Source organism: Perca fluviatilis, chromosome 6, assembly GCF_010015445.1.
Source record: "Perca fluviatilis chromosome 6, GENO_Pfluv_1.0, whole genome shotgun sequence".
In the NCBI taxonomy this organism is placed as follows: Eukaryota; Metazoa; Chordata; class Actinopteri; order Perciformes; family Percidae; genus Perca; species Perca fluviatilis.
In genome coordinates this window covers 9,913,227-10,057,405 of record NC_053117.1, presented here as the reverse complement: position 1 = coordinate 10,057,405, position 144,179 = coordinate 9,913,227, and the positions used below count along the sequence as shown (strand labels likewise).

The 144,179-nt window shown below is 41.4% G+C and overlaps 2 protein-coding genes across 8 annotated transcripts; one reads left to right on the top strand and one right to left on the bottom strand.

Moving 5' to 3' along the window:
• The first annotated feature begins 4,108 nt into the window (after nucleotides 1-4,108).
• Nucleotides 4,109-61,365, top strand: loxl2b (lysyl oxidase-like 2b). Of its 2 annotated transcripts, XM_039803866.1 has the most exons (14): nucleotides 4,109-4,306; nucleotides 11,129-11,488; nucleotides 11,831-12,006; nucleotides 25,295-25,506; nucleotides 32,873-33,089; nucleotides 37,115-37,298; nucleotides 45,192-45,343; nucleotides 46,647-46,814; nucleotides 50,237-50,402; nucleotides 50,875-51,115; nucleotides 53,771-53,886; nucleotides 56,399-56,535; nucleotides 56,650-56,761; nucleotides 58,487-61,365. In XM_039803866.1, the coding sequence occupies exons 2-14, from the start codon at nucleotides 11,140-11,142 to the stop codon at nucleotides 58,555-58,557; spliced, it is 2,301 nt and encodes a 766-aa protein (XP_039659800.1). In that variant the 5' UTR covers nucleotides 4,109-4,306; nucleotides 11,129-11,139; the 3' UTR covers nucleotides 58,558-61,365. The 2 variants fall into 2 exon arrangements, with proteins under 2 accessions (XP_039659800.1, XP_039659801.1); XM_039803867.1 differs by lacking the exons at nucleotides 4,109-4,306; nucleotides 11,129-11,488; nucleotides 11,831-12,006 and adding an exon at nucleotides 22,019-22,039.
• A 14,986-nt stretch (nucleotides 61,366-76,351) lies between these two features.
• Nucleotides 76,352-130,357, bottom strand: LOC120560959 (golgin subfamily A member 7-like). Of its 6 annotated transcripts, none has more exons than XR_005639542.1 (7): nucleotides 130,235-130,357; nucleotides 115,836-115,961; nucleotides 104,168-104,320; nucleotides 87,501-87,602; nucleotides 86,076-86,123; nucleotides 83,986-84,033; nucleotides 76,352-78,051 (listed from the first exon to the last, which is right to left on the bottom strand). XR_005639542.1 is itself a non-coding variant. In XM_039803877.1 (6 exons), the coding sequence occupies exons 1-5, from the start codon at nucleotides 130,241-130,243 to the stop codon at nucleotides 86,091-86,093; spliced, it is 423 nt and encodes a 140-aa protein (XP_039659811.1). In that variant the 5' UTR covers nucleotides 130,244-130,357; the 3' UTR covers nucleotides 76,352-78,051; nucleotides 86,076-86,090. The 6 variants fall into 6 exon arrangements, 4 of the variants coding, with proteins under 4 accessions (XP_039659811.1, XP_039659812.1, XP_039659814.1 ...); XR_005639543.1 differs by having other exon boundaries at nucleotides 76,352-78,048; XM_039803877.1 differs by lacking the exon at nucleotides 83,986-84,033.
• Between the last annotated feature and the right edge of the window lie 13,822 nt (nucleotides 130,358-144,179).

The window sequence follows — 144,179 nt, the reverse complement described above, 5'->3', positions numbered from 1 at the left end:
CAGGGGAGATGCTTGCTGGCCTGGACTCAGGGGGATGTGCTAGCTGGCCTGACCTCAGGGCAGCTGCTAGCTGGCCTGGACGCAGCGGCGCAGCTGCAGCTTGCCTGGACTCAGGGGAGCTGCTAGCTGGCCCTGGACTCAGGGAAGCTGCTAGCTGGCCTGGACTCAGGGCAGCTGCTAGCTGGCCTGGACTCAGGGCAGCTGGCGAAGCTGGCCTGGACTCAGGCCTGGACTCAGGGCAGCTGCTAGCTGGCCTGGACTCAGGGGAGCTGCTAGCTGGCCTGGACTCAGGGGAGCTGCGCGCCGGGCCTGGACTCAGGGAGCTGCCTAGCTGGCCTGGACTCAGGGGAGCTGCTAGCTAGCCGGACTCAGGGGAGCTGCTAGCTAGCCTAGACTCAGGGGAGCTACACGTCAGCCCAGGGTCAGGAGAGCAGCACGTCAATCCCGGGCCAGCAGAACTGCACGTCAGCCCGGGAACAGAAGGGCCGCACGTCAGCTCGGGAACAGAAGGGTTGCACGTCAGCTCGGGAACAGAAGGGTTGCACGTCAGCTCGGGAACAGAGGTCAACAGGGGTGCCGACAAGGCACAAGGGGCAGGAGCAGGCCCGACCACAGACAGGACACGGGGACCAGGAGTCGGCTCGTGGCCACTGGTAGGCCTGGGAACACCAGACAGCACTGGGAAAGTCACGGAGAGGTAGGTTCAGGCTCACCGTTAGGAGACTCCAGGAAGTCTTGAATCCAGTCTGGGAGGGAGCTCCGGAGCCAGGGATGAGCGGAGGCGTCTCGGCGAGCAGCCTGGAGAACTGCCTCCTTGGCCTTCCGACCTCTGGTGAACCTCCACTCCCCAACAGCACAAACAAGCCTGCAGGTGAGGTCACTGAGGTCGTATGCCATTGTCTCTGCTGGGTCCATGGTGGTCAGATGATTATGTCAGGTGTAGCAGGGAGGAGTAGGGAATGGCGGACCCAAAATGCAGAGAGCAGGCAGGCAGGCAGGAGAATGTTTAAGGTGGAAGGTTTATTCAAACCAAGAGTCCAAAAATCCAACAGAGAACTGACTAACAAAACAAAGGAAAACCAGAAACAGAACTACTGACCAAAACTCACGGACGAGGAGACAGAACTGAACACGGTTGGGAAACTGGAAAACACACAAACAAACAATCATCTGACACTGGACAAGGGGAACACCAAGACTAAATACACAGACTAATGAGATGACACAAGACAGGTGACACAAGGGCTGGGAAACAGGTGAAACACATTAGGCAGGGCAGAGCAATCAACAAAAGGAGGGAAACAAGACAGGAAGTAAATAGTACAAGACAAGACAGAAAACCAGAGACTTCAAAATAAAACAGGAAACAGAGCACAAAACAGACCACCAAAATAAGACAAGACACCAAAACCATAACAAATCCTGATTTAAATGGTAAAATGTAGTCTTGCTTTGCCGTCCTCCAAAGCGCACTGGTGGAGAGTCTGGCTACTCCACATAGCATTCGGGGATGGGAGGAAAATGTGCTCTGGTTTAATGGCATTTCTTTAAACCAATCACAATCGTCTTGGGCGGTGCTAAGCACCGGAGAAAAGCTGCTGTGCCGCTGCAAAATAAACTCGGAAGGAACTTGTTTTGGTGGAACGTGTATGTTTAAAAGTTGTTTTAGTCATGCAACAGAAAACTCAGATTGGAGATCTGTCCAATCTGAGTTTTCTGTTGCATCCAGACAGCTAGCTAGACTATCTAGTCTAGCTAGCTGTCTGGATTTACCTTGCAGAGATCTGAGAAAAGGTTAACCATAGTAATCCTCATAAATCAACCAGAGTTTAAAATGCCAACACAAAGGAAGCCCAAGGCAACGGATATCCGGCCTAAATGAGTGAAATCCGGCAGATTGTCCGGCGTCAACGGAGCAATCCCAGAAGTGGAACGTCAAGGATATAGACTAGGTAAAATGTGACAACTCAGCTATGCAGAAATGAACGGGGGAAGATGAAGTGAGTTCATGCAATACTGATCATGACCAGTCACTGCTTGGTGTGTCATCTTTGTCTCAGAAAAGAAAGCACTGGCAGCAGTGCAGTAACATTGTCCACTGATGTGCAAAGGCTGATAGTGAAAGCGAAAAACATGATCACCAAATGCCACAAACACCTTAATAAAAGCTAAATGGTTAGAAACCTGCCTTATTAAAAGGGCTTAAGAAGGCAATAATGGCAAACCGGAGCCCCTTGTCTTTCCTTGTCTGAAACTTTCATATAACTTTACGACCTTACACGAGTATTATTGAGGCCAAAAGTTCGCAGGAACACTTTGTAGTTGTTCTGCAGCCTCAATCTGTATTGACTTGTTTAACACAACGACCGGTATCCTCACAACACACTGATATCCTACCATTCACGAAAAAACACCAATACACTGCTGGTTTATGTTGTGAGGGGAAAAATTTGCACATTTACGACCTAAACACATAATTTTATAAATGAAGTGGAACATGCTGAATTTGTAATACTTTCAGGGGCGTTTCTAGGACTTGAGGAGGATCAGGGCTTAGCCCGGACCCATTTAACTAAACTGAATGCAGTGCAAAATGGAGATTGGTTTGCCCAGCTTGTTAATAGCCGGTGCATGTTTATTTTACCCGCCCATGTTAGTTAAATAGCACCAACGTTTGGCCTAATCAAAACTGGCCTGACAACCCAAAGGCCAAGGTTTTTCCTCCAGATTTGTGTGGTGACTTATGATGTTGGGGGTCTGGGGGATTCCCAAGAATGTTTTTAGCATAAAACACTTTGTTTCCTGCATTCTGTTGAATTTGTATGCCCCTATTTCTACCTTTTTCTGAATCAATTTATGCTGGAAATGTCTTTGCGTAAAGGGAAACATGGATTACAATCCAAATATAAAAACATAATGGAATATATTGAAGTAAGGCTCTCAGGCATTCTGTATTGCTTTCAACTATTTATTCTCCTTTGGATCGACTTTTCTAATTATATCAGAGTCAGCAGACATGTAGCCTATAGGCATAATTTACTCTTCCCTCTTTGCATCTTTTGTTGGGGATGTAACCGCCTTAAATGTGCAAATGACAATTATTCAACTCAATGATACATTAATTGGAATCCCACTATGGCCACGCCAAGACCCGCCCTTCAATAGCATTTATTGGCCAGCTGTCCATGCTTACGCAAGGTAACGTAACCCCATTTGTTCAGGTCCTATCCCCTGACCAATCGGCTATCCTAACCTTAACCACTCGAGGTCAAATGTCTAACCCCAACCAATCGAGCTGCTTTGTAGGGTGTTGGTCTTGGCGTGGCCATAGTATTGATGCCCAGGCCTAACGACACCTCTGCTTGTGTTCCACAAAGTGTACGTTACGTCCAATGTTGTTGGAAGAAAAAAAATGTCCCGTTTTGTTTTACACCAGGTGGCAGCAGAGTAGAGTCCAGTCCAGTGAAGGGTTTTGAACACTTTGAGGATACTTATGCTGCTATACACATGACAGGTCAAAGTTGCCTTCATCTAGATCAAATGTATGTGATAAAGGAAGTGTGGTATACCAGCTGAGATATGACATAATGGAAGTATGGAGACAACTTGTCAGTGATGTCACTATCTTTTGCAACACATATATAAACAATACCAATACATTTTTATAATAAGTTCATTATTTTCCTCTACCCTCAGGCCAGTAGAACCACCCCCCATATATTTATTATTATTACTGTTTTTAATGCATAGGCCTACAATGAAGGAACTGACACATTATATTTCACTGAAATCGTATTCTTTTATAATTTCACGTAACAAAGAAATACATTGATTGATTATCTACATGCATGTTGGACATTTCTTCCTCTTCATGTTGAAGTAACCTACGTACATCACAGCTCTGTTTCTCTTGTTTCTAAAATAATAACCTACTCCATAGATATCATCGTCATTTTTCCAGAAAATAAATGTTCTCCCCATTTACCCCATTTTTTCATGGCTGTTTAATGATCACTTAATCGTTTTTTTTTTAAAAACAGTTTTTCGACAGTCTTTGAAGGCAGCAACGTCGCTTCACAGGTCGGATCCGCTACTTCCACGTCCCGGGCCGTCTCCGGTGAGGTCATCTTTAAAGGTGGACGTCAGTGGGCGGGGCCACCGCAGCTCCGGTCCGAAGCCAGACGTTTGCATGAGAAGGAGCGAAAGTTTAGAGAGAAGGAGAAGAAACAGCTGACTTTGGGCTTTGGTCTGTACACAGTGTTACTGCAGCCTGCAGGAGCACACGGCCTCAGGAGGGACAAGAAAAGTAAGTTCAACTAGAGCCTGAAAACATGAGAAAGTTACCTCAAGTATTTTAACAATCAGAGTTAAAGCCTTTGTCATTAAGAGTTATGCTGCTGTGTCTGTCTGATGGTCAGTTGTGTTGTTTTTTTAAGTCCCGCGGTGTTACTGCAGGGTTTTCATTGTCTTTGACGTTCAGTGGCTACATCATGCTTCAAAGTTTTGCCCTGCTGTCTTTCTAACAATCTGTCGTAAGTGATGAAATATGAGATACAATTATAGAAGGTTTTTACATAATTTCACGTCTGCATTGTATACCTCGTGCATACATTTGAGCACATACAGTAGTTATTAATCAATTAGTCGATCGTCATAAGATTGTCAACAGTTTTTATGATTTGTTTCAGTCTTTTATAAAGTAAAAATAGGCCTACCCCAGATTTGCTGTATTTTCCTGTATTTTCAAGGTGAGCTTTTGCAAATTGTGTTGTGTTTTATATCATACATTGAATACATTTGGGTTTTCAGTTGTTGGTCAGACAAAATGTAAAGATGTCACCTTAGCATCTGGAACTCGTAATGAGACCTTTTCTGTATTTTTTGGCATTTAATTGATTAAACGATGAATAGATTCAATGGTGGAATTAACTAAGTACATTTACTCAAGTACTGTACTTAAGTACAAATGTTGAGGTACTTGTTGAGGTACTTTACTTGAGTCTTTTCTTTTCATGCCACTTTCTACTTCTACTCCACTACATTTCAGGGAGAAATATTATACTTTTTACTCAACTACATTAATCTGACAGTTTTAGTTACAAGTTACTTTACAGATTAAGATTTTTGCACACAAAACACATGTAGTTTATAAAATACAATGTTTTATTATAAATTAAACTACCCAACAATATATAGGTTTAGACCATATTCTATAATTTAAAAAGACCCAACAGTTTCTCAAGAGCAAGCATTTGGTACGACAGTGGCGAGGGAAAAACTTGCTTTAGGCAGAAACCCCGGACAGACCCGGGCTCTTTGTGGCCGGCATCTGTCGCTGCCGGTTTGGACACAGACACTGACACAGATATACAGCTATAGAGAAATATGATTCATAATAATTACAGCAGTTGGAATGATGAACAGTAACAATAAAGATAGTGGAACTATGACTAGAAATAATAGTTGTAGCAGTTCAGGGCGATGCAGGGTGTTGCGGAGCGTAGTAGGGCGTTGTGGGGCGTTGCGGAGCATAGTGGGGCACAGCAGGACATCGAGCAAGACCAGGTGGAATCCAAGGAAAACTGCGAGGCGAGAAAACTGCGAGGCGAGAAAACGCAAGGACTCCGGGGAATAAGCTCCCCGGAGATAAGTTGTTAACAAGTATTTCTGGAACATGAATGGAAAGTAGATGGAGAGAGTGAGTCAAATGAAGTTCCCCGGCAGTCTAAAACTATAGCAGCATAACTATGAGCTGGTCCAAGGCAAACCTGAGCCAGCTCTACAGTGGTTGGTGCCTTTCTCAGCCCTTCTCTCTGTGTCTACTTGCAGTAAAGCTCTCCTAAACGTGCTTTAGAAAAGGGCACAAGAAGAGCATTTGACATTCTTATTAACTGACATTTTGACCGTTTGAACCAAAGCATAGACCCCCACCCAACAGGAGGTGGGACCTGACTTCCATGAAGGTGAAAGCAGTTTGTAATTATATAAGACACAGAAGCCCTTCTGACCTTTCTTACAGCATGAATACACTGGCATTAAGAGTTTCCAGAGGGGTTCATCTGCATTCATTTGAAAATACCCTAATGAGCATGATTTCATTCTCATCTGTTCATTCTGTAATGTGTGTGCTGTTACTAGCTTGTGCAACTACCGCCACGTTATGAGAAAAGTAGAAACCCTGCAGTTGGAGGATCATCTGGCTTCTGTCAGATGTTTTTACACAAGAGCACAAGATTTTAATGGGTCGTGGAAACAGCTGTTGATGAGCCTGTGGATAATTTCAGTTGTGTGCCAATTTTCGAGACACGTTTTGTCCGACCATGAACTCTTGATTATATCAGTCTGACTTGGAATTGTGATGTATTCTTTGTCTTTTAAAGTTAGGCAGAAGCAAAGGCCTTAGTTGTTGCCTGTTTGACATTACATCACCCCGCAGGTCTGTTTCAGGCTTGAGTCCAGCTTATCTTGGACTCATTTTCTGAACTCAACTCAAAGAAAACTATTGGATGATCATCTCTTCACACAGGCATTTGAAAGATTGTGCAACTGTTTCACATAATGTACATTTATTAGTGGTGTCAACAATAATCGATTCGGCGATGCATTGCAATGCGGGGCATGCACGATTCAGCATCGATGCGGCAAAGTGCCATAATCGATTATGTCACTGTTTATTTTCTGGCCTTGAGCGGACAATAAAGTTGTAAAGTTTCAATTACTTCTGTATCAAAAATACAGGAGAGTGATAATACATAGGGCTGCACAATTAATCAAATTTTAATCACGATCACGATTTTGGCTTCCCACGATCAAATTTGCGTGATAAAGCGATATTTAAAATGCGTCATTCCCTTCATAGAACAGTTTTTGCAAAGCCAATCTAGCGCTCCATAAACCACTGTCTGATCACATGTCTCCATGAGCCAATCAGAGCTGTTCCCTGCCTGCACCGCACAGCTTAGTTTCTAGATGTAGACAGTCACAGAGGACAGAGTAACGTGAGGAAAATTCCACAACAGGTAGCAGTCGGTCATCATAAGCCGGTCACAATGTTTACCAGTTTACCAGTAAACGCAACATTTTGTCCCGGCTGTGTTGTTTTTCCAACATGGCATCATGACTTTGCGTAAATATATACGCCACTTTCATAAAACCAAATGGCGTGTTATTTTACGCCATTTTCAGCTATCCACGTGTATGATACACGCTGGAAACAGCTGATGTAAACAGACCCACCACGTGGCCTCGCCACGTTGCGCGTTATCGCGAGAATGCGACGTACTATCGCGAGAACAACGTCACACGCCTGGCAAGAAAAAAAAAATGGTTGAGTTTAGGAAAAGAACACAGGGAAAGGCTTTAGTAACAAAACAGTGACAAAAACACGGAAAATAACGACTAAAACACGCTTACGACAACAACAAATGGTTGGGTTTAGGAAAGAAACATTGGGTAAGGCTTATTAAAAACAAAAAATTAAAAAAAAAAAAACGGCAAAAAACGGCCGAAAAATCGCCACACGAGAGGCGCAAACCCGGCTCTCCCAGGTGAAAGTCCTGTATTTTACCCATCCACCACCCAACCTACCTCCTTACCCAATCCCCCGTTCCTTTATACCACTCGCTACGGCGGAAATGGACTCGCAATATAGGCCAATGGCGGCCGATTTGCGGTGATATACACGCAAAAATGCGATTATGCGTCTTCATAACACGCAAAAACGGAATACAAATTGGCGTGTAATACATACGCCAATTCATGAGATCAGTCTGTGTTTTTCAGACAGTGACCAGTGCTAGTTTGTGTCTTTTAGCTCATAGCTTTAGCAGCAGACTGTTGGACGTCCCGCTGTTGGAATCCTACAGTGAAATACAGACACTACTACTACTACTACACTACTACACTGTTTAGCAGTCAGCATTTTAGCCGTGTTTAATCCAGTTACTACTGTGGCTAACGGTAGGCTAACGTTACCTGCTGTGTAACGTGTTATTAGTGTTTACTAGCGTGACATGCAGTGATGTTTATGTTGCCTCTAACGTGGGTTTCGGAGCATCAGAGCGTAACGCAGACATGTAAGTGGCAGTGTAATGAGCCACAGAAATCCGCGTAGCTATTTCGTCCGGTAGATACCAGGCACCACATGCGCCGTTAACGTGAACAGAAAATTGCGTTGCCTGTATCTTTCACAGCAAACATACATGTGTGGAAAGCGGTTGCACAACACCTGAAATGGCATACTCCTTCACAGTATCCTTCAATAAAGGAGGAATGTAGCACAATATGGATGTATTAGTAGGAATGTAGCACAATATGGATGTAAAAGCAGTTATAATTATGTGACAATAAAATTTGTTTTGGCTAAAATCAACAAATAATCGTAATAATTAATCGTGATCTCAATATTGATAAAAATAATCGTGATTATCATTTTGGCCATAATCGTGCTGCCCTAATAATACACACATAGCAGCCAATAAAATCTGTTGTTCAATATCCTCTCAAGGATCACTGTCCCGTTGACGGGACACTGCGTCGCTGTAACCTCGATAAACCTTCCACTCATTAGCGTTTTTATAACTTCTTTTTATAAAATCTACAAATATACACACCAATTGAAACTTAGCATCTGATGATTAATTTAAGCCCACATACAAAGCATAAGATGATTTATAGCAGTTACAGAAAATAAAACAATTCAGCCGTAATCTGCGCACCTGACGAGAGTGCATCCATACCTGTTTTCGTTGTCCTTTCAGCAACAAAGTGGTATGTTGCCCAAAACTTGATTTTCATAAATCCCCAAGAGTCCAAGGAAATGTAATATCCAAGCTTTATATTCCAAAACGATCTGTTCGCCTCACAATGTTGTAGTTTCTGGCCGAATCACAAGGGAAAAACGCGAAACAGTTTTCCATTTCCGCACTTGTTATCGCCGCTAGCTTCTCTGCCCAGCTTGCTACATGCTCAACATGGGCGTCATCGAATTCCCTAGCTTCTAAGCTTTTGATAGACATTTCATATGAGCCAATCCGTTCAGGTTTGCCTCTGATATGGCCAATGAAAGCGGACAAGCCGATGACCGCAAATCGGACAGACATTTCTGTAGAAAAATAAATTTTTTTGTCTTTTGGCATCTGGATTTTTTCTATAATAACCTGAGACATGTTGCTATGGCCTGGGTGTATCTGTATATCACCAGATGTGTTTACAGTATTTTATTTTGATCATTTTACAGATTTATGACTTGGACGGAAATAAAAACCCTCCATTCTACCCTCTGTAACTCTGTGTCAGTAAGGCCTAGAATCACCCTGACACTTGTAACAAAAAATCGAGAGTGTTCCCTTTCCAATGATGTCAGGCACACCCAAGAGTGTCAAAGTATGTGGGAGCTGTACCACTTTTAATTTGGGTATGCCGTTTTGAAATTTCAGCCGAATCTTAACAGGATATCTGACTGCTTGTATTGCCTCATGACTGATGAAAAATTTGCCTTGTTGTGTGCAGTAGAATTGTGATGCATCGCAATGCATCGTAGAATCGAATCGAATCATTGCACACCCATAACATTTATATTCAGCTACTTTATACCATGTAGTGATCACAATAATAATTCAAGCCCTAGCAAGTTAGGAAAATCTTTTCATTTGCTGCAGCATTTTGAGACAAAAAAAAAAATCTCTGTCCACACAAGAATTTTAGTTCCAGTAGCAGAACTAATCTCTGTTTATATTAACATGTCTGACAACGCATATCACATGACCATTCACATACTATGGGGATCAGATTGTCTGACTTTACTCTGCGGTTGAAAATCATAGATGTATAAGTTGAAAATACAGAAAATACTATCAACAATGGCGAAAAGTAGGACCAGAGACTTATTTGCTTGGACCAACGACATCTTGGAACCATCACTGAAAGATATGTAACCTACATGTACCTAACTGATAAGACTGACGTGCGTCGTCGTTTCCAAAGGTCTCCGTTTGTGCCTGTCCAGACTACAAAGCAACAACGTAGTTTTCAAACCAAAACAGGGACAGCACATTTGGCACCTTTCACATGCTCCACCGACATACGTCAATTTTGTCATGCAGTGAAAAACTATTGTATAACTGATATCGTTGTGGCACGAAAAGGGGACACTGGCAGTGCATGGACAGCGCAACAGCAGCACCGTAAAAATGTTCTGTGGGATTGTCACCCCTTTCACATCACAAATGCCGAGGGAAACAACATAATCGATGGCGAGCTGCTTAAAGGTCCCATGGCATGAAAATTTCGTTTTTTAACATTAATATGCATTCCCCCAGCCTGCCTATGGTCCCCCAGTGGCTAGAAATGGCAATAGGTGTAAACCGAGCCCTGGGTATCCTGCTCTGCCTTTGAGAAAATGAAAGCTCAGATGGGCCGATCTGGAATCTCCTCCTTATGAGCTCATAGAAACCAGGTTAGCCTTAAAAATTAGGTCATAAGGAGCAGGGTTACCTCCCCTTTCTCTGCTTTGCCCGCCCAGAGAATTTGGCCAACCCATGAGAGAGAGACATCATGGCTTTCAAACGAGCAAAGTGGCAGTTGGTCAAGGCCACCCCCCACCTTTGCCCTCAATAACTACAGACACAGAAATGGCACATACTAAGGAAAGCTCATTGTGGGACTGGCCCTAGTGGCTGTAATTCTGCACCAAGGCTGAATTTCGGGACTTCAGATACAGTATTAGGGGACCACAAGGTCTTTAAAGTCGTATTTCAGCATTTATAAATATAGGGGACTCACAAGAGACAGATTTTAAGTGGGGGGGAAAACGGTCAAAATCAAAGCAGCAGGGGCATAGATAATACAATTGATTGTGTATTTTTGTCAGACCCTCCCTGCCTGGTTACTTACCACTCCCAAACTATGTTCCCAGTTTGTAAGACAGGCTTTCTGTTACACATTTGTAGGTTCCATGCCCAAGTTGAGAAAACCCTGTTGAGATTATAGGGGGTTCTCAGACTGTTAAATCGGTGTTCTCTCCTGTACTTGTTCTTCAGTCTGATTCCTCTCTAATAAACATCAAGAACCATTGTGAAAAAACATCTGAATTGTAATAAGTGCCTCTCTCTTTTGGTCTTTTCATCAGCTCCAACCAAAATGCTGTCCACCCAGCATCTGCCCTGCTGCACAGTCATTGTGTTAGTGCTATTCGAGCTGACTCTTGCCCAGTACGAACACCTCGGCTACCCACCGGGCTACCCTGACCCAGAACAGGAACACTACGTCGCCCCCCAGCTGTCGCCAGACACGCCCAGGATCCAGCTCCGATTAGCCGGGGATAAGAGGAAACACAACGAGGGTCGCGTGGAGGTTTTCTACAACAATGAATGGGGCACTGTATGCGATGACGACTTCACTATCCACGCCGCTCAGGTGGTGTGCAGGGAGCTGGGCTACCTGGAAGCCATCTCATGGTCACCATCCTCGAAATATGGGAAAGGACAAGGTATGTAATGCAAATCACTGTTACTCTTGAAAGGGTGGGAACACATTAAAGACAACCACAAATATCATAATATTTCTCACAATAAAAATGGATAACATCTCATTGTTAACATGGATGCAGTATTTTGATGGAAACCGTGTGCATGATCTTATAATTTATGATCTTATGACTTATTTGTTCTTATTATTCATTGGAAACTGGTTCATGGTAAATGCTTTACAACTTTTGAGAAACCAGGTTAGCCTTCAAAAGAAAAATCTTTATTACTCCTTTGTTTCCACTGCTAAAGGGAAACATTCCTCCCCATGGAAACACTGATCAGTTTCTCTTCTTTATCGCCAGGACCCATCTGGTTTGACAATCTTCACTGCACTGGCAAGGAAAAGACCCTTGCGCTGTGTCCTTCCAACGGGATCGGTGTTTCTGACTGCAAACACAGTGAAGACGTGGGCGTGGTGTGCAGCGACAAGAGAATCCCGGGATTTAAATTTGTCAACACCCTGCCCAACCATGTAGAGGTAAACTTGAAATTCTGTTAAAGTAATGGGGTTTAATGGGGAAAAAGTTTCAGTGCTCATACTAGCCTATATTTGACACCTGGTGCGCAAGAGTTAACTTGCAAGCAGCTGGATATACCGAGATGACGCCAGAATCCTGAGATCATATATCATGAAAATCCATCTTGTCAGGCTCCAACCTAACAGCCAAAACACACCGCAGGCGTATAGCCAGCATCGCGTATAGCAGGCGTCGCGTATAGCAGGCGTCGCGTACAGCAGGCGTCGCGTACAGCTGGCGTCGCGTACAGCAGGCGTCGCGTACAGCAGGCATCGCGTGAAGCAGCGTAGCGCAACTATTTTTATTTCGCCGCCCATGTTATCCAATCTGTCCGGCCACACCAGGCGTGTAGCGTCCGCGTAAGCCCGCGCGCTGCAGCAATAGTTTCGGCGTCTCCTCTATTTTTTTACGCGATACGCGAGAATATGTGTCAAGCCAGGCAGGTAATCACATACAGGAAGACCACAGTGCAGCCGGATATTTAACAAAAATAAAACATCTAGGTTCATGGTCATTTTGGCTGTCTTGACTTCTCACATTGAATCGCAATACATTTTGTCATTAACTTCCTAATTTATTGAAGTATTGTGTATTTATAGTCTGTGTCAGCCAGATTAAAACAGGTTAAAAAAGAATAGGAAAAATAAAAAAGCAGCTCAGGCCGAGATATCCAGACTTTTAGCCCCTGCTTGGTCAAGTTCCAAAACCGCTGGATCCTACATTTCCTATGATGCAACTTAATAACGACTTTTCGTTTGACATGGTCAATCTCAAACTCCACACCCCCAGTTTGTATCGCAGCCTTTCTATAAAAATGTGTAGACCAGTAGCTGAGATAACCCTCACCCTGGAGTTTTTCTTTCAGACATGACAGCTTGACAGACTTGGCAAAGCTCCTCCAGAATCACAGAAAACATAATACGTTTTTTTTTTTAACAGGCTTAGCGGTACTCCTAAAGCCCCTTTCAATAATGAATGTTTCCTTGGGTTTGACTGGAAGCAGTTCTGTACACTTAAAGTTAATAACCCATAGGGGCTCTGTTTGTATTCCAGTCCTTTTGTAAGTAGCCTGCAGTGAAAGTGTTTCAGCAAAAGTGAAGTTAAACTGGTAATTGTTAGGTGTTGCGCTCATAACTGTCGGAGTTGTCTTGATGGGTCTTTGAAAGGCTGACCTGAACATCGCCTTCTGGACCAGCCAATGAGCTCTAAGCTAATTGCCACCAAAAGCAGAATGTTATCTTTCTGCTCACTGTGCAGGCCTCATGAATGCACATTCCAATGTTATGAGCAAACTGCAAACCAGAGCTAACTCTCTGCATCTGTCTCTCCTTTTGAGCCACTCTTCTGGTTCGTTGGAGAGCTTACAAACTATAATGTTATTAATATGCTATATAGTGTTTTTCATAATGCCCTCAAAACGTGTGTGAACAGCTCAGCAGAGCTTTTCTTTTCTTTTACAAAAGCAACTGTCAGGATTAAGGTTTATTTTACAGCTGACTTGAATTGAAAAACTAACTGAAAGGGGCCGCTTATAGCAATGAACCAACAGCGAATAATCTGCAGCTACTCTTGGCTTTATGGAGTTTCAGCACATTGTTTAGCTGTCTGGCCCACAACTTTACTGTTTTGATACACTCTCAACGCTCTCATAGCATCGTTTCGGCCTCAATAGGCAGCTGTTTTCAGCAAAAGAAACTCTAAAGACCCACTGTTCACTGCCTGCTCAGCACTAAACAGTAGCCAGAGTTAGTGACTAGCTAGAAGATCCTTCCCGAGAAGATTTCAGAGAAGCACGGTTGCTGCGTCCGGAACCAAGCCCCGCCAAGACGATTGTGATTGGTTTACAGAAATGCAAACAACCCAGAGCATTTTTTTTTATTCCTATCCTAGAATGTATCTGTGGTGAAGCCAGACCTTACTCCACAGCACTGTGGAGATAGGCCTGGCAGTTACGACCACAATATAACTCAACCGCCAACAGTTCCGGTCAGAGATTCTGGTTATGCTATATTAGCATATTATGTAGCCTGGAGTCTCTAGTCGCCAGCAGAGACGAGGAGCAGCCTACAGAGGTCTGGTAAGATAACTTCTTTCTAACCACAGCACCCACAGTTTTTTTCTTATTTTTAAACTCGTAGTCTTCAGACCCAACCATCTGTGACTCAAGTAACATCATATTTTTTCACATAGTACTCCCTAACGGGTGTCAAAAATATGCAAGGCTGTACGGCTGCATCCTGGAGCCTCCCGTCTGGTGCCGTCGGGCTTCTACTTTTCAAAATAAAAGCTTGCGTCTGGTCCACTATACTTTGGTGTTTTGGGGGTTTAAGTATGTAATAATATTTTTTAAATATGCAAGCATTTCCATTAGATTCTAAGATGGTGCCATGGTAGTTTATATGAAGGTTTTATGAATTCTGTGTATTATTTCATTATGAAAGCCTGTAAGTGCGCCTCATGCTGCTGGTGCCATAATCTCACATGAGCCTGGTTTATGCAATTATAAAGCAAATAATTTGAAATTGGGCCGGTAACGGAATTGCCAGGGCCGAATTTTTGTCCCTGCTAACACCTGTAAATGATGTGTAAAATCGGTGGAGTTCCCCTTTAAAGCTGCATTGTGGTAACAGATATAGCCGACTTCCTGCAAAGAGGTTTCCAGAGACAAATGGTAAAGATTATGATTTCTCTAGTGAGCACGGCTGGAGAGGTCTAGACGTCTGGAGTCAAGCGGGGATAGTAGCTGCAAAAAAAAATAAGACTCCTTGCTTTTCCATTGTAAAAGAAATCACATGGGCTCCAAGCATGTAAAACACGATCAACCAGGCTCCGCTGCCACACAGCCGGGCCTAGCTTTATCATCTTGAAGTGGTAATCTGGTGACTCACCCACACATATTGTGGTGTGTAATGGCAGCCATGACAACATGTCGTGGGGGGGTTTTGTGGTATGGAATGATTAGGGCTTTCAGAGTGCTAAGGAGCCTACGTGTAAAATAACTGCCTCCTCAGGTGATGGTAACCTCAGTTCAATGGCCAGCCACTCCACCACAAAGGAAATACCCAGAGAGTGAGCTAAGAGGGAGGTGAAACACAAACCCTTGTATGCATGTGTTACTGACCTTTGACATCTGGGTTCAGATTCCTATCTGTGACCGCTTTGTATTCTCACATTGTTGAAATTTTGAGTGTTGCCGGGGTTTTTTTACCGACTTGTAAACATGCACAAAAACACCCCATCTTGTTCCTTGAATTTGTTCTTTTGTGGTCAGCTGAGTTCATGGGTTTGCATGGGCTCCAGTCACTGTATATTTAGCGTTGTGTCTCAGTCAGCTGCACAGTAAACAACACAGATTGACAACTAGTGTTCTCTGGAATATTTACAGTCACATCTCTCCACTGTTTATGTATTCCTATGCTTTGAGGAAGTCTGCTGCAGAAATAGCCACAGAAAATTACTGAGGTTTGACCTGTGATCATGCGTATGCATTACATTCCATTTCAAACCAATTTCAACATGAAGAAATTCCAGGGCTTATGAAATGTGATGTTTGGCAGTGCCCATTTTCACGCTGGTCCAACAGGCTGCCTCATTTATCCAAATTATATGAACAGTGATGCAGTCAGATTTCTCAACCGGATTTATTCAAGTCAACACTCAGAAAGGGACACAAACAACAGTTAAAAATGTCTGAGGAGCAGCCTATGAAAGAGGAATATTCTTAGTCACTTGACTTTATATGGAAATGTCAACTGATGTGCAGACTGGCTACACAATAGAGCATTATAGAAATGTCTGTCAGCAGTGAAGAAAAGCTGGAAAGATATAATTAGGGCTGAGTATTGTAATTGTTGTAGCCATTTTTGGTGCAAACGTCCTCAATTATAAGTCATCAAAAGCTTTTGAAAATGGGTTATAATGTTGGACTCTTACAATATATTCTCGCCAACAGGTCTGGTTACTTTATAAAGACATCTGCTTGTGAAATATATTACTAACATTGACTTTCACTGGGGAACGTGTCTCAGTCACTTGTCAAAATCCTAATTTCCCTAAACAGTGCCCTCTTATTTCTGAAGCCTTGCAGCGCCGGGAGAGTGAGGCAGACAGACAGGGGTGTGCTAGCTGGCTAAATTACCGTTAACGTTACTGAGGTTAGCCCAGAGTTGTTAACCGTGGTCAAAAAAATCATACTAAAAATAACTGAGCATGTTGAACGATGTCGTAATCTTATGTTACCCACCAAGAATTAGCTAACGTTATAGACCAAGCATTAGCATTAGCTACTTGTCAACCAGCACCTTTATAGTAGGCTAACCTTAAAGCAACACCAAAGCACTTTTCCTCTTCGGTCCCCCTACCGGTTGGAAGCGGAATTGTTCATTACTGTTACTGTTATCATTATTCTTATGTCTCATATTTGGAAACATTATTTTAAGGTACAAAAGAATCTTTGGTGTTGGATCGATCGATATTGAAATAAATCAATATCAATAAATAAGGTCTCTGTTGTATCACTGTATAGCAAAGTGGCATATAATCAATGACAAAACGATGCCATGTGGCAGAAAAAAACTAACCAAATCGTGGGTTTGGTGTATCGTTACAGCCCTAGAACTGAATATCTTTAGGTTTTGAAATGTTGATTGGAAAAAAAACAAACAATGTGATGACATTACCTTGGGCTGGACATTATGTAGCATAGCAACATTATCAATATTATTTTCTGACATTTTATAACTGAAACATTTAATCGATTTATCAAGAAAATAATTTGCGGATGAATTGATAATGTAAATAACTGTTGCAGCCCTATAGAGGAGTCACCTTTAATTATTACTGTGCACTCATGCCCATATTATTGAACTTCCTATTTAATTGTATTTTATTTCCTTTTGTGAGTTGTTGCTAGAGTTGTAAATAGAGTAGTCTCGCATTGCCAGACCTGCCTCCACAGCGCTGCGGAGGAGGGTCTGGCTAGTCCACACAGCATTCTAGGATGGGAGAAAAACGTGCTCTGGTTTATTGGCATTTCTTTAAACCAATCAATCAGCCTGTATTTTCAGTGATATTTCATGCTTGTATTTCAAGTTTGTATTTCTGTAATTTTCAGGGTCAGTGCATCAATTCTACTATTTTCTATGTAGTCCACATTTTTAAGACTTCTGTAAGGCACAAAGAGTAGTTTTTTATAAGTTACATTATTATAATGTGTTATTTGAGAAGCTAATATAAATGTATATAGATTAATGGAGCCCCCACCCAAGCACTTAGAACCAAAACTTTCCTCTCTATTTGCATAGATCTTTACTCTTTTTCTTCTTTACTGCAGCTTTTCTCTTATTTTCCCTCCTTGCTCTTTCTCTGCTGCTCTCCCTCTCACAAGTAGATTACAAGCAGCCATGAAGTCACCCCAAGCACAGTTTACAACTCCCATTTTACTCTCTTTAGTCATTTTTTCCCTCTGAGGCTTTAATGTCAAATCTTCCACTTCCCTCCCTGTAAATCTCCAACCATGTCATGGCAGGGCGCCATAAATTGCCTTGTCAGCCCTTTAGCACGTTTGCACTATGCATGTGAATTAATACATGGCTGCCCTTTGTGTCACAATCTAAAAATGGTTTCAACTATTTAATTATTTTTCACATAGCTGTTAGATGTTTCTGCAACTCTGTAAAATCTTTCACTCCGAGGCATCACATTCCCACAGTTAAACAACGGATGTTTTGCCTCTGGAGACTCTGAAATTAAGTGCTCCATCTGACATTAGCGTGAATGGAGGATCTCACTCGGGGGCGAGCTTGCTTTCGCAGACAATGTGATATTTTGTCATGTTAAAGTAAGAAACGTCCAATCTGTTCTTGAAGGCTGACAAACATGCATCAATGTTAAAGGAAGTATGCCTTTGATTATTCTGACTGTTCCGATGTTTTTTCTAGCCATGTGCAGAGCAGATTTGTCACATTTAATCGGCTGTGTTGTTGAGGAGGAATGTAATGGTGTCATATCTGCAAGTACTTTTTTGGCTCTTCTCCACAGCTGTTCTTTTCTCTGTTACAATGTGTAACATGTGTGTCATGTAACTACGGTAATCAAGAAAATCTAAAAAAATTGTTTGACAAAACATTACCAACTCAAGGTCTAGCATTTTATTGAGCTTTTAAGCATGCCACACAATCTTGATCAGTGAATGGAGTTGTCGTGGAGATGCAAATGTTGACATGTGAGCCCAGTAGCTGCACTTTTAGGAGTTCTCGTCCATGTTGGCTTAAAGTTTAAGCATCAAAGATTATTTTTGACCTTGGAAACAGAATTTTGACAAAACATTACCAACTCAAGGTCTAGCATTTTATTGAGCTTTTAAGCATGCCACACAATCTTGATCAGTGAATGGAGTTGTCGTGGAGATGCAAATGTTGACATGTGAGCCCAGTATCTGCACTTTTAGGACTTCTCGTCCATGTTGGCTTAAAGTTTAAGCATCAAAGATTATTTTTGACCTTGGAAACAGAATTTTGACAAAACAATCCCAACTCAAGGTCCACTCACTAGCTTTTTGTAGAGCTTTCAAACATACCACATGGTCATCATGAAGACCGGACAAACTATGGTGAAAGTAATTTGCCACTAGTGTGGCACTAGGAATGGTAATGTCAGTTGGTCAATCAGTCATTTGGTCCACCACTTTGGTCCAGACGGAAATATTTCAACAACTATTTAATGGATTGTATTTATTTTGTGTACAGAGCTTTATGTTTCTGAGAAGGATTAATCTTAATAACTTGACTTTTCCTTTAGGGTCACCATGAAATTGACATTTGTAGTTTCATTAACCATTGGTTGGATTGCTATTTCATTTGGAAAAGAAATTCATGACCCCCTCAGGATGTATTGTAATAAAATATATATATATATATATATATATATATATATATATATATATATATATATATATATATATATATATATATTTTTTTTTTTTTTTTACTTTTCTTTTTTTTTCCAATACTTTAGTTTATTAAAAAATTGCTAATTAACAGATTTTAGAATGCTAACAAGCTAAAACTAAGATGGTAAAATGGTAAACAGTATACCTGAAAACGTTGGCATTGTCAGTGTGAGTATGTTAGCTGGCTGTTAGAATTTAGCTCAAAGCACTGTTGTGGCCAATTAAGGCCTCGCAGACCCACTAGCATTACTATAGACTCTGTAGACCCATTATATGCTGAGCTTTTGGGATATACACCTACTTAATATGTCTAAAAATGTGATCCAGGCTACTTGCCCAATTTATATTTTTCAGATACTGTATAATATGATCTATACGTGTTTGCAAATGTCAGAAAGTACATTTGAAAAGACAAATACAACTGTAGGAGTGCCGGAAATGGGCCGGACCTCACCGAGGAGCATGAGCTAAAAGCGTCTAATCTTGTGTCTTGATCGGTTGCATTTTTTCATACAAAAAGTGCTTTACACACAACCATATCACAGCTGAATATTTCATCACTGTAGCTACAGTGATTGGTGAGCAAAAAAGTTAATGTCTAGCCCTTAACGTGTGCAATGAAATGCTTACAAGAACACATTTTATGTGATGTTACCAAGACATGCCTATAAATATAAATATATCCAAGACACATGATCATGTCATGCAACTGCTGAATTGGAGTACCTGAACTTTTTTTGGTCCAATTCATACATTGCAAATAAGTGCTCTTTGTGTATGCAGGGTTTTTATTTTTGCAAATGGAACCCTGTTTTTATACCTCAGTGCCAACTGTGTGTGCGCAAAGATTTTTGATTTAGGCTCTGTCTGCACCAACAGAAAACCTTCCACACTTGGCTCATCTAACCTGCCATACCTTTACATCGGGGCAGAGGAACAAATGAGAAAAACACAGTGAGCAGCCGTGAAGATTTATTTCTGAATATATATATATATATATGGTAAATTTGTCTAAACTGCTGTATTTAGTAGGTTTATCACCTTCTACACTTTGCCATCCATAATGATGATTTACTTTGCTGTCAAATCCTGGTGCCCTGAAATCACTCCAGAGTGTGTCTTTCTTTTCCACATTTTAATGCCATTTTAGCTTTAATGCCATATAAAAGCAGTTAATTTCCATTAAATCATTGTCTTTGTAATTTACGCTCCACTTCAGGGTTTGTCACGGCTTTGTGAAACATCTGCTTTCAGTTTGTTAACAAAGGCTCTTTTAAATGGATTTTAGAGGAACTGCGCACTGCGACACACTGCATTCTGTAAACACTATCTCTTAAAACACAGAATCCTCAATTTGCGTTGCAGCTGGTGGAATAATCAGCTTGCAAGAAAGACTGGGTATTGATCAGAGACATGTTTTAAAGTCCAGATAGGGACAACAGACATACCTGAAAATAGCCCAGCTCATTAGAATTCTCAGAAAGAGACGTGCAACTAAATACCACATTGCATGTGAACCCAGTGTCTTGGTATTTTGCTGTGGATGTGAGGTGATTTCTGCTGACTGAGAGACTTGTTGAAGACCGCTATTGAAACCACATGTTTCAAAGTTCCAAGCACTTTGTTGTTTTTTCTTCGGCAGATGCAGTCTCTACTCCACTGTGTACTGTAAGAAGAAGAAGTCACACACAATCGTACAGTACAATGTAGTGAAAATCACTCTCACTTGACATTGCGAGTGTGGGGTTATCCCCACATAGTAGCCTCTTGAGCTTTTTAAAACTATTCTATCCAGCCACTGACCTTAGATTGTAGAATAATGATAAAAAATACAGGCAACCAGGGATCTTTTTATGCCATTCCTTAATCTGAAACTTATATTCATTTCTAAATTCTGATTTTGCTCCACTTGCCCCCAAATGATCTGTTGCCCCTTATTACATGACCAGAGTGTAGTGGTATTTTCAAATTGAAGAATTAAGTCTTGAAGCAATAAAGGAAAATCATGTTTTACAACCTCGAAGTAAACTCTGTTAATTAGAGCTGAGTTGCAACAGATTGAGGCCTCTTCACCTCTCCCATACATCTCATCCCACTAATGGCTTTTCCATCTGTGCCACTTTTTCTCCTCGACAAGCAAAGACTCAGGAAATCTCTTTTTTTCTGCGGTCAAATGGCCATTTTTTTTCTCCACGTGAGAACCATCTGATTTATAAACAGATTGTGAAGGAGGCAACAAATTGGGTTTCAAAATAAACCAGAAAAGTAGCTGGTTTTTTCAGACTCTTATGTAGCATGGATGTTGTTTATCTCACCAAGATTTATGATCAATCTGTTAAAGGGGGTGTGTAAAGTATTTTATTTCTGTCTTTATCAGATATTCAATCTCAGTATTTAAGCACCAGCATGCCTTTAGCCTGTCTTTATCAGTACATAATTCTGTTTGGTTGAATGTTTAGTCAGTCTGGATATCCTTGCCAACCAACATTCGGCTCAAACTAGTTTTTTTGCACGTCTGCCACAGAGTCATGTACTATATACCCAGTAAATCCAGACAAGGTCACCATCACCACATTTCCAGTCATTATCATGTTCCATGATTTCAGTCACAGTACAGTATATCCTCTGCAGTCCAGACCACGTTGCCTCTGACCAGAATGATTAATGTGGTTATCTTTGGGAGAAAATAGCAGAGGGTAGAAAGACTGATGGTTTGTACCTTTCACTCTGGTGGTCTCTGCCCTTCCCTGGAGGCAAATGCCAATTAGAAAACCCTACTTTCTCATTATTTGATGTCAAGGTTCTTCTTGGCTGTATATGAGAGAAGTCTGGTCCAGCCCATCTGTTAAGCAAAGCAACGTATTCCACCCCCCAGCCAGACTGAGCTCCCTCCCCTCAGCCTGCACTGTCACGTAGCACAAGAATGTGGGTTTGGCCTATTGGAGAGGAAAATGTTTATTTAATCCCTGCAAATGGTCTGAGAGGAAAGGTTCTGAGCTGATTTTTGACAGCCTCACACTGCCTTCGAGCTAAAAGGCCACTGAGTGAGTTTTGATGAAATGCTAAGATGAGTGTTTTCAAGTTTTAAAATCAAGATGTAAAACTGTTGAATTGGTCAAAATAACTAATCAAAACAGACGACCAAAATCATCCATGTGTCTAGTAGACTGATGTTAACATTTTATACATATTTACAGTATGGTGAAAGTAGACTCCTTGCTGACACTCTAGCCATGTGCACCATTGGTTGAGACCAATGGATGTATAATTAGACTTGGATACAGCGCAAGAAGGAGCCCCGTTCATTCCTATGAAAGTTGCTCAACGGTGCATGAAGCCATAAAAGCTCTAAACTTCTGCATATAATTACCCAGATGATCTGCGCCGCTTCTGCACTATGGGGTCCATAGAGCAGGCGCACTAGAGACCTCTGCTGGCCGAGCAGGCTACTTCTGATTTAGCACTCCACTCATTTGGATGGGGATTAAATGATTTAATTGTACGGCTCTTTTAGACTTTCCAAATGTTATCGGACTGAATGGATATTTGTTAAAGGCAAAATATGTGACCATTCTGAATTTAGTCTTGTGGTGCTGCAGAGATGTCCCAGCCTACAAATCGTATCCTACACACCAAAGAACAACACTATTATCATTTTAATATTTTAAATTTTTATATTTTTCAATGAAAATTAGATTAATGATATAAAAATTATCATTCCCTACAATATTTTGAATCATATCACAATCTCAATATCGGTCAAAATAATGACACAAGGCTCCAACACTTAAGTTTTTTACAAATGTGAATTTTTAGCAGCTGAAACGCTAAATGCCATACACATTTATCTGACTCTTGAATTTCTCTAATGTAGATTTGTAAAAGATTTACACAAAATAATTTGTAAGTAAGTAGACTCACAGTTTGAAATAGCAGTAACGTCCTACCCTGTCGCATGTAGTGGAGGTGGTGGATGACAGAAGATTTTGTAATTAAAGCAGCATCAACTTATTTTCTTTGGCCACTTAAAGGAGAAATCCGGGCACAAAATGAACCTAGGGGTTAATAACACATGTGTACCGAGTCGACCGTTCTCTGGGATATGTTTTCATGCTAATCGAATGTGACCAGTTTTAGCACAAACCGCTAATTAGCTCATAAAGCTAGTCGTCGGGGCACGGGTAAAGTAAAAAGAAATCTATTTCTATACCACTAACAAGGCTCAAAATAGCACCACACTTCTGGTAGCATAATGAGGGTCCCTACATGTAAACCAAAGCATTGAGAACTTTGTAAGTGTACAGACAGTTTATTAAAAAGATAGTTTATAAAGACTGTACTGTTTTTCTCGTATACAGGCAGGCGCCATCTTGGGAAAACAGTCATGACCAGTTGAACGACGAACGCTGTGCTTGAGCTATGTTACTGGTTACTGGTTGCAAGGCGTTCGTCGTGTGTTATTAACCCCTAGGTTCATTTTGCGCTGGATTTCTCCTGTAATGACAGCAGAACAAGCTGTAAACAGAACACTGACATAATATCGCCTTATAAAGTTGGCGAAAGTGTTCGCAAACAGTTGCCTATATACTAGTCTCACATTGACTCCTATCTCCACAGCTGTGTCAGCGCGGGAGTATGGTCAGGCTACACAGCTTATCTATTCTGGGATAGGGGGAAAAAAACGTTTCGGGGTGCCTGTAGCTCAGGTGGCAGAGCGGTCGCCTGCCAATTGGAAGGTTAGTGGTTCAATCCCTGGCCCTCCAGTGCCATGTCGAAATGTCCTTGGGCACACACCATCGGTGTGTGAAATGTGTGTGAATGTTTATCTGATGAGAAGGTGGCACATTGCACGGTAGCCTCGGCCACAGTGTATGGATGTGTCCCAATGGTTCCTGTACTTTGTAAAAGTACAGTGAAAGGGCATTGAGGAGTCGTTAAGACTAGAAAAGCACTATATAAATACAGTCCATTTGTTTGTATTTCTCTAAACCATTTACAAACATCTTGGGTGGTGCTAAGCCCCGGATGCAGCCACAATGCCCTTGCAAAATAGAAAGCAGAAATATCGTAAGAGGCTTTATCTCAGCAATGTACATCCGTTGAGCCAGACTACCTACACACAGAACAACATTAGTAATCTTTTGGAATCATGTTTCTGGCACCTTTTGCCACATATTCACTCTCCTTGTAGCTCTTTTCTTGGTCTCAACCAACTCTTTGGGGAAAATTCTGGCTCTGTTTTTTTTACTATATGCTCGTTTGTCTTACATACCAAACCTTACTGTTTTTTTCTGTTTCCTGTTTGGTGTTGTGCACGGTTATTAGAGTGTTTTTGCTGGAAACAGCTGCTTTCTGCTGCAGGAAACAGCAATGATAACAGCATTAAGAGTAAACCCAACAATAAAGTGCCATAACAAAAACAAGCCCAATAGAACGGAGGGGAACTAGAGTTGCGTGATAATTCTCTGTGGGTAGTCCCTACGAGCCACCCCTCACATTAAACATATTATTTTGATCAATTGTTAATATAAAATATTTACAAGTGCAATGTTGATTACACAGCAAATAGTTTCACCCTGGGTTGCTCATTGCTCAAAGGGGATGTTGAGCAACAGGGCTAGTGAAAGTAAAACCAACACAAAATAACTTCTGGAGTTCTCTCTAAGTAGTACGGGACTGTCCAAGGCCTGTACTGTTCAAGTTTGTGGTCTATGATGATGTTGCCATAGTCTGGAAAGAAATGGCAAGTCTCTTACTTGCCTCCTACTGCATGTGTACTCACAATGCTGTTTTTGTGCATTTTTTCTTAACAGATTGATGCTTTTTTTAGCAACCCACTAAAATGTGTTGCACACGTTACCATGAAAACCCTTCGGAACTTTTGGCCTAGCCAAAATCAGTTGTAAGAAACAATAGGAATTAATAAGGTGATACACTGTAAATATGTTTGAGCAATCTGGAGAAGATTTAAAAGCAGCACACACAGATCTGAGTGGCTGTAGGTTAAGTATGGACGGGGGGTTGAGGATCTTTGATTGCATGTTTATGTAACACAGGAAATGCTGTTTCTAGCCGGATATAGCCTGTTTACATCATATCAGATTTCAGATGTCTGTCAAGCCAGAAAATAAAAACAGAATACTTTTTATGGCCCCTGTGCAAAACTAATTTATTTCTTTGTCAATTATACAGAAAAGGACCAAAATGTGTTTGGAAATGAATACATAAATACATGTACATTCTTTCTTTGACGAAGTTTCTTGACGTATCTGCACATTTCTCTATTTCTTTGTCCGTAGAACCTTGATATTCAAGTTGAGGACGTGCGCATACGAGCCATCCTGTCGTCGTACCGTAAGCGAATCCCTGTAACAGAGGGCTATGTGGAGGTCAAGGATGGCGGTAAATGGAAGCAGATCTGTAACACAGAGTGGACCCAGCTTGACAGCAGAGTCATCTGTGGCATGTTTGGCTTCCCCGGAGAGAGGAAGTACAATGCCAGAGTCTACAAGTGAGTATTTCACTATTGTATGTGTGGTCCTGGGTAATTCAAAGAGCAGAGAAGGATTTAGGGTTTGATTCACAAATGGCCACAGAAATGTATGGTGTTATAAGGTATTTTGCAGCAATGTGGCCCACCAATTGAATGCTGTAAGTCAGTGGTTGTTTTCAGATAAGCTCTGAGTAGCCAGTTTATGTCATTTAATTATATCTATAGAGAAATAAAAGTATATTCATCCTCCTTTCACTTTGTTTTGGTCTCCACCAACTTCTAAGGGGAAAATATTTGGCTCTTTAGCTGTTAAATGCTCTCCTACGTTCACTAGCTAGTCGCTTACTTTGTCCGTTTGCTGTTCGGTGCTGAGCAGCTGGTGTACAGTGGGTTTATCAGAGCTTTTTTGGTTAAAACAGCCTGATTTGGCTGAAAAACAGGTTGATGAGAGCAGTGAAACTGAACCAAACCAGTATGTCAGGGCCATAAAAGGAGAACTATGTTAATCTTGATCGCTATACATATGTGAGTACTGTCGATAGCAAAAAAATAACAAGCCGAATCGGTGGTAGCAACACGGAGCTGCTGCAGCTAAGGCCAAGAGCAAGGGGGCATAAGATAAAGAGTGCCTTTGTGCCTCTTAACAGACACAAAATGCAATTATAATGTCTGTGCAACATGAACAGGGCCCTTACATGACAACAAGATGTGTTTTCAACTCAGACATTGTTTAAATTCACCTACCCTGTTAGCTGCTAGCTGCCGTCTGCGATGAGTGAGTGTGTTCAGCCAGGCTTCGGTAATAATCATCAAGCAGCAGTTCCATGTGTATTTGTAGCATATATATCCATTTTGTGTGTGATCCATCTGGCGTTGGTGATTAGTAGTCTTGTCAGTGTCGATCGTTGTGGTTTCCTTAGCCGGGCTAGCAGGCCCGGCCAGCGTCCCTGCTTCTGCTTCCTCCCCGCCCTCCTCGCTTACCGTGGCCGACAACAATCCAACGAGCGCCCGCTGGTCTGGTGGATGTCCTCCAGAAGACCGCTCATGCTTTCGCGGCTCTGAGATTATTCCTTCACAGCTCTGTGCAATGCGAGAAAATCTCAGAGTTGAACCGGGCAGATACATCAGTTTTCATCAGATTAAAGGGATATTTCACCGCTGCAAAGATGAATATGTATTAAATTGGGTCATTTATGTAGTAGAAATGTGAATTTTTTTTTTTAGAAGTTGGTGCCTTCTAGACCGAGAAAAGAACAACTTCCAGAATGCACTTACTCCCTACAAGGCCACTCCCAAGCCACGCCTACCGGTTACAGAGGGCAGTCAAGTCAAGTCAAGTGGGTTTTATTGTCATTTCAACCATATACACATATAGTAAAACAAAACAACGTTTCACCGTGGCTCAAGTGGTGTTACCATTTAAAATATATAAAAACAACATTTTATAAAAAACGACATTATATAAAAACGACATACGAGACAGGCTACATTTAGTGCACACGCATTATAGACTATACATAAAGTGCTATTACTACTTAAAGTAGAGCATTTAAGACAGACAAGAGACAGGACAGACAACAGACAACAAAAGAAAGGGCATAAGTAGACTTGTAACTTGTAAGTAGACCTCAACGTGAGGTGAAGGTAGAATATAAGAACTTTCTTGAGATTTGCATGGTTGAAATCACCAGCAACAATAAATTGTCCATCCGGATGTGCGCTTTGGAGCTCACTGATAGCTCAGTAAAGTTCAAAATAGCTAACGCATTTAGCATTTACGCTTGGGGTAAAACGTTAAAAAAAAACACTTTTTTTTTTTTTAAATTTAGAATTTTCGCTTTACCACAAAACTCCACCAGCGGTGAGCAGTAGTTGGATATAAGCACCGCATTTCTGCACCAGTCCGTGTTAACATATATGCACAGCCCACCTCCACGAGTCTTACCCAACAGAGCAGCATCTCCATCTGCTCGGAAGGCTAGCAGGCCTGGTAGCTGGATAGTGGAGTCTGGTACACTGTTGTTCAGCCATGTTTCCACAAAAACAAAAACACAGCAGTCTCTGAACTCGCGTTGGGAGTTTCGTGGAAGTTGGATGTAGTCCAGTTTGTTGTCTAATGAGCGGACATTTGCAAGCAGGATGGATGGGACAGGTGGCCGGCTAGCGTTAGCTTTCCACCTAGCTCGAACTCGCTTCCCTCGTTCCGCGTTTCTGCTTTCTCACACACTGCTTTCGATGTCCCTTTCCCTGGCTAGCGGCATCAAGCAACACCGCAGGCTGAGGTGCTGGTCGCATAGTGTGTCGAGTATTCCGTCTGTAATAAAGTTTCCTGCATATTCTCCGATTTGTACCAATATATCCCGGTGGTACACATGTGCGGTAGTTTCAATGCACATCATTGCAAGGTTGCTGCTGAAAAAGTCTTTGCCAGACAAACATTTTACATTTTACTGCAGCAGCTGCTCCGGCCACCTCTGTATTGCGGCTCGTACAGGTAGCCACGAGCATCGGATTCGCGCACCAGATCTTCAAAATCCCCTTCTGCCATATCATCTTCAAAACTACCTCCCGCCATTGTGGTTAGCCTACTAAAGTATGAATTAATTACTCAGCTTTCTCCACAGAGCAATAGCCTGTTAGCTTAGCTTCAAGATGGCTGACACTATTTGGAAATTCTGGGAGTGAGGTCCCACCCCCTCTGGCTGTAGTCCATAGCCTCTGGGCAAAAATGCCTCCGATGACGCAAAACGACGATTTTTGCGTCATCAGAGGTTTTTTTCCAGACACAATACAGAGATCTCTCGCCTCAGGGGCCATTAAGGAGGGAAGCATGGTCATTCGAAAATAGTACTGGGTTTCTACTGATACAAAGCTGAATGCTAATCGGTGAAGTATTCCTTTAAGTCTACTGCTAACTTACAACAGTAATAACATTACCGTCAATCAAATCCATACTTCAGCATTCACCTTCAAGCCATTAAACCTGTATGGAAATGAGCACCTCTGCTGAAGTGTTAAATTTGTTAACGATCATACGACACGAGACCTCTCTATCTATCTATCTATCTATCTATCTATCTATCTATCTATCTATCTATCTATCTATCTTTCTATCTATCTATCTATCTATCTATCTATCTCTATCTCTCTCTCTCTGCGCGCACACACACGCACACACACTCACAAACAGTCTGGTTCTGAACCTTGATGAATGCAGATATGTGCTGATTAGCTCTCATAACGGGCCAGGTGGGCAGCGCACTGCCATGATTCCATGACGCTAATTCTTGATTACTCCACATTGTCATTGTGATATTTTGTTATTACATTCTTCTCTGTCAGGTAAATACAGTAGTACAATGTCTTCCTCTGATGTAGATGTAGCCTACACTGTAAGTCAGTAGTAGGCTATACAGTAGAGTTGCATATTATGTGGTTTGGGGTCCTTCTGTAAGTAATTTTGGGGTACATTTTGGTTTTGAAGAATTCTACAAGCAGCAATACCACAGGCCAAGCAATCGCCCATACCAAACAGGCACATTTTCAACGGGCACTGTACTAGTGTCAACAAAAACAAAAAGTTCTTAAACTAGAATTTGACCTGGGATCCCACTACAGCAAATTAGGGCTTTTGGGTGCTCTGGGGGTCAGATATCTGGGACCATTGGGCGGCTGCCTGCTTTGCATGTTTGGTAATTCAGCCTGGTCAGCAGCCTCCTGTAAGAACCTCACGTCAGTTCACTGAAATCTATCTTACTTTCCTTCTAGGTAACATTTTTATTTCTTACTGTAGCTATGTTACTTCATGTTATTTTATACACTTATTGACTCGCTCTTTTGTTACTCTTATTTTACCTTGAATTTGACTGTGAGCCACTGCAACTAAACAATTTCCCTAAGGGATCGATAAAGTATTCTGATTTTTATTCATCAGCTCATCAGGGCCCTGAACTTAATTAGCTTATGTTAGTACTGTATTGTTTTAACCTTTTACCACCATCTGTTCTGCCATCAAGACGCTAGCACTACATCTTCCATGGGCTGCTAATTTTTTAGACCAATATTTGAAATAATCATAGTTCAATTCAGTATACAACTGAACACTTGAAAATTTGGAGTCTCTATACCTTTTAGCAGTCCAACAGTGTAATAAATCTGTAAAAAGTAATGATCAAACACAGTCCATTTGTTGTAATTTAGGAACACTAGCACCCAAAGTTGGTGGAAAAGGGTTCAAATTCATTGGAATAAATATATAAATCATACATGGTTAAAGGTGTGGATCGAATGCTTGACATGACAGGCCCTATACATTGAAATCTAACCTGTCTGTATATATATCCAACATGAGTGCATTCCACAACGCTGTCATAATGTGTGAGTGACTACTGAGGGATCTAAATCTTGCTAACATGAGGAAGCTTGCAGCCAAACGGCCACAGATTAATCACAGCCTACTATAAAGCTTCCAGCGCTCAAGTTAACCTTGAATTTACTGTCTGTGCCTGGTCTGGAAGTTTCCTCTGCGTTAGGTAACCACAGCAGAGCACGACAGCTCCCTAACTTTCCATCTACGTGTAAGCCTACTCCCGCTTTCAGCCCCATGAAACGTGTTTTTACAGGCAGCCGTTTGAAACGGCGATGACACAGAGCCTAGCGCTGCCGCAGTTTTATAATCCTGAGTTTGCTCCTGTGCTGATGCTCCTGTGTAGCTTAGCTTCATCCAGAGTCACTTTGAGAATGCCGGATTAAAATTAAAATGGGTAAATATGGAAGTGAAGAATTTGTGGTTCTCTGTAATGTGTGTGTGTGCAGTGGAGTTTTCTAAGTTGTAGACTTTCAGTTTCATGCCACAGAATTACAAGTATTCAGTGTTTAACCCAAAATATTATTCAATTAAATTGCAAATTAGTATTATATTGCTTATTATTATTAATTATAGTGATTCTGCACTTGCACAGGTTGGGAGTCGAGTGAGAGATAAAAAAACAAAGAGTCAAAGAGTTAAAAATGTTATTTTAAAAATGCAGAAGGAATAATTTAGATAACTCATTACATTACTTTTCATTACTCAACCCAGCTATGTCATAGGGGCCACTAAAAACAATACACACACACACAATTGCACCTTGCCTTCTGTATTTAACATGCATAGAAATAGAAAATGAGATGTTGCGGTTTAAAAGCAGGATTTACTTCCCTTCAACACCCTATCTTAGCACCCTGTGAGTGCATATAGCATTCCAGAAGTCCCATTCTCACAATGAAGCCACATGGTTAACACACCCTACAAGTCTGAACAAAACCAGTTTTTTTTTTTGGGAGGAGGAAAAAACAAAAATAAACAATAATTTTGAGTTTTTGGGGTATGTTTAGTATTCTCTTTTAGCGGAGGCTAGCTGCCTTTCCATACCTCTAGCCCATTGCGCTACGCTAACATGACAAAGGCGCAGACAAAGTTGATATCAAGTATCGCATCTAACTTCGGTAAGATTGCAAACAGCCAACCCCCAAAACATTATCATAATGGATCCCTACTTAAATTAGTATTCATTCAATTGCTGAACTTCAAACTGTAATCCCTTGCACTCATTACTGAAAACAAAACACTGCTCTATCCTTGTCCTTAGTATGGGTCAAGTTCCAAAACACTGCTACACTTCCAATACGCAATAATATGCGGTAATTTATCAAACTTTCCATGCCTGGTAAATATTCCAGTCTTTCACAATCCATGTCCCAAGTTTGCAACCAAGGCTTTCTGTTATAGATTTGAAGTCTCCAAGCCAAGCTGATCTGAATTGGTGTCACTCGAGCGCCTTCAGAGCCACAGAATTACACAACTGTGTTCACATGCTGTATTTTAAAAGCCCACATTGGTGTGCCTTTTCATAAATTATTAAGTAGAACGTTAGTAAAATTAGTAGACATTCAAGTTGTACTGAAAAACAACTTGGGTATGAATGTGTTACCATATTTAAAGCTAGGTTAAGCGATATTGGTGAGAAGTCTAGCTTCACAGCCTCAGGACGGACAGTTTATTCAATCATCGCTGTGTTCGAGCAGTACTGATATGCATCACAGCTGTTTTTAAATTGCAGAGATAGCAGAGCCAGTCCTCCGGCTGCGGCTTAGAACATTAGTTTGGGATAGCTTCCAGTCTGCAGCTTCTCTTTCGCCAGCTCCCAAATGAAAAACAAATGCTGCTTGTCCAACTTGATTACATTGTTTCACGTACACCTCAGACATGAGACACAAGGATAGGACATGCCACACTGCTAATGAGGCTCATTAAAAACAGAATATGGGCTCAGTAATAAATCGGGAGGAAGAGATTAGCAACCCAGCAGGTTTGTTTAATTTAATATGGGACTCTCCAGCTGTTGGCTAACCTTTACTTTTATGGTTTCAAGATAAAGCATTGTGGTACATCCAATAGTTTAACCCCAAATGTTGATAAATGTAATGCGTTTCTCGAACAGTAGCTCTAGAATTTCAACTGCAGGTCTGAGTGCCCTTTGTCAAGTTAATTAAATTCTATTTTCACATCCGCTCACAAATTTCAGGGTTCTTGCATAAAATGAAAAAGAAATGCATTTAAGTGAATTGAGAAAATAATACATAAAAATAGACATAAAACGTGCATGAATGCATTTTTTTGCCATTTGGTCGCAGAACTTACAAGATGAACATTACAGACATGATTGACATATGACCTTACAAGTTGTTATGCTAATGCATTAGCAAAACAGATGCCTATTCACACCTGCACCCACCAGCAGACTCCACTTTAGCTCTGTTTTTGGTCTCAACCAACTAAGGGAAATATCTGTCTCTCTAGCGACTAAATGCTCCGCTATGTTCAAAAACTAGTTGCTTTTATTGCTAAAACAACTGCATGCTACAGCTAAAATGAGGATGAGTTGGATTACACTGAACCCACCATTAAAGTTCTGGTGTTTGGGTCTAGAAAAGCACTTTACATATTAAATGTATTTATATTCTTCTTCTTCTTCTTCTTCTTCTTATTATTATTATTATTATTATTATTATTATTATTATTATTATTATTATTATAAAGTTGCAAGCCCTGAAACAAAAACAATTAGCTCAAAGATGGCTAAAGACTATAGAATAGACCAAAGCCTGGTGATCATTTTTTGTGGATTCATCACTGGTAGCAACATCTCACACATTGCATTTCACCCATTGTTCATATGAAAATATTGATTGCAGCTTTAAGTTGTTGCTTTTTCCAATGGTACTTGGCAAATTTTGAAAAAACACCTCCTTGTGTTTAATATACCTGAAAAGAAAATATAACTTCTCAACCGCTCGAATACTTTATTAATCTCCTTTCCTTCTCCTGTCCCCATCTGTCCAGGATGTTTGCTCGCCGGAGAAAGCCCACATACTGGGACTATGCTGTTAACTGCACTGGCAATGAAGCCCATCTGTCCAGCTGTAAACTGGGCCAGGCTTCATCACTGAAGTTGAATGAGACCTGTGCTGGAGGGTTGCCTGTGGTGGTGAGCTGTGTGCCCGGTAGAGACTTTGCCCCAACGTCCATGACGGGATTTAGGAAGGCCTTCAGACAAGAGGTAAAGTCTATTCTAACGTGAATCTTAAAAACACACACCCAGCTATTGATACTTTGTTGTTTTCCACAAGTAATTCATTTTGCAATTGTACTCCAGCAATTAAGACTGGGGGTTTTCTGAGACATGAAAAATAATCATTTTACAAAAATAATTGTCCGAGCCACTGTAACAGTACGTTCTTACAGTCTTCTGTCAGTGGCAAATGAAATATGTGTGATGTCCATGGATGGTGTCAGTACACCAAAATGGTAAACAAAGCTGATATTAGAAATGGCTGCACTGGTTCAGTTCAGTTCACTGGCTCTGATGTAGAGGGAGGGCAAGTCAATGTTTTGTTTGGACAAAGAGCCAACACTGATGTTCAGTACTCAGTGTCACTTCGTAAGCTGCAGCTGTAGCTGCTTTGGACACTTCTCATCAAAATGAATTAGTATCATCTTGGGCTTTCAAAGATGACATGATGACAGGGCAAGGAAAAACGTCTCCAGAAAGCAACGCCAAAGTCAGCTAACTTTTATTCTTTTCAAATGTCCTTGAGCATAAAACCAGGGTCCAGAGTCCAGAGTCAGTAAAGCTGCATCCGTTTTTTAAACATTTTACACTTAGGTGCTTGAAAACCTTTGTTTTGTTCATTGAAGAATATGGGAAAATGAGACACGGTGCAAACAAGTCTTCCAAAAGAGCACTGTGCGGTTGATAGTTGAATGCTCAGATTGAGTTCATGAGTTATTGTTATTTACATTCTCTGTCAGATGTACTCTCCGATTCTTCCGTGTCCTCCGTGATTTGACGGGATGAACGCTTCTAGCAACTGTGTGGAGGAGGGGTGGGGGTGGTGCGCAGTCATCGAAGGCTTGTGTCATGGGGATGCGCCAACAGTGATGTTGTCATTTCTTAGAATTCCTCATGGGGGGGCCACAGAAACTACGCACTATAGCTTCAACATCTCAAATGTGCTACAGTTATTTCGGGGATTCGGTAAGAGTTAAATGTCAGCTATTTTTTACATATAAATCAGGGTTTTTCCTGCATAGAGAAAGTTTTGGCGCCCCCCACCAAAGAGGTTTAGCCATCACCAAAGGAAAATCATGGGTGCCAAAACGTCTGATTTTCAGCAGCCAGCTTCCCTCTCATCCACAGCTGCTACACACACATGCGGCTGGCTCTGATTTGACTGGATCTGAACCCCCGCTGTGAAGCTAGTGGTAAGGGGATCTCTGTTTGCAGAGTCAGGCTGTACCGGACTCTCCTGGTGACCCTGCTGCCTCGGGGGAGAAGCGGCGCAGCGAGAAGCTGCTGCTGTCGGCGCAGATTTATCAGCCTTACACCGGATCTCAGACTGCTGCCTGTCCGTGCAGCGGGCTGCTCTGCCGTCTATCAGTATTAAATTGAGACAGTTTCATAACCTGTGAAAATGTCTCTTAGTCACGTTAAAAAGTCCAATTCCGTGTTTTGCAGAGAGTTACTTTTTTGATTGGTGATGGTTTGACCCGCCCCCTATGAGTTAGCCACGGCCCTTTTCATAACTGGTGACCCATTTAAGGTAGAGTCTTGTGTGAGTTATCATTGAACTCCGCAGAGAGTTTTAGTCGTTGGTCAAGGTTTGGCCCGCCCTCCATGTTTAAGCCACACACCCTTTCATAACTGGTGACCCATTTAAGGTAGAGTCTTATGTGAGGTATCAATGAACTCAGCAGAGACTTCCTTTTTTATTTTGCCCCGACCCCTATGCTTTGGCCATGCCCCCTTTCACAGCTAATGAACTGTAGGAAGTAGAGTCTTGTGTGAGGTATCATTGAACTCAGCAAGGGGTTCCATTTTCATTTTTCAGTCCTTTTTGTTCTCTTCCTGTGCTTAAGCTGATTTTTCGTGTTCCTGGATTTCTCTGTGTTTTTGTGCTCCTGGATTTTCAGAGTTCCTGTTGCTTTTGGATTATTGTCTCCTGCTTACACGTTTGTAAGTCTCTTTCTGTTTCATTAAATTACTCATACAAACTGCTGCTCCCTCCTTGCCTTTCTGCACTTGGGTTCAAGCCTCAAATCTTGACAAATAACATAGTCCTATGATCCTTTGCACTGCAGTGCAGAACACAACGGCATCCTGCCCAGCCGTTACAATATGTCTTATTTAATATCTCCAGATCAATACAGTGTAGAGACTACTTTTTTTTTTATAAGCAGAGAAATGCGCCGTTTCATCGAGGTCCTCTGACAATTGCAGCCCATCCAGAAGTTTTTTAATCCGTCATGGAATTACAGTGTCTTTTAGTGTCTTTGTAATGTAAATAAATTTTATGAATTCAAAAATCAACTTGCGCATATTTTTCGTTTGCTTCGCGAACTTTGGACCGATCATCTTGCTGTAGCTCTAGCTGAATAGCCGGGAGCTAGCCCTTTCCACAGACCTCTTGTGTGTTTTCATAGCCCTTCAAGAAGCTTATAAATTGAGACTGTGCGGAGACTATGCATGCAGTTTCAAGAGCGATAAATCCATTGAACGGCTATTTACTTTGTTTTGTACGATGTCGGACTGGTGAACCCCAGGAATGCTGCTGGCCCAGACGGAGTATCTGGCGAGGTGCTCAGGGCGTACGCCCACCAGCTCGCCCTCATCTTTACCAGAATCTTCAACCTCTCCCTGGCCTAGGCAGTCATCCCTCCCTGCCTAAAATCATCCACAATCATCCCAGTGCTGAAGAAGTCTCCCATCACCAGCCTAAATGATTATTGTCCTGTGGCCCTCACTCCGGTAATCATGAAGTACTTTGAGAGACTGGTTCTTCCACACATCAAGGACTATCTCACCCCCCCAGACCTCGACCCCTATCAGTTCGCATATCGCGCAAACAGATCCACAGAGGATGCCATCGCTGTAGCTCTCCGCTTTGCGCTGAGCCACCTGGAGCAGCAGCAGAGCTACGTCCGGATGCTCTTTGTGGACTATAGCTCAGCTTTCAATACAATCATTCCGGACATTCTCATCACCAAACTGGTATCTCTCGGCCTCCCCAATCGGCCCCAGACGGTGAGACTGGGCCCCCACCTCTCTCGCACAGCAGTAATCAAGAAGGCTCAACAGCGGCTACACTTCCTGAGGGTCCTCATGAAGCACAACCTGGACTCCAACATGCTACTGACCTTCTATCGCTTGTCCATCGAGAGCCTGCTGACTGTATTGTGATACAGTAAGTATGGTACGGCAGCTGCACCGTGGCAGACAGGGAAAGGCTTCAGAGAGTAGTAAAAGCAGGACAGAAGATCATTGGCTGCTCTCTCCCCTCCCTGATGGACACTTACACCTCCCGCTGCCTCAACAGAGCAGAAAACATCATCAAGGACAGCTCCCACCCTGGCTTTGATCTGTTTAACCTGTTGCCCTCAGGGAGGTGCCACAGTTTTTTTTTTTCCAAAAGCCATAACCACTCTGAACTCACACATGCACTGACTTCACAGACTTCACAGTCTAACCCCCCCAAACCCCGGACTTTCTTCTACTCACTGCTGTGCAATATTTAATACTATTGATAATATTGATAATTAATGTGCAATTCCATCACTGTCCAATATCTATTACTCATTGAATATGAGCAGTAACCCACACTGCATATCACACTGTATGTAAAACCATACTTATTTTTTCATATGTATATAATGTCTCAACTGTGCACCTTACCTTTGCACTACTTATTTTATGTCATGCTGTTATATTTTGTACGTATATGTTGGCACTGCGAAAGGAGTTGCTTTTAATCTAATTGTACATGTGTATAGTGACAATAAAAGGCATTCTAGTCTATTATATTATTACACAAGGAGACCAGGAGAACAAAAGATGGAAAAAAAGGACCTCTGACGGTTCTATAAACATGAAGCCAACCAATCTGCTGCCTCAGCTTTCTCAGCACAGAAAAAAGAAAAATTGAGGTTCCAAACTTTCACCTGAGTCTATGATTTTTGAAAGAACCAGAATAAATAAAATATGTGGTTTTAAATATGTGGTTTTAGAATTTGAATTTTCCTTTTCAGCAACCGTTGGTTCGTCTTCGTGGTGGGGCCATCGTAGGCGAGGGCCGAGTGGAGGTGTTGAAAAATGGAGAGTGGGGCACCATATGTGATGATAACTGGAACCTGCTGTCTGCCACCGTGGTGTGTCGAGAGCTGGGCTTTGGTACGGCCATAGAGGCCCTGTCTGGAGGTCGCCTTGGACAAGGTATACTAGTTTTACATTTTTACTGTTATTTGTGTAAGGAAAGTTAACTCACAGTATTTCCAGCTGCTCCCTGCTACATATTCACATCTGGAGGCAAAACATAAGGAAATGCCAAAGGAAACTTGATTTTCTATGGGCCGTTTGATTTAAACTACGTAATTAAGCCTAATCTAAACAAGAGTGCTGCTCTCTCCTTCCTCCAACACCTTATTCCTCTGAGCAGCAACAGCCTGGGTTAAGTACAGTGTAGACCTGAAACAGTCCCATGCCATTGAGCTCAGAATGACTTTATTGTTGGAAGAACTGTGCATGTATATTTCCAACATGGCACGGGATGCAAGGTTATGACCGTGTACCAAAACCACATATCCCAAACATTTCAGGCAGTAATTCTACCCTTTACTATCCTTCTCATATCACCCCTGTGTGCCACTGAGCACAGTATCATGAACTCACAGACCTGATGTTGAAAGAGATTTAACACAGTAGAACAAATTAATAATAATAATAATAATAATAAATTGAATTTATATAGCGCTTTTCATGGACTCAAAGTCGCTTTACAGGGCAGGGTAGATTATAAAAACATAACAAAACAAAACGAGCAAACAAAACAAGTAGAACAAAACAAGATACAGATGAAAAAGGGAGGGGGGCAGGTGGACTATGGGTAGGCTGAGGTGAAGAGATGGGTCTTGAGGCGGGACTGGAAGATGGTGAGGGACTCAGAGGTGCGGATCTCTTGGGGGAGGGAGTTCCAGAGCCTGGGAGCTGCTCTGGAGAAGGCTCTGTCCCCAAAACAGCGCAGGTTGGACTTTTGGATGGAGAGGAGACCGGCTGAGGTGGATCTGAGGGACCGTGAGGGTTGGTAAGGGGAGAGGAGGTCAGTGAGGTATGAGGGGGCCAGATGGTGGAGGGCTTTATAGGTGAGGACCAGGATTTTGTAGGTGATCCGGTGGGAAATGGGAAGCCAGTGGAGTTGTTTTAGGACTGGAGTGATGTGGTGCCAGGATTTGGAGCAGGTAATGAGGCGGGCGGCTGAGTTCTGGACCAGTTGGAGTCGGTTGATGTTGGTAGAGCTGATGCCGAGGAGAAGTGAGTTGCAGTAGTCCAGTCGGGAGGAGATGAAGGCGTGAATGAGTCTTTCAGCAGCGGGGGTGTGAGAGAGAGGTCTGATTTTGGCGCGATGCGGAGGTTGAAAGAAGGAGGTTTTAATGACTTGACGGATGTGAGGCTCAAGGGAGAGGGTGGAATCAAAGATAACGCCAAGGTTGCGGGCCTGGGGAGATGGGGGAGACAATGGTGCGGCGCGAATGGTGAGAGTGGGGTTATTGGTTTTGCTGAGTGTGGATTTGGAGCCGATCAGAAGGAATTCTGTTTTGTCGCTGTTGAGTTTGAGGAAGTTGTGTTGCATCCAGGTTTTAATAGCTGACAGACAGGAGTTGATGTGGGAGAGGGGAGGATTGTGGGGGATTTGGTGCTGAGGTAGATCTGGGTGTCGCCAGCATAGCGTGGAAGTCCAGGTTGAAGTGGCGGAGTATCTGACCAAGAGGGAGGATGTAGATGATGAAGAGGAGGGGGCCAAGTACGGAGCCTTGGGGAACACCTTGAGTGACTGTGGCTGTGGCAGAGGTGTGGTTGTGGAGAGAGATGAAATGGGATCTGTTGGATAGGGAGGAGTGGAGCCAGCTGAGTGCAGTACCGTCGATACCGAGGGTCTTTGGAGTCTGGTGAGCAGGATGTTATGGCCCACAGTATCGAAGGCTGCACTCAGGTCGAGGAGGATGAGGATGTTGAGGGAACCGGTGTCAGCAAAGGTGAGGAGGTCGTTGAGGACTTTGAGGAGAGCGGTTTTTGTGCTGTGTAGGGGGCGAAAACCAGATTGGAGAGGTTCGAATAGGTTATTGGCAAGAAGATGGGTTTGTAGTTGTGAGGCGCAATCGCGTTCCAGGGTTTTAGACAGAAAGGGGAGGTTGGATATTGGGCGGTAGTTGTTGAGAGAGGAGGGATCCAGACCAGGTTTTTTAAGGATTGGGGTGACAGCGGCAGTTTTGAAAGCAGAGGGGACAGTTCCAAGGGACAGTGAGGAGTTGAAGAGGTTAGTGATGTAGGGGCATAGGACCGGGAGGCAGGACTTCAGAAGTGGAGTAGGGAGGGGGTCAAGGGAGCAGGTAGTGGGTTTGGAAGAGCTGATGAGTTTGGAGATTTCAGGAGGAGTGACTGGGTTAAACTGGGAGAGGAGGAAGTGTGGAGGAGGGGTCGGGAGGTCTGGAGGGATGGAGAGAGGAGGGTCCAAGGTAGGTGCTGGAGTAGATCCTGGAAGGTCAGATACAGGGGATAGGGATTTGTAAATGAGATTGATTTTGTCAGTGAAAAAGTGGAGGAATGAGTTGCAGAGATCCGGAGTAGAGGTAAGGAGGCTGTTGGTCCGAGGCTTGATGAGGTTGTTCAATGTGGAGAAGAGGGTTCTGGGGTTTTGGCAGGGGTCGGTGAGGATGGTGGAGAGGTAGGCAGATTTGGCAGCAATGAGGGCATCTTTGTAGGCGATGAGATGGGATTTATAGGCTTCATGATGGACTGTGAGGGATGATTTCTTTGTCAGACGTTCAAGTTGGCGGCCAGTTTGTTTCATTTTCCGGAGTGCAGGTGTGTACCAGGGTGAAGAGGTGTTAAAAGTGACGGTTTTTGTTTTTAGGGGGGCCAGGGTGTTGAGGGAGGTAGACAAGGTGGAGTTGAGGTGGTCTGTGAGGTCATCGGGTGAGGTGAGGGTTGAGTCCAGGTGGAGAGTGGTGGAGAGCAGGTCAGAGAGATGGTGGGGATTGATAGATTTGAGGTTGCGGAAGGTGATTTCTCTGAGGAGGCGGGGGCGTGGGGTTGGAGAAGGGATGGTGAACCGTATCAGTTTGTGATCAGAGAGGGGAAAGAGGCATGGATGGAGGTCGAGCACTGGTTGGTTGGTGGAGCAGACCAGGTCGAGGATGTGACCTTTTTCATGGGTGGGGAATGTGACATGTTGGGTGAGAGAGAAGTTATCCAGTAAAATTTTGAATTCTGATGAGAGCTTGCAGGTGGGGGAGTCCATGTGGATGTTTAAGTCACCGAGTAGCAGCAGACGTGGAGAGAGAGATGAGGCTAGTGTGAGGAGTTCAGTAAAATCAGAGAGGAAGGAGGGATTTGGTTTAGGTGGCCGGAAATATGAGGATGACTGTCATGGAGGAAAGAGTTTGAAGGCGAGATATTCAAACGATGATACTGAGGGGGAGGGTGAGTTCTGTGATCCGGAAGTTCTGATTGAAAATGACGGCGGGGGCCACCTCCACGGTGGGAGGGGCGGGGTTTGCAGATGTAGTTGTAGCCAGGGGGGATGCTTGGTGGAGGGAAGAAGTCGTTGGGTTGTTGCCAGGTTTCGGTGAGCAGAAGGAAGTCAAGAGTGTTGTCGGGGATTAGTTCATGGAGCGGGGGGGCTTTATTGTTGAGCCGATCGGGTGTTGAGGAGGGCAAAGTTGGCATGGTGAGAGGGTGGTGGGATGGGGGCAGGCTGGAGAGATCTGAGGTTGTCCCGGTTAGCAGTGCGGTGTGGGTTGGGGTGTGGGGGTATTGCAGTTGAGGGGGACAGTGAGCCGATTAGCAAATGATTGGAGAGTATGATTGAGTGTATGTGAAGTGGGGAAAGCACTGTAGTCCGGTCCGGGTTTTCTGTGTAGCCTGATGATGCGTTCAGCCCTATGTGAACCAGTGGGTGCAGCATTCAGATGACGGGATGGGAAAAGTGAGCGTGCAGGTGACCAGATGGATGGAATGGATTGTCCGTGGTGGAAGAAAACAAACTTGCGGCGAGAGCTTCTGTGGATGTAACGGCGGCGTACGGAAGTCCGGAAGCTGTTTGATGACTGGGATGCAGGATGGAATGGAGTAGTTGACGAATTGGACCAGTTGCAGAGTTGAATGTTTGACAGATGTTGAACGTGGAGCGGACGGGGAGACGGAGATGCGTGATAGTGGTTAGCCGTGGGCTAGGAGCACAGAGGTGGAGGTGGAGATGGATGAATGAGGTGATTGCCAAAATGATCCACAGCATGACCGGAAGGAGAGGAATGTCGTGTCGTGGCGGCTCGCATCTGGTGGAGGTTGCCTATGAGGAGGAGGTCAGCAATCGGGTTAGCCGCCGAAGCAGCTAGGATTTGCCGCCACGCGTTTGGTGAACGGGGGCAGCTAGCGGGCGCTAACCCGACGAGGCAAGAGTCCGGTCAAGGAGCCCCAGGCGGGGAACCAGCAGAGAGACTGTCCAGAGGTACAGAGGCTGTCCAGAGGTAGGGGGTACAGCGAACACAAACACAAGAGAATAGCAGATGAATAGCAGACGGAGAAGCGGCGAATAACCAGCGCCAGCGTCCTCTCACGTCGGTGTCAAGAGAAAGGATGTTATTAGTTACTAGTTGTTATTAGAAATTAGTTACAGTGTGCAGGTCTGTGAAGATAGGAATCCGTTCCTGAGCCGGTATGAAATCAGATATCTTTCTGTAAGGATATATGAAAATCCCTGTGTATTCAATTGAGAAGTTACTTTACTGAGTTAGAAAGCAAGCCAATTTCAGCTGGACTGTGGACAGAGCCCGTGGTGAATGGTGTCTGTACTGAAACCTAAACCTCTAACCCATTACTTTCTGTTCAGATCCTGGGAAATAAAATGTGGCTTGCGATTTCTATACACTAAAAAAGTGTAAAAAGTTTAAAGCTGCACTGTTTTGTTATGGCCATAGTGTATCAAGATTTTTTTCGTTGCAATACCGTAAGTGGCCAATGGAAAAAAAATTCTGCAAGGTTGAGCGGCGGCACCGTATCCAATTCTTATTATAGATCCATGACACAAACGCAAGATTGATTATCGTGTGATATGTGATCAAGCAATTCTTGAATGATCTTGTGATATCCAGCTGCCGTGCAAGGTAAGCTAAACGTTCACAAGCTAGTTGCTAACTGCGTCTGTCTGTTTGTTGCTGACAAGTTATTGTATTATAGGTTTGCCGAAAAAAGCTGCCTGTTGTGTCTGGAAACAAGATTGATGAGAGCAATAAGAGTGAACCAATAACGACAGTAAAAATGTGGACTTTATGGTCTCCACTGAGGAGTCTCTTTTCAGACTGCAGCAGAGGCGTTCTATCACAAGCTGCATGGAGAGTTTTACAGGTTTGGATGTGAAGACCCCGCTACCCAACAAAAATGTGCCACTGACAGTGTTTCCTTGAGGATTTTTTTCAGCAGTGGGGGCAGGTCTGTCCGAACAAAGCCACCCATCCCCGCGCGTCCAACAATGAGGCATATTTTCAGTTGTGATTGAACTGTATTTTTTGAGGAACTATAGGGCACTTAACATCTACAAGAGGTCTACATACAACGGACCCACCGCGGTGACGTTTTTGGTGGAGCTGTTCGTTTAACAGTCGACTCGGAACGTTTTTGACAATAAACATCAACACAACAGTATGTGGAGTTAAACTGGACGGGCCAATAACCTCTGAATAGTTCTACTTATTGTTAAATTGCATTATGTCGGCAGGAAAATTTTAAAGGCAACCGCGACTACATTTTTTGTACAGCCCTATTTCTGATACTGTGGTGGCAGACATTTTTCCATCGTGGGCCGCCACTACAAAATCAACATAGAGGAAACACTGCACTGACCTACTTTTAAATTACACACTCAGCAGATCTCTCCGGGGAACCATCACCTTATCGTGGTGGAGAGGTTTGTGTGTCTCTATGAACCTGAGGGCTGTGTTGTCTGGAGCTTTGTGCTCCTGGTAGGGTCTCCCAAGGCAAAGTGTTCTCAGGTGAGGGGCCAGACAAAGAATGGTTCAAAAACCCTATGAGTGATCGAGGTAGAGATGGAGTGACCCTGCCCGGGAGGAAGCCCAGGGCCCCCGTCTGGAGCCAGGCCCAGATGGCGGGCTCGTCAGCGAGCCTCTGGTGGCCGGGTTTGCCACGGAGCCCGGTCGGGCACAGCCCGAAAAAGCTACGTGGCCCCCATCTCTCCATCCCATGGGCCCACCACCTGTGGGAGGAACCGCTGGGGTCGGGTGCGCTGCCACATGGGTAGAGATAGGGTGAGAAGCCATCCGTGAGGGACTCGGAGTAGAGCCGCTGCTCCTTCGTGTCGAAAGGAGCCAGTTGAGGTGGTTCGGCATCTGGTAAGGATGCCCCCTGGGCGCCTCCCTAGAGAGGTGTTCCAGGCACCTTCAGCTGGGAGGAGGCCTCGGGGAAGACCCAGGACTAGGTGGAGGGATTATATCTCCAACCTGGCCCGGGAACGCCTCGGGATCCCCCAGTCGGAGCTGGTTAATGTGGCTTGGGAAAGGGAAGTTTGGGGTCCCCTGCTGGAGCTGCTCCCCCCGCGACCCGACACCAGAAAAGCAGACGAAGATGGATGGATGGATGGACTCAGCAGATCTACCTTGTTATACGGTGTTTTAAAGCCCAAGCTCATCTGTTATCAGGATATACAAAAAGTAAATTTTTCTCTAAGGGTGTACCAATAACTGGCAAAAAGAATCACATACAGCACGGTACTTCTGTATAGGAGGTGTTTCCTTTTATCATAAACAGGGGCATGCTGCACATTCCAGTAACATTAGACATGGAAAATGTTGAAACAGAGGGAATGTTCCTGTTCCAAAATCATTTCCCAGCTTTATTTCTCATCAGTGGCTCTCTGTAATCTTTCATGGAGAAAAACAAAACTCAGATGGAAATAATAAAAAAAAACTCAGATGGTAATAGTAACATCATGATAAACAGCAAAAATATTCACAAAATAGAAAAAAGGTCTTTGGCAACGTATACTGTATCATGTTGTAAGCAGAGACGTGTGTGGCAGTGTTACATAGTTTCTTTGTGTGAGGATAGTGTTTATGTGAAGCTCAGCGTAAGTTCATTCAGGAAGACTTCTATGCTTCTTCATTCTCCTCTTTCTCTCTCTCTCTCTCTCTCTCTCTCTCTCTCTCTCTCTCTCTCTCTCTCTCTCTCTCCCCCCCAACCTAATCGGCTGACTCTGGGCGTTCACTCTCTCTTTCAGTTTAACCAACCAGATGTATCCAAGATCTTTGTTTCACTCAAACTTTAAATCTATTCTCCTCTCTGCTGCTGTCAGTTGTCATTCTAAGCTTGCCTTTACCACCCTGTGTCAAGACTCCATCGGGGGGATATTCCTGTCTATCCATGCCCTCTCTACCCCTTATAAATTAAACATGGTGATAGAGTCTAATCGCCAAAGACTCTCACATTTCAACCTATTGTGCACCATGTTAAATTATTATTGTTTTCACCTTTTAATTAAGTCTCTCCTGATGAAAAGTCCTAGTGTCATGTTAGGCTATCTTTTGTTCTCATGTAAAGGATATAGGTAATCATAATTTGGTACTTGATATAATTTGGTGACTATAATGTAGTATTACTTGTAGGGTTCTCTGATTAACTGACTCCTTGTTGTACAGTATGAGCCTCTCTTTTAATGTGTAGTCTACTGTTATTACTTGCTATCCTTTCTTTCACCTTCCCTTAATGAACCATATTAGCTATAAGCCTTATAACTGTTCCTGACATCCTGATTGTTTTACTTTTATAGAGGAATTGGTATTTTGAGTTGGATGTACTGTAGTTTGTTAAGGATTTTGGTGGGTGTGCCTCCAGTTGTAATGCTAAGCTAAGGTAATACAATGTTGAACTATTTCTTTTGTTTGGATTTCACACCAGAGCGGTATTTTTAAATGGAAATGGTGACATTACATGAAATAATGACTCAACATAGACATCTCTAAGCCAAAACCATTTGTTTTTCGCTCGCATGAACACTCTGGGACGCAACCTTTCAAAACTTCTTTTGTCTATATTTTTCAGGAATGGGCCCAGTGCATATGAATGAGGTGCAGTGCACTGGATTTGAGAAGTCCATCACAGAGTGTGTCTTCAACAAGGAGGCTCTTGGTTGCAGCCATGAGGAGGATGCAGCTGTCAGATGCAACGTTCCTTCTATGGGCTTCCAGCAGTCGGTGAGCCTCAGCGTTGTTTGCCTCAGCGTTATTTCAATCAAACATAACAGCAACATATTCTCACTTAAAAACACAATTGTTTAGTTTGTATACGGGATGCTAGATTTGTCTTTTCATGTATTCATAGTCATCAGCTTTTATATCCAGCGCAACAGATTTTTCGAAAATCCTTCCAGATCTTGGCCCTCAGTTCCTTCTCTGACACCAGAGATTCAAATTTGGAAAAGCCTTATCTTCCAACCTGGAGATTCTTGTTTCTGCTTCGGTGATGCCACTACCGACATTTGTTCAGAGACTCATTACCTTTTTTCCAACAAATCCTTCAAACATTACAGCGATATTAATCGTTTATTCCTACCCTCTAATACAACACAGGAGCGTTTCATAAATTAGCGCCCCTAGCGGTGGCCGAAAAAACGACCTTCTAAACCGGCAAGCATAACGGTTGCGGTTTTAAACACGTCGTTAACATTGTGAAACAATCACAGTTTGGTTAGGTTTAGGCACAAACACTAATCAGTTAAGTTTAGAAAAAGATTGTGGTTTGGGTTGAAATCAGACGGTACTTCACTTCCGGTTACACACGTGACGCAGAAGTAGCTCCGTTTGTTCCGTAAAATAAAAAAAAAAACTTGCTGTTTACGTTTGTTTGAGCCATCATAACAACTACGGCCACTAGAGGGCGTGGCCACTATAATCGTAAATATAAGTCTTAATTGCTGCATGAACAAACGACTTATGTAGGCGTTTTTCGGGGGAGGACAGTCTCCTTTTTTTACGCCATTGATATCTTCGGCCAGGTCCGGACCTTGGTGTCCTCAATGCTAGATACGGCCATGCCTGAGTTGCAAAAGCTTCTTACATCAACAGTTCACTAAAGTAATGACTAAAACCTGCATTTTTAAGTAGGCTTGGAGGAAACACAAGGTCCTTCTTCTCCTATACAGCTATCTTGAGCGGGCGAAGTATGTGACTCCTATTTTGTTTTCCTATTTTAAATAATGATATTATACGTACTGCATTAGTATCGATCATCAGTTTCTCATTGCTATTTTTTCTGCATTCTTTACTGCATTTGTTTTGCACATCCTCGTAGTGTTTCAAGTCATAATTTTTTATACTGTACATATCATGCATGATTTACCTTTTTAAATTTTTTTACCAAATCCTTAGAATATGTTGTCATGTATGCTGGGTTTGTTACTTTGCAGTAACTTGTTACTATTACCAAATATCCTGTCAAACATCATTGATGCACGTAGCCTTTAAGTCAGTGCGTCCGTTGTGTTTTTCGTGCCCATAGCTGCGTCTGAGTGGAGGTCGTAACCCCCATGAGGGCCGTGTGGAGGTGCTGGTGGAGAGGAATGGTTCCCTGGTGTGGGGGACGGTGTGCAGCGAAAGCTGGGGAACCATGGAGGCCATGGTGGTCTGCAGACAGCTGGGCCTGGGCTTCGCCAGCAACGCTTTCCAGGTACGAGACACAGCAGCCAGGAGGTGGGAATCAGCCTGGGTTTGGGTTTGTTGTAAAAGTAACAGGATTTTTCTTCCTTCAGTTCAAATGTTACAACCTTTAAAGTAAATATCTGAAATGTTTAAGAAGAAAACTAACACATATTATTAAACGTATTAAAACACGTATTAAAATCATACCTGCAAACTCAGAAGGGCTGAAAAAGGTGACAAATCTCTTCCGTGTTTTTCAGACAATGGCAGCTACAGTCTGGTGTTACAATCCTCTACAGTGAAATACAGACACACTTTTACACCGTTTAGCTGTCAGCATTTTAACCGTGTTTACTCCAGCTGCTAGCTAACGGTAGGCTAACGTTACCTGCTGCCGAGTGTAATGTTAACTAGCGTCCCGTGTGGCGATGTTTCAGTTCCCTCAAACGTCCGTTTTCGGAGCATCAGAGAGAAGCGCAGGCATTTAAGTGACACCTAAATATGGCACCGAAATCCACGTTGCTATTCGGTCCGGTAGATAACGGTCGTTAAGGTGCTGTATTAGCAGCGGGTCTGTGCCGGTGCGATGGATCGCGTACAAACCAATAAGGTGTCGGAATGGTATGTGTTTATACTTCTCATCCAACCACAATCAAATTCACTCTCTCCGGATGGCGCCATTTATCTGGATAGGTTTTTTTTTGTGTGTGTGTTATTTTGAACGATGACAAACCGGAATGAAAACAAGCCGAACTGAAATAGGAGTAACGATGCTATTTTTTAAATGTAAGAAGTAGAAAGTACAGATAATTGCATGAAAATGTAAGGAGTAGAAGTAAAAAGTCTGCTGTAAAATAATTACTCCAGTAAAGTATAGATACCCAAAATGTATACTTAAGTAAGGTAACAAAGTATTTGTACTTCGTTACTTGAGACCTCTGTGTGCAAGGTGCATTTAGTGCAGTTGTGATGTCTATGGGTCTTATCTAACACTCAGTGGTGAAGTGTAGAAAAGTTGAATTGCCTGTGGTAGGAATGATTTCCTGTAGCGGTCCGTGCGACATCTAAACTGTCGGAGCCTCTTGGAGAAGGTGCTCCTTTGTTGGACCAGTGGGGGGTGGAGAGGGTGGTCGGGGTTATCCATGATAGATAACAATTTGTTCAGTGACCTTCTCTCCACCACAGCTTCAAAAGTGTCCTATTTGCAGCCAGTAACGGAGCCAGCCTTCCTAATCAGTTTGTTCAGTCTGTTTGTGTGTTTAATGTTCTTCCAGTCTAACTAATCAAACCTGGACATTACAAATCTGAACACAGGATCTTCCGCAGGAAGTCCCAGTTTAACCCTGATTTGTCATTGTGCTTCACATTTCAAATTATTTTCTTGCTACATACAGACATCCAAAGTCTTGATAAATGTATTACTGTGTGAACGCCATTTCTCACTAATAACCGATTAACCGACACTATGTAATGTGTTAATGAAAGGGAACATAGTTCGGAGACAGTTGTTTGAGTTTAATTAGTTGTACTGAGTTGTTGTTTTTACAAATACAATTATAATCTATTGAAACCTAATCGATTTACTTTTGATTCGTTGTTGTAAACTTTATTCTCTATCTGTCTCTATTTTCCCTAAAAAAAATAATCCAATCATTCCTATGAATAAGTAATTTCTAATGAAATGGAAAAGGCCTTAATCATTGTCATTTCTATAGTTACTGGATTTGAAAGATTTCACAGAAGAAGCCTGACAGAATCGTGCCATTATAAAAAAAATATAATTTTCATTAGAAACGAGCTAAAGTCAGGACATAATTCAAATGCAAAAATGCAGTATGCAATTTATTTTTCACAAATTATTTCTCAGTGTTATCATTTTGCCAGTAATGTTCATATAACGGCCTTTGAAAGTGTTTGCAGAGCGATGGAATGAAGAGCAGAGTTTTATGAGTGGAAATTGTATAATGATGGTTTCTGTATGATTATAGGAAGTCAGGTTTACCTTAAGGCAGAAGTGAGAAGCACTGTCTATTGTAATAGGGGTACATTACGGAATTATGTTAGGTTCATTTCCTTTTTCTGGCAGTACCATATATTCCAGTCATAGGTACATGAGTTGCACAGGCCTTATTTGGCAGTTAAAGAAAAGCAATCCCATTATATATGAATACAATATACAGTAATTGCCCATCCATGATTATATAAAAGGATAGGGTGCTCTCTAGTGGTCAATGTAGAGAAGCACCTGTCTTCACAACAATATATGATGTTACTGCGAACATGTCCATTGATATCCTCAAAAAAGGGCTACATGGTTGCTTAGCATCATCAGAGTTGAATATTTAGTGGGAATACAATTATCCAGTTTCTTGAAATCTTTTTTCCATTAGTATTAATTATTTAAAGCAGAATATGGACCTTCTTATACTCTTCAGCAGTGGTGGAATGTAACTAAGTACATTTACTCAAGTACTGGTTCAGAAGATACTTGTACGTTACATGAGTCTTTTCTTTTAATGCCACTTTCTACTAACACTCCACTACATTTCAGATGGAAATATTGTACTTTTTACTCCACTGCATTCATCTGACAGCTTTAGTTACTAGTTACTTTACATATTGAGATTTTTGCACATATTCTAAATTAAATTACCCAGTGTGTGTGTGTGTGTGTGTGTGTGTGTGTGTGTGTGTATATATTTATGTATATATGGCTGAAATGATTAGACCATTAAACACGTCGATCATTTCTGGTTTCTAAAATGTGAGGATTTTTCTGCATTAATTACTTTTACTTCTAATACTTTAAGTACAATTTCCTGATGATACTAACTTACTTTTACTTATGTAATATTTTCAATGTAGGAATTTTACTTGTAACAGAGTATTTTTACAGTGTGGTATTAGTACTTTTACTTAAGTATCTGAATCTCTAAGTATCTGAATACCACCACTGCTCTTCAGTTAGAGCCATACCAGTGAAATTGAATATTTGTGAGGTACTATTTGCGGACAGTGGTGGAAAACAGCGTTTTGAGGCGCTTGTACTTTTTGTACTTGTATTTCCATTTTCTGCTACTTTAAAGGTGCTATATGTAATACTGCTAGCTAGCATTTAAAATATTTACTTACTTACTGCAGTCCAAATTCAAAATACTGGAGAGTCGTCTCCCTCTCTGACCACATACTGTATTTAAGGCTGTTTGATTCCCTGTGGTCTGTATGTGAAGAATCATACAGATGTTTGAAGAGGCTACCATAAACCTAGCTTCGTACTTCTGCTCCACTACATTCAGAGGCATTTTCTTGATTTCTTACTCACTACATGTAAAATAATTTCACAAATAGCCTAGTTACTAGTTACTTTACGGATGTTCACAATTTTCATCTACAAGATGTATAATACCTGGTAATGTCAGCTGTAAACCATGGGTCCTGTTTTCTTAACAGGAGACTTGGTATTGGCCAGGAGAGGTGAGTGCCGACAACGTGGTGATGAGTGGCGTTCGCTGCTCTGGTACTGAGATGTCTCTGTCCCACTGCCTGCACCACGGAGCCCACCTCAGCTGCGCTAAAGGAGGAGGACGCAATGCCGCCGGAGTCTCCTGTTCTGAGAGTAAGATACCCACATTCATGCTTTTGAGAGGTCAGGTTTCTGCCTGCTAAAAGGAAGTTTTTCCTCACTGCTGTCACACCAAATGCATGCTCTTGGAGGGAATTGTTGGGTCTCTGTAAATTCTAGAGTGTGGTCTATTTGTAAAGTGTCCTGAGATATGTTATGATAGTTTAGTAGATTTGACACTATAAATAAAATTGAATTGAATTAAAATGAGTCCACATTTGCTCTTCACATTGAGTTTTAATTCAACAGATTAAATTATTTCTGCTTCTGGAGAAGCTCTGCCTCAGTGAAAAGTTTGCATAACCGAAACACCAATGTCCCTTTCTGAAACACAAGAGGGCTCGTTTACTTTATGTCCCAGAGCTTTTCTGTTTTGTTTTTTTTTTGTAGCAATGACATATGTTTCTAAATATGTGTTGTCTCTGTCTGCTTCTCTGTGGTTTCTCCTTCATCCTCCTGTGCATAGCGGCTCCTGACCTGGTGTTGAACCCTCAGGTGGTGGAGCAGACCACCTACATGGAAGACAGGCCTATGTTCATGCTGCAATGTGCGCACGAGGAGGAATGTCTGTCCTCAACCGCCAACCAGGTGCCAGCCAACTCCTACCGCCGCCTGTTGCGCTTCTCCTCCCAGATCCACAACAACGGCCAGTCTGACTTCCGGCCCAAAGCTGGCAGACACTCCTGGGTGTGGCACGACTGCCACAGGTTAGTGTCACAGAGTACAAGGGTTCTTTTATATGTCCTTGGCTTTCATCACAGATTTCACCATATGATAATTTCACAGTAGCAGTCTTTTTTTTAATTTACTGGACACAAGAGCCAAATCTACAGAAGAGGTTTAGGGCCAATGTGAAAAATGTATTTGAGTTCTCCGAGTTTAAAGTCAGAATTCTGACTTTAATCCACAATTCTGACATTAAACTCAGAACTTAACAACATTTTTCCTAACCCTAACAACTAACCCCGTGCAAACCATGTCTTTGCTAATGGCGGTGAAATTGTTCCAAATATTCTTCACTTTGCTTTAGGAAAAGTTCAACATTTTGGGAAATATGGTTATGGAAATAGGTGTGTTTTGCTTTCTGCCTGAGAGTTGGATGATAAATCTGTGTGTGTGTGTGTGTGTGTGTGTGTGTGTGTGTTAAGGTGCTGACACACCAACCCGATTATCAGCCGTCGGACAGTCTGGTGAGGTCGGTGACCCAAGTCTGTTCGTTGTGTTCCATGCCGTCGTCAGTCGCAGGAGCTGTCGGCGTTCATTTGGGCCGATATGACATGTTGAATCGGCCAGTGGGCAGTCGGACTCAATGACCAATTACCGGAAATGACATGACGAACGCCTCTCAAAATTTTACGTAAATCTTTTAAACTGACGTTGATCTGAAATGAAGACAGATTCAGTAACTGCATGGCCTATTTCTCGCTCAAAATGTTTTCAGAAACAAGTTTCGGTGAACTATTTGCGTAAAATACAAGATTGTATTCCGAACGAGCCGCCATTATGGTCTGGCTTTGAAATTCGGGAGAAGCCAGACCCACGTGACGCATTCATTCAATCAGCTGCCGGTTTTAATTTTTTGGGTGACAATACAGATTAGTGCCGCATGCTGTTATGGAGACGTATGACGTCTCACGCACGTGCAGAACGTACGCTCAAGTCGGCGTCGCTTCGGTGTGTTCCGAGGCACTTTTTTGACCAACTCTCATCAATGCATTCATTGCATCCAGAATCGACTACTGCAATAGCATTCTCTATGGTTCATCTGCAAAAGCCCTAAATAAACTTTGATACATCCAAAACTCTTCTGACAGCTTCCTTACCCACACCAGCTCCCGAATCTCCACTGGCTCCCTGTTTTCCAACGCATCCAGTTTAAAGTCCTCCTCCTCATCCACAAAGCCCTACATGAGCAGACTCCTTCCTACCTCACATACCTGCTCCACCTAACCTCCGCTCCTCCGACAGAATCCTCCTCTCCACATCACTTAGGACCAAGCACCGAACCTGGGGTCACCATCGCAGCCCCCTCCCTCTGGAACTACCCATACACATCCATGACTGTACTGACCTGGACACATTCAAAGATCACTTATCAAAACATCCTTCCCACTCTAATAATATTACATTTCAACTGCTGTTATTTGCTGGTTGATTGTTTCACTTGCTTTTAATGTGCTTAATGTACTGGTTTTATTGTAAAGTGCCTTTGAGTTCTTTTTTAAAAAAGTGCTTTTTAAATGTATTATTGTAATAATAATAATTATTATTATAATAATTATTATTATTATTATTATTAGTAGTAGTAGTAGTAGTGATGGTGGTGGTGGTAGTAGTAGTAGTAGTAGTAGTAGTAGTAGTAGTATTAACTAGCCAGGCTAGCCATTTCTCCTTGCTTTCACGCATAAAGCTAGCTTTTTTTTTTTAGCTTTTAAGCTAAGCTAATCACTTCCTGGCTACAGCTCTGTAACACACAGACATTGAATGATCTTCTTACATAACTTGCAGAAAGAAATGTGTATATTTCCCAGAATGTTGAGGGGTTTCCTTATTTAATAAACTGCTCGACCAGCTCAAAGAAATCCAGGATGGCAGGTGGAAAGTTGTAATGTCCCGCGATGACGTCTGTGCTGTTTCAAATCTTTTTTAACCCTCACAAGAAAATTTGAGTGATAGGAAAATGTTAAGATATTTAAGGACACAATAGTGCGACCTTTTTTTTACAGAACAACGTGCCTACTGAAATGCATGTGACATTTATCATACAATATAATTTGTGGAAGCAGTTGTAACCAGTTTATATTCCAGGAACATAAATCGCAAGTTAATTATAAATTTACAAGCAATTCTTTTGTAAACCTCATATTAGAATAGGACATTTGAATGATTCAGAAATAACATCTCAAATTAGACCTAATTGAAAGAAATACAGATGACTCTGCCCCAATCATGTTTCTGGAGCAGTTTTACCCTTCCATATGTTGTTCTGCCCTGTAATTGCCCCTGTGCTGTAAAATTAAGCTACTATACAAAAAGTCCCACATTTGTGTGGTTCCTGTGTTGGCTGGAGGAACAGTTCAATGTTGGCAGCTTCCCACAGCTACCAGCTTTCCACATGTCAAACCTTTGGCACTTTGGAGTGGCAGAACTTGACGGATCTTATCAGGCCAAAATCGAACCATTTACAAGAAATGTTTTACAATGCAGATGCCAATTTGCAATTTTCTTTTTTGAATATGTCTTTTTTTCTTGGTGCTCTTTCGTCAGCAGGCTAGAGCTACAATAGACAACAAAAAGTGCCATTCTTGTACTTGACATTTTGAACCTGACTTTTAAAAATACATTTCTGTCTGTGTGTGTAGGCATTATCACAGCATGGAGGTGTTTACCCTATATGACCTGTTCTCCCTCAATGGAACCAAAGTGGCAGAAGGACACAAAGCAAGTTTTTGCCTGGAGGACTCAGAGTGTGATGAAGGTGAGCACCAAAAAAGTATTCCTACTTTGATTTCACGATGTGAATAAACTTTGACTTTTCAAAAAGGTGGCAGAAACAATCCTTTTTCACATAGCCAATAATGTGTTTTTAAAGCTGCAACAATCAATATTTTTTGTTTTACAGTGGATATGACTGTAATGTAAAAGGGGTCACTTGTCGCACAGAGAATTGTCGCACAGAGAATTACTGTCTGCAGTTCCCCTCAGATCTAGAGATGTTTGGCTATTTTGGTTTTATGACTTTACTGTTTTGGTTCACTCTACACTGCTCTCCTCAACCTCGTTTCTAGCGAAGAGGCAGCTGTTTTTCGGCAGTTCTGATAAACCCACTGTACACACTGTACCTGCCCAGCACCAAACCGCAGACAGACAGACGCTAAATGCTCCACTTTGTTTACCTACCTCTAAAGGTAAATTGGAGCATTTGGTAGCTTAAGAGCCAGGTATTTCTTTTCAGATATTGGTGGAGAACAAAACTGAGCTAGTCTCTGTCATTGCTAGACCTATCTCCACAGCGCTGCGGACTAAGGTCTGGCTACATTACACATTCCAGGATAGGAGAAATAACACTCTGGGTTGTTTGCATTTCTTTAAACCAATTGCAATCGTCTTGGGCGGCGCTAAGCTCCGGACCAAGTAACAGCTCCTCTGCAAAATGGTCTCAGGAAGGAACTTCAATTCAACTAAAACGTTGAATATTTGCACGCCGCAAAAGAAAATTAAGTAAACTGTTCACAATACAGTAACGTGAGCTAGCAATCCCACCAATCGGTCCCAAAACGTCCCAGTTGGATAGTAAATGCCGTAAACAAATCCTTTGTAAATCTTTAAATCATTCCCTGAAAGAACCAAACAGGTTTGCCATGTTGCACGATCCAATTATCCTGGAAATGTACTTCCGTTGATCCAGAGTAAAACAGAGCTGAAAGGAGAGTGAATATTGGACTTACACTCATCATAGGGCTGGACGATTAATCGAAAATGTATCGATATCAAAATTCTGAATTTATTCCTTTTGATAGGCCTACTTTCTCCTTTAAAACATTCTACCGCCATGTCCATCATCTGGAAACATTTTGGCTTCAGAAAAGATGATTTAGAACAACGTGATTAATTATTGTTCATTTATCGTTAACGAGGTAAAATGTGCAATTAATCGTGATTTAGATTTTAGGTCATATCGTGCAAACCTAACTCATCAGTTATTCTGAAACACAGTAACAAATAAATGCTAATGCTGCTCTGTGTCTTCAGGGTGTGTAAATGAGCAACTGTTCGCTAACATTGTCATGATAACATCTTCATTAGATGATAATGGGCCCTATTTTAACGATCTGAAACGCAAGTATGAAACGCCAAACGCAAGTAGCTTTGTGGGCGGATCTCGGGCGCTGTTGCTATTATACCGGCGGGATAAATGACTCTTGCGCCCGACGCAAATCTAAAATGGGTTGGTCTGAAGTAGCTAGGTGTGGTTTGGGCGTAACGTGAAAATAACCAATCAGAGCGGGAGCTGTCCGGGATGTGGCAAAGTAATAAATGCCCGTCTTGGCCAGGTGGCGATGTTGCTGCGGCCTCTCGGGCGCATCTCCTCAAGTCTGGAGAGGATTCTGCAGCCATGGAACGTGGGCCTCCAAATGCACCACCTGCTCCTGTTGTGCCCCTTCCTCCTCCCCCCACTCCATCTCCGTCCACCCGGTCCACCAGGAGCGCATCGCGCATTACTCCCGGACCAGATTCCGCCGGACTGTCCAATCCCACCGTAGTTCAACATCACGTCTCCTTAAGTCCTCTAATATTTCCTCATTTATGTCATCAACACATCCATGATTCATGGAAATGTGTAAAACACAACAAGCCACAAAGAATGCTGCAACTTTTTGAGGATTGTACTGTAAAATGCCTCCTGATCTATCCAAACACATGAAGCGCATTTTCAGTAATATTTTTCTTTGTAATTATGTATGGTTTTCAAAAATGGGAACTGCTGTAGATGAGAGAAGTGTATGCACGTTGTGCACACGCTACATTATGGCCAAGCATGCGCCCCTAAAATAGCATCTGAATAACGCCCTACTGACTTTAGACTAGCGCCACTGACTTTAGACCAGGTTTTTCCTGGTCAGTGGCGGAATTGTTTTCTGAAACTGCAAAATAGGACCACATAACGTTTGCGCCGGAACACGCCTCCTCTTTTCGCTGAACCGCCCCCTGGAGCGCAAATAAATTCCCTAATTTACCGACGTGCGTCTGTGGAGGGAAAAGTCTGCTGTGCGTCGGGTGCAAAATAGGAATGATACATGCGTCGGTGTACAAAGGCAATTGCGCTGAGTGCAAGATAGGGCCCAATATGTCAATGTTGTGTTTACAGCTTGTTCCACTGCCCCCAAGTGGCCAAAAAAAATATAATTAATGCAGCTATAACATTTTATAAATGCTTATCAGAGGGTTTATTTGCCAGCATTTTTTAATTTTGAAATGTCTTATTGCAGGTATTGAAAAGAGATATGAATGTGCTAACTTTGGAGATCAAGGCATCACTGTGGGCTGCTGGGATACCTACAGGCATGACATTGACTGCCAGTGGGTCGATATAACTGATATCAAACCTGGAGATTACATTTTCCAGGTAATGTTTCCCATGTGCTGTCCTTATTTTTTCTCTAAATAAAGAGTGAAATGCAGACATTAGTGCTGGCCTCTCACAGCAATCCCTGACTTGTACATGTTCTCCCTCTCACAGATAGTAATTAATCCAAACTATGAGGTACCTGAGTCAGACTACACCAATAATATCATGAAATGCAGATGTCGATATGATGGCCATCGTGTGTGGATGTACAGCTGCCATAATGGTAAGACCTCACAATTATTTGGAGGAATATCTGTAACGTCTACTGTCCTTTTTAATGTTTTCAAATTATATAAAGGATTATTAATTTGTTTTTGTTTTTTTTGTTGTTGTTTTTTAAACCTGGACCCTATTTTCCTGTTTTTGTGTCTGAGTGCCTGACGGGAACAACAATCTTGGACATCGGTCCAGTATTAAAGGTGCTCTAAGCGATGTCGCACGTTTTTTAGGCTACAACATTTTTTTGTCACATACAGCAAACATCTCCTAACTATCCGCTAACAGCCTGTTCCCTGAACACACTGTAAAAAAATGTGTCTCTGTAGACAGCCCAGGCTCCACAAACGGCAACAAAAACAAACTGTGCCAACCTGCACTACGAAACATAATATCGGAAGGATTTAGGGGTGGGGGTTGGGGAGTTAGAACACGGACGGGATGACTAGGAGGGAGGGGCAAGCTAGCCTTGTTTTTTTTGACAATACTTGGAACGTCAACAAGAAGTGACATCACCCAACATCGCTTAGAGCACCTTTAAGCAAGATGGCTGCAGTCGGCAGTCAGCGAAACAAGCTACAATGTAAGTTATTGGGAAATTGCGCACCTTAGTTTTACGTCCACAAGGTGCTTGTTTTTCCACTGACATGCTCAAATTATTGTTCCAAGTGTCTGACAACACTATGGAAAGGATTCCTTCAAAGGTCCACCTTTCTTTTAAAGAGTAAGATCCTTTTTTTAACATAAAAAACATCTTCAAAATTGCTATCGCTATATCAAAATTTTATCGTCATAAAATGCACTTCATTCAAAGCCGACAGACACAAACAAAACTATGAATAGCCATCTTGGTTTGTCTTTCCACTTTTCCAATAATCACTACACAAAATTTAACGGTTTACAAGTAAAAATAGGTATTATAACAAGTATTGTTTATTTAAATGAAGTCTGGTGGGCTTAATGATAGCGATCTCAGAGCGGTTTCTGGTTAAACAAAGAGGATTGTACTCTTTAAAAAGGTCTATCTCTGTAGGGATCCTTTCCATAATGCTGTCAGACAATAACAATACGAGCCTGTCAGTGGCAAAAACAGCACTTTTAGTGAATGAAATTGACGATGTACATTTGCCCAATAGGATTACATTGGAGCGTGGCTCGCGGCTGCCGGCTCTCGCTCAATACTGGACCTCTCTGAGATCCGTCATGTATTGTCATTGACTATTTATTTTACTAAGTCATTTGTAATTATATAGTTCGACAAAAAATGTATTTAACTAAAGGTCCATACAATAGCTTTTTCTGAAGCTTTCGGCCCCATGTCATGGTCTTCAACTGTAGATCGGAGTTTGCTCAGTTCTCTCTGGAGTCAGTACAGTTGTCATCACATGACCTGTATGAAACTTTTGGTCATATGAGAACAGGTAACCATATGGGACAGAGATCGTAAAACCCTGTCTTAGTGTGACTCCATGCTCTGATGAAGACCATGAGATGGGGCCGAAAGCTTCAGAAAAAGCAGTTCAGAGCTATTGAAAAAGCTTCTAAGTAGACCTTCAGAAAAGGACTATTTTATCAGTACTTTATCATTGTATCATTATCACACTGTTACATTAATTGATAAGTCTAGTCTGAGCAGGGCAGAAATCCTCTACATTTATCACTGGAGGTGATTGAAACTGTTGGTATCAGGTGTGAAACAAGTGTGGAGGTGGTAACTCTCTGTCTCTGATAGGTGGCTCATTAAGCACTGAAACTGAACAGACGTTCCCAGGCCTTCTCAACAACCAGGTGACCCACAGGTAAAGACAAAACAGAGGAGAGGAGTCGACTGGCCGACCCCCCCCCCGCCACCCTTCACCTTGACACCATCTGAAGCCCACCAACCACTACACATCTCCCTCTGTGGTGGATTCCGCTTGCCAGCCCTGGCCTGGTACAAAGCAGCTTTTTATGTTCGACCCCACACCCTCCTTTCCCACCCAGCTGAAATAATATATTATCCTCCCTTACTGTCCAAAAAGTGGCAGCTACAGCCTTACCAACACTTCCAACCTCGCTGGTTAAGATCAAGAGAATGGCGAAGCTCTCCTTCTGCCCTGTGACTTTTGTTTTTGTTTTTGAACAAGTGATGAAATATACGTGCCAGGAAGTGGCACAAGGTACAGCATTGGGCAATGTCATCAAGAATGTGCCTTCTTTTAAAGTGCAGCACTTTAACAAAAACCTGCTGCAACACTTTTTGTTCAAAGCTCATCCTGGAGAGGTTGGATGTCAGTGTCAGGTCGCCTGAGGATTGAGAGGAATCATCGAAAACAGCTGTGGTTTGTCTTTGGAAATAAATGCAGTATTATATCACTTTTTGGGAGTTTTATAAAGGGCCTTTTACACATTAAAGTCCACTTACTGTACACTGAGTTTGTTGCACAGGCCAACTGAGCATTTATTTTGCATGTCTGTTATTTAAGATGAAGTTTCACATCTTCATTGAGGAGTTTATGCAAATAAAACTGTGGCACAAGCAAGTCCTCAAAAAGCAAACCGCCCATTCATCACAAATTACAAGTGCTAATTGCCCGATTCAACCGTAAAACTAATCCACCAAGGCTGAAATATTACATGCTGATCCTCAAAGTGCCCCAAAGCTTTCTTTTATGTAACCGGGGCATATATTCTCTGAAATTGCTCTGTAAAACTACTTGGACACGTGGCCGGGTTAGCTCAGTTGGTAGAGCAGGCGCACATATATAGAGGTTTACTCCTCGACGCAGCGGCCGCGGGTTCGACTCCGACCTGCGGCCCTTTGCTGCATGTCACTCCCCCACCTCTCTCCCGTTTCATGTCTTCATCTGTCCTGTGAAAATAAAGGCCTAAAAATGCCCCAAACAAAAAATCTAAAAAAAAAAAAAAAACTACTTGGACACTATACATGCATACAATCTGAATTAGGTGAGTTTCGATACAATCCTTTGAGGACATTGGTGTCGCAAAGTGCATGGGAAGCAATTTGAGTTAGTCCAGAAATTATTGAAAAAATGATTTGAGAAAGATTTAGCTCACAGATGTACCTATAATTTACATTACAGTATGCATTGTCATTGTTTGACCAGCACTGTTAGATAGCTTTCCAGTTATTTTGCACACTGATTTAAAATTGGGTTATGTCTTCTGTTTGGTAAATGAGGCCATTTCGAACTGACTGAGACCAATTTCAGTTCCAAGACATTGTCTCATGCTTTCCTTTTTATGATATGTAGCAATATTTTGCTTTTGAAGCTAATATGGGACCTCACATTTCTTTTTTTCTCATTGTTCAGTGTCTTTATGCTGAACAAGTAGGAATCTCTCACATTCATTACACCTACCATCTTTAAAGAGCAATTTAAGACCACCTACAAATCTTGAACATTAAAGAGAAAATAGAGATAATCTGCGGAAGCTATGACTGGCTAGCACTTCAGCGGTTAGCTCCCCAGGCAGCTACCAACTAGCCCTAAGACTATAGTCACTACGTCACTAAACTTCTAGAAAATTTCACGAAGACGCACTAATCGATTTTGCTGTACCACTTTCTGGTATGACCAGGCCTTAAAGCATTAACACCACTGTTCTATCACAGGCTAACAGCCAGTAGTTGTATGCTAGCACAACTAGCCTCAACTTCAGCTTGCCTGTATCAACGTCTAGGAAAGCTGTTCAAAGTGTGGCTCTACATTACTTTGGCACAATTCGGAAATGTGTGATTGAAAATCTTTTAGATAGCACAAATGTCCGCTTTCTAAACTCCCAGGAACTCCTCTCCCCACTCGCGTTCCACACTATACATCCGTGGTTACAAATTGTGTGTGTGTGTGTGTGTGTGTGTGTCACCTTGCGGGATTTCAGAATGAGACTTCACCATCTTCCCATAATGTAGTCAGACACTTAATACCAATCTGAGCCTGTCGGTGGCAAAAACAACAATTTTTAGTGGACGTACATTTACGGTGGTTTCATTGCAGCCCACTTTGCGGCGGCCAGTTACAGCATTCTTGCTCAATACTGGACCACTTTCAAAGATTTTTGTTGTTAGACACAAAGTCATGGGTCACTGTTGAAAAATACCGAAATTCCACTTTAATACACTTCAGTCTATATGTTACTTAAGTGTGTCTTAAGTCTCAGACAGTGGCACTCTACAGGAGGATCATAGGACTGTTCTACAATAACATGCTTTCAAATAAAGGAAGGTTTCAGCGATTACCTCACTGCCTTATATGTTGCTTTAACAAGGAAACAAAAGAGCACAGATATCTTCTCAGAGAAGGCTCATGAATAACATTTCCCCAATGTTAGAGTTGCAGATATTAATTACTTACTGTTATTGAAGTTAGTTGTTATTAAGTTTTATTCCTTTACAAAAAAATACGTTACGTACAATATTATGTGTGAATCCTATTTTATTGTAGTATGTTTTATAATGGTGCTATCAAACTGGTCCTCTGTTTTCTGAGGGTACAGTACATGTTGAACAGCTACATTATGTATACTAACAGTATACTTGAACTGAGTGTAAGGAACAATTTGCTTTGTGTGTTAAACTATAATAAATGTCTGAGTTAAGGAGCAACCAAATATTTGCTGTACAGTGTATATTCATTATTTTTCTTTTTTTGTGTGCATGTACTGTATGCATTTTTCAACATCATATGTTAACATCTTTCCCTGACAGAGGATAATCTCAAATGCACAGTGACTTTTGCTCACCACACTGCCATCATCAAAGTAAAAGATTTCCCTTCTTGTTGTAGTCGATATCCCAAGAAACAGCTTTTTCTTTTTTCATCTGTGGCAGCATTTACACTGCCACATGTGTGATTTTTAACCCACAAACATTCTGCTCCAAAAGTACCTTTCAGACTCCATACCCTGTAAAAATTGGAAAAATGGGCATGAATGTTTGTTAACTAACTGGAGTCTGCAATTCTGGAGGATGATTGTTGATATTTAAACTCAACAATCAGACTCCTTCCATCTGTGCTCCTTCAGAATGTTAGCATGTGCCAGATTTACCACCCTTCACACTCACACTGCCTTTCTCTTTATACATCCATGGCCTTTCCCCTGGGCTGTGCACAATCACGAACGGAATAGTGTTTGGTCTGAGCCACTTTGTTTGTTTTCCATTTACAGAGTCCGGGCTGTTGTGAAAACCGTATTGTCTTCGGCGCACACACAGTATGGGCAGCGGGCGGATTGTGAGGAGATATTCGCTGAATTTGACACAAAGTGTGTTGGTATAGAATCACAGAAATCACCTTTAAGAAAAACAAGTAGTGAACAGTTAATCACACAAACAACATGGCATTTCATACACATCATATTATATACATCATTTGCTCCTTGCATGTACCATTTGACAGTGCTGGAATGTAACTAAGTACATTTACTCGAGTACAATACCCTGTTTAAGTACAATCTTGTAATTGAGTTTATACTTTTTGTGCTACTTTATGTTTACTACATTTCGAGGCAAATATTGTTCCTTTTACACTACATATGTGACAGCATTAGTTAGTAATCATGATATATTATATATATTATATATATATAACAATTTATGTAAAAATACTTAACAGATTTAGCTAAATTACCAATGATATATACATCATTTATGGTTCATATTTGCCATTTACCCCTGTGAGATCACATTTATGATCATATGATCACTTTCGTTTTTGGGAGAAAACAAGGAAATTCAATTATAAAAAAGGTAAAAAAATTGAAACAAGATTTTTGATCATTATTGGTACTTATTTCTTAGAACTTAATCAACATCTTTGTAACTTTGTGTGGGAATAGTAGGTGCAGAAAGACAACATTCCCTCACACAGACACCTACACTCAGACACACACACACACACACACACACACACACACACACACACACACACACACACACACAGCAGGCAGTTAGGAGGAGGACACAGTTAAGTTTCATAGCCTCTACAATTATTACACTCGGGTCCAGTAGACACACACCTCATAGTTATGTGTACTGTGAGTTGTACTGTGTGCAGTCATTGAAAATAAGTTATTTATATAGTTATAATAAATAGCATAATGTTTCTTTTAGCAAACATTGAAAACGGGTCCCACAGACCCGAACTCCATACAAGGGTTAAATACCATGGGAATTTACACACGATCACACGCATGGTCAAAAGGTTGCGGAAAACTGGGCACATTTTTACGCATGGAAATTATTTATAAATCCCGACTTTTGCGAGGAATGTTGCGATGGCAAATTTCACCCTGATTCAGCAACTTTTTCTTGCGTAACAGGTTTTATAAATGAGGCCCCAGGACTATTACTTGTAACTTATTAGAGCTTTAAGTAAAGGATCTGAATACTTCTTCCACCACTGGTGGGGGGTGTTTACATTCTACAAATAAAAGCATACACATGGTGGGTATTTTACAGGCAGATTCAAGTATTTTTAGACTAAACCTATTTAACTTGGACTACCTTTCCTGGCAGTGTGGAAAAGGCTTTGAAATTGCATATTGGGAAATCACATTTAGTAGAATTATAAGTAATTTTCTTGAGAAATTGGGGCTTTTAGCAACCTAGGGGGAGTTTACATTCTACAATTAAGAACATACACATAATGGGCATTGATACGGTGATTTCAGTATTTTTATACTTCATTATTTACTGTAAATGTAACTATTTTCAGGCCAACAAAAAAGTGAATCAATAAATATTTTAATAATTTAGTAATTCAGTGTGGACTGGAGAAGGTTTTGAAAAAGGATTTTGACATTAAAGTTGGAAAATGTAGTGGAGTACAAGGTAAATAAGCCTTCTCCCTATTCTCCTGCTTCCCATTATCAGCTGATTAGGGGTGTTTACTCTTTTAGATAAACTGATCAGATTTAGCCACAACCTCTCAACAATCCCATACTTGCTGTCAATATTTAAATGTTCTCCTCTCTGTTGCCTCCAGTTCATCATTTCCAGCGCCCGGGTCTGAGCTCACCAGTGCTCACTCCTCTTCTCATTAAGCCAGATCTCAGCATCCCCTTCATTCATCACCATCACCACCCAACGCATTCTCATGATATCGATACGAAAATGTATGCACACCAAAACTTATGATATACCACAAAATTAGGAGACCGCCGGCTGGTCACGTGACAGCGCCTGGCTACGAGCTCCATGACGCAGAGCTGCAGTTGCTAGTTGCTTAAGCCGCTGCAGAGCTTCATGACGCTGGGCTACAGACCGCCGTTGTATCAGCGGTAGTTGGTGGTTCAGTTACCCCGAAAATAGGTGACTTTGAGCCGGGTACAAAGCTCTGCGAGCTGCCTTTCGTTTCGGCGGACATTACGGTTAAATTTAGTCCACAAAATATGACTGTTTTACCGCAATGGAAGTTAAGATTAGGAAAAAGATCGTGGTTTGGATTAAAACACTCCTAATTGAATGCGCATTTCCTGGGTGAAAGACTTTCTTTTTTTCCCGGGATGCAAACTCCGCCATCTGGCTTGAAAGTCCTGTATGTTTACGCCCTCCCATCCTACCCGACCTCTTCAACACAACACAAATACAAAAGCCACAACAAAAATACAAAATCCACATCACAAATACAAAAGCCACAACACAAATACCAAAAGCTACAACATGAATGCAAATGCTTCAACACAATACAGTAGGTAGGGCTACAACACAAACGCAAAAACGACAACGGAAATGAGCGACAATGGAAGTGACCGTCTTCGCAGCGGTGTCAGCTGAGAAAATGAAGAGCAGTTCCATATCGTTCAAAATCTCTGCGCAAAGTTTATGTACACTTTGTTTTAGTTCATTCAGTCCACTACCTGAATGTTTAAAAAGTGCCAGCTGATGTTACACTATTTTACTTTAACTTAGTCTTTCAAACAGCAAAAAAACATAAAACTCTGCATTTTTAAACTAAACAAAACAAATCACAACTACCTACAGTCATACCCATCATGACCTTAACCACTGTGGTGTTACCAGAGGTGTCAAAAGTATTCACATTCATTACTCAGGTAGAAGTATAGATACTAGGGTTTGAAAAGACTTCTGTAGAAGTTGAAGTATCAACTCAAGCTTTTTACTCAAGTAAAAGTGTAAAAGTATAAAAAGTATAAAAGGAAAAAGTAATGTAAGGGGAAAGAAAATAAGATCAATATGCTTTTTCAAATTAGACAGCGAGTTTTGGAAACAATTAGCTCGTGGTACTTGGGTGCGCAGAGCTTGCAAGCGCATTCAAAAGGAGTTATTTTTGCATCCAACCATTTTGAAAAATTCTTCCAGGTACGGCCAGGGATGTAGAAGGGTTGGCTGGTCTTCCTGGCTACCAACCTCCTCGCCGGTGCTCAGTCGCAACATTTCGCTCGAGTTCTCTTGAGTCTCTGCCACGGACATCTTCGTACTAGTACTTGGCTACATACGTCTGCTATTTCCTTGCTGGAGTGTGACGTGATTTGTGTCATGTGCAGGTGCAATGGATCGCGTACAAACCAATAAGGTGTCGGAATGGTAAATGTTTATACTTCTCATGCAACCACAATCAAATTCACTCTCTCCGGATGGCGCGATTTATCTTGATAGGTTTTTGGTTTTTTTGGGAGTTTTTGAACGATGACAAGCCGGAATGAAAACAAGCCAAACTGAAATAAGAGTGACAAGGCTATTTTGAAAAAATTTAAGGAGAAAGTACAGATAATTGTGTAAAAATGTAAGGAGTAGAAGTAAAAAGTCTGCTGTAAAAATAATTACTCCAGTAAAGTATAGATAGATATAAGTATAATATATATAAGATATAAGTAAGGTAACAAAGTATTTGTACTTTGTTATTTGACACCTCTGGGTGTTACAAGTTATGTGGTCAAATTAGAAAAATTAGAAAAAATAGCTCCCAGGGATTAAAAAAGCTTTAATCCCTGGGAGCTATAGGTTAGCAGAATGGTCCACTCCATTAGCTGCTGTGTAAAAAAAAAAAAATCACAACTCTGTGGGCACAGTTTACAAAGCTGAGGGCACCGTTTCTTAACTTTGCACAGAGATTTGAAACGATTTGGAAACGCTCTTTATTTTCTCAGCTGACTGCTTCGTAGACGGTCACTTCCGTTGCCGCTCATTTCCGTTGTTACTTTTGTATTCGTGTTGTAGCTTTTGCATTTATGTTGTAGCTTTTGCATTTGTGTTGTGGCTTTTGTATTTGTGTTGTGGCTTTTGCATTCGTGTTGTAGCTTTTGCATTCGTGTTGTAGCTTTTGCATTTGTGTTGTGGCTTTTGTATTTGTGTTGTGGCTTTTGCATTCGTGTTGTAGCTTTTGCATTTGTGTTGTAGCTTTTGCATTTGTGTTGTAGCTTTTGCATTCGTGTTGTAGCTTTTATATTTGTGTTGTGGCTTTTGTATTTGTGTTGTGGCTTTTGCATTCGTGTTGTAGCTTTTGCATTCGTGTTGTAACTTTTGTATTTGTGTTGTGGCTTTTGTATTTGTGTTGTGGCTTTTGCATTCGTGTTGTGGCTTTTGCATTTGTGTTGTGGCTTTTGCATTCGTGTTGTAGCTTTTGTATTTGTGTTGTGGCTTTTGTATTTGTGTTGTGGCTTTTGCATTCGTGTTGTGACTTTTGCATTCGTGTTGTAGCTTTAGCATTCGTGTTGTGGCTTTTGTATTTGTGTTGTGGCTTTTGCATTTGTGTTGTAGCTTTTGCATTCGTGTTGTGGCTTTTGTATTTGTGTTGTGGCTTTTGTATTTGTGTTGTGGCTTTTGCATTCGTGTTGTAGCTTTTGCATTTGTGATGTAGCATTTGCATTCGTGTTGTAGCTTTTGTATTCGTGTTGTGGCTTTTATGTTTGTGTTAAACCGTCTCGGCCACCGTAAACTTGTACTGGAGTACAGTAATGTGCTCATTTAATTTCCACCACTGCCAGAGGCCTTTGTCTTACTACTTGATCTTTCTTCTCTATTGATTCCATTTTGTATCAGTTTAAGCAGTTATTTTCTTCAATACTTTACCAGAGCACTAGTGGAAGTACAAGCAGTACAAGTAGTAGTAGGACTGTTGCCCAGATTTTAGAAATACTGAAGTCATAAATCCAAGTAGCCTCTCTACTCCCGGATCATTTTAAAGAGACCTTAAAATCTGTTAAATAGTCTATTAATTTAGGATATTTTTCCACTGTTTGATTAATGCAACTGTTCTATTATATATACTGTATATTTTCTTTAAAAATGCCCATGCATTAAACAGTTTCAGAGTTTCAGAGTTTATCCATGTGAGGGTCTTGTGACTCTAAAAGTAGTATTTCTTTATTATTTTTAGCCTGAAAAGTGCTGAATAAAAAAAAAACCTTACAAACCTACTACGTGTGATCTTAAATTATAAAATGTAAACTGCACTTTAGGTCCCCAAATTCCCAGAAAAAAACAACAGCACAGTCCATGATTTTCTAAAGCACAATCTAACAAAAGACTAAAATGGTGCAGCACTGACCACTAGTGGCTCAAAACAAACATAGCTTCTGTAGAAGAAGTGAGTTACAGTAAACTGCATTTGTGACCCATTCATTTATTCTCAAAAGTCAAAAGCACTTATGTTCAAAAATGTCTGGTCTAAATTAAAGTTGCTGTGCCTTAGAGACATACTATATATGTATAATATGTATGTGTAATTCTGTATAGGTATTTTCACAGTAATCGACATGGGGGTGGGGTTCCTTATTATGAGTGCTTGTGTAAAATGGTTATATGTTAAAAAATAAATGAAAACTTAAATGACAAAAAAACACTTATCTTCTTCACTGTCATGGGGTACTGGAGCCTATCCCAGCATGCATTGCGGGAAAATAGGTTTCACCCTGTTACAGGGCTTTCAGAGAAATTTACACTCAAAGTCGTACCTACAGGTAGTCTAGATTTTCTAATCCACCAATACTGCATGTGTCTCCACTGTAAGAGGAAGACCCACACAGACATGGAGAGAAGATGCAGCTATGTGCCAAAGCTGCTTTACGAAAACAATAGGAGTGGTACAGCTTCATACCAAACAATCTTATGTTTCCCCATCTGCCACAGACAGATCTCATTTCAAAGCCCATGGGCAGAGGGGAGGGATGTTTACAGTAAAGTCCTATTATACTTTTTCTGCCATAGTACATCCAATAAACCATAAAGCCCATGAATTACAGTTGTCATAAGCACAGTCATTTAGAACTGAGACAGTAAGCTGCCCCAAATCTTTATGCGGTCTTTAAATTACAGCTGCTTTCTCTGTAGGAGAACACTAGCTGTGGATGTTGGAGTGAAGCCAGACATTTCTCTGTTTGGGCAATCTGTTGTACTGCAGTGTAAACTGAGCTGAATCCCAGAGTACGAGGACCTGTGTGGGGTGGGGATTCGCCCTAATGCTGCTGCTTCCCACAGAGATGTGAAGCCCGTCAGGCCCAGACAAATGTGCAGTGTCTCTTCTGTAACTGCAGCATTCACACAGAAAGGAAATATCTCTTGTGATTTCCAATGGCTCTAGTGTCCAAACTAATACATTTTTATTTTACAATGGCATTTTAAAAGGAAAATGATCTCCATCCACACAAGCCTTTTAGCAGCATTTAAGAATGAATCTGCATCCATACTAGCACGCTAGTGATGTTAGATACGCAAACAAATCTTTCTTTTTGAATGACTCTTAAAGAGGTATGAGGTAACTTGATCTGCAAGCGGGAGTGAATCCAAAACCTGTATATCTGCTTCTGTATGGTTCAATTTAATTACATTTTATATATAGTGTCAAATCCTAACACGAGTTATCTCAGGACACTTTACAAATAGAGTAGGTCTAGACCACACTATAATTTACAAAGAACCAACAATTTCCCCCCAAGAGCAAGCATTTGGTGCGACAGTGGCGAGGAGAAACTTCCTTTAAACAGGCAGAAACTTCAGCCATCTGCCGCTGCCGGTTGGGACACAGATTGACTGGGGTTGCAAATTAGCCAATTGGCTAGAAACCTTTTATGCAACACATCAACACATATTGTTATGGCTTTGATAACTATGTATGTAATAATGTGCACTGCATTGTCCCTGACAAATAAACTAATAAAAAAAAAAAAAAAAATTATGATTAAGAAATATGATTTGTAATAATTATAGCAGTTGTTATGGTAAACAGTGGCAATTATAGTAACAATAAAGATAATAGAACTATGATTAGAAATAGTATTAGCAGTGCAGGGCGTAGCAGGGCGTAGCAGGGCGTTGAGCAGGGCGTCAAGCAGGACCACTGCAGCAGCTGAAACCACGATTAAGGTGCCACCCCAATCCAAGGAAATCTGCGAGGCAAGAAAACATAAGGACTTTGGGGAATAAGCTCCCCGGAGCTAAATTAGTAACAAGCATTACTGGGACATGAATAGAGCCCTGCACGGGATTAAAATTTCGGCCCTAGCCCCGCCCTGGCCCGAGATGTCAGGCCAGAGCCCAACCCTTGACCGACAGCTTATTAGAATTTTCGGGCCAAGCCCGACTGTAGCCTGTGTTTTTTCTCTCCTCCAAATACACAGCCTATAGGCCATAGTTCAGTTTTGTTTATGATGGCATAGAGCTTATATCTTGTTTAGTTTCTTCATTAAGTTAATTTAAAAAAAATGTTTGAAAAAACATTTAGTTTGTCAAAGTAATGTTTTTATTTTTTAAAGTGATGACAGCGGCCGACAGTGAGTAGTTTGTTTGGTTGTTTGATCAATTTAACCTCTTAAATTAACACTTACAGTAAGATCCATAAATATATAATACTGTATAAAACACTTAAGGCATGTCAAAATGTTAGTTTAAACATTTATTAGCAGTAAAAAGACATTTTTGAATGAGGCTGCGGAAAAAAAAAACGCGGCGACAATCTAGACAGATAATAATAGCCTAAATTATATATAATACAAAAAAGGTGTAGGTTGTCTTACCTTACAGTTACAGTATGCATAAAGCACCATGCAGAAAGAGCAGAGCATCAACAGTGAAGGGTTTTAATCCCGTCCTACTCTCTTCGATTACCCTTCCAGCTGCGCTGAAGACACGCTCGCTGCTGCTGCTGCTGGCGGGGACAATGAACACCATGCGTGCCAGTCTTGACATTCGCAGTAGCGTGGTCCTGTTTCATTTCCACCAGCGCAGCACATCTCTTCCATCACCTTCCATGCTGGGATTGAGGCGCAGGTAAAGCTGGACTTCATCCGTGTCCTCCTGCTCCACAATATTTCCCCACTCTTCCTCAAAGTCAACCAGCGGTCTTTTCTTCTTCGCCTGCAGCAACAGATGAAGGCACAGCCGTGCCCGCTGCATGAATCGTAATTAGTATAATTATTAATTAGGTCAAGTTGCTATGAATAATTTGTGGCTTGGTGCAAATAAAGTATAATAATAATAATAATAATAATAATAATAATTAAAGCTGCAAGCAGCGATGACGGGCCCTCACTTCTTGCCCCAGGGGGTACTGGCAAATGCAACATCACATGTAGACCACACATTCTAAGTTTCATGTAAATCGGAATAACTTTTAAAGATACAACCGTTCATGTTTCGAAACCCACCTACAGGAAGTTGTTCCTCCATAACTTGCGCATCATGTTAGCTATCAAAATTCTTTTAGTCACGAGGGTCCACCGAGTCTATATCCAAGTTTTCGTGCAGATTGGACTCACGGCCTAGGAGGAGTTAGACAAATTAGGTTTCCCATATATCCTGATGTGGCTAATTACAAAAAAAATTCTAACAGCGCCATCTAATGGCCGATTCACTATAACTTTTGCATCGATGCTCATGCCCCTATGCGGAACATCTGTGTCATGTTTAGTGTCAATCAGAATAAATCTTGGTAAGATATGCAACTTCCTGTTTCGACAGCCCCCTACAGGAAGTTGGTGCTCTGTAACTTGTTAGCTATCAAAAATCTTTTGAGAACTTTTTGTCACGTGGGTCCACTGAGTCTATGTGTACATTTTTGTGCAGATGGGACTCATGCTCTAGGAGGAGTTAAAAAAAGTAGGTTTCACATAAAGCAAATTTGCTAAATTAATTAAAAAAATGACAACAGCGCCATCTAAAGGCCGATTATCACCATATTTTGCACACAGCCTCAGTAGCACATGAGGAACAACGGCACTAAGTTTTGTGTCCATTGGAATTGCCGTTGACAAGATACAACTGTTTCTGTTTCCACACACACCTACAGGAAGTTGGTCCTCCTTAACTTGTGCACTGTTAGCTATCAATATTCTTTTGATAAGTTTTTTTCATGAAGGTCCTCCGTGTCTACTTGCAAGTTTTCGTGCCGATCAGACTCACGTCCCAGGAGTAGTTAGACAGGAAGTTGCTATAACTTGCGCATTTTTTCAACTATCAAAATTCTCTGGATAACTTTTCCTCATGAGGGTCAACAGATACTGCCTGCAAAGATTCAAGAAGATTGAAATCACGGCCTAGGATGAGTTCGAAAGAATGTAAAACACCGGAAAAATGAATAATTAAAACTGGCCGCCTTCCGGTTGGGCGGAGCTAATGAAGGTAAATGGGAAATATGTCCGCAATTATTAGAGCATTATGTGTATTAAATCTGGTGATGATCGGAGCAACTATGTCCATGTTAAGGCCTTCTACGTCTTAGGGGGCGCTATGGAGCCCGCTTAGAGGTATGGCCCAAATCGCTGTACAGTCATGCAAAGCTCCCAGGTGTTTATGTGTGCGCCAATTTTTGTGAGTTTTCGTATATATTGAGGCCGTCAAAAATGTGCCCAAGTGCTAAATCCAATTAGGGGGCGCTATAGAGCAACCGTACCACTCCCAAGCCTAAATGTGTATTCAGATGAAAGATTTTAATATTCTGCAAATGGCTGCAAAACTTTGAGAGTTTTCGTGCATCCTAAAGTCCTCAAACATGTGTTCATAAAATGAAGATTTTTTTCACGAAAACCAATATTTCAGAAATTTTAGAATTTTGTAATTTTTTCTAAAAATAGCACGATGGAGTTCAAGATGAGACCTATGTTCCCTCAAAAGTTGGTATATTAACTTATTACTTTTGTCGTAATTAATGCGCACGTTAGGAGGCGCTATGGAGCCCCCTGGTAACGCCCGAGCCCAATTACTACAATACATTGCAATTTTCACCAGTTGTGACATGTGTGCAAATTTTTGTGAGTTTTCGTGCATACTAACCCCCTCAAAAATGCAAAAAGGACTCGGAAAAATAATAATAATCTGACGAAAAACAATAGGTTCCTTCGCACTTTCAGTGCAAGGCACCGTTGGGGCAAGGCACCGTTGGGGCCTTGCACTTTCTTGCTCGGGCCCTAATAATAATAATAGGCCTAGCCTAATAATACATGTAGGCTAAGAAAATCTCACTGGCTGATTCAGCCTCTTGTGTCGCCGCCGGGCCTTCCTCTCTGAAACAACGTCTCGCCAGCTGTTGGATGTCATCCCTCTCGGTGTCAGTGAACATCCTCAATTGCTAAACTTCGGCCATAAGAACATGGCCAGTTTGTGGAGTGGTTGGATGTTGACCTCTTTTTTGTGTCCAAAACATCTGGCTGGCAATGGCGTTTCAGTCTGTTGCCAGGGCACAACCAGGTTCATTGTTGGGTATTTTATCCCCTTCCAACTCCCTTTGTGCATCGCAGAAATTGCACCAGGAAGGCCAGCACATCTGGAGACACATCATGCAGTCTCGGGCTCTCGCCACGGCTCTAAAGCAACTCCTGTAACTCAGCGTAAACTGACTCAATAGACACCAGCGTGAGAAACACTGTGCTGTACCGTGTTTCTGGAACCTGTTTGACCCTTTTTGACAACTGGCTTTTCAGATCTGACCGCTTTACATATCGAACTAAAGCTTTGGCGGCCTGCAGGATCTCCGCTACTTCTAAGGGTTATTTCTGCGAGCTCATCTGGGTTCAAGGTATGCCAGAAGACATTGTTGTAAACATGGTCTTTGGTCATGGTTACTTTTAAAAAGTAGTGTTTGCTCGTTACTCGTTACTTCTTAAAAAAGTAATCCTTTACTTTACTTAGTTACCCCCTAACTTTTTACTTTACTTTTACGTTACTTTTAAAAGCAGTTGTCTCTGGCAGAGACTGAAGTTATTTATACAACAGCTATCTTTGACCATAAAGCCAATCTGTGGTTTATCAGTGAAGTGTCTGAACTAGGCTACACTGCAGGTTCTCTACTCACAGAGGGACGGCTGATTTATTATGAACGAGTCCAGCGCGGGTTGAATGCACATCAGCAGGCTCATCGGCGTTACACGGTGTTAATGTGTAATGGCCATATCTACTTGTAGTACTGGTCGCGCAGCCAGGACGGTCCATGCATTGTCATAGACACATGCAGCCTCTTTTCTGGAAGTCCTTGCATGCCGTGCGACCGACACAAGTCCACAGCGGTCCGCTGCGTGTAGCCTAGCCTATGTATGAGCCCATCTCCACCGCATCTATCTGTGAGGTCATCAGCTTTGTGTCTGCCTGACATGCTCTGTTTGTAGTACAGTCCTCAGCGATTTAGTGGCATGTGTCACATAGCTCTCCGCTCAGAGCGCCGTCCAGTAAAAAGCCACGAAGCTAAAAACGCTCTCAAAAGTTAGCTAGCGTTGGCGGCAGCATTGCTCCGCTACTACCACCCTCTGTCACGTCCCGTGTGGAGCTTGTGAGCGCGCAGCTGAGAAAGCAGTGTCGCTGTCAAATCTGTCCCTGGGAAAAGTAACGTTGCGCCGAATTGAAAAAGGAAGTACGGCTCGTTACCAAATTTTCAGTAGTAATGCGTTACTTTACTTTTTCCCGAAAAAAAGTAGTTACGTTACAAAGTAACGCGTTACTTTTTAAAATCTACTTTTTTCGTACAGTAACGTAAATACTTTTTAACGCGTTACACCCAATACTGGTCTTGACAGTCCAGGCGCCGGTATGAGCGGCAACAATATTAGCCCCCTGATCTGTTACCCAGACCACATTGTTCATTACTGATGCCTCAAACCAAGCACAGAGACTAATTGCTGCTGCAAGTCTTTACGGATGTTTTCTCCTGTTTTGGCCTCGTTTGGGAAGCTTGTTGTGGTGACTGAGTACTCTGCTTTTCATGTCATACAGTAGTGTGACATAATGGCATGTAATTGACATGTAGCTAATATTTCTGTAACCATGTATCCACATGTCAGTTGTCACAATACAGGAGAAATATGATTTATTTTCTTAGTTCTTGTCAGTATAAACACACTTCTGCATTCTGGATCAACTGGAAAGTCTTAAGGGACTTACTGTATTTGAGCAACCTGATAATAAGGAATTACAGTAGTCCAGCCTCGAAGTAACAAATGCATGGACTAGTTTTTCTTCATCAAAATTAGGCATATGCTGATATGCTTAATTTTGGCAATGTTACGCAGGTAAAAAAAAAAAGGCAGTTCTTGAGATTTGTTATAAGTGGGTATTAAAGGATATACTGCATCCTAAGCAAAAATAACCCTTCGAGCGCCCCCCCCCCAAAAAAAAACAAAAAAAACAAAAAACACAATTGCAAAATTTTGCAGAATTACTATATTATAGTGTATATTATTTTAAGTTTTGATAACTTATACTGTCATATTTTGTGCAGAATTGTGTTCATTGTCTTTTGAAAATGTTGGAGGTGGAGTTTGTGCACCTTAAAAAGTGAGTTTCCTGTTGTAATTGCAATAGTTAAATAACTTGATTCTCAAGTGTGTTTTTCAAATGTTCTAATGAAGGATTTGTGCAAATATAGAGAAATATAATTTTCTCTTTCATTTATGTTGTTATATGTGCCAAAAATACAATCAGATATATAAAAAAATGTAACAAGAGCAGAGAGCAACAATAATATAAAATATTAAGAATAATATGAAAACAAAATATAGAATAAATATTCTAAATAGCACAAATCCTTCATAACACAAATGTGAAAATACACTAAAGAGAATCTAATAATTACACTATTGCACTAAGAACAGAAAACACAAACTAAAACTAAAACCTGACCTTTCTGGCCTTCCTTGATACAAAATCATCAATGATGTTATCGTATGAAATCTGCTCCCCTATTGAATGATTGATACTGATGAACCTGAACCGTTCCTGGTTTCTCAGGTACCTCAGGAACCTCAGGTATGACTTGATCAACTTTAGTTTTGAAAAGCTCCTCTCTGCTTGAGCTACAGTGACTGGCAGAGTAAGTGCAATCCTGAGAGCAGTCCAAAAGTTGGGGTAGATCTCCGATAGATCCTTATCATCCCCCGTTCCCCCCTTGTCCGAACCGTTCCATTTGGGAGACCAAGCAACATAGGCGCCTCCTTGGTGCTCACGGGCGCACGCCCTTTAAAAAAAAAAGTTGTCAAAAAATGTTTGCATTTCAGATGGCCGACACGAACACACACACCTATCAACTCGATAATAAAGCCATAAAGTAGGCTCTTTCAACTCAGGATAGGATTGGAGATGAAAAGTTTAACTGACACATAACCGCAATCAGCTTCGTGGGTGCTCAGTATTAGCACCACGGTATTGGCGCCTATGCCCAGCAACGTTCGACCCAGAGGTGAACTGTCCCCCCCTCCCCTTTCCCCTTCTCACAGATTCTCTGTGCAGTGTGCACAGTAGGCTACCTTCTCAGCAAGCAGGGGCGCCAATTTGCCAATTCCCCAATTCCCCACACGGTGAAATGATAGATAATACAGTAGAAAACTGCTTCAAGGATTTTTTTTTGTGCTAGTGGCAGTGCCCATGTGTCATGAAAAAATGCCGCCCCGGGCAGCTGCCCGCTGCACCCGTGCCAAAAAACGCTACTGACTCAGAGAGTTCTGACAGTAGTGCTGGAGGCCAGTGCAATGCCATCCAGCTATATCTTTAGATAATGAGCTCTGGAGGTGTTTAGGGCCCAGTACAATAACTTGAGTTTACATCAGGAAATTGTGGGTCATCCAGGATTTTATGTCCATAATGCATAGTGTCACATTCTCATTAGGGGCTGAGCCCCCCTAAAGGTCTGATCCTAGAATCGCCCATGGTATAGAAGACCAAAAATCCACGTGGACTTTCACCCAGGAGACCAGGGTTCATGTCCTGTTCTTGAAATGTACATTTTGTAACCCCACCCATGATCTTTTCCTAAACCTGTCTCGTTCTTGTGCCACATGTCAGTTAAACGTACGTCCCGACCCCGAGCGTCAAAAAGTTATGCCAAGAGTCCCGACCAAGCTCGTCTAAATATGACGCTAAGGGAGACTACTGGGAGTGAGAATGTGTTGGAGCTGAAGGATGGTCTCCGAATAACACCTCATCTGGTGAATTCAGGATAGCTTTCTTGCTACCTAACTGTTAGAGAAAACACAAAATATTGCCTTCAAAAGAAAATCAATTTAAAATGAAGCCCTGTTCAGCTCTCAGTTCTTAACTTCTTGTCTCTAAATCATAGCAAGCACCAGTGTGTCTTGTTGCAAGCGTGCATGTGTCAAAATCTGAAATGTGTGAAATTTAACTCTTGACACCAACATAACACCAGAAGGCAGCATGGTGTAAAATATGTACACATTTTATTTGTTAGCATACAAGTTTAGATTAATAAAACATTGGATTTCAACAGAAAAAAAAAATAGAAAACTCCAGATAAATAAAGTATGAGCTAAATCAAAACTCATTCATGAAATATTATTTACATACTTAGAAATCAAGATAATTGATCCATAGCTATGGCATTCAGAAATATATACTTGTACATGTAGTTATTTCATAATTTAACATTACCAGTCATACGTACTACAGTATATTCAACCTTTGTTAGGGTTACATACATATCATAATCTTAGGTTTTAGATGCTTGTTAGCAACAGGGGACAAAGCCAAGATCTGACTGACATGAGTTCACAGTTAAGGTCTGGTCACACTGAACACACAAACTGGTGCGGTAAAATGTTTCTGTTGCGTCTTTACAAAGTATTTGGTTCTAAAGCTTGGTGACCGTACTCACAGGGCTAGCTGGGGAAATGCTGTAGCTGGCAAGCTAACTGCTAAATCTGGTGCTAGCCCAGCCAGCTGGAAATATTCCCTCTATTGTTCTGTTTATACCCCCCCCCTGATCACTAGTTTACACCATTTCAATCAATAAAAAAAGTTATTAAAGAGGGAAAAAAGCTCTTAGAGCTAACAAGCTTGTTAGCTTAGCACTGTTGCCAACAGGAGAATTGGTACAGTCAAGGAAGCTGGCTGTTGGTCAAAAATGCAAATTTGAAGGTCAAATTCACAAACGTTAAACTTGACGCAAAACATTTTAACTGAGTTTCTTTAGCCCCCATGAGCAAATTCACTTGTAGTCATTGGAATTAATTGAAATCTCTGTTTTAAGTCCTGGTGTAAGCAGCACCTTAGACTTTAACAAAGGAAACATTCAAAACCATTACAGGCACTGTCAACTAACAAGAGCACTTTTAATACTTCGGTCAAAGGCAATCTCACAAAATATGAATATATGCTTATTAGACATGAGCCAAAGCTCAACAGTAGTCAAACACTATGCATAGCACAGTTTATAAAAAAGAAAAAAATTGACAATATCAAAAAATCAAAGATATACATTAAGGTCAGAATCTGTGACATTTGACAGGAATGTTTGGATCCTGACAAAGTTCAGTGTTGTCAGTTAACTATAAGGTAAAATGCTACAAAGTAAACATGCAGGGAAGATGATAAACTACCAAGCATCCTTGCAAGAATACATGAATAAGAATAAAGCCAACAAACTGTGGGGTGCTGGATGTGAAACAAATCACACTAATAACCAGAGTTCAGTTTCTTGATTACATAAAAGCCTCAGTTCAGCCAAGACAATCAATTAAAGCATGTGTGTGGATGAGTTCCATAGTCCTTCATAAAAAAATACCCTGTCTGTTTATTATTCAAAAAGGAGGGTCCAAAAACCAAATATACAAAAGTTCATAAAGTTGTTTTTAGTCCAAGATAAAGGATAATTACTCATGGTTTAAAGAATGCCAATACAATGTGTAAGTGAGTTTGTTTTCTCCAACCAAATACAAGGATATACAGTAACAAGCCCTTAATTAATGCATGGGGAAAAGATATTCTGAACATGCACATGATTAGCAGAAAGAGATAGATTGTAGAGACGCAGTATTAAAAGGTGCAGGTCTGGGGGTCCTCAGGGAGCTGGCCACTGGTGCTGGGCTGCTGCAGACTTGTACCTCTGCTCAGCCAAACAGCTGCTACAGAAACAGAAAGATTAATAGGGGCCATTAGAACTTAGGCAGAGACACACTTGAACTGACAATTCTATGTTCATCTCTTACTCATTAGCTGCTTTTCATCTCATACTTTCAGTGATTATCTTTTAACACTTCAACAGTTTTGAGAGCTCTTTCACTTCGCCAAAAACTTCAACCTTCAAATGACACATTAACTGCTTTCATCACCAACACGCTACCTCGATTCCTGTCAATGCTTCACAGACACTCCAAATCATTTCAGTGCTTCAACTATAAGTCATTAGCCTGGGTAAACCCTCGAAGAACTTCCGGCAAATTTGAGATTTGCTCTGCAAGTCTGGCGAAGAGCCCATTCAAAACCATTTCCAATTTCCCCAAAATCTAAGGTGCTGCTTACACCAGGCACTAATCACAACCGCTGAGGCGGGCTTTACACCAATCACAACCGTTGAGGCGGGCTTTACGCGACGACAATAGCGCAGCGACGGCGAGCAGCTTTTTGTTTACATTGCACATGACGGCTACCGAAGCGCAGCGTCACCCGGATCGTTGGTCTGATTAGTTGGACTGTCAATGAACCTTTCCAAGACCCACTCTCAGTTACAACTGAGAAGGGTCTGGTGTCAACCAGGCTAATAAGTCATCACTTGCATGGCCAAAACCGAATGAACAAATGACCCCTCAACTCCCTGACACTTATGTGTACAATACAATTAATTAGTCAGAATTTACCTAATAGGACTAGAAAAAACAAGTGTGGATTAGAGGTCTGTATTCACATTATTGTGATAATGTTAGCTGAGACGAGGTCGCAGTATTATGAGCATTAATGTTCGGAGCCATAGCTCCGAACATTAATGTTAATGCAACATTAATTAATGATACCACTTTTTTTTTTTACATTTTCATCTACAGGAACTTTTTTATTTGGTGTATTTTAGCGATCCACTGAACATAAACTGCCTCTGCCTTAACTGACAGTGATAGTTATTGAGGATTTGGTGAAATTCACAGATCCGTTTGCTGGCTTACCACAAGCCGAGCACTCCTTGAGTTGGCCTGCCTTACACAACTATTTAAAAAAACTCTCAAACTCTTTCACACATCTATTGCAAAACACTGCATTTGATGCTTTGTTTGTTAAAACAAGCAAAGATGCTGAGAGCATTTGTCTTTGGTCTTAATATCAAAAGCATGTATAGTTCTGTCAGGTATTCATAAAGAATGTGTAAATATATGTTGACCAAAGAAAATAGTCTCAGAATGCTTATGTAAAAAAGGGGGCAACCTCTAGCTCACCCAGTAGAGTGTGCGCCCCATGTAGGCTGAGTCCTTGGCAGCGGCCCGGGTTCAAATCCGACCCGCAACCCTTTGCTACATTTCGTCCCTCCTCCCTCTCCCCTTTCCCATCTTCAAGCTATTCTGAAGATTAAAGGCCATAAAAAGCCCCAAAAAAAATCTTTTAAAAAAAAAATGTAAAAAAGAAAAAAAGGGACAAAAGTTGTAAAAAAAAAAGAGCCAAGTGCCCTCTCTTTTCATTTTTTATACTTTTAAATTTGTATTCTTTCTTTATCACATTACTTTTTCCTTATAGAAGTCTAAGTTTCCAATTTGGATATCAACACTGGAGTGCAGTGGATTTATATAAGAAAAATAAAATAAAGCCTTTTTAAAAATACATATTCTTGGTAGGTGAGAATTCTTTTTAAATTTACAGACAATGGAAAAAAACAGCAAACACCATTTGTGCATTTGCCATGTCCAACATTCCCCGCTGACAATAAATGCTCTCATGTGTGCCGCCTGATTTAAAGATTTTTTTTTGGCATGCCGTGGCGAGGCAGCAAGTTTGGACGCAGCGCCAAATGACACCTTATCAGTAGCAGAATGTCTTTTGGACGAGATGCCAGGACACCGACTTGGCGCCATCTGCCTCTGAATGAATGCTCAGTCCGGAGCTGTGCAGGCCAAGTCTGGTTTTCCTACAGTGCAGTCATCCCACTAGAGTCCTATCCATCATGCTGTTCAGCCTTTCACCTGGGAGGCTCCCAGCCAAACTTAAAACGCTGCTTTAAGCCAGCTAGGCTTTCAGCCATAATGGTGAGGGAGAGAGGACAGCTTTATAGATACGTGATGATGATAAAAAAACAAACAAAAAAAAACAAGTACAACGCTCAGTTTAATTGTCTATCAGTGTCTTCAAAGCTCTCCAAATCATGGGACACATAAAACTGCACTGATCAATGTTCTCTATTCAATTGTATATATACGTCTCAGGGTTTCCGCTATATAAATTTAGCAGCGGCGCACCTCCGCTCCTTAAGCCGTTGATGAAAAGTCATAAAGTCGTTATTACACGACTCTGCAGAGCCATTTGCTCTACTGGACTCAAGCAAACAGTCATCCACTCTCTCTCGCTCTCTCTCTCTCTCTCTCTCCCCTTTCAGGGAGAGCAACTGGAACAGTGGCAGGACATCATCACTCGTGAAGTCATGGCAACCAAATAAACAACAGCGCAAGTATAGCAGTTTCTCAGGCAGAGTGATAAACAGAGATGAAAGCCTCGACATGAAAAGCGCACTCACGGACACGGGTCCCGTGAAATATGACAGCTATAGTATATTGGAAAATAGTGTTATGGACACTGAATTCAATGAATTTACTGTTTATCAGACCCCAGATGAGAGAAGAAGCTAACGTTAGCAAACGCTGTGGTCCCTCTGACGCCCCGCTGCAGGAGACGCTGTATTCTTCCGACAGGCTTGTGTTAACGTTACCGTTTAAAACTTTTCCCAGGTTAGTCAGGGTGCATATCGCTCAAAACCAAAATAACATGTTTTGTTGCTAAACTGTGTGTAAAATGTGTCCCCTTTCAGGTGACGGTATCCTAGGGTACCATCTATTTGCTGGATTTTTCTGTAGGTAACAGTAGTTAACGTTAGCAAATAAGACCACTGACGGCGACGTTTTTGTTCATATTTTGGCATACGTTTAGTAATGACAGTAGTAGTGGTCATAGTGAGTGGAAATGTCATGTGAGATGCACATTGCAAAATGTGTTATGTATCTGGAATTGTTCATTAGCTGTGTGTGATATCTGTAAAGCTAGGACTCACAGTAGTAACATTACGCTGAAACAGATCCAAAATATCTATGAGACACTGCCAAAGGACAGAAGGGACACATACATTATATCCTGGAATGTAATTGTCAGACATATGATGCTTTTGAGAAACGATTGCAAATAAAGCAAACTGTTGCTAAAAAGGAACTATACCCTGTTTTCACTTAGCTAGGTAACGTTACTGTTGGCACTCGAATCACAGGTTTGAGTCATGGATCGGATACATTTTCGGATCAGCACAAAAAAGGGCGGGGGGGATTTGAATTATTTAAAAAAATGTAATAACTTAAATAATTACTTCTTTCACCAGTAAATTGCTGTTAAATGTAAATGGACTGTTTTTATATAGTGCTTTTCTAGTCTTAACGACTACTCAAAGCGCTTTAACATAGTACAGGAACCATTCACCATTCACACACATTCATACATGTGGCCGAGGCTGCCATGCAAGGTGCCACCTGCTCATCAGGTAAACATTCACACACATTTACACTCTGATGGCGCACAAAAGACAAAAACAGATGAGAAAAGGGTATTTTACAATAACTTTGAATGCACCACGAGGTTTGCCAGTTTACCAGTAAACTCAACATTTAGTCCCGTCTGTGTTGTTTTTCCGACCAGAGCAGTGACCAGTGCTTTGTGTCTTTTAGCTCATAGCTTTAGCGGCAGACGGTCGTATGTGCCGGTGCCGTTTAGCTGTCAGCATTTTAACCGCGTTTAATCCGGTTACTACTGTAGCTAATGGTAGGCTAACGTTACCTGCTGCCAAGTGTAACGTGATATCAGTGTTTACTAGCGTGACATGCAAGGATGCTTCTGTAGCATCTAACGTCTGTTTCGGAGCATCAGAGGGCAGCGCAGACATTTATGTGGCACTGTAATGAGGCACCGAAATCCACATTGCTATTCCGTCCGGTAGATACCGGGTACCGGTGCCATATTAGCACCGGATATTAAAATGCGCCGTTAACGACAACAGAAAATTGCTTTTCCTGTATCTTTTATACGGCAAGCGCGTGTGCAGCGGTTACACAACAGCTGAAATGTTGTGTTGCGCACGAACGTAGTGTTCTAACTTTACAGAGACAACCAAACAAAATATTGACTTCTTTTGAAATAAGAATTTCCAGTTTTGGTTTGTTTTTAAATGCCAAGGGCAACCAGGCAACAGTTACGGTCGAGCCCTGTATTGTTACTAAAAGCGACCATTTTTGCATAACCACATTCATGATCCATTTTTGTATATAAAAAAATATTGATTATATTATAATAAAACACACTACTGAATAGGTATCCTTATAGTAAAGACAGTTTTCATTGCAGATTTTACAGACGTGAAGATGGTGAACTGGCAAAATAGGAAACCGTATCAAATTGTGACAGAGCATAATGACGATTTAATGGCCGGTATGAGTTTTAATAAAAGGTTGATGTTGGTTTGATATGCCTGTGTATCAGTCTAAGCCTCCAGGAGACAGAGGATAAGAGACCCTGGCAAGATTAAAAAAATAAATAAAAATGGCTTTAACACTGGGAATGATGGATATACTGTGTGTGTGCTCAGTCTGCTTGCTGGCTGTGGTTTATCCTGTCTTTGACCAAGGCAAAGCTCCAACTCACTCTTCTCTCAACAGCTACTTATAAAAGTCCTGGGTTTACATTCCTCAATAGGACATGTTTATGTATCGAGAAGCTCAGCAGGAATTTCAAATGAGAAGATGAATTACTGTATGCTTCTGTACGGTAATAGGGCCATGGTTTATCCATCCACAGGGGTCTATGGTCTCAAAAATGTTGCCAAACACAACATTCCCCATAGGTAAAATATTTATGTGGTATGTCTTACTCTGCCTGATTGTACAGTGCAGACTGGGCCCTGTCCATTGTCCATATACAAAGTACTTTTCAGTAAGATTTGGGCCCAGCACATCCTAGGACGACACTATGAAAATTAACTTCCCAGCCTTTTTCAGTACACGAGGAAAAGAAGGGATTACTGCGACAGAGATTGAAACAATTTATGGGATATGTTGAGGCAAAAACCGTGAGGCGTCTGCAGATATATAAAAGCCATCTGTGGCTGATAATCAGTCTCAGAATGTCTTAGCATTCAAACAACACAGTGCGTTGCAGGATGGTACCTAACTACTATGGAATGATAACTGTTGAGGGATGCTCTATAATAAATCAAATTGTACAACAGGGTAAATAAGGAAGCAAATATTTTCTTTGTTGGAAAACATTTCCCAGATAATTTCTCCTTTCAAATCCATGACTCACCCTCATATTTCAAATAATTTCTGGATACTGTCTGTACAACTTGGCCTTAATAACCTCTCATTTCCGGTGTAATAAAAGCAAGACACATGAAAAAAATAAATAAAAAAAGAGTGCAAACAGAGCATTAATGTTTTGCCTTTATACTGGCAGTTGAGAAATTCTATATGAAGGTGACATTGATAAGCAAAGATAAAAGAAAACTTCCAACAATTGTGACCAAGCAGGAATAGCTGCCAGTACACTGCTGCTGTGAACAGACAGCAGTAGTGTTTCAAATCAAAGTGTTTTCTTTTCTGAGAGATGGACAGCTACAAAATGGGATGCGTGTCATACCCAACGGGGTAAGCCTCTCTCCACAACGCGTACCTCCATTTTGATGCTAACAAGCCATTACCCGCCGTTAGCATCCCATTGACTGGCATTCATTTTGACGTCACTTTGACAGCGAATAACTGTACATCTGAAGAGTTTAAAGACTTTATTTTATCCATTGTAAAGAAACAACAATGTATAAAAGGCTCCATTACCTTGTATCTCTGGTACACATAGTGAGTCCTCTTTTATTACTGCTCGATCTGAAATGAAGACAGATTCAGCAACTGCATGGCCCATTTCTCGCTTAAAATGTTTTCAGAAACACGTTTTGTAAAATACTTGGTCGTATTCTGAACAAGCCGCCATTATGGTCGGGGAGAAGCTAGACCCAAGTGACGCGTTCGTCCAATTAGATGCTAGTTTTCATTTTTTGGGCGACAATACAGATTAGTGCCGCTTGCTGTTATGGAGACGTATTACGTTGCCCGCACGTGCAGAACGCACGCTCAAGTCGGCATCGCTTCGATCGCACTTTTTTGACCAACTCGGGGAGACTGATCTAGAGCTGAAGATCTTTGCCCGAACCCGACGGGACCCGGTCAGGTTCGGTCTTAATTTCTATTATTTTACACGGGCTCGGGCCGGGCTCGGGCTTGCGCTTCGGGTTGCATGGTAAATGAGCGGTCCGGTGATGCGTTTCAGTTAGCGTGAAAATGGATCCTGAGGAGGTGAAACGTTAGTCGTGAATAAATGATGTTAAAACAGGTATAAATGACTAATTCTTTTACGAAAGACAAAGGAGCTGTGTGCGTGCGCCGCAGTCTCTTTTTTTTCTTTCTCTCCCTTTTCCGTCGAGTGGTGCGTGTGCCCGCTCGTGGTGTGAAGCGCGTGTCCGTGCTATTCTCCGACACTCTGACTGCTGATAGACGGCCTTTTGTACAGTTGGGCTGTAAACGGGTTCGGGCTTTTAAAAAGCTGTCAATCAAAATGTACTTGTCGGGCTCGGGCCAAACTCTGTCGGGCTCGGGCCTTTTCGGGACGTAATTTTAAGGCCCGATTAAAGCTCTAGACTGATCAGAGCCTTAAGGCGCCGACACACCAACCCGATTATCGGCCATCGGACAGTCTGGCGAGGTCAGTGACCGGTAATGCTAACGGAGGTGTAATGCTAACGGAGGTGTAACGTTACGAATGGCCGCTGTTGTGACTCGGGTGCCTGGGTCTGTTTCCCGACGATTCAGTAAACTGCTGTTAGCGTCCTTGCTGACCGGGTTTGGATTGCTGTAATGATAGTGGCTGGCTACTAGCTGGCTGGGGGCTGACTGTGGATGTGTCCCCGGGGCTTTTGTCATCTCTCATCCTGACTGAAACCTTGCAGCACCGAGATAATGAGGCAGACAGACAGGGGTGTGCTAGCTGGCTAAATTACCGTTAGATTAGTCATCTCTGTACAGTTAACGTTCTTGATGAATTCATGGGCTAGCCCACAGTTGTTAAACATGGTCAAAACAATCATACTAAAAATAACTGATCGTGTTGAACGATGTCGTAATCTTATGTTAGCCACCAAGAATTAGCTAACGTTATAGACCAAGCATTAGCTACTTGTCAACAGCACCTTTACAGTAGGCACGAAGCATTTTTCCTCTTCAGTCCCCCTACAGGTTGGAAGCGGAATTGTCCATTACTGTTACCGTTACCATTATTCTTATGTCTCATTCAAACAAGTTAATAAACCACTGAAACGATTTTGGAAACATTATTTTAAGATACAAAAAAATCTTGGTGTTGGATCGATCAATATTGAAATCAATCATTATCAATAAATAAGGTCTCTGTTGTATTACTGTGTTGCAAAGTGGCATGTAATCAATGACAAAACGATGCCATGTGGAAGAAAAAAAGTATTACGTTTACTGAGTATAACCCCCGTCCATCCCCTGTGAATCCATTCAGCGGCTCAAGCCCTCCAGCCACACTTCCCCCACAGGTGCCGGGGCCTCGTCACTGCCCACACCAGAGTCCTCCCTCCCCCCCTTCACAATGGAGGTGTGAATCTTCACTGATCTCCCGATTCGATTACGATTATCATGTCAGCGATTCAATTCGATATCTCGATGCATCACAATGCGTCAAATACATTTTTCTATTAAAGCCATGTAGGATATTTAATTCATAGCTGTTCATAGCTTCAAAAACAAAACATTCTGCAGTGCTCTAATACTAAATAAATTGGATACATAAAACTACAGCACTGAGCAAATTGCACTTCCTGAAATGGAATATTAATTATAAGACTCACCATGGCAGCTTTTATCTAGCTTCTGTCTTCAAAGATAGTAACTTCGATCTTAATAGGATTCAGTCAAGGAAAAGCATTTGAAGCAAGGTTGGATTAATTTTACATTCAATTAAACACAACTGATATATTATCTTCACTCTTGACATAAGGAAATATAAACTGCAGCTATTGTGCGTATTTTCCCATTTATCAACAGAGAATGAAACTGTTTTTGGACAGGTTTGTGGAAACAGCGTCTCGCCTTCAAGCCTCTCCGTGACCCTCTTCCCATGGTAGTAGCTGACTGACAGACTAGATTCTTGGCATGATTTTCTTAAAAAGGAAAATCTGAGTTTCTCTTTAAGATAAGGAGGACGGACTAGCCATCTTGTAATTTTGGAGCCAGAGTCTGCGCAGTAGTGATTGGATGTTGGAGCTGCCTAATCGAAGACCCGCCCATACACCCGCCGGTCAATCACAGCTGTCAGTCAAATAACTAATTTAAACCACAATTATTAGAAAGAGTACCCCTTGAACAAACATCTGTGGTATAAGAACTACTTAAAATGAAAGAAACCATCTTTGGGTTAAATTTATTTAAGGTGTACTTTGATTATTTAGTTTGGCCCATCCCCCAACCCGCTAACATGGTGGGGGCAGGATTTATGACCTAAACTGCAGCCAGCCACCAGGGGGCGATGAAGATGTTTTGGCTGCTCTTATGCAAGTCTATTCATCAACCCCTGAGTTCAGCGGAGACATTCCTGTCAATCTCCCAATGCTCCCGTGGCCAAAGTCAGCACAGGAGCCCGACAGCGTCGGAGAAAGAATCCAGATCACTGCCACTGCTACAGAATCATAGGCGAGAGAATCTCCCATTGCTGCCCAGTGACAATTAATTGGGATGTTGAGTCTCTCTCACACGCATGCACACGCAGATCTGATGCAGATGCTCTGGTGTTTTTACAGGCTATCCCTACATAGCGTTGGATTTCCTGTAAAATGCCCGGACTGCTGCTTTCCATCTTCATCCAGCAGTTACAGGGAAAGATGTGGTAGGGGCAGAAGGCCTATAAATCACTGCATCTATTACATCATTGTGAAAGCTCCTTGTTCTACTTAAAGCTGTGGTGTGATTACATTCACATTTCCTGATCTCAGGGTATGTTTAACAAGTTAAAGTTACCCAAAATATTTAATGCATCATTCCTCTTTCCTAAACATTTTTCATTATAAAAAATATTGTGGCTTTGACCCTTGACTGTGTTTCTAATTTGTTTTTAAGGTTGGCAATCTGAGTTTGAGTCAGACAAATGCCTCAAAATTAATCTATTCATTGTTCCCAGTTTAATTGTAAGCAGTTGAGGATGAGGAAAATTCCAGCGGAGCGAAGAGAACAGACAGTATTTCCTGGCTACAGCACTACGACACTGAAGGGTAGGATACAACTCGCAGGCCTCTCTCGATGGGATCGGTGAGCAGGAGGCCTCGTGGTGCGTAGATCTTATCATTCTGCTCCTGAATGTACTTTGCAATCTTCTTCAAAACCTACAAAAAGGCACAGCAATCACAGTTTCAGATTTGGGTGTCAAACCACAGTGTAACAGAGTCTCACCCACCGTTAAAAGTAATTAGTTCAGACACCTGCTTTTACCATGTCGAAACTCAGTGCATCAGTCTTGCCACACTGCGTTCTTTTTAAGAGGTTGTGTCAGTGCTTAATTATTAAATCCATTCCGCTTGCTTATTGAGAGAATGGCCAAATCAATGAAACTCCGTTCCACATTTTCACTGCTACTTAGCACCCAGCCAGCATGCTCACACATACCAGCGCAAAGCGGCTTCCAACTGCCGCCTTTTGTTACAAAGTCTCTATACGGACTGTGAAATGTGAAGTTTGAGTGCTCGTTTCCCAAGGAAATAACATTTGCTAGTGTTTCTGTTCAGGTGCGTTCAGGGTGTCATTTTAAAGCTCAGACTCTCATTTATAGTGAAACCAACCATGTCGTGTCATGTTTTGAACTTCTCATATTTATTTTGTTAAAATACTTTGTAATAAGACACAGTTTCGACAACATACAATTGGTTTATGGATTTTGAATGCTGAAGATCTAATGTTTTAAAAACAGTATAACATTCATATCTTCTATAAATAGGCAATTATAAAAAAGGGATTTTTAACTACACGTGGGATGTCCCCGGTACTGGGGGCTCTCGGGTTCAAGAGGTTAACAGAAACTACAATAGCATGCTAAATAAAACGATCCTCAAGTTAAAATAAACAGGTTATTATTAAAGACAGCTTTGAATTTGTCATCGAATCAATTTCTGTACCTTTAGTTTTTTTTAATATCTTCAAATACATGAAAAGGGGCCAACCAATTCAACAGGATGAAATTACAAAATATACCCATCATTTTTCTCATGCTAGTATAGCCAGATAAAAGTCAAAACCAACTGTTAAAAAGGCACCGGAATACAGAAAATTACACAATGGTTCGCAGGCGCATGGTTCAAAAGGGTTGTACTTAGTGTCTTAATTAATCATAGGTGTGTTTCGGGTGTAACATGCAATAAACCAATCAGAGTTTAATCTCCCATTCCCTTTAAAAGCCAGGCGCGTCAGTACCTTGGCACATTGCTATCTTGATGGTGGATTAGCGACTTAACATTTTTACTTTTAATCTTTTGCATGTCCCTGTGTGCACTGTTAAAAAAAAAAAAAAAGTTATTTCACTGGAATTTACTGTATAATTTTACGTTTTTTTTTCTCATTTTTTCTACATTAATGCCATAAAAATACAGAAACATACTTTTATTTAAAAAAAACCCCATTAAATTAACATTTTAGTCTGTAAATTGATATAATGATATAATATAGTTGTTTAACAGAATAATTCCATTGCTTAATCATACCTGCAAACTCAGAAGGGCAGAAAAAAGGGACATCACCCATCACCACCACCCGCCCCCCCCCGGGAATAAAATAATTTCTGATAGTTAATCTAAACAATGAAAAAGGAGCCAAAAACGACAGTCTGCTTGTTTATCACAGGATCAAAATTTAAATGATCTATAAAAATGTTTTTACGTAACTAGCGTCCCGTGTGGCGATGTTTCAGTTCCCTCTAACGTCCGTTTTCGGAGCATCAGAGAGAAGCGCGGGCATTTAAGTGGCACCTTATTTAGGTTTAGGGATGCACCGAAATGAAAATCCTTGGCCGAAACCGAAAAACCGAAAAAGAGGAAACCAAGACCGAAAACCGAAACACCGAAAGAAATTATGGCAATTATTAGTACCATTGCATTTATGGCTTTGACTGTGTACTAACTTTACTAAAATTAAGGCATTGCAATTGTATAAATTAATATTAAAGTTTAATTAAAAAAATATCTAGCAGAAATATGGCTACAATCTGATAGTCACATACAGTATATAGTAGCCTAAGAACAGAATAGCTTACCTATTGGAACGGATCGGGTACTGACACACGTGCAGGTCGCGGTTTCTGTTTGCGTCATCACAACATTTTCGGCCGTATTGTTTCGGTGATAAAAGTATTTCGGCCGAATATTCGGTGCATCCCTAATTAAGACTGTCCTTATGTAACGATAGCCTTGAATGTGAACCATGCACCAATTGTAATGTTAGCTAGCTAGGTAAATATATAACTACATTATATTTGTCAGTTGACTAACGCTAAAGTTAATTTAGTATAACGTTCCAGGTTTAACTTAAGTTTCCTCGTGCAAACACGGACCTGACAAAGACAGGTGGCAGTTAGCTTACTAAAACGTTACTAAGTAACGTTAACTTGCTAAGTAACGTAAGGTTACTAGTAGACAGTTTAGCAGGTCAGCTTGATTAGCTGGGTACTAATACTAGTAATTAAGGAAACGTTATAACGCTTCATTGCTCCTAACGCTAGGTAGTTAACATAACCGGTAAACCGCCGTTTAACGTTACCACCTAGCTAGGTTATGCCTATGAGAGTCTGCTTTGTGGACCACAACATCTTAATTTGAACGTGATCGTTATTTTCACTCATGATTCAGTGTGTCCAACTTAACATTACCATTCTGTCTTTCCAGAGAGAATATTTCCATTCTCACTTTCCACATAAAAATGGGGAACTGAACAACCTCAGAAATATGATATAGGCTACTAGGTTTCTCCCTCCAGACAATTGCTGTAAATCTAAATAAATAAATACCTGGTGGTCAAAGCTGGGAAGCCTCCACAAATAAATCTATGTATAGTACTGTTACAGTAATTTTCAAATCTCACCCTAATTCTTTAATCCCTGTTTAGGCAAGATGGAAGAAAGGAGGATACCAAGATAAGAAGATCAAGGAGATAAAGAAAGCTAAAGTAAATAGATGTTCACCATACAGTATCACACATTATCAGCTGTACTTTACCACATCTTTCTCACCCATGTTATGGCTCTCATTCTGTGTTCAGTTTGACAAGGCTCAACAGACCAGACAGCTCTCCCACAACCAGCCTGAGAACCTGCTTACGGTCTGAATAGCCTGGGTGAGGTTGAAGACTTGTGCATCAGATGGCTGAAAAAAGGATAGCCCAGAGTAAGAGGGAGCCCAGCAGAGGCTAAGAAGGAGGCAGCAAAGGAGTTCACAAACCCACATACAGCTGAAGGAGGTACCGAATGACATCTGGGCTCCATTTCAGAAAGCAGGTTTAGTGAAAACGCTGAGTTTGCTAACCCTGAGATGAGGGTAATTCTGGGTTTTCCGTTTCAGAAAGAGAGGTAACCTCGGACTCTGAACCTAACCTGGTCGGGAGCAGGATTTCTTCTTTTAGTCTCCTCCCTCTGACACAGCGCTCTTTCATTTCATCATTCATTTATCAGTCTGAATCAGGCGCATTTTAGCGCAGTTTGTCATATGCATGAATAAAAAAACAGGGTTGGTTTATTAACCATGTTAGGCAGACTATGAAACTTTTTTTCTCGAACATGGCATTTCCTTTTGTTGACGATCCCGTTGATGAAGAAGCTGCATTACTTTGCAGGGAGTTAAACATACACTACTGGTCAAAAGTTTTAGAACACCCCAATTTTTCTAGTTTTTTATTGAAATTTTAGCAGTTCAAGTCCAATGAATAGCTTGACATGGTACAAAGGTAAGTGGTGAACTGCCTGAGGTTAAAAAAAAAAAAAAAAGGTTACCCAAAACTGAAAAATAATGTACATTTCAGTATTTTACAAAAAGGCCTTTTTCAGGGAACAACAAATGGGTAAACAACGTAAAGCTGTTCTGCAGCAATGGAGGTTGATCAACCTTTGAAAGTTGGTGCTACCAATTCCCACAGGTGTTCCAATTTGTCTGGATTACTTACAACCCCTCTGTTTGTATAAAAGTATTGTTGGAACACACTGTGGTACCATACCCTCGTGAGCATTTTTTTAACAGTATTGTACTGCAGAAAGTAGTGTGTTGCCATAGAAATGGTGGGAAAAAGGCAATTAACAATGGAAGAGAGACAGACCATCATAACACTTAAGAATGTTGGTCTTTCCTACAGAGAAATTGCAAAGAAAGTCAAGGTGTCAGTGAGTACAGTATTCTTCACCATCAAAAGGCACTTAGAAACTGGGGGAAACTCTGACAGGAAGAGGTCTGGCAAAGCCACAACAGAATCAGAAGACAAGTTTCTGAGAGTCAACAGCTTGCGTGATAGGCGGCTCACAGGACAACAGCTTCAAGCACAGCTTAATAGTGGTCGTAATAAGCAAGTCTCAGTTTCAACTGTAAAGAGAAGACTTCGAGCTGCAGGTTTGATAGGTCGAGTTGCAGCAAGAAAGCCATTGCTAAGATGTCAGAATAAGAAAAATAGGCTTGCCTGGGCCAAGAAACATCGTCAATGGACTACTGAAGACTGGAAGAAGGTGTTCTGGACTGATGAATAAAAATTTGAAATCTTCGGTTCACCACGCAGGAGTTTTGTACGCCGTCGAGTAGCCGGAAGGATGGTTCCTCAGTGTGTGACATCAACTGTCAAACATGGAGGAGGAAGCATGACGGTCTGGGGCTGTTTTGCTGGATTCAGGGTCGGTGATTTGTACAGAGTGAAAGGCACCCTGAACCAAAACGGCTACCACAGCATTTTGCAGCGCCATGCAGTACCCTCTGGTATGCGCCTAGTTGGTCAGGGGTTCATCCTACAGCAAGATAATGACCCAAAACATAAGTCCAAGCTATGCCAGAATTACAATTAATTATTGTAAAAGAACAAGATGGTAAGCTTAAAAACATGGAGTGGCCAGCACAGTCACCAGACTTAAACCCCATTAAGCTGGTTTGGGATGAACTGGACAGAAAAGGGAAAGCAAAGCAACCTACAAGTGCCACACATTTATGGGAACTTCTGCAACAGAGTTGGGAAGAACTTTCTGAAGAATATTTGATTTCCATTGTAGAAAGAATGCCACGAGTGTGTTCAACTGTTAGATCTGCCAAAGGGGACTACTTTGATGAATCAAAAATTTAGAATACATTTTGGTTTATAAATTGATTCCATGATTTCTTTTTTAACTCAAATTGTTCATTTGTTCTATTCTTTCATTTCAGAGTACAATAAGACATTGAACTGCATGAATTTCAATAAAAACCTGGAAAAATTGGGGTGTTCTAAAACTTTTGACCGGTAGTGTATGTCGAGAGATGATATTGAGGCCCCGACGCATTTTAATTTCCAGATAACTTCCTATTTGAGCGGTATCGTTTTTCTTACAGATAACTGATAGACTGGGGAAAAAAACTAGCCTACATAACCTACTCCATCCTCATATCATTAATGTCACCCATCTTGGGCATGCTCTACATCCTACATGGGTGTTTTCAGTGTCATCTTTGAAATCTTTCTCATTTCATTGTTTTTGGATTTTGGAGAGAGTTTTTCATGTTTACTGACATTTTGAACACACATGTATGAATTCCCAAATTGCCCATAGTTCCCGTTTTGCTATAATGTAATGTACCAGACAGTTTTTGCTCCCATAAGTTTATTCATGTGAACTTTAAGGATAGCACTGTTTAAATAGTTCATTTATTTATAAAACAAGCAGTAAATGGTCATTTTATGATACTTTCTGGTTATGATACATTTTAAAATCTCATACATCTCAAATAGGGATCTGTAGTGAATGGATTGGACAATGCTGTAAAATGTCAGCAGAAAAATGTATATATTTATTGTGTGTAAAAGTAATTGATGAAAATGCACTTTTACAGTAGATATATTGGTGTTGCTTGCTATTACTGTCAAAGTTTATATAAAATAAACATGTATGTGCATATAATGGAGAGTTGCTTGTTATTAAGGTCAAAACATGTTTATATAAAGTAAACCCCCTACTTCAATGAGGAAAAGTCTGTAGATATACCAGATAGTTGCTTTTAAATTACTATAAAACAATGTTTATATAAAGTAACCTCATATATTAATAGTAAGGTTGGGTACCAAAACCCGGTTCCACTATGGCTTTTTGTACATGCTCTGAAACGGACGTAAAAATATAACCCTCTCTCTGTAGTCTACCGTTAGCTAGCTACCGTAAATGTAGGCTACTTTTAAAATGGCAATATATTGTTCAATTTAAATCATTTTCAATTTAAAAAAAAACTCCATACATTTTTTTTATGCCTTTTTTTCAGTTTTTCAAGAATCGGTTTAGCAATCGGTTAGGAATCGGAATCGTTTTAAAAGTACTGGTTCAGCATCGGAATCGTAAAAGTCCAAACGGTACCCAACCCTAATTAATAGTAAAAGTATGTATATACATTGGATAGTTGCTTTTAATTACTATAAAGAACAGTTTATATAAAAGTAAAACCCCATACAATAAGGAGATACAGTCTGTAGATATATTGGATAGTTGCTTGTTATAACTGTCAAATAATGTTTATATAAAGTGAACATCATAATGGTAAAACTATGTGTATATATTGGATATTTGCTTTTTATAACTAAAAAAAGAATGTTTATATAAAGTAAACCTCATATATTAATGGTAAAGGTATGAAAATATATTGGAGAGTTGCCTTTTATAACTATAAATGAATGTTTATTTAAAGTAAACAACATACATTAATGGTAAAAGTATGTAGATATATTGGAGAGTTGCTTGTAAATACTCTCAAATATTGTTTATATAAAGTACTGACTATTATTACAATGTTTCTGGAAGGTATTATCCTATTATCTTCTCTTTTTTGTACAGTAAAAAAAACAGTATTAAACCGGAATTTACTAGAAATCTGTACTTTAACAGGGAGTTCTTGTGGATGGATTGGATAATCTTGTGAATTTACCGTATGAAAACAGCAGTTTTCATTTAAATTATGTAATTTTAAAAAGGTATTTCTGCAATATTTCTTAGTTTTGATAAAGATTTATACATTTGTTTAACATTCTAGAAATGTTTTATAATAAGAATTTGTTTTAATTCTACAATATTTAGACTGTAAAAACACAGAAAATATTTACAGGAAATTTCTATATTTAAAAAAAGAATTTTCCTGTAAAATAATGTAAGGCTTTTTACGGTCATTTGACGGTAAGTGTTTGGCAACTTTGCTGCCAGACTTTTTACGTTTTTGTAACAACCATAGCGTGCGCACGCAAGTGCGTCTGTTTTAAACTAGCAAAGACGATTTGCGCTGCGTCGGGTGCAAGTTAGGGCTGCAAAGGTGTAATTATATTAATACATAAATGTTTTCCACTGCAGATTGATGATGTAACTGAGGGCCACATTCTGACTACACGTTTTAATTTAATCAATGTATACAGACCAACTGATGACACAGTCCATTTCTTTAACAATTATTTTTTAAGAATTTCAAAACTATCAGGCTAGTATATTATCGCAATTCCGTTCTTGATCCAAGTAAGTGGACAACACTCACAAGAACTAGGAAAGCATTACATCACTTTATAAATCAGTCCCTCCAGGATTTTGCGATCGCGCCAATTCAACTTATCACTGACTTTGGAGCGACTCGCAATTTTGACCAATGACGCAAAATTGGTTGACGTATCCCGTACGTCGCCAAATTCAAATTCAGTTCCCCCCGCTACTGACGCGCACACACAAACACACAGTGGATGCAGGAAAAACCAGAGATGAGATGACACGATGACCTAATTTGAGGACAGCTACGCTCGTTATTGTAAGTGCAATGATAAGTCCAATAAGTACTTTATGTATGAATGTGAGTCCCAGGCCAGGTTAGGAAACTAAATAACAATGTAAAGATCAACAAGCCACTGACACATATGTTCAAATTTGATTCATTCAATAAATTAATTATTTTTTGTCTTAAATTTTCATATTATACCAACATTTGCAGCATCCTGAGCTTTTTTGGAAAGGTTACTAGGAAAACTCAGCCCAGAGTAGTTTTATTCTCCCCAAAACAAGTTTCCTTTTTATTTTTAAACTATACTATACAAACTATACAAAAAGAAAAAAAAAAAAACTTTCACTGTCTCCTACAACTTCATTGCAACAAACATACAAAAGACATTGCAACTTTTATCGCAATTTTTTACAAAAGCTCCCACAAAAATCAGGCATTTTGGGCCGCAACAACCTCAAAAAAGGCCACGAAATCCTGGAGGGACTAATAAATTAAATGAAACTAGTGGATATATGGAGGCATCTGAATCCATCGAAGAAATTATTTTCCTGTTGGTCTAGTGCTAACAAAAGTCACTCTAGAATAGATTACTTTTGTTGTCAGCAGACTTCTTTCTACTGTAATATCAGAGGCTGCCATTATAACAGTACAGTCCTCGGATCTAGCAGCTGTATCACTAGTCTATGTGGAGCCAAAGTTGATACGCAAATCTCCTAAATGGAAATTTCAAACAAAATGGATGCACAACAAAAAAGGGAGGGTGACTTAGACATCCCTTAGATGGGTGAGAAGCTCAGTCATCCGTGAGGAATTCTGAGTAGAGCAGCTGCTCCTTTGAGTCGAAAGGAGCCAGTTGAGGTGATTTGGGCATCTGGTAAGGATTGACTTAAAGAAATACTTTAAAAGATAAATTGGCAACTCTTCTTTATGAGATGTATCTAGAATCCTTCAACAATGGCTACCTCTCAGCCTCAATGAGAGAGGCCTTAATCATCCTACTTCCAAAACAAAATGTGAGAATATGCAACCTATAGGTTTAATAAACACTAATACAAACATTCTCAGTAAAATGTTGGCGAAAAGACCGACCGACCGACGTATTTAATATTCTAAAATATTAGTTTATTTAAAATAGTATTGCACCTTTTTGTTTATATAAAATAGTATTGTACCTTTTTCTTTGTTTGTTTTTATGCTTGTTAAACTTTGTATGCTCAAGTTTAAAAATACAACTTTCAAAATTTTAGTAGCTTATTTTCTGCATTTTCCTTGATAATCAAGTAAAATCATGATGCCATTATATCGCATTTTAAATCGCAAAATGAATTTTTCTCCACATTGTGCAGCCCCTACTAGCCAACCCACCACATTCTTGAGCTGAAAAGCTGAACAAACTCCACTTTTTACTTTGGTAACAACCAGTCAATTTAAATTGCATGACTTTATGAGTACTCATAAAACCCAAACCAAGCCAAATGTTTTCTATCCCAGTTCACTCCTGTCCACTAAAAAAACAATTCTTAGAACAGCAAAAGACCACTGACCTACTGATCCATTTACATTCTATATGAACTGGGCCAAAATTCATTTCAAATCATATTTTATTTTGCTAGCTCTCAGGTCATAAAATGACTTACAGCCAAGCTAAAAGGTTCCACACAGCAGCAACACAACATCATATAGTACTAACTAGGGGTGTGACAAGATACCCAGCTCACGAGACGAGACACGACATTGGGTTCACGAGATCGAGACAATATTTTAACACTATTTTACAGAAAACTTTCAATGAAGAAATAAGAATCAAAAAATAGTCCTTTATTCAAATGAAAGTCACAAAATGAAAACCAAGCACTGAAAGGTTTTGGCATATACTCAAATGACTGGCTTCTCTCCTGTATACTTCAGAATGGGTTACTTATTCCATATGTATGGTGGAGAGTCGCTTTACTCAGAGAACCAAGGTTACAACATAACTAAGCGTTTTCTGGCAGTAGTTGAGACCATTGAGACCAAGGGCCCTATCTTGCACTCAGCGCAATTGCCTTTGTACACCGATGCATGTATCATTCCCATTTTGCACTCGACGCACAGCAGACTTTTCCCTCCACAGACGCACGTCGCTAAATTAGGAAATGTATTTGCGCTCCTGGGGGCGGTTCAGCGAAAAGTGGAGGCGTGTTCCGGCGCAAACGTTACCTGGTGCCATTTTGCAGTTTTAGAAAACAATTCCGCCACTGACCAGGAAAAACCTGATCTAAAGTCAGTGGCGCTAGTCTAAAGTCAGTGGCGCGTTATTCAGATGCTATTTTAAGGGCACATGCTTGGCTGTAATGTAGAATGTGCACAACGCACATACACTTTGCTTCTCTTATCTACACGGACGCAGCAGTTCCTATTTTTGCAAACCATACATAATTACAAGGAAAAATATTACTGAAAATGCGCTTCAGGTGATTGGATAGGTCAGGAGTCACTTTACAGTACAGTCCTCAAAAAGTCGCAGCATTCTTTGTGGCTTGTTGTGTTTTACACAACATTTCCATGAATCATGGATGTGTTGATGACATAAATGAGGAAATATTAGAGGACTTAAGGAGACGTGATGTTGAACTACGGCGGGATCTGGTCCGGGAGTGGCAATGCGCAATGTGCTCCTGTGGAACGGGTGGACGGAGATGGAGTAGGGGGAGGAGGAAGGGGCACAACCCGAGAGGCCGCAGCAACATCGCCAACCGGTTAAGATGGGCATTTATTACTTTGCCGCATCCCGGACAGCTCCTGCTGGCGTGCGCCAGGCAAATCCGGCGTCATAATAGCAATCCACCATGGAACAAGCGCACCTGCTCTTAAAGGGAATGTGAGATGACGCTCCGATTGGTTTATTGCACGTTACGCCCAAACCACACCTATGAGTAATGTAGCTACTTCAGACCAACCCATTTTAGATTTGCGTTGGATGCAAGAGTCATTTATCCCGCTGGTATAAATAGCAACAGCGCCCAAGATCCTCCCACAAAGCTACTTGCGTTTCACGTTTGATACTTGCGTTTCAGATCGTTAAAATAGGGCCCCAAATGTTTTGTAATTGAATTTGTCATTGTACAGTAGACCGAGAGAAATAAAGCTTATTTTGCACTTTTTACCTCGACGACAAATCTCGTCACACCTCTAGTACCGTATTTTCCGGACTATAAGTTGCACTTTTTTCCTACTTTGGCTGGTCCTGCGACTTATAGTCAGGTGCGACTTATGTATCAAAATATATATAATTAAACATGTTTTTAAATGTTAATTCATACTGAAAACATTACCGTCTACAGCCGCGAGAGGGCGCTCTAGGCTTGTGACAACTAGAATGCTGCTCCTAAAGACAACTGAGAAAGAAAAGAGATAACAAACTGCAGGTAGTAAAATATGCAGCCGAAAACAGTAATCGAGCAGCAGAAAGAAAGTTTGAAATGATGGAGAAACTTGTGAGGGACTGGCAAAAAGGTGACTCTTACTGCAATGAAGAAATCAAAGAAAGCTAATCGGCTAATCGCGGGCTGAAAGCAAGATGGCCAGAGCTGGAGGAAGGAGTCGGGAAGGGCTTGTCAACGGTGCACTTACGTCTCCACGCCTTTTAATACATCCATGCTCCACGCCCTGGTAGCTAGTTGTTCTGTGTGCTATTGTATAGTTCAATAACTGTTAATGTGTTACGTTAACAAACCGGACACCTACTGTATTCAGCCTGTTGTTCTGTGTGCTATTTTGTAGTTGCCGGATGAAAAAAAATAAAAAATAAATAAAAGTCCGGTGCGACTTATATATGTTTTTTTTCCTCTTCATGACGCATTTTTTGACTGATGAGACTTATACTCCGGAGCGACTTATAGTCCAGAAAATACGGTACTTACCCATTTTAAAAACATCTTCAATGCGGTGATCAGCGCAATAGAGTTTTTCCTCGCTCCCATCTTTTTCATCTCTAACCTTCTTTACTGTCCAGCCAAAGCGCTGCTACTAACCACTTATACTTAACTATATTTGGCAGCATTTCGCCACGTCGAGAGGATGTCCTACAAGTCGAAGAAAGAAGACCAGAAAAGGGGTGACTTGATGTCGGGTGCTGCAAAAGCCACGCTAACGGCTATGCTAGCCGAGCACAATGACTGAATTCAATACCTTTTTCCAGGCTGAATTCAGCACAGCGTTCTCCAAACTCGAGGCGAGGCTAGACAACATCCAGACTACTATATTGGATCACCAACAGCGTCTTTCGTCATTGGAGACATTTGCCAGGACATGAACCGTGGAGGCTAAGCTAGCTTCGGTGTATGGGGAGAGCGTTAAGCTAAGAGCTAAACTCATTGATCTGGAAAACAGAAACCGCCGAAACAATATAAGAATAGTTGGGCTCCCCGAGAACATTGAAGGTGATCAGCGGACAGTTTTTTTCTTTCTAGTTGAGGTTTTTGGCGAACAGACACTGGATTCAGCCCGGAGCTGGAACGAGCTCATCACACGCTAGCTCCAAAACTAGGCCCCGGCGAGAAGCCTAGGGCTGTCATGATGTGTTTCCACAGATTTCAGATCCGGGAGTTGGTTGTGCGCGGGGCTCAAAGGCTGCGGGGTAAGCTTAAATACAAAGGCTCCCAGATCCACATCTTTGAGGATTATTCTCCTGAAATAGTTGAGCAACGCTCTGCATACCAAGACGTGATGAAAGAGCTATACAACCTGGGCCTCAGGCCCACCATGTACTACCCAGCCAAGCGGTTTATTACGACCGGAGAGGGACTGAGGCAGCGGCTCATTTCCCCTGAGGCTGTGCGGGACTTCATCTCTTCTCAGCGCCGACGCAGCTCGGGACCCACAGAGGATTGATCTTGCCTGACAACGTAGCTGCTATAGTAAAACTGCCCAGATGGTTTTTGCTAACCCCACGCCCATACGATGGGCTAGCCTAGCTTGACGGCTCTAGGCAACAGGTCACTGTTAGCACCCGGCCTGCCAGGACATGCTAGCCCCCTGCTTCACTATGTACTGATCTGGTAAGACCACTCCAAGATTTGTAGCTGCAGGCTGCTATTGATACCTCAAGCTTTTCTCATTGCTGTTTGTGTATTCACATTCTATACTTTGAAGACTTGCCTTAGCTGACGTGGCTGGCACATTTAAAATGACTCTCTGGCCAGCCTGGGACGGGGCCGCCATGGGCCTCACATAGTCCAGGCTGCGGTGTGGCAACATATTTCTGCAATGTTTCTGTTTGACTAGAGTTTAACTATGCTTCTCCTGTTGTAGCAGCAACGCAAGAATCATTTTTTGTGAATCTGCACTCTCAAGTTGCAGGGGATATATTTCAGGTTGGATCTCAGGTCAGGGGACGCAGGTCTGCTCGATGGTTACGTGATGCCTTATCCTGCCTGTCCTGTGTGTGTGTATATGTGGTTGTGTCTGTTTTCTGTCATTTGTGTCTATTTTTTCTTCTTCAATCTCTCTCTTTTGAAATATTTGCCAAATTTTATGCTGAACTGTATATCTGACTGCCCTCCCACTGCAGATGACACGCTCAATGATATAACCTTCCCCCAAATAGACGTTGAATCTGTGAATGACTAGGGTGGTTTTATAACCACTGCTGAGGTTTTAAGAGCCATTAATTCCACTACAGAGTGGTAAATCCCCGGGGCAGGATGGCTTCACTGTAGAGTATTACAAAACATTTTCCGTTCTCCTCGCGCCAGTCCTGAGAGATGTGTATAACAAGGCATTTCGACATCGTTGCCTGCCGGACATCTTGTCGATGGCCACTATCTCCCTAATTCTTAAGAAGGGAAAAAATCCCCTGCTTTGCGGCAGCTATAGACCAATCTCACTCCTCAATGTGGAACTCAAAATTCAAAGGTTCTGGCACTCCCATCAGACATTTTCCGCAAAAACTTCTTACCTCTGGTCGAAAAAACTGAAAGTGATTTTGACCGCTGGTCGGTCTTACCGCTTTCCCTTGTGGCCAGGATGAATTTGATCAAGAAGGTTGTACTTCCTAAATGTCTTTATCTTTTCCAGCACATCCCGGTACTTATAGTTAAATCTTTTGTCGACAAGCTGGACAGGGCGATATCTAAATTTCTATGGGGCAGCAAACCGGCTAGGATCCGGGACGAGTTTGAGTAACTTCAACATCTGTGGGCACATGCCCGATTGTATCCCTCTTGCTCAAGATCTGGGGTCAGGTTAGGAAAAACTTTGGCTTATAGGGCCCTTCCGTCTTGACCCCACTGCTTAAAAACCATGTCTTTACACCTTCAAGTTCAGACCTGGCATTCAGGGCCTGGCACAGTAAGGGTATCGTCAGTGTCAAAGACCTATACAAGGATGGCATATTCTCTTCCCTTTATGATTTGCCTAAGTCACACCTCTTTCGCTTCCCCCACTTTTCAAACCGCCCCCCAGAAACCCTGACTGATTCCCTCCTGGCAATAGATCCTGACCGAAAGAAATGCGTTTCTACATTGTACAATAGATCCCGACTGAAAGAAATGCGTTTCTGCATTGTACGATCCATTATGCTTGACCTCCGCGAACCCTCGCACTTTGACAAAAGCGGCATTGGAGGGCAATTTGCACATGACTATTATGGACCAACAATGGGACCTTGCTCTGGCTATGGTTCACTCATCCTCCATATGTGCTCGTCATGGCCTAATCCAATGCAGGGTCCTTCATAAAGTCCACTACACAAACGCAAAATTGTCTAAAATATATTCCACTGTCCTGGACGCCTGTAACAGGGGTAACCAGTCTCCTGCCAACCATACTCATATGTTCTGGTCTTGCCCTAAATTAACAACTTTCTGGATGAACATTTTTGACACCATGAGCAGAGCCTATGAGCACATTATCCCCCCTAACCCTTTGTCAGCCATTCTGGCATTTCCCCTGATGCTAACCTCCCTGTTGCGCTGAGGCAGGCCCTGGCCTTTACATCTCTTATAGCTCGGAGACTGATCTTGCTCAACTGGAAGCTTTCCCGCCACCCTACACACGACCGCTGGATTAAAGAAGTGCTCAACAATTTGAAGCTTGAGAAGCTTAGAGCTTCTCTGAAAGGCTCGATCTCGACATTCATAGAGACATGGAACCCTTTCCTAGAACTCGTTGACTCCCTCAGCTGATCTCCTGATTTGGAGGACTGAGTTCCTTCTGGACTGCTCCATTTGACGCCAGCTGCCCACCCCCCTTTTTGTTTTCTCTCCTCTCTCTTTTAATTTGTCTACCTTTTTTATTTTTATCTTTTGGATGTTGAGTGTCCATACTGGTGTGCGTCTGTCAGTGTGCATGGGTCTGTATTGTTTGTCCCCGTCTGTTTTGGACCTGAACTGGGTTGGTTTGCGGGTGGGTAGGGGATTTGAGGGGAAGTGACATACCGTTTTAACTATGTTTTGTTCACCTTGACCTATGTTGTATGTCAGTTATTGTTAAAATTTAAATAAAAAAAGTTGGGAAAAAAAACCCATCTTCAATGCCACCTATACACTGTGTCATTGGTATGTCTACATGCAGCAGGCAATGCATGAGTCAGGATCTCTATGCTGTGCATCAAAAATGAATGTTCATAATTAGGGTTGGGAATCATATGGAATTTTTAGTACTGCCCATTTAATGTAAAGTATAACAATGAGTTTTGAGTTTGGTACTAGTAACAATACAATTACCTAAAAAACATTTTTTAATAAAAGAAGCATAACTTCTTAAATGTTAAATTATGTCACAACTAATAAGTAAGCAAGCTGACCAGACATCCATTGCCAACTTTAAGTACAAAACCATTTTCAATACTATGTGCTACACTATGTGTTCATTGGGTTATCGAGAACTGTTCAGAAATATATTCCTTAACAACCACGTTTTCATAGCAAAGATGAGATAAGAGGAAACTTATTTTATGGAACAAAACCTGTGACTATATCTCCATTTAACATTGTTGAAAAATAATAACTAAAATACTGCAACGAGAGTCTGTCGATAGACAGCGGCTCGTTCTTCGGCTCAGCATCTCAGATCAGGGAATGTGGCTTACTTTTTCCACAATTGTGAAACCTAATTATATATACTTAGCTAATTTTTTTAAACATCCAGATTTGGCTGGTTGGTTAATAACACGTTTTCCTGTGGTGTGACAGACTCCGTTATTTTTGCTTACCAGGAATTTAAGTTTGACTTTAGAAATGACCATATGGCCAAACCTAAAACAACTTCAACTACTGTACATAGTGGACAGACAGCCCACCAATAAAGAACAAGATTGTCCTTATTACCTCTACTGTTCTTATTTAAAAGAAAGCAATCATTATTTTTCCCAACTCAGGTGTGGGTGTAGAAAAAGTGATCTAACCACTTAGAAGTGGTAATCTTGAAATACTACTGTTTCACTGTGAAGCTTAGTGGATTTTCACATCGAATGCCATGTCTCCAATTAATTTAAATTAGGGATGTCTACTTTCCTGTAACAACTTGTATTTACACTTTTTCTGAAGCTTAATTTTGATACTAAAACTGAATAAACAGTTGGTTAAGTGTGTTGTTTTTTACTACAATGCTCATACTTGGTCTTGACTGAAACTTGGATTAAATGTTTACAACATTTTTGACAAATACCTTATTATGACTAAAATGCAACTAATACGTTAAAAAGGTCCCATGACATGAAAATTTCACTTTGAGGTTTTTTAACATTAATATGTTCCCCCACCCTGCCTATGGTCCCCCAGTGGCTAGAAATGGTGATAGGTGTAAACCGAGCCCTGGGTATCCTGCTCTGCCTTTGAGAAAATGAAAGCTCAGATGGGCCGATCTGGAATCTTGCTCCTTATGAGGTCATAAGGAGCAAGGTTACCTCAATATGCAGCCCTATTCATTTTTACTGTATGCATATATGCAGGTGAAATGTCTCCCACCTTCTCATAGTGAGTCTCCATACACAGGAAGATGGTGTAGGCTGTGAGGCAGGCCAGACAGCCTTCAATATATGACTGGCTTCCCAGTTTCTCCGCTTCAGCGTACAGGTTATTCAGTGTCTGCACCGTCTCCTCAAACTGCTGCTTGTCAATCTGCCATGGAAAGAAAAAAAGATAATTAGACCATGCACGGAGCCAAGTGTAGATTTGGACAGATGTGTGCGAGAGCTTTCTGTCTCTGTTGGGATATATTATCGTTTGATCCCATTTTTTTCCATCTCTAGATAAATGAGGGGCTGTATTTTCTTGGACTGGTTATACATCAAGGGATTGCTGGGCCACCTTCCCACATTGAAAACACCTCATGAAATTATTAGGATGCCTTGGCCAAATGCTCTGTGAATGTTTTTGGTTAATAACAGGACAAATGCACTGAAAGCAGGACACACACAGTGGAAATCCAGGCAGGATTCTTGATGGTTTCTCCTTCTCCAATGGCATAGGCACAATTTGAAAAAGATAAAGACATATCTCAGCTGTTCTGTACACTGCAGACAGCTTCTGGAATACAAACTGTAACCCAGAATGGCTGATAATCAAAATTGTGTTTCTCAAGAATTCCTAAAATGAAGGCTTTCTGAAGGGAAGACTGGTGAAGAGTGGAGAACTGCTGGACTCAAAGGCTGCCTTGACTGGGGTGTCGACACTAGTCCCATGCTGGAGTCCAGAATGGATCTGGTGATCTCTCTATGATGGGGAGGAAAAAAAGGAGCCTCCAGACCAGATGAGAAGCCAGCCAGGGGCCTCCTGAGCTTCTGGAAACCCTCCAATGTTCTGCTCCTTTGTGCCCGAGGAATGCAACAACAAGCTCCAACACATCAGTGGTCTTAGGCGTGTTTGATTACCGCCATTGAGAGCCTTTGTTCTCCTTCTAATTTTTCAATTCAGAGGTTGCAATTCAAACCACATTTCTCTGCCTGAGCGTCTTTCCATTATGTCTGATGCAGCCATATATGCATTCCAAAAATGTGCAAGAGTGCAAGGCTGAACATGGCTTACAAATTCAAGTGCAGAAGAGGATATTCTCTTAACTATAATTGTCACAAAATATGTGAACAGAGGAAATACATACAAGACACAGGTCTGTGAGCACTGACAGTTCCCAATTAATAAAACTCTCTGAATAATTTGGCAATCTAGCTGCCAAATACATTTACAACACTGAGTGCTATTCCAGTTATAATGGTATAATTCTCCAAAAGCATTAAAACAGGAAAGTGGTACCAAAAATAATAAAGCCCACAGCCTAGGATAATTATCTGCAAGAATGTGATGTTATAGCGTGCAAACCTCTGCAAATGAAGATCTGAACTGCATGGCAAAATCAACACGTGGGTAAAAAATGTTGGCTGAAAGGAACTTGAGGCTTTTTTTTAACATTAGGATTCTGCAAAGATCCTCACAAATGACAAATTACTCTTAAAAATGGAAGCCACTAAACAGTTTGGCATTATACTGCATATTTCATAAACTGGGATTACAGGAAAAAAATAAAAATAAATAAAATACATATGTGGGAAGAACTTTGGATAAGCCTTTACGTCCCAGAGGGGACATATTCTTCATTGGTCTAGCAGTTCAGTGTGACTATGTATGTATGCGTGTGTGTGTAAACTGAATCCTACCGGAAAACATGGGAGACCACCCAATCGAGAGGGAAGTGCCAATAAACCACCAGTGAGTGGTTGTGAGTGAGTGTTGTGAAGCTTCTCTTTTGTGGTGCATGCATTTTAAAACTGAAGCTTTCTGTCCTTAGAACTCTGAACTGTTGGCTGGCACTGTCTTTAATGTGGCTTGGAGGCTGTTCGGTCTCAGTGGCCTGCTCTTCCTCCTTCACATCATTACCGGTGCCTTCTTTTAACCCACTTCCACCGTGGTTCAAATAAGAACAAAGTCCAGCAGGGTTCATCTGGAGAAGTTGTGGACATTGTTGTTCACTTTTGGCACCAAGTTTACGTTGATTTAGTATGATAAGATAAGATACCTTGTTTGCTATTCAATGTGCATCTGCAGGTCTGCCATATTGGAACACTCAAGATTCACAAGCTAACAAATACGATGTATTGAGAGATGCCGACATCTCTACAACATGGACTGTAACTAGCTTAATTCTGAACCGTTTTCTCATTAAATGTGGTTTGCTAGAGGAGTGAGAAATTGAACATGATACTTGTTACTTATTGGAATTAATTCAGTTACTTGGGGCTGATCTAATCAGCGCTATACCAAAACATTCTAATGGACTAATCAAAAGAAATAATCGATAAAAACATTAGTGGTAGTTGGCTTAAGGTCTTTTCAGACAGGGTGCAATTGACACACCTCATTATTCATTTTCAATGAGAGGTGAGATAGAAATATACCGTATTGACCCAAATATAAGTTTTTTTTTTTTTCTATGAATATATCTGAAAAAGAGAGGTTGTCCTATATTCAGGGTCTAGACTTTTTAAACACCAGTATACATCCACAACAGCTGGTGGGGGCAAACATCAGTAACCTGAATGTGCCCCTCATGACCAGAGCCATCAATCAAAACTCCCAACAGTGCCAGGGGGGTGAATGACGCAGAGAAACGGTCACCGTCCCGAACAAAGCAGCTCAATAGTAGGCAAAGATAGCAAACAAATGAGATGAAGTCCTGATGCAAACTTTAAGATGGTGATAAACGCAGCAAAGTCGTCAAATACCTGCCAAGCAGCAAAGAAATATGGTGTCACAGAATGTAATGTGGGGAGAGGGTGAGCCCAAAAAACTTAAAAACTCCAACAGTCAAGAAAAGCATAACGTGGTCCCCAAACTGGCTGCTTCCGTGAAATTGACCGGAGGGTATGTGAATATGTGATTGAAAAATGAAATGAGGGACTGCCCATCACTCGAGCAGTCATTCAAGTGGAAGTCTTGGAAATCGCCAGAGAGTTTAAAGCCAGCTTCGGCTGGTGCAGACTAGAGCTGAACGATTAATTGCATTTGCAATTAAATTTTGATGTGTTAAAATAAGATTTTCTAATCGCAGAGGCTGCGATTGCACCCTGGTCACATGACACGCAAGAGTAAAACTGTCTGCAGAGGAAGTTGCTGCAAACCGTCACGTATTGTGCAAAACGTGCCTTGCTAATGTTGCTACCTCACGGGGCAACACCACTAACCTGTATCACCACTTAAAAAAACACCACAAAGCCATGTACAATAGTTGCATGGCTAAAAAGCCAAACACCAGCTTTAGAAAGCCACCCGACAGGGATCACTGACCGCGCAACTCCATATGAACATACTTCAGTAACAGAACGTGGAAATTACTCAAGCAATAAAAGTTTGTCACGAAAGAAAGGATGCACCTCAGTACTGTGACCAAGCCTGGGCTGACGGCTTTGATAAATACACTGGATAAGCGGTACAACATGCCCTCCGCACATATCTTAGCCAGGTCGCCATACCGAAGCTAACATTACACAAAAACTGTAAACAGTCACAGTGGAGCTGAAAAAATGACTTTTTTTTTCGCTGCTAAACTGACATGGTCAAGCCGTAGGATCACTACGGCTGTCACTGCCATACTCGTTGTGCACATATACATATTTAAAGACACAGTGTTTAAAAAGTGATTTTCTGCAATCTGCGCTTTAGTTAAGTACAATTTCTTAAGTTTACACCAGGCTTATTTGTCAGTGCTTTATGTTGTCATTGTAATTATTACATGTCATTGTATTACAAGGCTGGACGTTCAAGAAATCAGTCACTGTGATTTTATTTTATTTATTTATTTATATAAAAAATTCATATTTCATGCATCACCTAATTTAATCAATACAACAACAAAATGACAGTTTGTTGAATCCAACTAATATTGTGTTAGTCATACAATCATGTGTTTGTCTTTGTTAAATAATACAGCAGATATTGAGCTTAAAAAATAAATAAATAGCATTTTAAATCGTAATATTGGCTCCAAAGGTGGCCGAGAATGACAGAGCTAAGATCCTGTGGGACTTCCAAATCCAGACTGATAAAATGGGGATGGCTAACGCAACGGACATTGTTGTTATCGACTCAATATTGTATCGTGACATCACGTTGCGCAATATTATATCGAAAGTGTATGCAATATTTTGTTTATTTTAGGGCTGGGATGATTCGATTACATAAATGCGTCAAATAATTTGCGCCGACGCGTCACGCGTAGATATCTAGAAATAACCAGCTGCCTCCGGCAGTAACAGCACAAGTATGGATTCCTCACAAGTTCAACAACACATGGTGGTAGTCTGTAGACTTTGTAAAATGCATCACTTGCTTGTTAATTTTCCGGCCGCTGCATGAACATTCAAATGAAAAATAACATTCTCAGTAGCCTAGCCAACCCGTCTCTCTCTCTCACACACACACACACACACACACACACACACACACACACACACACACACACACACACACACACACACACACACACACACAACACACAGCAGAGTGGAGAGGATCTCAAATCGAGAGGAGGACAGAAAACACCGAGAAACATCGAGAGACGCTAGTTAGCTTGGAAACGATTTAAGTGGAATAACGAAGCTGAAGAGGTGTAGCTACACTACGGCACTTTTCCTGTCTGACAGCAGTGGTTTAGAACAAACGTTGTGCTAGTGTGCCTGGCTAAAGTTGGAGCTAACGGACTAGCTAAAGTTGGGGCTAACGGTGGAGAGTTGCTGGTTCGGAGGATGCTGATTTTGGACCGGAGAGGACGTCAGCGCGTTTCCCTGCTGAAGAGGACTTTGCCGTTGCTGGTGACTGGTTTTCGTGTTTGAGCGGTGTTTCTTGGACTTGGATTTCTGTGCGTTTGCTTCACTGAAGATAACGTCCTGCTGGCTGCTGCACGTCCACAGTGGTTTAATAGGGTTTGAGTAAGTTTTACATTGAAATGCTTTAAGGAGGAATCATTTTGTGTAGCTGGAGTGTTTTAAGTGGAAACTGATAGAGAAACGGGTAAAGGGGTATCATTTGAAGAAATATTGCAGTTAGCAAATTTGAAGGGTGTGATTTGTGTTATTTTTTTTTTGTTATTCAATCTAATGGCTAAATGTTACTTATACATTTAAGTTATTGTTCAGTAAACAATACCTTTTTTGTTAAAGAGTTGTCTGGGGTCAGTTATTCCAATACAGCACAATAGATTGGCTGGTTAAAAGTAGGGTGGTATATGACTAATCCAAAATAGGTAAACCTTCGTGGTAGCTACCTTAAAGAAATGAACCCAAACACTTCATCATTCCAGTCTGAAGTTACGTATTGCAGCTTGGGCATTGCACTTGACAATGCAAGTTTGTCAAGTCAAATATCCTATATGGCTTTAATAGAAGAATGTATTTTGAAGCATCGTGATATCAAATCGAAGACCTGATAATCGTAATCGAATGGAAAGATCAGTGAAGATTCAAACCTCTAGACACCACACTGGGAAAAGAAGAACATTTTGCTGGAGAAGTGTGGAAAAACATGACTTTTGTCAACGCTAAAAAACAGCTTCATGGAAAGAGTGTTCTTAACAGTGTTACAGGCAGACAGTCATTTTGATTTGGAGATGAACATCATGTTAATTATTAGAGTAGATAAATGTTTCGCAGCATGTCAGTGTTTAACGTGGATGTGTTTACTACTGTTGCCAGCCGGCCTGTTTCCCTTCTGATCTATCTATCCATTGCGTTTAGTTATGTTTTTTTAAACGCCATTTAAAACACGTTCATCTGCATTTCCTTTCCCTGCTCTCCTCCATCTCTCTGTCAATTGCCACACACACACACACACACACACACGCGCACACACACACACACACAGCGGTGTTTGGTGTATTTAGCCCCAAAGTCACCGTCCAAGCAGCGCGGCAATGGTTATGTTTAAGGCAGGTTTTAGGTGAGGGTTAGCTGCCCGTAAGGCGACGTTGGAGGCTGAAAACACCATCGAGCCCACTGTGCTCACAGCGTCTGTATCCATCAAGGAGAGAAGACTGCTGGTGAAATTCAGAAGTTCACCAAAGGTTGGCATCTACCTCGTTAACACCTTTACACAATCACCGACCCGACTCTTAGCGAACAAGCAATTGCGCCTGCTTTAGAAAGTTAACTAGTCGCAAGTTTGCAGTAAAATACAGTTGGGTTGTCAAGGTCAAAACACTATATAGCAGCTGTGAATCAAATAAACGTATTATAAATAATGTTCTGTCATTTTTTACTCTTACACTGAATGTTTGCTGCTTCAATCCAGATGAGAAAAAGGCACATGTTGAGGATGAGGACCAGCCTGAACCGGAGGTATCAGTCTGAAACAGAGCTCAACATTCCGACCAGTGTAATTAGTTATGTTATTAAATTGTTTACAATATTTTCAGGCTTCAACCAGTGAAAGACAGGGTCAGGGAGAGAAAGAGATTTGGAGCTTATGAATGTGGAGCGATAGGTAAATGTTTAATCTTTAAATAACATTGGTTCCAGTGCAACAGGGACTTTTTTAAAATTCCACCCTGCAAATGGAACATTACCATGCATATTTTTTTTACATGTTTTATGCAACGTTAGCCGACAATAACTTTGAGTCTCACAGCTAATTTAAAAAAGGCCTTATCAAACATCCATAAATCCATTTGCTGGTTCAGTAGGCCTATAGCCAGATGACTAGAGAAAAAAACCTGAAAGGGTAGGCCTATGATGATTTAGCTTACACTTTCCACCTTTAAAAGCTGCAAGTTTTGAATGCATTAATGCATCAGTAGTTGTATATTATTTTGAAATGGACATGTTAAAAGTACTAATTTTTGTTTGTTGCATAACATTAATTTAAGATTTTTAATGCAAGACATATACTTGTATCAAAGTATTTCTACACTGTGGCTTGCTAATAATAAAAAAAAGAATCTGAGCACTTGTATTACTAATTAATAGGCTACATGGACTGTAGAAAGTTTTCAGAGAAAAACACTCACCTTTATTGCTGTTGTAATTATCCATCTAGTTTATCCATGTAGCCTAGTTTTTCTTTTTGAATAACAGATTTACATCCTCTCACATGTTGTTAATCTTTCATTTAAATAACTTAAACTCACCAATGGCTAGGGTTGGGTACCGAAACCCGGTTCCACTATGGTACCGGTTCCTACGCAAACGGTAGTATTCGGACCGGATTAGAACGCGAATTTCGGTTCCTCATTTCGGTTCTGACTGAAATATTTTCCCTCTGTCGCTCCGGACAGCGGCAGCTTCTTTTTTTCTTTCTCCCTTTTCTGCCGAGTGGCGCACGTGCCCGCTCGCGGTGTGAAGCGCGTGTCCGCGCTATTCCCCCGACATGCACTCTACTATCACAGCTGATAGACGGCTTTTTGTACACGCTCTGAAACGGACGTAAAAATATCACACTTTCTCTGTAGTCTACCGTTAGCTAGCTACCGTATATGTAGGCTACTTTTAAAATGGCATATTTTCCCTCTGGGCTCACCAAAACGGACGTAAAAGCATATTAACAATTCACTGACTGCACGTGATCGCTAGTAAACATTACACTTACTCTGCTAGTCCATCGTTCAAGACAAGACCCTGTAGCCTGGTGGTGGGGGAGGCGAGACAGCCGCCCCAAATTGTCTGCCCTTTCAAACTCATACCTGGGTGTGTACAGACCTCTTGGACACCGTCTGAGAGAGTTTTCTCCTATGCAGTAGGCCTACATGCCATAAGTCAGGAGAGGTGTAGTATCTTGCCAGAGAAGGCAAATATGGTCATTTTTCTGCAAAAGAACTGCTAAAGTTTGAAGCTGGTTGGCATACCAACTCAACATTTATTTTGTTGTTACTTGTTAATAGTGTAACTGTTATTTGTTAAATTATTGTAGTTGTGTGTTAGGTGACTTAGGTTTACTTATTATATATTTAAGTACTTTAAAACGTTAATACATTGTTAAATTTAAATAATTTTCAATACAAAAAAAAACTCCATAAAAAGCCTTTCTTTTATGTCATTTTTCAGTTTTTCAAGAATCGGTTTAGGAATGGTTTAGGAATCGGAATCGTTTTAAAAGTACCGGTTCGGCATCGGAATCGTAAAAATCCAAATGGTACCCAACCCTACCAATGGCTTGTGAGGATAATTCAAGGTCTTGTAAGGGATAGCTCTCTGGCCACTCGTGTTTTGCATATAATAAATGAAGCTAGTTGTGAGTTAACATAATGACTACAGCCTCACTTTATTTTCTCTCTCAAAAAAAAAAAACTCACAGCAGATGGATGCAAATAAAGACAAACAAAGTGCAGTATGAGAGTATTTCTATTAAACAACACCAGGGACAGCAGCCTTGATTGTTTATGTTTACTTGATTTACTGTGTCTTATAGGGCTGTGTATTGGCAAGAATGTGGCGATACATGGGTCACGATTCAATATATTGCAATATATTTTGATACTGTGCGTAAGGCGATATATATTGGGATTTTTTTAAAGTATAATTTTAGAAAAACTAATATTTAAAAAAAAGACATTATGTTCATAAAAGTCAAAGAAGATTACTTTAGGTAAACAATTCAGTACACAGAAAATCAAACTGCCAGTTTGGGATTGTGGTTCAGGTTCTTAATGAGCTCATTTTTATATGCTAAAGTAGGCCAAAGTTCAACCATAGCTACATTGTTAGGGGCCGTCCACGGTTTTTTTGTGCAAACGCACGTTTTGCATCGTTTGGGTCGACTGTCCAAACGAATCCTGTAAACGCACTGCCTGAAAATACACTTTTTTGAAACCTGGTCTCAGGGTAAAAAAAAAAAACGGCTCTCGTTTGGACGGTGAATACGAATACGACCCTGTATCGATGATGTCATCGCCACACCCCTCTTTTACACCCTCTCTTACCCGTGGCCACTGACACACACAACTGCGGTGAAGCTAAGCGAGCATGTCCCATCTCCATGGTCAAACCAGCTCACTTCATCTAAATACTTTGTCTCTGCTCCCTGACACTTCCCTCCGGATTCTACACAAGATATATGGCTAACGTTATGTAGCCAACGTTAAACATCGCTAAAGTAGCGGATGCTCTATCAGCGACGTAACGTTAACGTTAGCTGCTATGGCTGTTTATAAAGTGGAAGTAGACAATTTATCAACTAGCTAGCTAATCTGTCTGCTTATCAACTCCTTGAACGGATTATAGTAACTTTTACCACTGCTTATTGTAAAAAGGCCACTGCAAGAAAAACGTATAGATTATCAAAAAGACATTGGATCATTAATGTTTGTTTGACTGCCGATGTTAGAGCTAGCTAACGTTAGCTCACTGCTAGCGCGCTGCAATCATGCAAAATAAAAAGCAATCCAATAGCACATTATACAATGTAAACAAAGACACGTTTTCTTGCGGCGGCCTTTATAAAATGAGCAGTGGTGAAAGTTATTATAGTCCACGGATGTATTAAGAGAACGTTATATTACGTTACAATGCTCTTCTTCTCCGTTTTTGGTGAATTTCTGTATCAGAAACAGCGCCGCCTATAGGCCTGGCATATGAAGTAGCGTGTTGAGTCATTTACAAATGGATTCGTTTGGACGCAACTATTCTTGAAACGAATCCAGGGAAGACGGGTAAAAAAAAAAGATCGTTTTGGTACGTGTGTACGTGGCCTTAGCTACTAGCAAAAAGTCAGGCATTGCTAGGCAAGGACACTAGTGGTGCGTCTCAGCATAGCCATCTAGCGGTAGGGGGTTTAAACAACATAAACGGGAACCACTGTCTTACATGCATATTTTTTAACATAAAAAAAAAACAAAAAAAACGATATTGCCTTTTTGAAAATCAAACAGTATTGCAAAATAAAATATTGCGATATTCAAGTGTATCGATTTTTTCTTACACCCCTAGTGTCTTATGATGAAAGTTTCAAACTCATTAATTGCTTAATGCATTTAAACTAAGTTTTACGTTGGAGTTTGTAACATTCAAGATCTTAATTTTTACTGTAAATGCACATTGGTTATCCGTTTCATTAGCTACTAATAATCGTATCGGCATTGAAAAACCAGTATCAGTCGACAAAACTAAGAAAATCCTCTTTCCCACCACAAATACCTGTGTACTACACATATTGCCTGTGAGAAAGGGGGAAAAAAAATGGATGGATTTTATATTATCTGGTTTTAGGAGGCGCTGCAGCCCCCTCAGCACCCCTACTTCCCGCGTCCATGCTATTTGCATTAATAAAAAAAAAAATACATGAATAAATACACATTAACACATAAGAGTACTAAATTACTGTGAAAAGGTCATTGAAAATGACTATTTAAACAGTATTTTCGTATGCTCCATGCCCCGCAACACAGAATTTGCATAGTCTCAAACTACAGTGGACTTACTTGATACTTCTATACTATATACATTTTTTGTGGCCTGTGCTACAAAACTTCCAACCTCTAACACTATTGCTATGTGCAAAAAGAAGCTAACGTACAGCCCTGTAGTGTGCAGACTTTTCTGCTCTCTGTGCTGAAACTGGTTACCAAAGTAAATCTCCATGCTATAGTATCCTTAATAGAAGCATGTGGGACTGACAGTCAATAGCTGTTAAGGATGACCTGTTTTCTACAACCCGGTCTCACGCCAGGTTGTGAAATAGTCACGTTATTTTGATTTATTGATTGGTGTACAGGTCACGATTTTGACGTTTATTTTGTGTATACGTCGCAAATTTTGAACGTGTACAGGTCACGATTTTTTAACCTGCTCTGGGGGACGCAACAACGGGGAAATGAGGCGCCACACGCCGGCTACAACAACAGGACGGACCGCCACGTGCGGGACGCGATCCCCGGGCGCATCCCAAGGTGCACACATCAACGGGGAAACAAAACACCACACGCCGGCCACAACAACGGGACGGGCCGCCACTCGCGGGACGTGATCCCCAGGCGCAGGGGCACACAACAACAGGGAAATGAAACGCCACAACAATGGGGCGGTAGTGGTTAGGAAGAGAATAACGAGGAAAGGAACTGCAATACACGGGACGCGATCCCCGGTCTCCGGGGTGAAAGTCTGGCTGTGTTGTTTGACCCATCCACCACCCCGACCAACCTCCCTGCGCAGACTTACGCCTTATCAATACTACTCGCTTCCGTCATTGTTCTGTGATCACGAAATATGCTTCCCATTGAAATACATTGCTTTAAAATTCGTAATCACCACACAAAAAAACCCAACATTATCGTGTCCTGTCCACGACTTAATAGCTTCAATAACGTGACCATATCACGAACTGCATGAGACCGGGCTGGTTTTCTATGAATATGCATAACAATGACAATCTGCAGGTGGTGCAAGTCTTCTATTATTCTTTCTTAACTTTCACACGAAGACCTAATAAATAATGTTTTAATCATGTTGTAATCTTGCTGCATTTAAAAAATAAAAATTGTTGGCATTATTGCCTAGTCCTACCCAGGGTAATCCTTAAACCAGTCTGAACACCAGTGTCCACAAACAAGGGAGTGTCTTATGGATGTCATGGAAACATTAAGTCATCATTTTACCAATTCAATGTGTTACTTTGATTGAACAAGTCATTCTGAACAGAACAGTGAAGAGGTGTATCCTACCCGGGTCTCCAGCTCAGAGGGGAACTTGGTTTGGAACTGGCACACAGTGCCTTTGGTATAATCTCTCTGAATGAAGACTTTGGCAGCAACGGCTGCCTGTTGCCTCATGTCCTGCAAGCTGTGGGTCTGTGAAAAAAAGAAAAATATAAGATTACAGTACAGGATCGTACATTGATAACCCTCTAGAGTCTGTCTATTCATGAGTGAATAGACTGAGAAATGTTTTTTAAATAATAAAACAAATGATGGCTAAATTCCATTTAACTGGCTCAGTTTCAGGGTCCTGGTATTGCGCATGTTGAATCACAGTAACACCGGGAACACATCACAGGTGTAAGCATATAGCAGCGTAGCGCAGCTATTTTTATTTCGGCTTCCATGTTATCCAATCTGTCCGGCGTAGGCCCGCGCGCTGCAGCGATAGTTTCGGCATCTCTATTTTTTACGCGAGCGTATGTGTTAAGCCGGTAGTCACATACTGGAAGACCACAGTGCAACAAGGATATTATAACAAAATAAACACATTTCAAAATAAAACAGCCTGGTTTATGGTGATTTTGATTGTTTTATCTTCTCACAGCCAGACTCGCGCAAACACGCACACGCACACTTTATTAGACTCCCCATTACAAGTCAAATTTCATTAGGAATCAAATTTCCTGAATGCTCCAACAGATTATTAAAACAGATTAGCACATTGTTATGAATTATACAATTCTAAGGGTACAGGAAACATCGCCTTTTCCAAATAAACATGCTTCCTATAGTTGTTGAGATTGAACGGTACTTTGACAACTTTTTGGCCCCTGTTTTAGCTAGCCCCGCAATGCAAAAAATGTACATGACTACCAAACACTAGCACAATGCACTTGCATTTGTACCCAAGGTTCTCAGTGGTAGATAGCAATAACTGATATTGTAGGGTCTTAGAACAGTAAGAGGGAGGGAGGGAGGGAGGGAGATAGAGAGAATGATCGCTTTGTGACCAGCGCGTAGAAATACGCGTCCATTGTGAAAGGCCAGGCGCACGATTAGGCACTTATTTATGCTACGCGGGCGGTGTGTTCCCAGTGTAAAGCATTCATTATACACACCATTCCCGACCAGTCGCGCGACAGTATGACATCATGGGAGCGCCGTAACTGTTTATACTTATACTAGTTGCAGTCTTCTCCTGAACAGAGGTGTCACAACTGAGGAAAGGCTACAGACTTTCCCATTTCTACGGACTAGAAGAAGAAGAAAAAGGTAAACAATGGCAGAACTGGCAGCAGCATTGACATCAGTGGCTAAGAGGATATTGGTGTCAATGGATGAGGAAGAACAGCTGCTTTTGAGCCTGCTTGCAAAGAAACGAAGAAAAAGAAGGTGGAATGTTCATCCTTTGAATAACGGCAGACATAAATATGGTGAGTTCAATATCCTCGTGAAACAAATGAGGATGATAGACAAAGATAAGCACTTTTAATACTTCAGAACGGCTGCACAACAACTCGATGACCTACTTCGTCAGATCAAGCCTTTCATTCACCATGAAAGAACTCCTCTTAACCCAGTAAGTTTACAGGAGAGACTTGCAGTCACTCTAGTCCTGGCATCTTGTACCAGTCAGAATGCAGTTGCTATTGGCGCACATGATCGGAAAGCTTGAACTCAAACTCATCCATGCTTCCTGTTTCCACTTTGTCGTGCACCGCTGAAAAAAAATAGAGAGGTGAACGACCTCTGGTCGCACACTTTAAATCCTGGCGCGCCAGCGAGATCTACGTCATTTTGACGTCACATTGTAGCGCAACAGGTCGGGAACGGCGACTGTAAAGAGGCCTTAAAGTGTGAATTATACTGGCCTTTCCCAACCAGCCGAGGTCGCGCACCACTCTTTTTTCTGCAGCACGCGACAAAGCGGAAACAGGAAGCATGAACGAGCTCCTGGGCAACCGGATGCCAGGACTCTCAGAGTGACTGCAAGTCTCTTTTGTAAACTTACTGGGTTAAGATGAGTTCTTTTATGGCTTGAGTGAAAGGCTTGATCCGACCAAGTAGGTCATTGAATCAAATCGAAGCATTGACGTCAATGCTGCTGCCAGTTCTGCCATTGTTTATCTTTTTCTAGTCCGGAGAAAGAGCAAAGTCAGTAGCCTTTCCGCATTAGCGCCACCTCTGTTCAGGAGAAGAGTGCAACTAGTGTCGCGACCACCAGCGCGGGTAGCGATATTACGAATCCCACTATGGCCACGCCAAGACCCGCCCTTCAATAGCCTTTATTGGCCAGGCGTCCATGATAACCAATCGGCTATCCTAACCTTAGCCACTCGAGGTGAAATGCCTAACCCCAACCAATCGAGCTGCTTCGTAAGGCGGGTCTTGGCGTGGCCAATGACTCGTAATGACTCGTGATTCGTAATATCGCGCGCAGGTATAAACGTCACTTTTGCACGGCCAGTATAATTCACGCTTAACACTGCCATGACTACTGGGACAGAGCAGACATAGAACAGAGCCATTGTCATAAACACCTTTCCTACTATGACACGTTGCATTAAATGCTTGCTCTTGAGGGAATTACTGGAATTGTTGGATCTTTGTAAATTATAGAATGTGGTCTAGACCTACTCCATCTGTAAAGTGTCTCGAGATAACTACTGTTATGATTTGATACTAATGAAAATTTGAATTTAATTAATAATGTCTGCTGTTCATAAGACGTTACCATCAGAAGATCATTGCAGCACACGACTGTCACTCACTAGTGTTTCCATCTTTACGCTGTCAGGAGGCAAATTGTTGAAGATGTAGCTACCCAAAATGTACCCAAAGCCTTACTATTTCCTTCCCCTGGAGCCAGTATGTTGGCAGATTTTAGCACACTGCACACATTTGTAAATGCAGCACACTGCAAAATACTCAAATCTAACTAACTAACCGAAACACCGGCTGTTGAAAACGAGAAGAGAATACGTAGCTGTCCAGCGTGAATGCCTTTTTGTTAAGTTGTCATTAAAATGTTAAAATATAACAACGTTCACGTTACCTCCGATTTATCTTTGGAGTCTTGTCTGAGAAAACTTGTCAGTCGCGTTTTTTTCCAATGTGGTTTGCTGTTAAGAAAAACAGGAAAACAGCGTTGCTCTTCCTGTTAATGTCTATAATACGTTTTATTGAATACACCTATTAGTCTTCAGAGCTTGTTTAAGTAAACACATGTCACGGAGAAAACTATTTAGCCCTTTTAAAAGTACAAAATAAATTAATAAACAACTTGGATTCGAACTCGTACCATGGTGGTAAAAGATCAACTACTCAGTCAGCAGCCTAACGCACCGCGCCATCACATTCAATGCATTGTTAGCTCATGGGCATGACATGATATTAACTCAAACGTCACACAGCGTCTCTTAAAATTAGGATGTAGCCAGATCAAGTTGTGATCGCACCACACCGCATGCAAATAACTGACAAGTTGCTCTTGCTCAGAAATTGTCTTTATTTTGTTTGATTTTCCACAAAATGCACATGTCTTGTATGTTTGTCCACGGTAAGCACATTGAAATAAACCTGAAACTCAAATGTCCATCTCTGATAAACCAAATAATGAATAAATAAACAAACACGATTTCACGGGATTCGAACTCGTGCCAATGTGGGTGGGAGGAAAAATAAGTGGCATCAGACCATCTCAGTGCACCACAGGATATACCACCATTCATGGTAAGTATAGGATTAAACTATGTTATTCATCGTATCTTCAATACAGGAGGCAGTCAGATCAAGTTGTGACCACACTGTGTAGCCTTAAGCTACTATCATTAAAGGCTATTTATGTTAGTAGCCTTAAGATACTAACATTAAGATTCATTATATAGGCTATTGATGTTAGTAGCTTCAAGCTTGAGGTTATAGACTACTTAATAATGTGAAAATATCACAAACTATTTATTTATAGGTTGGATATGAAATTGTTACACAAGATTATGGATAATCAGTTAGGCTATAGAAAACATAAAATATAAGGCCAGAAGTATATGCTAACCCAAACAACACACCTCTTTGTGATTATTGGCCATCTGATTTTGTCCACAGAATTGACAAAACTGTAAATCGCAGGTGCAAATTAGGTGAGCCCATCAAGCAAGTTTGCAGTCAATTGACTCATTAGCCTACCATGAGTAGGCCTATATAAGGCTTTGCAGAAGTTACAACAGTGTTGGAAGTAGGGAGAAAAGTTAGTTTAAAAAAGACAGAAAAGGAAGGAAAAAAAAAAAAAAATGGATCCAGAACTTCTGGAGTCCATAATTTATTCCCTTTGGGTTTAACTAAACATCAGCGATACACCAGAAGAGCTTTGAATTTTGTACTTAAGGGTTAGTTCAAATGTCATATTTCCTCAATCACAATGATTTTTTTGGTTAGGTGGAGTTCTTTGCTATATATGCCAGAGACGGCAAGACAAGCAGGAGCATCTTGCAAAAGTTGTCTTGTCAGCCTCAGAAGCAGACAAAATGTTTGTGGAAATGCACAGCAGCAGCCTGGGGTCACATTGCGGGGTTGAAAAGACACAGCACGCAATTATCAGCAGGTACTACTGGCCTGGAATGGAGGCTGATATCCGCAAATGGGTAAGTTAAAAGGGTCACCCAAAATGACCTCCGTTTATTTTCATTAAGGCCAACTGAACAAATCAATCTGTCAAATTGAAGCAATAATTAAATGGATTCTACACACGTTGTAAAAACTACTGAAAACTGGCTGCTGGCCCGCTGGTAAGAACTTGAACCAGAGATGTCTGACTTTGAGATCCAGGAAGATTTATTTGTGACTTGAACATGAAGTTAACTAGGAAGCATTACATTTGAAGTTGGATGTGGTTCTGAAATATAGGCAAATATTAATGCACATAAATAAGCATCTGACTTACTATGAACATTATTTACCAAATTAAATGTTATAGCCACCAGCATATCAAGAAACAATTTAAAGAATTACATTAGTTTCTCAGTAATAATTAACATAAATGGAACATATTGCTCAGTAACACAAACTGACAATAAGCCACATCTCCTGTCACATCTCCGGTCTCCTCCTGTCTGAGCGTGAGTAATTGGCAGGAGATCACAGCGATGACTCGTCACTAATTGGTCGATCATCTCAGGAGAGAGAGCAAGTGTCACTATGGCCTTTTTTACAGAAGTGATGTTTTTCCTTTACTTACCGTTTCTGCTTGACCAAATGCCTATGATATACATTGATTTGAATATTATTTGGCTTCAGATTGGTCAATGTCCTGATTGCCAGGCAAAGCATGCCAGTCTAAAAGAAAAAAAACAGTACAACCCAATAGAGGTGAGGTTATTTGTGCAATATACAGTACAAGCCAAAAGTTTGGATACACCTTCTCATTCAATGAGTTCCTTTTATTTTCATGACTATTTACATTGTAGATTTTCACTGAAGGCATCAAAACTACGAATGAACATATATGGAATTATGTACTTAACAAAAAAGTGTGAAATAACTGAAAACATGTCTTATATTTTAGATTCCTCAAAGTAGCCACCCTTTGCTTTTTTGATAGCGTTGCAAACCCTTGGAGTTCTCTCAATGAGCTTCATGAGGTAGTCACCTGAAATGGTTTTCACTTCACAGGTGTGCCTTGTCAGGGTTAATTAGTGGAATTGTTTCCCTTATTAATGGGGTTGGGACCATCAGCTGTGTTGTGCAGAAGTCAGGTTGATACACAGCCGACAGCCCTATTGGATAACTGTTAGAATTCATATTATGGCAAGAACCAATCAGCTAAGTAAAGAGAAATGAGTGGCCATCATTACTTTAACAAATGAAGGTCAGTCAGTCCGGAAAATTGCGAAAACTTTGAATGTGTCCCCAAGTGCAGTCGTAAAAACCATCAAGCGCTACAACGAAACTGGCTCACATGAGGACCGCCCCAGGAAAGGAAGACCAAGAGTCACCTCTGCTGCTGAGGATAAGTTCATCCGAGTCACCAGCCTCAGAAATCGCAACAGCAGCTCAGATTAGAGACCAGATGAATGCCACACAGAGTTCTAGCAGCAGACACCTCTCTAGAACAACTGTTAAGAGGAGACTGCGCGAATCAGGCCTTCATGGTCAAGTAGCTGCTAGGAAACCACTGCTAAGGAGAGGGAACAAGCAGAAGACCAAGAAGAGAAAGAAACGCAAGGAATGGACATTAGACCAGTGGAAATCTGTGCTTTGGTCTGATGAGTCCAAATTTGAGATCTTTGGTTCCAACCGCCGTGTCTTTGTGCGACGCAGAAAAGGTGAACGGATGGATTCTACATGCCTGGTTCCTACCGTGAAGCATGGAGGTGTGATGGTGTGGGGGTGCTTTGCTGGTGACACTGTTGGGAATTTATTCAAAATTGGAGGCATACTGAACCAGCATGGCTACCACAGCATCCTGCAGCGACATGCCATCCCATCCGGTTTGCGTTTAGTTGGACCATCATTTATTTTTCAACAGGACAATGACCCCAAACACACCTCCAGGTTGTGTAAGGGCTATTTGACCAAGAAGGAGAGTGATGGAGTGCTGCACCAGATGACCTGGCCTCCACAGTCACCGGACCTGAACCCAATAGAGATGGTTTGGGGTGAGCTGGACCGCAGAGTGAAGGCAAAAGGGCCAACAAGTGCTAAGCATCTCTGGGAAATCCTTCAAGACTGTTGGAAAACCATTTCACGTGACTACCTATTTAAGCTCATCAAGAGAATGCCAAGAGTGTGCAAAGCAGTAATCAGAGCAAAGGGTGGCTACTTTGAATAAACTAGAACATAAGACATGTTTTCAGTTATTTCACACTTTTTTGTTAAGTACATAATTCCACATGTGTTCATTCATAGTTTTGATGTCTTCAGTGAGAATCTACAATGTATGTAGTCATGAAAATAAAGGAAACTCATTGAATGAGAAGGTGTGTCCAAACTTTTGGCCTGTACTGTATATCCCATGCAGCTAAACGTGCTTATAAGCTTCCTGTACAGGTGTTTAATTATCCAACTCTTAACTTTTAGGTAACACAGCCATTTGAATTGGTGGGGATGGACCTCATGAAGCTGACTGTAACTGAGAGTGGTAATCAATACATTTTTGTAATGGTTGATTATTTCACAAAGTGGGCAGAGGCCTATCCTCTGAAAAATAAATCAGCAGAGGAGGTGACCGATTGTATTCTGGATTTTGTATACAAATTTGGTGTACCTCAGAGACTGCTTACAGACCAGGGGACAGAGTTCAAAAACCAGGTGAACCCTCATGACAAACCTTGCTTATTTCTTACTGAACCATAATGTAAATGCTGACCCTTTTTCTGCAAAATAATATTTAAGGTGAATGCCAGGCTCTGTAAAGCTCTTGGCATTCAACAGAGCTTCTGTGCCCCATACCACCCTCAAACAAATGGCTTGGTTGAGAAGCTTAATGGCACCATCCAGAGGTCAGTGCATTGTTAAATTGGCCAATTTACACCGCATGAGTACTATGGACTAAATTAGGGACCTAAAATGCCTGCTGTTATGTTATTCAATGCAAACATTTTCAGGTCTCTCAACAAACTGGCCAGGAACACGGCAACACGATGGGACCAGTTCCTCCAGCCAGTCATGTTTGGACTCAGGACATAAAAACAGTTGACCACACAGTATAGTCCTCATTTTCTACTGTTTGGAAGGGAGGCCAGATACCCATCTGAGGTGCCAGAAGAGTATGAGGTACGTTGCTGGAAGTTGTTTTGGAGCAAGTGGTCATAAATACTTGGATAAATAGTTCAGAATATAACACCACGTGGTATGTTGGTACCTTGGGTGACAACAGAAAAAGTGGAAGAACTTATTCTTCGGGAGGAGGTGTTTGATGAGGGAAACAAGCATCGGCAAAAGGTGTACCAGAGAGTGGAGGAAAATGTCCTGAAGAGTCAGGAAAGAATAAGAAAACGCAAGTTGGAGAAAGGTTTTGAGAACAATTTTAAAGGTGGGAGATCTTGTCCTCAAACAAAACATCCGACAACAACAGAGGAAAGGAGGAAAAATGGAGAGCGACATGCTGGGTCCATTTAGAATAACATATTAAGCATATTGTTTGACCAATTGGTTGGTCAAACAATAGAAACCGTGGCCAACATTGACCAACTGACCCATTTTATAGAGCCGGAAGACAGGATTCCTGCCAAGCTAAAGAAGGCTAGCAACTCTCCTTTGGCCTGCCCCTCTTCTTCACAACCACAAAACACCGACTCCAGCTCTGCCACAAATCTCCCCTCAAACTCTCAACCCCAAACACCTACCAACAACTCCTCTGACCCTCTACCAGCCACATCCCCTCTCCATAGTAGTGGTAAATCACATTCAGTAATGTGAAATCAAGTATTCTAATGCTATATATTATTATTTTAAATGACTGACATGTTCTCTATTTCCAGTTCTCGGACACAGTTCAGGAATAGGGGAGATTCTATTGGCCAAGTTGGGCCCCTATAAGCTTTTTCCAGCTGACTTTAACAACTTTGCTCCTGGGAAGGAATTGGAGAGTGAGGTAAGTATTGTATTGTAGCTGCTGTAAGACTTTTACTCTTTGATATTCACATTAATAATGTTTGTGTAGATTGTCAATGCTTATCTGTTGTGGGTGACACAACGGATAACAGAAAAGCATATCAAGGTCATTGACACCTTTGAAATGACAGCCATCTGGAATGGGACATCAAAGGGGATGAGAACGGTAAGGATAATCATCAACAGTTAGTTGCTTTTAAAAAGGTGTTTGGTACAATTATGACATCTAAAACTAATGATGACTTGCAGCTTGACGTTACCGATTGGGACGTTTTGATTGGGGCTGTCTGCAAAGACAGGCATTGGACTCTCGTAGTAAGTGCACTCTAATCAGTGCAATTTAATTATATTTACAACTCTGAGAATCTTGTACATTAAAGTATCCTATCTGTAAAAGGCCATGTATCCAAAGGAGGGCAGGTCTATTTTTGTAGATCCATTTGGAGTCACTCCCAAACAAGTCACACACTGTAGGAATGCAACAAAGTAAGCTAATTCAGGTTTTATTGTCATGTCTTTTGTTAATAGGTTTCGGATGAGTTTATTAATTCTTTACTTTAGGGCATTAATGCAAAAAAAAAAACATCAATATGTCGAGATGGAGGTGTGACACGGTGTCACATCCCCGTCAGCAAGATTTCACATCCTGTTGAGTGTTGGTGTGCAAAGTAAGATTATGTACCCAGTATGCTTTTTAAAAACCTTTTATAAAAGGACACAAATAAAATGTACCTGTATTTTCAGGTAGCAGAGCTGCTCCTAAATGGTGCCAGCATTGAATTTGATGTTGACGCGGCAGGCATCAACATCATGAGGGAAGAGATTGCCAGGAGACTGATGGCTGATTCTGGTAAGCTTCAAGTAATTGTATATCACCCTCCCTGAAACATTTGCCTATACGTAATTTATGTGAAATTGGAATATCTTTTACTAGACAACCTCAATGAACACTGTTGCGGAGAAATGAACACTGGGGAAAGTGACACCTTAGAGGCACCTGTGGACCATTGGGTAGGAACCTTTAAAGTTATTTTCATGGATAGTGCATTCTTTATTTAGACAAATCTAATAATTGTGTTAGATTGAATGCACATCATGTGCCAGATGGTTCCATTGGCTGTGTGTAGGACATCCCAATATGGATGAGGAATTTTTGTGTCCTGCATGCTCATGACCTGACACCTGTCACTGAAAGGCCATTTTATGGTTGTGCGTAAAATCGATGGCGTAGCTACGCAGACCCCCGCAGAGCACTCTGTGTCTACGCCGCAGCCTGACGTGCACCTTTCGAAAAAGCACGTCGCTTGACGTGGCCTTGGTAGTTGCAATTCCCGACTCATTTCCTGGTTCTCCTTCTCCAAAAACAACAATAAATCAAGGAGAGGGTTAACTTTTCCTGCTACAGATTTCCCACTCTGGTCAGAAAACACTAGGGGTGGGAATCACCAGAGGCCTCACGATGCGATATCATCACGATACTTATGTCACGATACAATATTATTGCGATTTTAAACATATTGCAATATTCTGCGATATATTGCAATTTATTACCTTTTTTCCAACTTCAAATTTTTCCCAGTTTCAAATGATGTCCCCAAAGGACAATTTTGTCAACATTTGTTTCATCTAAAAAGATAAATTTCTGTTTGTTCATCTCACTTCAATTGTATACCTGCAAAATGGGGATTGTCAGCAGACAGACTGACCAACACATATATCATAAAAGATCGATACTTGGCGTCTGTGTATCGATACAGTATTGCCACGAAAAATATCGCGATACTATGCTGTATCGATTTTTTTCCCCCACCCCTAGAAAACACAGGGGAGAGACTTTGTTACTCTCACTATGACTCGAGAGTTGACTCACTCTCTCACCCCACAATGCTTAACTGAACACTAACCAATCACTGCTTTAGTATAAACACCAGGCCACTTACGTAGGCTACGACGAAAGTTCTGCGCAGAGCCTCCGCACAACTGTAAAAAGGCCTTAAAGGCTTTGGTGCTGTTGTAACACCCACCACTGCAACCTCTCTTGATTAATTGGCTTAATTCGCTTTCTCACATCCCATGTTAGCGTGACACACACACACACACACACACACACACACACACACACACACACAACACACACACTAAACTCATAGTTTAACATCACCAAGAGAGACAGTTTTTAGTCAGACAGATTTTTTTCATTTTCCTTGTGCACGTCATAAAACACAATAGACAACAAACTCTCTCTGACACGAGCATGTGGTACATTACCTCATTCATTCAAATAACAGTATACTTACACTCAGCGACACTGAAGTAATTTCTTTGCACAGTTTTGGAATTTTAACATTTTCGCTTGTTAAGCATTGTATTGGTTGCATGAGACAAGAGAGTGAAATTAAGAGACAGCGAGAAGGAGTGTGCAAACACAGAGGTAATTGAATAATTCCTCTGGTAGGTGGAATAGAATAATCTTTCTTTTCAATTTGTTTCACAATTTGTTTTTATTTAGTAATTAATGAATTACTTAAAAGGCTCGTTCGAGATGAACTGCGCCTCGCCTGTAAAGTAGACGAGAGCAGGCGGCAGCAGCCGGGGGCGGGGACAAAAGTCCGCTCTCAAGTCGGACAGTTTTCCAGCTGACTCCAGCAGCCTTCAGGCTGAACAGGAAGTGACACAAACACTGTGGTCCGGTCGGGTCCGATTCCGATTTAATAAAATGTTATCAGACCCATATATCAGCTCCTACACAGTCTCCAGTTGGTTTTATTATGACAGAGTAGCTGTCAAAATTCTCTACATGTGATCTGTTGCTGATTTTAATAAACAACAGACTGTAGGTGATCCGTAATCTGAACAGATTTAGTCTCTCTGACTTCTAAACATAACTATCAGCCACACATGTGTTCTATACAGAATAAGCCTTTAAATCAGACAAATAGCAGTTAAAATCCCTCCAATTGAAAATCAATAAAAAGTTTATATAAAACGTCATCATGTTGAGTCGATTCTGAACCAATCAGCTGTTCGATCAGCTGAGAGGCCGGCGTTTCCCAGCATGCCCTGGGTCCACCTGCGTCCGCCTGGCTCTTGCAGTCGGTGAAAAGCAACTGCGCTACCTGCGTCTCAGAACTGCGGCCGCCTTGGTCTCATGAGATTATCGTTGCCCACGTGTGCATGACGTCAGAGCAAGTCGGGATCAAGTCGGACACAAATCTAACCGGCATGCATTGGGCGCCGATCGCCGGTGATCGATTCTGCGCAGATCTGGCTCATCTCGAACGAGCCTACAGTTGGCTGGCCCTCATTAGACACGTCTCTTAACTCACTGATACCAACTCAATTACAAGTCCTTGCTAGGGAAGCCCCGCTGTACCTAAGCTCACTGGTCACAATAGCTTTGCCCACCCACAGCCTGCGCTCAAACTGTTACATCTCCTGGGTCACCCCTAAAGCCCACACCTCCTTTGGCTGCCACTCCTTCCAGTTCTCAGCGGCAAATGACTGGAATGAACTACAAGAAGCCCTGAAACTCAAAACCCTTATCCCACTAACTGCCTTTAAAGTACACTGCACTCCTGTCCAATCACTGTACGTGCTAACTGTTCTCCATCTGTGCTAACTGTTCTCCATCAGTACTGTACTATTCATCCTGCACATACACTCATTCTTACTACTCTTATGTTACCACACTGCACATATCTGTCAATATGGTTCACTCATTATATCCATATTTATTCTGTTTTTCTTATTATATATTCTGCCCCATGCACTGCATATATCTATATTCTTACTAGTAGTACAATGTCACTGCTACTACTTTGCACATATCTGTACATGTTGTTCACACATTGTTGAACTTACATAGCCATATTTATTCTGCTCTTATAACACTGCAATATATTTCTTGTCCTGCCTATGCAACACCTGTCTATATTTGTATGTTGTTTTTTTTGTTTCACTTCTGGTTGGAAGCTAACTGCATTTTGCTGTCTTTGTACTTTTACTCTGCACAATGACAATAAAGTTGAATCTAATCATTCATTCTCTGTTTTGCACACCCTTATTCCATTATCTCTACCATGCCCCTTTGTACAGTTGCACAAATGCACATCCTCACCTGCACTGCTTTCCTATGTGTTTACGCTCTTCTGCACTATTCATCTGCCCTGGCATGTTCAACTGTTCTCCCCACCTTTGTTGTCATACAATTTTACATTTACTGTTTTACATCACTATCCAGACCACATTTTGCACTAACTGTATACTGACTTTTTACTACATTTCAGCATTTATATAGTCTGTCTACATTTTGGCCTGTTCTAAATAGGACAATATTTAACATCCCTTACTGTACTCTATTCTATGCATTTTTGCCTTAAATTTCTTTATTGTAAAGCTGATGTGGGGTCTTTTAACTTTAGGCAAGTGTTACCACATCACCATTTTATTGATTTGCAGTGATATTATGGTTTCAATTATCTGGTTTTAAATGGCTGTTATTTGTGTTGGAAACTAGTAAAATAACAAAATGGTATTGTGTACATGGACAGTGTGGTCACAACTTGATCTGACTGCCTCCTGTATTGAAGATACGATGAATAATATAGTTTAATCCTATACTTACCATGAATGGTGGTATATCCTGTGGTGCACTGAGATGGTCTGATGCCACTTATTTTTCCTCCCACCCACATTGGCACGAGTTCGAATCCCGTGAAATCGTGTTTGTTTATTTATTCATTATTTGGTTTATCAGAGATGGACATTTGAGTTTCAGGTTTATTTCAATGTGCTTACCGTGGACAAACATACAAGACATGTGCATTTTGTGGAAAATCAAACAAAATAAAGACAATTTCTGAGCAAGAGCAACTTGTCAGTTATTTGCATGCGGTGTGGTGCGATCACAACTTGATCTGGCTACATCCTAATTTTAAGAGACGCTGTGTGACGTTTGAGTCCATATCATGTCATGCCCATGAGCTAACAATGCATTGAATGTGATGGCGCGGTGCGTTAGGCTGCTGAGTAGTTGATCTTTTACCACCATGGTACGAGTTCGAATCCAAGTTGTTTATTAATTTATTTTGTACTTTTAAAAGGGCTAAATATTTTTCTCCGTGACATGTTTACTTAAACAAGCTCTGAAGACTAATGGGTGTATTCAATAAAACGTATTATAGACATTAACAGGAAGAGCAACGCTGTCTTCCCGTTTTTCTTAACAGCAAACCACGTTGAAAAAAACGCGACTGACAAGTTTTCTCAGACAAGACTCCAAAGATAAATCAGAGGTAACGTGAACGTCGTTATATTTTAACATTTTAATGACAACTTAACAAAAAGGCATTCACGCTGGACAGCTATGTATTCTCTTCCCGTTTTCAACAGCTGTCGTCACTACGACAACAGCAGACGCATTTGGCTGACGGTCGCCAGTTAACATGGCCTCTCGTTAAACCGAAACACCGGCTAACTACGCAGCTTCGCTCCTCGTTAGAGTTCTCTCAATACATCCATGGTTAAATTAAATTAAACACGTTGCCGACAATGGCGCATATGAGTTTTATAAATACCCTAGCTTGTTAGCAATAATACAACTAACGTTACTAACGTTCCTAGTAAACATTACGTTAACGTTACCCGTCAAGTTAACGTTACCGACTGACCAGTGAGCTATCAGGCTAACGCTGGCCAACTTTCCTCTACCTGTTTTTTCAATCAGACATACTCCTAGAAAACAAATGTGACATTAAGAAATTGTTCACATACAACTGACGTACGAAAAATAAGGTTCATCATCGTTAGCTTACCTCTGCCATGTTGAATACTACTTTACCTCTCACTAACAGCTTTTAGCATGTACTACGAAATAACCATTCCGGGGGGAACGTTTAAGTAAAAACAAGGGTTCCGGTTGTAGAGGACTATTACAGTTTTTCTTGATTGCTTTGATGCAGCAGTTAACTCAAAATCCACATTTTCAAAACTGTTAACACACAGGCCGAAACAGAGGCACTCATGGTCAGAATGGCACATTTTGTTTGCAAAAGGCTCTAACCGTGCCAAAACATTTAAAATATGCAACAAAAGCAAATTTTGCCTTCAAACAAAACAACTTGCAAACAAGTGTATGAGCGCTTCCAATCAACACAGTGGACTACAAAATACAGCACTCAGTACAAATCAGTGGACCATTGCTTGTCATTGTAGCCTATTACTATACATAGCTTTCATGCCAGTGCCATTTGTTGTCATTTGCCTTCTTGCAAAGAATTGGATCCAGAATCAGAAATGCTTTGATGCAAATTGTATTGATTCCATTGATCCTTATTTTCAAACTGTGGCTGAAATCTGAAATACTGTAAATATTACACAAAATACATGTAAACCAAAAATAAAAAAAATAAAAATAAATTAAGAAAATAAAAATAAAATTACGTAAAGTATAAACATCTATTACTGTAGAGTATAAGAAATAGCCATTATTGATACTCAGTCTCTTCTGTCTTGACAATGGGGCCACATGGCCTAACCCTGCAGACTGATTGCTAATTGAAGATTTGTGTGAAGGAGTGTCAAACAGGTGCTTCAGTGATGTCATACTGATGTAGGTAGTTTCTAATAGTTACAGTGAGGAAAATAAGTATTTGAACACCCAGCTATTTTGCAAGTTCTCCCACTTGGAAATCATGGAGGGGTCTGAAATTGTCATCGTAGGTGCATGTCCACTGTGAGAGACATAAAAAAAAAAAAAAGAAATCACAATGTATGATTTTTTTAACTATTTATTTGTATGATACAGCTGCAAATAAGTATTTGAACACCTGAGAAAAATCAATGTTAATATTTGGTACAGTAGCCTTTGTTTGCAAAGAGTTTCAATTACTGAGGTTACTGTATTTTCACCAGGTTTGCCCACACACTGCAGGAGGTTTTGGCGCCCTCCTCCACACACCAAAATCTTCTTTCTAGATCAGTCAGGTTTCTGGGCTGTCGCTGAGAAAGACGGAATTTGAGCTCCCTCCAAAGATTCTCTATTGGGTTTGGGTCTGGAGACTGGCCAGGCCACCCAGCCCTTGCATATGCTGCTTACAGGGCACGCCCTTGGTTATCGGCTGTGTGCTTGGTCATTGTCACTGTTGGAAGGCCCAGCCTGGACCCCTCCATGCTTCAATTTATTGAGGGAAGCAAAAAGAGGTTGTTCCCCAAAATCTCCTCCATGCCAAACAAAACAGCCCCGTCATCCTCTTTAATACAGTTTACAGTTAGCCCTGTCCCATGTGCAGAAAAACACCCCCAAAGCATGAAATATTTTTGCCCCCCCATGCTTTACAGTAGGGATGGTGTTCTTGGGATGGTACTCATCGTTCTTCTTCCTCCAAACACGGTAAGTGGAATTATGACCAAAAGTTCTATTTTGGTCTCATCTGACCACATGACTTTCTCCCATGACTCTTCTGGATCATCCAAATGGTCATTGGCAAACTTAAGACGGGCCTTGACATGTGCTTGTTTAAGCAGGGGAACCTTCCGTGCCATGCATGATTTCAAACCATGACGTCTTAGTGTATTACCAACAGTAACCTTGGAAACGGTGGTCCCAGCTCTTTTCAGGTCATTGACCAGCTCCTCCCGTGTAGTCCTGGGCTGATTTCTCACCTTTCTTAGGATCATTGAGACCCCACGAGGTGAGATCTTGCATGGAGCCCCAGTCCAAGGGAGATTGACAGTCATGTTTAGCTTTTTCCATTTTCTAATGATTGCTCCAACAGTGGACCTTTTTTCACCAAGCTGCTTGGCAATTTCCCTGTAGCCCTTTCCAGCCTTGTGGAGGTGTACAATTTTGTCTCTAGTGTCTTTGGACAGCTCTTTGGTCTTGGCCATGTTAGTAGTTGGATTCTTACTGATTGTATGGGGTGGACAGGTGTCTTTATGCAGCTCATAACAACCTCAAACAGGTGCATCTAATTTAGGATAATAAATGGAGTGGAGGTGGACATTTTAAAGGCAGGTCTTTGAGGGTCAGAATTCTAGGTGATAGACAGGTGTTCAAATACTTATTTGCAGCTGTATCATACAAATAAATAGTTAAAAAAATCTGGATTTTTTTTTTTGATTATGTCTCTCACAGTGGACATGCACCTACGATGACAATTTCAGACCCCTCCATGATTTCCAAGTGGGAGAACTTGCAAAATAGCAGGGTGTTCAAATACTTATTTTCCTCACTGTAGTTAGTTAATAGAACAGATGGATTCTGTTTGGTTACCATAAATAAAACAATGGAGTTTGGACTGCTTGAATGACATCCGTGTTAACTGTTCTGCAAAAGGGTGGGGAAAATGTGTCAATCCAATGAGAAAGGGATTTGCAAGAGGTGTCTTCTGCTCTGCTGAGACAGTGATGATGAAAACCAAGTGGATCCCAGTTTCTTTAAGCAGGTCAAAGCAATCAAGAAAAACTGTAAACAAGTCCTTAAAGCTGGGGGAGGCAGTTTATTTTTAGTGTTGTTAGGCAATACATAGTCTATTTATTTGTGATTTACTACAAAATCACAATATTACAACGAATACAACATACAAGCTTATGTCATTGCCAGGGGGAATACACATATAGCTCAACAATGAAGCCACCCACATTTAACACCCTAAATAGTACACATTTGCCATTATACAACATTATTCGACCACAGAAGATTACAATAATACAGTTTTAATGCCTTTAACATTGGAAGAGGGTCTGATATTATCTAAATAATGTTCAAGCTCATTTGTAAATGCAGCAAAGAAAGGTTTAGAGTTTCTAAACCTGCATTTATGAATATGGAATTTGGCAAGAAGAAAAATAAGATTTATAATAAAATAATGGTCCGTGTACTTTTTCGTTCATTTGATTTTCATTTCATAAACAGATATTAAAAAACAAAAAACGAATGGTTATTTGATTTTTGTTTTATAAAACAAAATTTGAAATGGAAATACAAGGCGTTTTTTCCTTTTCATGGTCAAAAGGGGATGGGAGAAATTTAAAATATGTTTTCATAGATTTTCATTAAAAATTAAATCATGAGAAAAGGCCTGTTTTTTTTTATATTCAGAGACCGGATGTTGTCATTTCCAAGGCAACACTGCCAGCGTAGCCTACCAGTGTTGCTTTCAGCCCAGGCTAAAATTACTTTGGAAACCCTAATGTATATGTTTATATGTATTGCCTCATTTATGTATTTCATGAAATGAAAATCGAATGACGAAAACATACACTACCATATTTGCATTAATCTAGGCTGCAGGGGACACGCTTAACGTGAAAAAAAAACGCTTAACCATCACCATATTTCTTATGGCCATATCTTGTCATGAACACTTAACCTGTCAAAAAAACTAAACCGAAATCCAATGATTATAGAAGTTATCTCACATTAACGTTTTCTTCTTCATTGGTGCCTATGGCGAGGAAAAAGCTTACGTGGTTTAATATACCTAAACAATGATCAATGATTACCAAATTTCTCTCTCATATTGCTCTTCATAACCACTGAAAACTGTCAAAAAATCTAACCCAAACACCAATTATCATGGACGTTACCTGACTGATAACTGACTGATATCTGATTGATCATTGTTTAGTACATTAAACCACATTAAAGGGATACTTCACCGATTTAGCATTCAGCTTTGTATCAGTAGAAACCCGATAGTATTTCTGAATGACCGTGCCTCCCTCCCTCATGTCCCCCTGAGACGAGAGATTTCTGCATTTGGGGCCTGGAAAAAATCTTCCGATGACGTAAAATGACGATTTTTGCGTCATTGGAAGATTTTTGGGCCAGAGGCACAGGACTACAGCCAGTAGTAGGATCTACTTCCGTATGTTTTCAACACGCCCACAGGGGTTGGACTGCCGAGTCTGGCCGAGGTATTCCGAATAAAACGACTGTCAGCCATCTTGAATCTTCGCTAAACAGGCTTTCGGTTTCAGCAGAAAACATTTACAACAATTATCTGCATTCAAACTACCGGACGTGTGTACCACCCGGATACATCGGTACAGATCGGAGAATATGGAGGAAACGTTATTACAGACGCCAATAACGGCACACTACGTGAGCTTCGCCTGCCGGAGACCAGCGGTGTCGCCTCAATGCCGCTAGCCGGCTAGGGGACATCCTCATCGGCTAGGTGGAAAGCTAACGCTAGCTGTCCACCTGTCCCAGCCATCCTGCTTGCAAGTGTCTGCTCATTAAACAACAAGCTGGACTACATCCTCCTTCAACGAAAATCCCCGCAACGTGAGTTCAGTGACTGCTGTGTTTTTGTTGTTGTGGAAACATGCCTGAACAACAGTGTACCGGAACCGGGACTATCCAGCTACCAGGCTGCTCTCGCCGGCCCGTGGAGGTGGGCTGTGTTAAACGGACTGGTGTAGAAATAAAATCCAACTAGCTACTGCTAACTGCTGGTGGAGCTTGTGACTGTTAAATGCCGACCATTCGACATTCCACGCTAATTCACGGCTGTGTTTATACTCTGTGTTTAGCTACACCAATGCTAGTATGCGTTAGCTGAACTTTACGGATCCTGCTTGCAAGTGTCCGCTCATTTAGACCACAAACTGGACTACATCCAACTTCAACGACACTCCCAACGTGAGTTCAGAGACTGCCGTGTTTTTGTTGTTGGGGAAACCTGCCTGAATAGTGTACCGGACTGTCCAGCTACCAGGCCTGCTAGCCCTCCGAGCTAGAGATGCTCTGTCGCCAGGTAAAAGAGGTGGGCTGTGTTAACACCGAGTGGCGCATGAAATGTGGTGATTTGTATCCATTTAACTGCTAACTGCTGGTGGAGTTTGTGACTGTTAAATGCCGACCATTCTACATTACACACTAATTCACGGCTGTGTTTATGCTCGGTGTTTACAGCCCACCAAGCGCTAATGCTAGTATGCGTTAGCTGAACTTTACGGAGCCTATAAAGTGTGTGTACTAAATGTAGCCTGTTTCGTATGTCGTTTTTATATAATGTCGTTTTTATATATGTTAAATGTGTAACATCACTTGAGTCACGATGAAACGTTGTTTCGTGTATATGGTTGAAATGACAATAAAACACGCTTGAGTTGAGTTGAATGCCTCTGTCGGTCTGTCAAGCGGTAGGCGTGGCTTGGGAGTGGACTCAAAGCAACGAAGCAGGTGCATTCTGGGATTTGGTGTTTTTCATCCATATAAGACCAAAACACATTTTCTGGCTTTTCTCGGCCTAGAAGGCACCAATTTAAAAAATTTTTCACATTTCTACTACATAAGTGACCCAACTTAAAGATATATTCAGCTTTCCAGCGGTGAAATATTCCTTTAAAGGTCCCATGGCATGAAAATGTCACTTTATGAGGTTTTTTAACATTAATATGCGTTCCCCCCAGCCTGCCTATGGTCCCCCAGTGGCTAAAAATGGTGATAGGTGTAAACCGAGCCCTGGGTATCCTGCTCTGCCTTTGAGAAAATGAAAGCTCAGATGGGCCGATCAGGAATCTTCTCCTTATGAGGTCATAAGGAGCAAGGTTACCACCCCTTTCTCTGCTTTGCCCGTTCAGAGAATTTGGCCCACCCATGAGAGAGATACATCAAGGCTTTCAAACGAGCAAAGTGGCAGTTGGTCAAGGCCACACCCCCACCCATGTTTTACTTTTATTTATTTCAGGGGACTTTTATTTATTCTGTCTATTTATATGCACGTTTCAAAGGAAGTTTTGTTATCTCACAGACTTCGACTAAAAGCAACTAACCAGCCTGCCTGGCATCAGTGCATCATAACATATCACTATCTGCACGACAAATTTCCAGCTCAGCTAGGGCTGGGCGATATGGCCTAAAAATAAAATCCCAGATTTTTTCCCAAAAAATCTCTCTCCCTCTACTTAAAATCAATCTGCAGATGACAAAGAAATTGTTCAAAACAAGTTTTATTTTGTTTTGACTCATACACACACATGGGGCATGTATCATTATGATTATTCATGCCAATTTTGTGGAAATATAAAAAGTTTTTGGGGGGGGGGTGGCTATATATTCAACAACAAAACGGATGCCTAAGACAAAGCTGTTTTCACACATACACAACAGCAAGCTCCTTCGTAGCGATAAAAACAAACGTCGAAGCGGAGCTCCGTGCTACAGAGCGGCGATTGCTAGTTGTTTAAGCCGCTACAGGACTCCGTCACAGCTCGGTTGTATCAGCGGCATTTAGTAGATGTGTGTTGAGCCGCAAAAGAGTTCCTTAACAACGCCTCTGGTGCCCCGCATGGTGCTCCTTCAGGTCAACTGTAGCAGGTGGTTCAGTTACCGAGAATAGGTGACTCTCAGCCTGGGATAGTGCACCGCGAGCGGCCGGTCATTTCGGCGGAGATTACAGATAAGTAAGTAAGAAACGACTGGTTAAGAAAATAATTAATGTTAGTCCCTGTCGCTGCCATGTTGTTTGTGTATCTCTATGGCAAACGCGCGGGGGAGGGATGACCCCTTTCGGAGCTAAGGGAGCCAAGATGGGAGCGTCGGTGGATGTTAAGGAGAAAATATATTTTTCATTTAAACAAATCCACCTTGACTACACATTCGAGTTAATCGATAAAATCAATTTATGGCCCAGCCCTAGCTAGAGCGGGTAATGCCAGCTCCGCAGACGGACCAGAGTCAGTCAGCACCCGGGAGCGAACCGCGGGGACCGAGGTCACAGGGCTGGTGGCTAGCTGCTAGCTAGCTGCAGCAGCTAATAATAGAATGTTAGACCCAGCACTCTAACTCTCTGCCAGATCAGCAAGCTTAACGGCAGCAACGGAAAGTTTGCTGGGATTGGTAACGGTGGTGTAACGGTAACGTTACAGCCGTGAACTGAAATTATATTTCCTCAGCTGGTTCGACTCTCTTGGGGCAAAGTAGAAAGGTAGAAACAGAGAGTTAGAGGGAGGCAGGGAGAGAGGGTAATAAATAAATGTGACATTATGAAATAAAATTCCCCCCAAGCATTATCAAGAGTATAGGCAAAGCCGGTCTACATAAAGCCTTTCCACTCCCTATTAAGCCCCATTGTACCAAAATTTGGTTGCAGTTCCACCAGAGTTCCACTGGGGGTGATCACGGTCCAGTGCAAAATGAATGGGACTCTATGAAGCTAGACGGCTAAATTTGTCTCTTTCGCCTGATTGCCGTTGAACAATCTCAGATTCGATTGTAGTTTTTGCAAGTTCAACATGAATTATAGGTCGAAAGTTCAATGAATACTATGAGTACTTATGTCCTTTTGATTTCTTACAGGTTGAGTCGTTGTTGCCCATAACACGCTAGCATTCTGCTAATGAATGCTGATTGGTCAGTGAAGGACTGATTACGATCGGAGATCCCGCTTGACGGCATCCAAAGCAGAACCAGAATGTCAGAGTGAATATTTCAGCGTGGTCTTTAAAACATTAGCAAACCTCTTTCTAGCACGTGTATTGACAGGGAGAGCCTTACCTGTTAGCTGTGTTGTCGATGCCTCGAGAGAAAAAAGGAGGTGACTCAGAGCTTGCCGTAAAGCAGTATCTCTGGCTGTATATGCGTATGACGTCATTGACATTTTAAAAGGCTTTTTAGAACAAAAAAGCCACTTTAAAAAAATCTAACACCCAGCAGTGTGTATTTTTTTGCCTCCCCTTTCGAATGCAACATTCAAATTACTAGACAAAAAATTATACCATGAGAGAAGTGGATTTTGAGGGGTATAGCTCCATAGAGTCCCATTCATTCTGCACTGGCCTGTGAGCGCCCCCTATATGGAACTCTGGTGGAAATGCAACCAGTTCAGAAGCCGGAAGTAACGAGAGAGTGAAACTTCTTCCCTTATTAGAAATTCTTTGGTATAGGTTTCCAAAGTAATTTTAGCCTGGGCTGAAAGCATAGACGGTATATAAGGCTGAAAGCAACACTGGTAGGGTACGCTGGCGCTGTTGCCTTGGAAATGACAACATCCAGTCTCTGAATATGAAAAAATAGACCTTTTTTTGTTTCTATTTGAGTGTTTTTTTTTATTATTATTATTATATGAAATAGAAAATGAAAATCACACAGTATATTTTAAATTTCTCCCATCCCCGTTTGACCATGAAAAGGAAAAAACGCCTTGTATTTCAATTTCAAATTTTGTATTTTAAAAATCAAATAACCATTCGTTTCTAATTTTTTAATACCCGTTTATGAAATGAAAATCGAATGAACAAAAAAGTACACGGACCAATAATGACATAAACAGTAAAAGCAGTATGGGGGGTATTGTATAGCCTTGTGAGACCGTCCTGATCTCGCGAGCTCCAGTTTTCTACTCGCAGATCAGTCTGGCATCTTGAGATAGAGAAAATTTGGAGCCGTTCACCAAACGACCGACCAATCAGCGTTTGTTTTGAGGCGGGTTTAGGTGTGACGCAACGAGAAGGGACTGTTAGTCTAAACAACATGGCAGCTTCGACGGATGAAATGAGAGTAGCTATCGCACAAGTTATCACCAACATTTTATTTTTAAGTTTATCTAATCAGCTAACCAGTATTTTCACCCCTTCCCAAAAGTTCTCCAATGGAAAGTTCCCAGATGGATATGCCGAGCAAATGCAAAGCAATTCACCTGGAGTGGAGTCACGTGGAGTCACGTTAGGTATTGTATGCACTTTGTAACACAGAAAAAGACACAAGAAGCCGACAAATAGCCTATACATAATTCCCTCCACTGAAAATATATATCTTTCATAAAAATACCCATCAGGGAATGTTAAAGGGGTTGTCGATCTCTAAATGTTTTAACTTTCATGAGCGCACCTCTCTCTCTCCACGCACCGAGCTCCACCGGATCTTCAAAGAACGTTGACGCAGGTTATCAATCGACTATTGATTGGTCAGTAGGCAGTGCTTTAACACCGGTTGATCTCTAATCTCCAACATAACCTGCTCCCGAGCATGGCAATTTTACCCGGTAACAAGTGATCCACCGTTGTGATACACAAAACCCTGGGTTGAACCTGAAGTTACCTCCTTAACGCCATTTTAAATTTAATCTTGCTTCGTAGTACAGGTCTCAGATCTCATCAGAGATGGCTCTCCTTCTTTCTCTTCTTCCCTCCTCCTCCTCGTTGTCGTCCCCTGTGTCTCCCTCCTGCTTCCCTTGCTCTCTGTCTATTGTTGGAATCCATTGTTCAAAACAGGTAATCTGACCTTTGACCTATGTATAGGCCTATACTAAAGCAGTGATTGGTTAGTGTTCAGTTAAGCATAATGTGTTTGCACATGTGAGGAGTGTGTGTGTGTGTGTGTGTGTGTGTGCGTGCCCTGGTAAATAAGTGTAGCATTTTGATTGGTTGTGTATGGAAGAGGAAAGCTTACCACTTCCTGTTTGATTTTTGTCTTAGGTAGAGAACTGTGTGTAGTGTTTTGAAAAAAGTGTGTTGGCACCGTGAGACACCGCCTACCAAGAGCCTGGGTCTGTCCGAGGTTTCTTCCCAAGAGGGAGTTTTTCCTCGCCACTGTCGCACTGGTCGCACTGCTTAATCTTGAGGGAATTACTGCAATTGTTGGGGCTTTGTAAATTATAGAGTGTGGTCTCGACCTACTCTATCTGTAAAGTGTCTCGAGATAACTCGTGTTATGATTTGATACTATAAATAAAATTGAATTGAATTGAATTGTTGAAAGAGTTATTGAACTGCTGCACAGCTCAGATGCAACGCGAACACAAACACAAACCCATCCCTTTTCACTACTCCTGTGTCGTTCCAGCACAGACCTTAAAAGGAGCCTGACATGGCCAAGAGATAGAACCTTATGAACGGACAGGACGTAGACCACAACGCTGGAGTACATAAGTCATTGACGCTCACCCCACCGAACAAGGCCACCGACACTATCACGCCGCATGTAGAGTGTGCACGGACCACAGTGGGACAGTCTCTTCCAGTCTGCCTGTAGGCTGCGGAGAAGCACTCACAAACCCATCCTGCAAGGCGCTTTTTGGACAAGGCTCTACTGACCACACCACCCCCGAAGCACACAAACAGCTATTCAGTGCGTCTGATGGGGCCTCTGTGTTCCACATAACATGCCAAAGCACAAGCTGGGCAAAGCAGATCTAATTTTGCTTCCCTGACCACCGCATGGGGTGGACGGAAAAAAAGCATCTAACTGAATAACTCTCGACCTGAACAAACTCCTCTAGTTCTTGGTTCCGCTGTCAAGTCGGACAGTTTATAGCCGTTTACAGGAGCCTTCAGGCTGAACAGGAAGTTACAGAAACACTGTGGTCCGATTCCGATTTAATAAAATGTTATCAGACCCATATATCAGCTCGTACACAAGTGTCCAGTTGTTTTTATTATGACAGAGTAGCTATCAAAATGCTCTACATGTAATCTGTTGCTGATTTTAATTAACAACACACTGTAGATGATCCGTAATCTGAACGGATTTAGTCTCTCTGACTTCTAAACATAACTATCAGCAACACAAAATGTTGTTTGTACAGAATAAGCCTTTAAATCAGACAAATAGCAGTTGAAATCCCTCCAATTCAAAATCAATAAAAAAGTTTATATAAATCGTCATCATGTTGAGTCGATTCTGAACCAATCAGCTGTTAGATCAGATGAGAGGCAGGCGTTTCCCAGCATGCCCTGGGTCCGCCTGGGTCTTGCAGTTGGGGAAAAGCAACTGCGCTGCCTGCGTCTCAAACCTGCGGCCGCCTTGATCTCGTGAGGTTATCGATGCCCACGTGTGCATGACGTCAGAGCAAGTCACAAATCTAACCGGCATGCGCTGGGCGGCGATCACTGGTGATCGATCCTGCACAGACCTGGCTCATCTCGAACGGGCCTAATGTCACATCTTACTTGGTGAATTAAGGATTTTTTTCGACCAAGCCAGAGTTGGTGATTGTTGGAACAGTGGAAAACTAAGTTTTAGTGTGTTGAAGCTGAGTTTGAATGAAGTGTGTTTTGCATGATTTAAGGCAATTAATCTGGTCTTCCTTAGGTGAAGGACAGACACTTGATTTAGCGAAATATGTTTCCTTTTTTGACAGTGTGTGAGTTTATTCTGTTTATAACTAAAGCGACTAACTTTATAATAATAATAATAATAATAAATTGAATTTATATAGCGCTTTTCATGGACTCAAAGTCAGACTAAAGTGGATCAAACACATATCCCAGCTGACCAAAGAGGATTGGGAGTCGCCACAGCCACCGCTGCACTCACCAGGGCAAATATATTGGCAATGGCCACCGCCGTTTTTTGGGCTGATGGTGGCCGGTTGGAAAATTTTAACATGTCACCCAACCCGGTCCCTACCTAACGCACCCTGCAGACTAAATACTTTTGACAGAGGGCATTTTGCCTGCATAGTGGGTACACTGACTTTTATACTTTAAAATTGTTCTCCTGATACTTCTGTACTTTTACATTGTGGCCATAACAACAATCAGAGGTGTCAAGTAACGAAGTACAAAATACTTTGTTACCTTACTTTCTACTCCTCACATTTTAAAAATAGCCTCGTTACTCCTATTTCAGTTCGGCTTGTTTTCATTCCGGTTTGTCATCGTTCAAAAAAACACACACACAAAAAAAAAAACATCCAGATAAATCGCGCCATCCGGAGAGAGTGAATTTGAATGTGGTTGGATGAGAAGTATAAACACATACCATTCCGACACCCTATTGGTTTGTACGCGATCCATCGCACCTGCACAGACCTGGTGCTAATACAGCACCTTAACGACCGTTATCTACCGGACCGAATAGCAACGCGGATTTCGGTGCCTTATTTAGGTGTCACTAAAATGCCTGCGCTTCTCTCTGATGCTCCGAAAACGGACGTTAGAGGGAACTGAAACATCGCCGCGCGAGACGCTAGTTAACATTACACTCGGCAGCAGGTAACGTTAGCCTACCGTTAGCTAGCAGCTAGAGTAAACACGGTTAAAATGCTGACAGCTAAACGGTGTAAAAGTGTGTCAGTATTTCACTGGAGAGGATTGTAACACCAGACTGTCGCTGCCGTTGTCTGAAAAACACAGAATGTCACCTTTTTCAGCCCTTCTGAGTTTGCAGGTATGATTTTAATATAACTTTATTATAGTCATTATGGTCTATAGGGCTAAGCTTTTGTCCTTAATGGCATTTTTTTGTTATGGATCCGTGTCTGTCTCTCTGTCCTGCTTGTTTTCCTCTTCCCTTTTCCCCTGTGTTTGTTGTCTGTGTGTTTGTTTCCACCTGCTGGCGAGAGGCGTGTCCTGGAGAAACTAGGTCAAGAGGCGTGGCCACTCTCTCCTGCTCCGTTTCCAGCTCAGCTGCAGCACATCTTCACTAATCACCCAGCAGTTATCTACCCGGGCTGTTCGCCTGTTCAGCGCCAGTTCGTTACAACCATTCTCATGGTAACTTGGCTCACCTCAGTGCACTAGAGATTCTGTTCCTGGTTTCTCAGTTCTAGCTTTATGTTTCGTTTACCTCGTTGTGCTTTAGTTTACGTGTACCTTATCTGTTCAGATCTTGTCTCTGGACCTGCTGCTCACCTGCTGACATCTGCTTCCTTGCTGCCTGCTTGCCTCACCGCTCTGCTCTCCACCAGCCATTCCACCCAGCCCTCGTCATCGCTACCTGGCCTGACCTCCGGCTTCAACCCCAACCTGGAGCTGCTCTCCTGGCCAAAGACCTCCTCGCCTATTCTAAATTGTTCCTAATAAACACTTAAAACTGCTCGTCTGTGTTCGTGTGCCTGTCCCTGAGTTCTGGGTCAAACGAGAGCCTAACATTTTTCCCTTACATTACTTTTACTTTTATACTTTAAGTAGTTTTGAAACCAGTACTTTTACACTTTTACTTAAGTAAAAAGCTTGAGTTGATACTTCTACAGAAATCTTTTCGAACCCTAGTATATATACTTCTACTTGAGTAATGAATGTGAATACTTTTGACACCTCTGACAACAATTAAACAACAAGCAAGTTGACTAAAGTTCAAGGCACTGAAATGAATGAACACCAGTGAGTATTAAAACAAATGCACAAACGCTGGTGTTGTCCTTTAAATAAGACATGACCTTTCTATGCGACTCCAATGTTTTTCTTGTTTGAAAATGAAGTCTGAGGACAACATTGAACTCAGTTTGGGTTTCTGTTTCCACAACAGCATTAAGCCTTAATTCCCAAGAGAAGCAAGTGTTTCTGGCCTTGGACCATCACAGACCCCAAACGTTGCAGTTGTGCAAGCAGATACATTTGCAACTTTGAGTAAGAATCTATCTTTAATAAGGGCCCCAGCCCTAGAAAACAATAGGCCCCCGTGTTTGAGAAAATACAGAACACACAACAAAATATATTACTTTTATTTTTTGAAAAACCTATTGGTATCTTCCAGATAGGTTTGTTGTTTGAGAGTCATTCTTCTAAAGCCCTCTAAAGACGTAATGTAGTGTAATAAGTTCGACAGCAGCAGAAAAACTACCCTGACTACATGACTCTTAGGAAATTAGAGCAACAGTATAACAACTTTAGCAAAGTCAAGACAGATTTTCACAGCCTGTCAGGAGGTGGTGTTCAGTTTGGAGATCTGAGTGACTTGCCCATGAGGAATAGAGGATGGATACCCGAACCGAGCCCGTCGGGACCTGACGGTACCCGACAGGCCGGGTTCGGACAGATATTTAGAAATGATGTTCGGGCTCGGGTCGGGCTCGGTCCCATCAG

Excerpts from the sequence above, each read along its gene's own strand:
- LOC120560959 (XM_039803877.1), bottom strand. Across the intron at positions 87,603-104,167 it reads TGGAGACTCACTATGAGAAG|GTTTTGAAGAAGATTGCAAA; the intron begins GTGGGAGACATT and ends GCCTTTTTGTAG. Across the intron at positions 86,124-87,500 it reads TCGAGAGAGGCCTGCGAGTT|ATCGAAGTTACTATCTTTGA; the intron begins GTATCCTACCCT and ends AATCCTATTAAG.
- loxl2b (XM_039803866.1), top strand. The coding sequence starts at position 11,140 with ATGCTGTCCACCCAGCATCTGCCCTGCTGCACAGTCATTGTGTTAGTG. Across the intron at positions 37,299-45,191 it reads TGGAGGTCGCCTTGGACAAG|GAATGGGCCCAGTGCATATG; the intron begins GTATACTAGTTT and ends TATATTTTTCAG. Across the intron at positions 46,815-50,236 it reads TCGCCAGCAACGCTTTCCAG|GAGACTTGGTATTGGCCAGG; the intron begins GTACGAGACACA and ends TTTTCTTAACAG.